Below are 144,179 nucleotides of genomic sequence, written 5' to 3'. Positions count from 1 at the left end.
CAAAATCAAGAGTCAGATGCTTAATTGACTGAGCTACCCGGGTGCCCCTAAACTCATACATTTGTTGATTTGTTCTATCAAATATTTTAGACATATAAAATCACCTATGGATATGTCATTCATATATCTTTAATGTATATAAAATAGAAATGTCATAAAGACTATAATAAAATAAACACTCATGTATCTATAACCCAGTTCTGTGTCTTGTTTCTTCACTGTATCTTTGACCCACAAATAACCACTATCCTGAATTTTTTGTTTAGCTTTTTCTTGCTTTTCTTCATGGCTTTATTACATGTCTTTGTATATGTATATACAAAATATATTATTAACCTTGTTTTTAAACATTATATGTAAGGTATTATACTGAAAGTATTCTTCTGCAATATGCTTTTTTTTTTAAGTTAAGAGACATCTAGTTCTTTTTTTAAAAGATTTTATTTATTTATTCATTTGAGAGAGCGAGAATGAGAAAGAGAGAGCACATGAGAGGGGGGAGGGTCAGAGGGAGAAGCAGACTCTCTGCTGAGCAGGGAGTCCGATGCGGGACTCAATCCTGGGACTCCAGGATCATGACCTGAGCCGAAGGCAGTCGCTTAACCAACTGAGCCACCCAGGTGCCCCTGCAATATGCTTTTTTTAATTTAACATTATACTCCTGGATTTATCTATTTTGTCACATAGAGCTATAATTCATTCATTTTCTCTGCTGTATTGTGTCCCATCATATGAACATCCCATAATCTACTGCCCATTCTATCAGTAGACATGTGGATTGTTTCCACTTTTTCATCATCACAGCACTACCATGAACATTCTTATACATGTCTCTTGATCACATGTATGTTTCTCTAGGTACATACTACCTAGAAGTAAATTGCTGAGTTTTAGGGTATGCACATGTTCACCTTGATAAGACAATGTTAAATTGTTTTCTGAAGAGTTTGGACCTCTTTACACTGCTACCAGCAATAGTGAAGCATTTGTATATCCCAACGTTTGATATTGTCACACTTTTTCATTTCATTTGCTAGTTTGGTGGATGGAAAACGGTAGCCTATAGTTTCAATTTGTAGCTTCTCCATAATTGATTTGGTGAATATCTTGTCATAGTTTTATTGGCTTTTCTGATTTCCTCATCTATGAAATATATCCTTGGCTCACAAATCCTCTTTATCTTTACTCTCTCAACCCTCCTATTTCCACAGTGTGAAGGAGGAATTGCAGATACATGAGAAGTGGTGAAGCAAATGAGGAGGAACGGGGCATTATGTGTGTCCCAAGAAGAGGAGACAACCATGTTTAAAAGCCAAGAAGTCAATGAGAACGTTGTGTTCAAGAAACCAACTGAATCCCATGCAACACAATGATAAAAGGAAAGCTTTGACTTTAAGGTGAGAGAGTTCTGAAACTGAAGCACATTTCAAGACAGACCACCCTGTAGTAATTTCCAAGTCGATATCCAGACATTGGTTATACGACTCTGGAATCCCTTAGCCACATACGGACATAAAACAGTTGGGAGAGTGGAAACACAGGAATGATTTGTGGAGATGAGTTTTTGAAGGGAGAACTGTTTCCTTCAACTCATCCAAGGGGAAGGGTGGGTGCTACCCTTTCAGCTCAAGATTGGAGAGAAGGACTTCGGTTGGACCAGGAAGAGAATTTGATATGTATCCTGAGGGACATGGCATTTGGAGGACATGGTAGATGATGTCAAGTCATGCTTTAAAAAGTGCACAGGTGAAATGACTGTAGTTGTTCACGGTTACACACTAAGAGAGAGACCAGAAGTGGGAACAGCTTGACTTCTACATTTGATGTGGCATCTTTCCAGAACACTGGCCAGGGAAAAAAAAACTTGAATCCTCTCCTTACCTCTCTCATGGCTTCAACCGCCTGGTGGAGTCAGAGATTGAGCACAATGTAGGCGGTGGAGGAGGTGGGAGTACCGTGTGGGAGAGAAAGCACCATGGCCTCGCCCCTTCCTCCGCACAAGCAGCCAGCCCATGTGGGGCTCCAGCCTGGGGATGAGCACAATTTCATTTTAAATTGAATTTGGTGTTTTCCGTGTTGTATGGGACTAGATATTTTGAAATGTTGAAGTGAGAATGTGTTTGACGCTGAAAGTTGACCATAATCTTTTCTATTACCCAGTAGGAAACCAAAAAGTCATTGCAACTGCGGATGTCTTCATCCAAGCGTGAAAAAAGAGACGGGAAAGGTTAAAGGAATAGTGGGAAACAGATACAAAGTTGTTTCCTGATAAAGTTCTACGAGTTCTGATTTTTTCTTTCTTTTTTTTTCTTTTTTTAAGATTTTATTTATTTATCTGACAGAGAAACACAGCGAGAGAGAGGGAACACAAGCAGGGGGAGTGGGAGAGGGAGAAGCAGGCTTCCTGCGGATCAAGGAGCGCGATGCGGGGCTCGATCCCAGGACCCTGGGACCATGACCTGAGCCAAAGGCAGACGCTTAACGACTGAGCCACCCAGGCGCCCTGAGTTGTGATTTTCAAAATCAATGTAATTAGAGAGCGGCAAGAGAGGAGACTGTAGAGAAGGTGGCCAGATGAATGAGTCACATGGGGATTTGGGAACCAAAGCCTTGAAAGCCACTGAAGAGTTCTACGTAGGGGAATTTTGTGATCAAAATTGTGCTTAAAAAAAAATGCCTCTAGTTCAGGGTATATGATGATTTGAAGGGCAGTAGAGGTCGGGGTTCCCCAAAGGAGGCCCTCATTTAGGTGAAATATGATAGTGGCTCGAGTCCAGATTAGTGGCAGTGAAGATAAAAGAAATGGAAGGTTTTGAGAGATGTGATAAGCTTGCTACTTATTGATGATGGACCTTATGTGGTAAGTGAAGACTGGTTCCTACATTTCTTTTTTTTTTTTTAAGATTTTATTTATTTATTTGAGGGAGAGAATGAGATAGAGAGAGAGCATGAGAGGGGGAGGGTCCGTGGGAGAAGCAGACTCCCCGCTAAGCAGGGAGCCCGATGTGGGACTCGATCCCAGGACTCCAGGATCATGACCTGAGCCGAAGGCAGTCGCTTAACCAACTGAGCTACCCAGGCGCCCTGGTTCCTACATTTCTGATTTGAGCCATGAAGTAATCAGCAGTGCCATTTCCGGAGACGAGGAATTCTTTTGATCCTTAAATATTCTAGGGAGATACCCAGGGTAGACAGTAGCATCTGCATTTTACTGCTGTGGTGACTAATGCTCAAGAAAGCCAGTTAATTTGCTGAAGTCCACACAACTCATTACATGCTGGGAGCTCCTACTTCAAATGACAATGCTTGAACTATTTCCCTTTGATTCCATTTAGAAACAAATGCCCAACCATAGGTGGAGTTAAGTGTGTAATTAAAGGAAGAGAGAGAGAGGCACCTGGCTGGCTCAGTCAGAAGAGTGTGCAATTCATCATCTCAGGGTCATGAGTTAAAGCCCCACTTTGTGTCTAGAGATTATTTTTTTATTTTTATTTTTTTAAAGATTTTATTTAGGGGCGCCTGGGTGGTCAGTCGGTTAAGTGTCTGCCTTCGGCTCAGGTCATGATCCCGGGGTCCTGAGATCGAGCCCTGCATTGGGCTCGCTGCTCTGCGGGAAGCCTGCTTCTCCCTCTCCCACTCCCCCTCTCATGCTATGTTTCTCTCTGTCAAATAAATAAATAAAATATTTAAAAATAAGTAAATAAAATATTTTATTTATTTATTTGACAGAGGGAGAGGGCACACAAATAGAGCGGCAGGCAGACGGAGAGGGAGAAGCAGGCTCCCCACTGAGCAGGGAGCCCAATGTGGGGCTCGATCCCAGGACCCCGGGATCATGACCTGAGCCGAAGGCAGACGCTTAACGACTGAGCCACCCAGACGCCCCTAGAGATTTTTTTTAAAGATATACTTAAAAAAATAAATAAAGAGAGAAAGAAACTGGGTCACGATGTAGTCCTCAAGCTTAAAATATTTATACATTCAACAATTTCAGCAAAAGATAATTATGCTTCTTGGAATCATGGAAACATTCCATGAAACCCTCGATTTCAATACAGTTGAGAAAACTCTGAACTGGCCTAGGTAACCTTTTGCTTCTCTCTCAGCCACAGGATTCTTGCATTTTTTTTTTTTTTTTTTTTTTTAGAGCACCATTTCTCAATCCTTAATGTGCGTATGAATCACATGGGGATCTCGTTAAAATGCCAATTCTGCTTCAGTAGGTTTGGGGTGGGGCTCAAGATTCTGCATTTTTAACTGGCTCCCAGGGTATGCCCAAACTGCTAGTCTGACTTTTGGGAAAGCAAGGTTTGAGATGAGCCCAGAACTTCTCAGAGTAGTTGTGGGCACTGAGAAAGATCAAAGGGAAAGAACCCAAAGGAATCCCAGAAATGTAATTATGTTGGGGTAAACAGTGCTACACCTTGCAAAATGACAAGGCAGACAAATTTTCCCAGGCCTGTTTCCACTTTCCAAATTCCTTTCCTCATTCAGCACCTTGCCCTTGCTGTAGTCCCTTTCTGCGGATTAACTAACTAATCCTTGTCTGGGGTCAGACTGGAAAGCGGGTTTTTCCTGTTACCCTCCTGCCTACTCTGCCCAGAAGGCTGCATTTGCAACTGCACTTTCAAGTTTCAAGACCCAAAGGAATAAAATTTTAAATGTGGAACAACAGGCAAAACATGTTAAATATCTGACATAGACAAACCCTGGGAAAGAGGAGAGACTGCCCATTCACGTGGCTTTTCCTGTAGGGAACATTTTATCCTGCTTCATTCCCCATGCCTCCTTAAAAATCAATCTTTAAGACATGCCAAATATTAAGAAGGAAAGTATTTCTCTCCAAAGGATATCTGTTGGCATTTTTGCCTTTACTCTCCTCAGTCTGAAGTGATGTGAGGTGTAAGGTCTTTGAAAGCTCTCAGTGAGTTGAGGGATAAACATGTGGAGATGGTTGGGACGAGACAGAATTGTTCGGATTAACCTTGCTGAGTTTAGAGCCAGCAGGAGATGTCAGACTTGGCTCTGGCTTTTGCCATGTACATCCTCTGTGACCTTGGGCAAGGCCTTTCTCAATTTTAGTTTCAGTTTTTTCACATGTAAAGTGAAACAATGAGACAAAATGCGCTCTCTCTCTCTGGCTCTTAAAACTTTGTTTCTGAATTTGTTTCAAGTGAAATTGCAAAGGGAAATTTTTAAGCTGCCAGTTTTTACAGTGGCTGGTCATCAAAATCACTTTGGAGAGCTTTAAAAAGATTACATATACAGATAGGTCTCCTTCTACCCTGTTCTGATCACTTGTGGATGCAGCCTTGGAAACTATTTTCATAAAGTTCTCCAGGTAGATTCTGCCCATCAGATAAATTTGGGAGTCACTAAGCCAAGCCACAAGGGGGCGCCTAGGAGATACCGATTGCCATCTCAATTGTTTAAAACCATTTTGAATATTAAAATAGAAATAAAATTGATTTGTCATTTCCATATCTAATTTTGCCTCATATAACCTGAAATAGATTTGTGGTTGAAAGTATCTTTTACTCTTTGGTATTTGGGGTTTAATTTTCTTCTGCGTGAGCTAAAACCATATTTATGTAATATGTATTGTTAAATAACAAAAATTCAACAGATTAAGTTTGAAAAGTCTAATTGGCTTCATTAAATGATTCAGGAATCAGGCAGCATCCCATCTAGCAAGTCGTCTTTTCATCAAAGGAGGGCGGGGCAAGAATGTTATTAGCAAAAGAAAAGGACTATCTGGGGCAAGCTGGCTTTCCCTTAGGGAAAAAGCAAGGGGTCTTATGCAGTTTTACCTTATCTTTAGGGGTTGCAGAGGGCCCTCCTGGCACTCATTGGTGCTGACTCATTGGCTACAGTTAAGGGGAGGTTGACACTGAGCTAAGGTTGACAACTAAGCTAAGTAGGGAGTAAGGTCTGAGGATACCATTAAGAGGAAGAAAGATGTTTGGAAAACAAAGGTTGCCCTATTATGTAGATAAGTGTCTTAGGTAAAGAGGAATCTCTATTAATAGCTGTCTTCCTGGGGTAAGCAAGCAGTTGAGGGGGAAGTAAAGAGCTTTTCCTGAACCTGCTGGGTTTTGATTGCTTTTAACTCAAAATAATGTTCCTGCCAAAGTGGCCCCTGTTGGGGTGGTCTGCTCTTGGTCCCTATAATCTAAAGCTTTTACCAAAATGCTTAGTATATAATTAGCATCTAATATATGCCAATGATTCATGTTGCTGTGTTATCATCATCATTCTCTTGTCTTGGGAGGACTTTTACCACTCAGTTACCCAGTCTGAAATCCCAGGTTCCACCCTTGCCTTCCCTGTTTCTCAGATACTGCCTCCAGCTGGTAATACTTACTCCTCTCTTGAATCTACTCCCTCTTCCTCATCTCCATAGATGCATCCTTCATTTAATCACTCATTATTTTACTTCCAGAACCCCACAAGGTCTTCCTGAAAGTCTCTCTCCCTCCATGAGTGATAGTCTTAAAATACAAATCCGATTATGTTCTCCCTTAAAATCACATCACTGGCTTTAATGCAATTTACTTTCAAAGGGTGCTAAAAAGTGTTACGTGTGTGTATAAAGAGAGAACGATAAAATGGACAAAATGGAGACAAAACATTAACAATAGACGAGTCTGGGGGTGCCTGGGTAGCTCAGTTGGGTAAGCCTATGTCTAACTTTGGCTCAGGTCATGATCTCAGGGTCCTGGGATAGAGCCCTAAGGGCGGGGTCTGCACTCAGGGGGAGTCTGCTTGTCCCTCTGCCCCTCCCACAGCTTATGCATGTGCATGTGCTCTCTCTCTCTCTCTCTCTCTCTCTCTCTCTCTCTCACTCTCACTCTCTTTCTCAAATAAAAAAGAAAAAAGAATCTTAAAAAAAAATAGACGAATCTGGATAAACGGTATGCCAGTGTTTTACATACTCTTTTTTTATTGTTGCAACTTCCTGTAAATTTGAAATGATTTTCAAAACAAACAGAACTCTTTATAGGCTTACCTACTTCTTCAGACACATCTACTATTTTTCCTCTTTGATGTTTAGGCTTCAGCCATAATACATGATTGTAGTTCTTTACTTTTGCACTCGTGTGTTCACTAATTTGGAATGCTGTGGTCTTTACCACTTGTCTACCTGGAAAACTCCTATTTATACTTCAGTATCCAGCATATAATCCCTCCTGTATGATGCCTATGTTTTTTGATAGAATTAGTCACCTGACTCCCTTGGGCTGTGTTTCTCATTTTGACTCCTGTGCCCTTTTCTCACATAGTGCAATTAGTCTGTTTCTTATACTAAACTCAGAAGATCTTGAAGAACAGAGTCCCCCAAGTCTTATTCATTATTGCCCCCTGGAGCCTAAAATCCCAGTTTCTGTCGCCTTGCACTCCTAGGTACATTTGTATTTGCCAGGCCATGCTGGTTCCTCACCTTTTGCCATTTGCAGTGGCCACAATGACACTGAGTTTGCTGTGGCTTCCTGTTGTTCCCAGCTGTAGCTTGGTTCCTGGCTACTCTCTCCAGTGTTTTTTTTAAACTTCCTCCACATGTGGAGGAAGTGAGCCATTACTGATGAGAAGCTGAAATCCAGTGGTCATCATTGTCTTATAGACCTCCTCCAACCCCAGGGACCTCCTTCCCTTACTCTATTTTTTTAAAGATTTTATTTATTTATTTGAGAGAGAGAGAGAGTGTGCGTGAGTGGGGGTGGGCGTGACAGAGGAAGAGGGAGAAGCCGAATCCCTGCTAAGCGGGGAGCCCGATGTGGGGCTCAGTCCAAGGACCCCCTGGGATCATGACCTGAGCCAAAGGCAGATGCTTAACTGACTGAGCCACCCAGGTGCCCCTCCTTCCCTTACTCTAATTCTCTGTTTTGGAACCAGTTACTTTACCTCTTAGAAGGCTTAGTTTCGTCATTTATAAAAAAGATACACTTTAGGGGTGCCTGGGTGGCTCAGTCGTTAAGCAGCTGCCTTTGGCTCAGGTCATGATCTCAGGGTCCTGGGATCAAGCCCCGCATCAGGCTCCCTGCTCAGCGGGAAGCCTGCTTCTCCCTCTGCCATTCCCCCTGCTTGTGCTCCCTCTTTTACTGTGTCTCTCTCTGTCAAATAAAGAAAGAAAATCTTAAAAAAAATAAAAGATAACACTTTAGTTCAGTATCCTTTATAAGAGTTTTGGGTAGGAGAGGAAAAATATTTTTTCACTACTGTTCTAGGTTCCCGGCTGAGTTTTTTTTTTTTTTTTTTTTTTTTTTTTTTTAAGGTTTCACTTATTTATTTGACAGAGAGACACACAGCGAGAGAGGGAACACAAGCAGGGGGAGTGGGAGAGGGAGAAGCAGGCTTCCCTCTGAGCAGTGAGCACAATGTGGGGCTCCATCCCAGGACCCTGGGATCATGACCTGAGCTGAAGGCAGACGCTTAACGACTGAGCCACCCAGGTGCCCCCCTGGCTGAGACTCCTGAAGAGGAATAAATATGCCACTCTAAAATATGCCTCTTTGGCATAAGCATTATCTTCAGCTGGGTATGCTTAAGAAACAACAGACGCAAGATAAACTCTGAAAACAAGTAGAAGTTACCCTTTTTTAAGGGACATTTACATTTATATATATACATATATAAGGAACATCACCATTTGTGAGGGTGTCTCCCTCTGTACCAGGGAAGGGATGACTAAAATTCTGTAAATTTTCATCAATGGAGAAGACATCACTTAAATCTGCATAACAACCCTACCCTTGTTTACCATGCTTTTTCTGGTAACCTCCCACTACTGGCTTCCTACCTCCTACATCTTTCTTTTGTCTTAAGCTGAAGATGGTATTAAGGTTGGGCAGGGGCTGGGGGTTGGGGGGGTGGTCTCAGCCAAGAACCTAGAAGGATAAAGGGAAAATTATTTTTCCTCCCCAGTACCTCCCTGTAATATAAGACAGATGAACAAAGGAAAACCAAACGGAAGTATAATAACATATATACCTCCTGTATACATGCAGAGACCAGGAAGACTGGGTAATTCCCTGAAATGGCTCAAGCCACCACCTTAAAAACCATCATCAGCTAATGACAAAGAAAGATGTTTGGGTAGGGCAAGGAAACTAATTATGGGAGGTCACCAGGAAAAGCACAGTAAACAAAGGGTAAGGTTGTTATATAGATTTAAGTCAGAACTTCTCCACTGATAACTTTCTAGAGATTTGGATACTGTCTTCTCTTCCTGATACAGAGAGGGCGACACCCTTATAAATGGAGATATTCCTTATACATGTAAATGTCCCTCAGAAAAGGGCAATTTCTGCTTCTTTGTCTGCAGCCTCTCAAAACTAATCAGCCTAAAATAGTCTTTATGGCAAAGAGGCATGTTTTGAGGTAGCATATTCTTCTGCTCCCCTTTTGTTGCATTTTCTTTTTTCTTCCTTTTGCTTTAGCTTCCTGTTGAGACAGGTCATTTCATTGAATCCTTTGTGTTAATTTGTCAAAATTCATGAAATGTTAATAGAAACTAACAAGTTATTTCTTGAGAGTTATTTAAGTCAAAGACCAGTATGCCCCACTGGTGTATATCTCTTTGGATTCTTATGTTTTCTTTTTTCTTTTTCTTTTTTTCTTTTTTTAATTAATTTTATTTATTTATTTATTTATTTTGAGAGAGTGAGAATGAAAGAGAGAGAGAGAGAGCACATGAGAGGGGAGAGGGTTAGAGGGAGACGCAGACTCCCCACTGAGCAGGGAGCCCAATGTGGGACTCGATCCCGGGACTCCAGGATCATGACCTGAGCCGAAGGCAGTTGCTTAACCAACTGAGCCACCCAGGCGCCCTTATGTTTTCTTTTTTAAATAGATTTATATTATATTTTATAATAGATTTTATTTATTTATTTGACAGAGAGAGCACAAGTAGGGGGAGTGGCAGAGGGAGAGGGAGAAGCAGGCTCCCAGCCAAGCAGGAAGCTGGCTGTGGGACTTGATCCCAGAACCCTGGGATCACGACCCGAGCCAAAGGCATATGCCCAACCTACTGAGCCACTCAGGCACTCCTCTTATGTTTTCATTCTGTGGAGATTTTAGGGTAGGGTAAGCCTAGCACTGTGTATAGTAATAAATGACCCTTCTAAAAGTTCCAAGTTCTCATTGCTTGTTTTTACTGCCATTTAAGACCATATGTTCTGTGGCTTAAAAAATGAAGGGATCCCTTAAAGAAGAAAAATTATTGGCAGTACAACATAATTCACTTTGAAATACCACTTTCTTTTTCTTTTAAGATTATTTATTTATTTATTTAACAGAGACACAGCGAGAGAGGGAACACAAGCAGGGGGAGTGGGAGAGGGAGAAGCAGACTCCCCACTGAGCAGGGAGCCTGATGCGGGGCTCGATCCCAGGACCCTGGGATCATGACCTGAGCCAAAGGCAGACACTTAACAACTGAGCCACCCAGGCGCCCCTGAAATACCACTTTCAAAGAGAACATCAACTACCTCCATCTTGACCTCAGTCTGTACTTTCTAATTGATTAAGTTCTTTCCAGCTTATCTCTTAACTCAGGCAAAAGACCCTGAGGGCAAAACATCCCGTGATGGAAACTGAAACTACCCCCTCAAGCAACAAGGACTGCCCTGAACCAGCAAGACCCTGCGTGATTGACCCCAAGACAAAGATCCACCTGACCTTTACTGCCCACCTGCACGTACCCACTGACCTTTGTCCCACATTTTCCTTATATAAACCTAGAAGTATTTTTGGCACTTTGGAGACTCTTTGAGATGCTGGTCTACTGTCTTCCTGGTGTTGGCCTCACTGGCCAACTGTAGGCCAAAATTCTTTTCTTTCTTCATCGCCACTGTCTCTCCACCTTTGGATTTTGTCAGCAGCAAGTGGCTGAACCCTGTCTCTTTGGGGCCCCGGGTCCAGATGCTTTTGCACCCCCTGGCCCCAGCTACAACTTGAGGGGACTGAGTATTTTCTACAGTGATGAAATAGGTCACCTGCTTAAAATTTGCTTGTTGGATACATAAGAAGTGTTGAGTCTGGAATGAATGCTTCACAATAGCAGGGACCTGGTCTTTCTTATTCAATACTCCATTCCAGTGCCTCAGACAATGCCTGACCCTACTAGGAGCTCAACACATGTTTGGTGAAAGAATAAATGAATGAGGTCAGGAAGCCTGTTTGGGGAAATGTCAGAGCTCTAAAAACCTAAATATATTAGGGGCGCCTGGGTGACTCAGTGGTTAAGTGTCTGCCTTCAGCTCAGTTCATGGTCCCAGGGTCCTGGGTCCAGCCCCGAGTTGGGCTCCCTGCCCGGTGGGAAGCCTGCTTCTCCCTCTCCCACTCCCCCTGCTTGTGTTCCCTCTCTTGCTGTCTCTCTCTCTCTCTCTTTCAAATAAATAAAATCATTAAAAAAAAAAACAAACCCTAAATATATTAAAGCAAGTGAAAAAGGGAACCCTGTAGAGACAGGTTTTTTTAAGTCCCCAAATTTGTCATCAGGATACCAGTTGGTACTTCTACTTGATCCATAATGAAGATGTTCAGCTACACCTAGTCAAGGCCTTTCCATGGTGGATATTCACATGTTTCCGGAATTGAGAATTGTAACAGTACTTTTTGGTCCCTTTGTGTTCCGCTATTATCTGCATGCTGCAGTTTTTTGAGCCCAGGGTTTTCTGGAGTAGTTTTACCTTAAGAAAGGGCTTAAGTTACTGATAGCTGTTCCTTTTCTCATCTGCTGTCTATCAACAGTACAGTTCCCTGTACCCATCGGTGATGGGGAAATGATAGAGCTGACATTATTACATGTGAGTAACCCCAAGTTATCTTGTAGTAATCTTCCGGGTCATATCCTCTTATTTTATTCATATTTTAAATGATTTGCAGTTTTTTGGGCTTTTTTTTTTTAAGAGATCCATTTTATTTTCTTGAGTTCCTGTTCATCTGCTTATCTCTGATATTCTGAAGACTTTGCTTTTTTTTTTTTTTTCCTGCTCTTCTAGTCTGGGGAATTGACAAATGATAACGTTGGGGCCATAGGGGAGAGACAGGCCTTAAGATGTACTGTATAAATCATCAAAATGTGATGTACTATACCTTCTCAGCATAAACTGGAAATTAAAAAAAAAAAATGCTGCAAATAGAATTGCTTCCTTTGGGCTTAAACCAGATTGGCAGCAACACAGATTCTGCTGTGGGTTGAAGTCATTTTCTACTTTGGCACTACTCAGTCCATGGGGAATGGTGGAGTCATGATTTAGCAGCAAGATTCTGGGAGTGGGCCAGCAACTACATCTGTTCTTAACTGTAAGTGGACTGGAAAAATGCTTGAAAAAAAGCCAGAGGAGGGAGGTGAAAGACAACACAAAACCTTTAACCTCAAAAGGGCCACCAAAAAATGGCTTGATCAGTTATAAGGAGATTGGATTTAGAGAGAAGTTTTTATGGAAATAAAATCTATACAACTCTTCTTTGTCTTCATCCATTAAGTCCCTCTGTCTTGTGATACAAGAATTGTAACACATAATGATATAAGAAAATCTTATTAGGAAGGACTAAAGCATCACTTACCTTACTTGGGATGAGTCAACAATTGAAGTCCAATGCCTTGGTAACACCTCTTAGACATTGAGTGCATTTTTTAGTGAATTGCATAATTTCTTTTCTCCAAATGTGTGACTATACCATCTTGTAGGAATTGGGTGGGGGGTTATGTTGTATTGTTTCGTTTGTTGTTGTTTGTTTTATATCAAGAGGTACTCCATCAATTGAATGTCATGAAGACCATGAGTGGGCAAGAGTGTGGCTGATACACTGGAAAGAATCTGGAAGCAGACTGGCTGGAGTTCAAATTTTGACTCAATCATCTCCTGCCTATGTGACGTCAGGCAAGTTGCTCTCTGGCGCTTAGCTTTTTTACCTTTAGAATAGTAATATCTAATTCACAGGGTTGTTGTGATGATTAGAGGAGTCTATGGGTGTATGGAAAGCATGGGATAAATGTTAAGTTTGCTTTCTCTCTATTCTCTACTGAGTGCCCTTTCCTTCTGTCTCATTGCCTTGCACACATTTGCATATCCAGAATCTTGATTTCCAGAGAAGGTATTTATCTCATTGGAGTCAATGAACCAAACCTGGTTTGTCTAAAGTTGAAAGTGTTTTTCCTAACTAGCCAAAAGTGGCTAGAAACATCGAGAGAAAACAGGCTGAATGGCATATAGAAAGGGAGATTCTAAGTTTGCTTGGAGCAATCACAATGGATTTTGCAAAGAAGCTGGGGCAAGGATCAAGTGGGCTATCTAGGCAAAATTCCAGATTCTTTTTGGAAAGACTTTCTGAAATGGCAGTCAGATTTCAAGAAGAAAGAAATAGAAGATTCAAAATAATAGACATCGTACAAATAATTTCCACATGACTTAGGAAATTTTTGTTTCTCAGGAAAGCACATTACATTTTCTAATTAATTATTGGCATATATAAAGAAAATAAAATAGCTCTTAGGGGTCGCAGGGCCCTACTCAACCTCTCTGAGTCACAGTTGCTTTATGTAACATGAAAGGATTGAAATGAAATTGATTCTAAGGTCCCTTTACAAATTCTAAGATTTTGTGCTTTGTTAAACTGATATTAAAATTATTTTTACACTTTCTATATTAACAACAAATAATAATGATTCACTGAGAACTTAGTTGGCGTGGTTCAGCTCATTTACTCCCTATAATTACCCTAGGAAGCAGGTACTATTATTATTATTATTTTACAAGTAAGGAAACTGAAGCCAAATTTAAGTAATTTTTCCAGTGTCATCCTGTTAGCAAATGAGGAGGTTCAGATTTAACTAGAACTCTGTCTCAAGCTTTTAGCCCAAACCTACATTGTTCCCCACAATATAGTAAACACATTGTTTATTAACAATGGGCTAAGTAGCTTTATTGGCAATGGAAAAAATTCAATCTTGGTGAAAAATATTCTCTTAAATAAATGGCATAGTGAATAATTATACATATTGGAACTGAGAAATTTGTCAATGCTTTGACTGTGAGTCCTGTGGATAGGCAATGTTTTTTTGTTGTTTTATTTTTCACCTTGGCTCTGGCTTGCTAGGTACAATGGTCACTGAATGAATTTGTATTGAATGAAATGTATTTTGTATAACTTCATTATAAATCATTATAAAGGTTTTAAAAGCTGGAAGCAACTTTATAGCTCATTTCATCTATCTATCCCCTCCCCCATCCATCCCACTATGTTCTAGAAGAAGGAACTAAAATTTAGAGAGAGGGAAAGGGAGATATAACCGGCATCCAGGACTCCTAATTCGCAACCCAGAATTCCTTCCACTTCACTGTCCTATGGAATTCCTTCTGCTTCCTGACAGTGTATTTGTATTTGTAACAGAATTAACATGAGTTTGCTCCTTGGTAAGTGACAGATAAGAGGCTACACCAGGTGGAGTTGTCACACAAAAGAAACTTTATTTGCAGAAAAGAGGGAGATCACAGGGAATAATTTCCAAAGCCAGGACTCCCAGAGTGAGGGTGAGTGGATTTCTCTTATTTAGGGTTAAGATGAATGTTCAGAAAGGGGAGTTTTGTCATTGCAGGTAAAGGCCAGCATAAGGTTGTGCAGGGGTACTTGGGACATGTGGGGATACATCCTTCCTATACAGTATTAAGAAAGCTTGTGCTCCTCCTCAAGTGGAGATTTCAACATTACAATGAGGTAGAGGTAACTGGACACCACAGGGTCCATCCGGCCAGGTGTGAGTCGGTGGTCAAGCTCACACTGGCCTACGCTGGCTGGAACTCTTCCTGTTGTTTGCCTCCAAAAGATAAGGGGAATCAGCAGGGGTCTTGCTGGGGAAGGCTTTAACCTCATTAACCCTGTGGGGCATGGTTTCATATTCACAGGGCTCGAAGCCCACCTCCGCACCCACGTCCCCAGTTCAGGGCCTCACTTTTTTGCACATCATCCACTAGTTTCTCAGGCTTGAATGGGCTGAGGGCATGGCAGGGAATGCCAGCCGGCATGGCGCAGCACCCTCTTGAGAGAGGACTAATTTTACCTGGCCTTGCAGAACTTGCTTGCCTTTTTTCAGCTGTGTCTGCACCAATATGGCTGAATTTACAAGGGCCAAAAGGATGTTTCACCATCTGCCTGTTAGTGGGGAATTGGCCTTTCTGCTCCTCCCACAGGGTTTTGGAAGGCGTGGTGGCTCGAGGCCAGCCCACTGAGGCGCTCCTCCTGGGATTGCGTACTGCTGCAGGAGAGGAAACTCTTCTGAGCTCCAGAGCCAGCAGGACAAATGGTCTGCAGGCAACTGCAACAGCAAGTGTGATCAGAACACAATTGCAACACTGTTGCAAACTGTCACCTACTAAATTCCTGTCATTATCACATTTGGACGATTGAGAAAGGCCTGGATTTAAAAAAAAAAGAAAGAAACAACTTTTTTTTAAAAAAGATTTTATTTATTTTTTTTTTTAAAGATTTTATTTATTTGACAGAGAGAGACACAGCGAGAGAGGGAACACAAGCAGGGGGAGTGGGAGAGGGAGAAGCAGGCTTCCCGCGGAGCGGGGAGCCCGATGCGGGGCTCGATCCCAGGACCCTGGGATCATGACCTGAGCCGAAGGCAGACGCTTAACGACTGAGCCACCCAGGCGCCCCAAAAAAGATTTTTTTAAGTAATTGATCTCTATGGGGCTCAAACTTAACAGTGCCGCTGAGATCAAGAGTCGCATGCTGTACCGAATGAGCTAGCCAGGTGCCCCAGAATTTTTTTCTTAATTACAAAAGCACTACATGTTTATTTATTTATTTATTTTAAGATTTTATTTATTTATTTGACACAGAAAGAGACTTCTGTGTACTTTCTAAATTTTCTACAATTAACATGTAGCGCGGGGCACCTGGGTGGCTCAGGCACCGTCTAGTTTAAGTTTTAATATCCACTGCCAAATTGCCTTTGAGCAAGGTTATAGCAAGCTACGTTTCCACCAATGTAGACCATTAGCAAATTTCTCAGTGTCCTCACTACTATGGTGGGTTTGCTTTCAAAAATCTTTGATAGGGGCGCCTGGGTGGCTCAGTCGTTAAGCGCCTGCCTTCGGCTCAGGTCATGATCCCCAGGGTCCTGGAATTGAACGCTGCATCAGGCTCGCTGCTCAGCGGGAAGCCTGCTTCTCCCTCTCCCACTCCCCTTGCTTGTGTTCCCTCTCTCGCTGTGTCTCTCTCTGTCAAATAAAATCTTTAATAAATAAATAAATAAATCTTTAAAAAAAAATCTTTGATAATGTGATAAGTGAAAAATGTCTACCATTACACTTCAGTGTAGGTGGTTGACCACTACACCTTTCCTTACTTAATTTTTTAAAAGTTTATTTATTTATTTTTTTAGTAATCTCTGCACCAAACATGGGGCTGGAACTCATGACCCTGAGATCAAGAGTCACATTCTCTTCCAACTGAGCAAAGCCAGGCACCCCACATTTCCTTAATTTAGACCAAGCTAAGATTACAAAAGCTCATAGACTGTCAGGTTTGTTCCCAGATAAAGAGAATCATACTTGGGCTATTTTTGCATACATGATCTTTTGTTTTCTTCTTAATTACACAGAAAGCCATGATGCCATCTTAAATTTACTTTCTGTTTGCAGATGATAATACTCATCCCAGAGCATGAGAAAAAAATTGGTCATCTTGCCTTTTGCGGTTATGACAAAGAATATTTCCAACAATTGTATCTTAGGTATGCCACTAGGAAAGTCAAGATAAAGTCTTCTCTGTAACAATATTTCGATAAAAAGGAAATGTATTTTGTGTTTCATAAAGTAGAGGTATTGTTGGAATAGTTTTCTTTTTAACCTGCTGGGAAAGAAAAATGTGAAACGTTTTTGGTGGAATTACTTAAAAGATGCCAGGGAAGGAGGTGCTCAGCTGGCTCAGTCGGTGGAGCGTGCAACTCTTGATCTCGGGATTGTAAGCTTGAGCTCCATGTTGGGTGTAGCGATTACTTAAAAATAAAAATCTTAAAAAAAGAGAGATGATAGTGAGGAACATGGCATTCTAGGAGTGAGCACGGCTAGATTGTTTTACTAAACTGAGGTGCTCCAGAGAATGACTTACTCATCCTTGTATTCCTAGTGCCTATAGTTGAGCTGGAAAATGCATTCTAGTCAGAATTTAGTATGTCTCACGAAGGGTTGTACTTGATCTGAGAAGAAAACCATCAATGGTAAAGGAGAAAAAATTTTTTACGTTATCTATCAAAGAAATGGAGATAAGATAAATCTCAATTTTTTAAAAAGTTCTATAGTTGTGTTTTATTTTAAATGCATCCTTTAAAAATGATTGATTTATTTATTATTTTAGAGAGAGAAAGAGTCAGCATGAGCTGGGGGGAGGAGCAAAGGGAGAGGGAAAGAGAATCTAAAGCTGACTTCATGCCGAGCATGGAGCCCAATGCAGGGATCGATCCCACAACCTTGATATCAGGACCTGAGCCAAAACCAAGAGTCAGATGCCTAACCACTGTGCCACCCAAGTGTTCCTGTTGTATTTTATTTAAAATAAACAAGTATAGGGGCACCTGGGTGGCTCAGTTGGTTGGGCGACTGCCTTCGGCTCAGGTCATGATCCTGGAGTCCGGGGATCGAGTCCCACATCGGGCTCCCTGCTTGGCAGGGAGTCTGCTTCTCCCTCTGACCCTCTTCCCTCTCGTGCTCTCTATCTCTCATTCTCCCTCTCTCAAATAAATAAATAAAATCTTAAAAAAAAATAAAATAAACAAGTATAGGGGTGCCTGGCTGGCTCAGTCAATAGAGCATGTGACTTTTGATATCGAGGTTGTGAGTTTAAGCCCCACTTTGGGCACAGAGCTTACTTAAAAATAAAATAAAATAAAGCCAATTTAAATAAATAAATAAATAAAAATTTTCCAGTATTCACAAGATAACTTTTATAAAAATATTTCTATATTTCTGAAATGTTTATAGTTTATCATTTAGATTAAAATGCTTGCAATCAATAATACTTTAATATTAATTGTTTATTCTACATATAGACAGAAAAGTATTTCTATAATTGCAGTGGGGGAAGAAGATCCTAAGAAAGATGATTTTATTTTTGTTTTAAGATTTTGGCTTTTCTTGGAAGGAAGACCTCAATATAATGTGTATGCTAAAACAAACAAACAAACTAGGCTCAAAGTAAAAACTGAGCTCAAAGCAGTGTGCTGTAATGGACAAAGGAGGTCAGAGTTGGTGGATTTGGGTTCTGAACCCAGCTCTGTGACCAGTGGGAGAACTTTGGCTAGTGCAATACCTTCTCTCTCTCTCTCTCTTTTAAAGATTTCATTTATTTATTTATTTATTTATTTATTTATTTATTTATTTATTTGACAGAGAGACACAGCGAGAAAGGGAACACAAGCAGGGGGAGTGGGAGAGGGAGAAGAGATTCTCCAGTTAGAACAGCTGACACTGGAGAGAAGGAAAGGTAAGGTGGGTGTTTGCTAAGGAAGATGTTTATGATGATTTGCTTTGGGTCATGCAATGAAATTCCATGTTCTGCTGCCTTTTCAAGAGACCCAGAGGTAAGATCTGTGTAACTCTTCATTGCTCTTTGGAGCAGGATTTGTCTTCCTTATAGACATGACAATGTGATGTACCTGGACATGACATGGTCCTGTTGTTTTCAGGTTCGATTTAAGATCTAGAGAAAACTACTTCAAATGCAGGCATCACTCAAAATGTTATTAAAAAACAGAAAGAGACCCTGTATTATGTATCAGCTCCCTCCCATATATTTTTCTTGAATATTTTGAACAATTCATCAATATAGATTTTTTTCCCCCATATAAAATTCTGCCTTTGGGAAGCTGGGCATTTTTATCTTGAGACATTGCAGGTCTGCTTTTAGGAGAGTCTCAAATAAATACTGAACCAAATATACACAATTTTGCAAATTTGTGCAATAACATAAGCCATTGCTACCTGTTCTTTGCTAGACATGAAATTAGGTTAGTTTGAATTATGTTAACAGTAAATTTTTAAAAATATTAATATAAATATTAAAAACAAATATTAATATATGTCAGCTTAATTTTTATCCTCTTTTTTTTAAGTAATCTCTACACCCAGTGTGGGGCTTGAACTCATGAACCCGAGACCAAGTCGGAGGCTTTACCCCTGAACCGGCCAGACACCCCTGGAGTAAAATCTTTAAACATCCTATGCATTAAAAGTATGAATCTATTCTTTCAAACCAAATATTTGTTTTTTTTTTTAAAGATTTTATTTATTTATTTGAGAGAGAGAGAATGAGAGATAGAGAGCACGGGAGGGAAGAGGGTCAGAGGGAGAAGCAGACTCCCTGCTGAGCAGGGAGCCGGATGCGGGACTCGATCCCGGAACTCCAGGACCATGACCTGAGCCGAAGGCAGTCAGTCGCTTAACCAAGTGAGCCACCCAGGCGCCCTCAAACCAAATATTTGTATATGGAACTTGGTTCCCCCTCTTAATTTGTACAAAGCTACTCAGAAATTGGTATAACTGAGAATGGAGAAGGTCTTCTGACCCCCAGGCTTGGTCTGAATTTTGTTGAAGTGGACTGTTTCAAATACAAAGGACCTCCTCAGTTCTTAACTCTTTGTCCATATTGCTAGCAACCACTAAAAATCATTCAATCATAATTACATTCTATGCTCCCAGCTGAATCAAGGCTGAACTCAGGCTTTGCTGGGGGCTGAAATGACTAGGGGCATCGTAAGAAAGTTTGAAGTTGGGGCACCAGGGTGGCTCAGTCCGTTAAGCCTCCGACTCGATTTGGTTCAGGTCATGTTCTCAGGGTTGTGAAATCGAGTCCGGCCTCAGTTCCGCTGGGCATGGAGCCAGCTTAAGATTCTCTCTCTCCCTCTGCCCCTCTACCCGCCTCTCTCCCTCTTAAGAAAAAAAAGCTTCAAGTCGCAAGGAAATGCTGTAGCAACCTACCCACCAGCTCTGATGTCCACTCATACCCCACACTGACTGGGTTATTTCTTCAGCGAAAAAAAAAAATCAAGAGGCAGATGTACTTAATAAGCCTTTGACTCTCTCTGCCCAGTATGCATATGGTGCCCTCTAGCGGCAGAGTGGAGCATTTCCGGAAAGGGAATGGAGAATCAGCTTCTATAGCACACGCTAAATTTTCCAGCTAGCTTTTTGTTTATGTGAGCCTTATTTGAGTTAAAGGTAGAAAATAATGTACTTTCATTTGCAATTTAAGATGCAAGTTTCCATGGCAATCTAAAATAGTTTACAGTGATTCTTTTTTTTTTTTAAGATTTTATTTATTTATTTGACAGAGAGAGACACAGCGAGAGAGGGAACACAAGCAGGGGGAGTGGGAGAGGGAGAAGCAGGCTTCCCGCGGAGCAGAGAGCCTGATGCGGGGCTCGATCCCAGGACCCTGGGATCATGACCCGAGCTGAAGGCAGACGCCCAACGACTGAGCCACCCAGGCGCCCCTACAGTGATTCTTTTTATATATACTCTCTCATATTATCCTTTTAGACATTTTTATATATGAGGAATAAGGTTAATCGTTTAGGAAGTTTAACAATAATGAGAAAATTCTCCTCAAAAGAACTTCCTTAGTGTGCTCATAATAGCCAAGATGTTTATATTAAGGGCCTGAACCCAATTCATTAAATAAAAATAAAAGCACATTTTTTGGTGCAAAAAAGGTGATTTTATTTATTTTTTTTAAAGATTTTATTTATTTATTTATTTGAGAGAGAGAGAGAGCACATGAGAGGGGGGAGGGTCAGAGGGCGAAGCAGACTCCCCACTGAGCAGCAGGGAGCCTGATGCGGGACTTGATCCCGGGACTCCAGGATCATGACCTGAGCCGAAGGCAGTCGCTCAAACAACTGAGCCACCCAGGCGCCCCCAAAAAAGGTGATTTTATTAAAGCATGGGAACAGGACCCTTGGGCAGAAAGCTGCTACCAAAAACACATTTCTTGAAAAGGTGCTAAAGAAGAAGGTGCACCAAAAATATGCACTCTACATATTTTTCAAAAGGACATAAACTGCACGTTTTGGCACTGTCTTCTCTTCAAATTTCCTTTACCAACAGTGTATAGCACGACTTTTGATGTCCAGATGGCCCTGTAGGAAGATGACTAAGGCAGTCGTGTGCAGAAAGGCTTGTGTATAATGCAGATAAAATATAAAGATGTTATTCCAAAATTAAAGTCTGCAATGATAGTCGATTAATACCTGAAAGTTTTTGAAGTATCTTCAGATAATTAAAAAACATAAATCTTTGTATATTATGCCACTCGAGTCATGTCTTGAATGGAACTTGATGTGCAGAATCTCCACCTTTAAAATGAGTTTTAGGTGGCGCCTGGGTGGCTCAGTCGTTAAGCGTCTGCCTTCTGCTCAGGCCATGGTCCCAGGGTCCTGGGATCGAGCCCCGCATCAGGCTCCTTGCTCAGCAGGAAGCCTGCTTCTCCATCTCGCATTCCCCTTGCTTGTGTTCCCTCTTTCGCTGTGTCTCTCTCTGTCAAATAAATAAAATCTTTAAAAAAAAATGAGTTTTAAAATTGTCTACACAAGCAGATATTTCATTTCTGTGCTCGTTTATAGACTAGCTACTTATAATAAAATTTATTTGTAAATAAAATATTTATAATAAACAGCTTATCAGTTGTGAGAGCCAATTACTTCTCCTAAGCCCTGGTATAAAAATAGATGCATTTCAAATATGGAATGTTTCACGTACAGATATTGGACTTTTAAAAATGGTAATCCTGGCGCGCCTGGGTGGCTCAGTTGGTTAAGTGACTGCCTTCGGCTCAGGTCATGATCCTGGAGTCCCGGGATCGAGTCCGCATCGGGCTCCCTGCTGCTCAGCAGGGAGTCTGCTTCTCCCTCTGACCCTCCCCCCTCTCATGTGCTCTCTCTCTCTCTCTCTCATTCTCGCTCTCTCAAATAAATAAATAAATAAAATCTTTAAAAAAAAAATGGTAATCCTGGGGCTCCTGGGAGGCTCAGATGGTTAAGCATCTGCCTTTGGTTCAGGTCATGATCTCAGGGTCCTGGGATTGACCCTCTGAGTCAGGCTCCCCGCTCAGCAGGAAATCTGCTTCTCCCTCTCCCTCTGCAGCTCCCCCTCCTCATGCTCTCTCTCTCTCTATCTCTCTGTCTCAAATGAATAAATAAAATCTTTTTTACAAAAATGGTAATCTTAAAAATTCCCCATGTTCCATTATATTACAAAGCTGAAATTCATCTACTTCTTATAAAAAGTATTTTGTTCATTCAAGCAGCATTTTGCCCCAATCTCCTCAGTTTCCTTCTACCATACCCTATAGTGGACCTACAAGTTTACTGTGCACATGCATTAAACCTTGAAGTAGTTTACAGTAGTAACTCTTAGTTCTAAAGTAGCATCTTCATCATATACAAATGTAGTTCAGAGATGATGCTGGAAAGATGACACAGTCCACACGTGGTTGACTCCTTCCATTGTTGTGCACGGGGCAAATTCCTTGTGTATGCCTATTATGAGAAGAATTACCTCCAATAAATAGGTCTACTCAGCCAGCTTTTCTTTTCTTTTCAAACACATCACATTCTGTTTGTAAATCTGCAGTATTCCCATCGAAGATATGAGCATTTTAGGATCTATATCAATATGCTTTAAAAAGTCATTCCACGGGCTCCTGGGTGCCTCAGGCGTTAAGCGTCTGCCTTTGGCTCAGGTGGTGATCCCGGGGTCCTGGGACCGAGCCCTGCATCAGGCTCCCTGCTCGGTGGGAAGCCTGCTTCTCCCTCTCCCACTCCCCCTGCTTGTGTTCCCTCTCTCGCTATCTCTCTCTGTCAAATAAATAAAATCTTTAATAAATAAATAAATAAATAAATAATTAAATAAATAAGTAAATAAAAAGTTATTCCACACCGAGGAATGGTAGCTTTCAGGACAATTGATGGGAAATTCTACATATTCTTCCATGTTAAATGTCTTCACGTGTTTAAAAGAGCAGTCTCCCTTCTTGTGATGTTCTGTTAGTTGACAACTATTAGGTTTTTTTATAAGATACTAATGATGTATGTTAGTACACCTGGTAGACCAACCAGCTCTTCTGATGCTGGGGCAGCAGGAACCCCTGATAACTTTTTCAGAGCAAAAGTCATCTGATTTGTCCCACATTATTAAATACTCAACTATGTTGATTTCATTCTTCCCCCTTGGCAAGAGTTGGGAATGATCACTTACACACATCAGCTTCTGAACTTCCAATTATTAACAGAGTAACTTGGGTAAAGCTACAATTTTAGATACAGTTATTACAGGATTGGGGAGCTCGGCTGGGGAGGAGTTCCTGAGACTGCAACTTAGTGAGTTTATTTAAGTAGCAGGAGGATAGAAAGGGCTACCCCAGGCAGAAAGAGCTGCACCTGCCCTGTGTGAAGCTGGGGCTTACACACTTAGTGCTCAAGGGCCAGGGGACGTGCAAGGAGTATTAGATCATAAATGTCTTCTTCGAATTTCTACTTGTAAAACCTGCTTTTGCAAGACTTCTCTGGTGCTTATCATTCAGTTCACTATTAACTGTGTGTGAGATACATAGGCAGTCAGGAGACCCTTTAAGAATTCAGCAACCTGCTGTATTCGATCCTCAAGGGAACTATGCAGGCTATAGGTCAGCCTTCTGGGCCAAAGGTGAACATTTTTCTGCTTTTTTTTTTTTTCTTAAGGATTTTATTTATTAGACAGAGAGACAGCGAAAGAGGGAACAGAAGCAGGGGGAGTGGGAGAGGGAGAAGCTGGCTTCCTGCGGAGCAGGGAGCCCGATGCGGGGCTCCATCTCAGGATCCTGGGATCATGACCTGAGCCGAAGACAGACGCTTAAGGACCCTGGGATCATGACCTGTGCCGAAGGCAGACGCTTAACTACTGAGCCACCCAGGCGCCCGCATATTCTGTTCTTCTAATTTTTTTTTTTAAAGATTCCATTTATTTGACAGAAAGAGACAGAGCGAGAGAGGGAACACAAGCAGGGGGAGTGGGAGAGGGAGAAGCAGGCTTCCCGCGGAGCAGGGAGACCGATGTGGGGCTCAATCCTAGGACCTGGGATCATGACCTGAGCCGAAGGCAGGCGCTTAACGACTGAGCCACCAAGGCGCCCCTCTGTTCTTCTTAATCATGATGATTTTCTAGCTCCTTTGTGCTGATATAGACATGTATTATTAGCATAATAGCCAAAAATAATGAGTCATTTGACAGTGAACCAGATGTGGAGAGGTAATCTGCATGTTTTTGTTAACAGAGAGTGCATCCAAATAACCATACTCACTTTGTATTTTCCTTTCATGGTGTCATTGCCGACCGAGGCCTGGAAGTATCCTGCATCCAACCACCAAGGACGACTGTGTTTTGGGTCATGAAGAATCTGTCACAGGCAGCCTAACATCACAGTGCAGTATGAGTTGCTTCCACCTTATTTTTATTTCCCATAAATATTATGAAACACTTCCTTAAAAAAAAAATGTTCTCTTTGTCTATGCAAAATATTCTAGTAGAAGACCTAGAATACAAGTTCAGTTTCAACACTTGAAAGTGAGGCAAGGGGGCCTCCTTTTCTCTCTAGGATCACCCCTGCCAACCTTGCTACACCACTATTGTGAATTTCCTCAAAGCAAGAGAAAACAAAAGCCTTTTATATTGCCATGTATTTTTAAACTGATAGCTTCTTTCGCATAGTTCCATTTATTGCATAACTAAGAAGAAAAAAGACTATTCGGACTGAGAGGAAAATTCTTTTGAAAATGTTGTTGCAAACCTTGTAAAATACAGCATATGATGAAGAAAAGTTTTCCTTTCAATGGACAAAGACAATTAAAAACAAATTAAATCTTAATATAGGCACTCTATTAATTTTAAATGTTCCACATGAAATCTATGTATTATGTTTCAGTGAAGTGAAAAATATCCTGCAGAGTTGGAAAATACACCTTTATATTTTGGTCATGTTCTTTGCAAAGGATGTGGCATCTTTGAAGACAGAACAGATAGAAAATGGAAGCATATGTTTAAAAAATATGATCTTAGGCAACTATGACCTTCACATAGGTCGAAATTTGACTTGCTCTGCTGTTATTAATGGGCCCAGGCAAATTCAAGCCCTTACAACATTTATGTATGTCACATGATAGAATAAATATTCAAAGACAAAAATTAATCATATAAATAAAAATTAAAAGCACTCTGCCTTAATTTCCTTATTTAAAAAAATCTTCTCGAAGCTAGAGGCACATTGTTAAAAACTGTAGCCCTGAGTACAGAAACCTTGACCTTTGCCTGATAACGACTCATAAATACTTATTACAAGGAAACTGAGGCACGGTCTGTCAAACCTTTTATTAGGTTGCCAAATCAACCTGAAAAATATTTAGCAACCTTACTCCCACTTGCTAATGGCATCTTTCAGAGAGATAAGCTGAAGTGGCTTACAGATCATACTGTTATTCCTCTAGATAATATTTTTCAAGTGTCACTAAATTTAGCTTTGTTCTTTCTATTTAGGTAAGGTCTGAAGGGACCTGCACTACTTCCAATCTCTATTTTAGTTTTTTTTAAATAAATAAATGACCAGGCTTGTCATTTTAAATATTGGGTGAACTTTTAATTCTACAGTTTTAATTTTGTTTTAAGTATAGTGTTTCATACTGAGAAACTTAAGAGAGAAGGCAATTAACAGGTTTTTTTTTTTAAGATTTTATTTATTTGATAGAGAGAGACACAGAGAGAGAGGGAACACAAGCAAGGGCAGAGGGAGAGGGAGAAACAGGGTTCCCGCGGAGCAGGGAGCCCGATGTGGGGCTCGATCCCAGGACCCTGGAATCGTGACCTGAGCCTAAGGAAGATGCCCAACAACTGAGCCACCCAGGAGCCCCAGCAATTAACAGGTTTATTTTTATTTTTTTTAAAGAGTTTATTTATTCATTTGCGAGAGAGACAGAGAGACAACAAGCAGGGGGAGAGGCAGAGGGAGAGGGAGAAGCAGACTCCCCGCTGAGCAAGGAGCCCAATGAGGGACTCTATCCCGGGACCCTGGGATCATGACCTGAGCCGAAGGCCGACGCTTAACCATCTGAGCCACCCAGGCACCCTCAATTAACAGGTTTAAAAAGATTATGTTGAATGTAGTACTTTTCCAGAGTATATATTTTTTTCTTTTCTTTTCTTTTTTTTTAAGTAAACTTTATACTCAACATGGGGCTACAACTCATGAACCCAAAATCAAGAGTCATGGTACTCTACCAAATGAGCCAGCCAGGTGTCCCTTTTTCAGAGTTTTTATTAGGGGTGCTCATTAAATGGCTGGATTATCGGGGAGTGTCACCTAATTCAGTTCATTCAGCTCATTCTGGGAGGCAGGAAGCAGCACCTTTCTCTGAAAATGTTATATGAGGCCTCACTCCAAGGTATTTAGGTAGTACCATATTATTGTTATGACATGTGGCATTTCATAACGCATTTCCACAATTTTTAATCCATTTGACTTTTAGATTTTTTAATTTTTATTTTTAAGTCATCTCTACACCCAATGTGGGGCTCAAACTTACAACCCTGAGATCAATAGTTGCACGCTCCACCAACTAAGCCAGCCAGGCACCCTCCATTTGATTCTTTTAACAATCCTGAAGTAGTGAAAACAGACGCTGTTGTCCTATTTTCTAAGGTTCCAGAGGTAAATGAACATATCCAAGGACACCGAGCTCTAAGTGGTGGAAGCAAGCTTTGACCTCCAAATCTTTGTGACTCCAAATCTCAAGCTTTTTTTTTTACAACTTAAGGTAAAATGTTCTAGATCTTTTTGGGGGAGGGGCTTTATTATTATTATTATTATTGAGGTATTATTGGCATATAACATTAATTTCAGGTGTACAACATAATGATTTGATATTTGCATAAATTGTGAAATTCTCATCACAGTAAAAACCAGATCCCTTATTTTTTTTAATTAATTCGTTTGAAGGAGAGAGGCAGAGAGAGCACAAGCAGGGGCAGAGGGAGAAGCAGGCTCCCCGCTGAGCTGGGAGCCAGATGTGGGGCTCGATCCCAGGACCTGGAGATCATGACCTGAGCCGAAGGCAGATGCTTAACCATCTGAGCCACCCAGGTGCCCCCAAAACCAGATCCTTTAATACGCAAACTCTTAACTGCTACCAGTACTCCCCACTCCTCACCAAACCCCACTACTGTGGGGCCCTAGTGGTGGCTTTCTGGGTCACAAGGAAATGTAGGAAAGATACGCCAGTCTAAGCTTACGATGCTCACTGGCATCTTGGCAGCTAGATATGTACTGTTACAGTTTTATCTCGAAGGAGTAAACTTTAGTCAAGTTTAAATATATTAGGACCACCTGTTGCACAATTCCCTCCCATCAGCCCCTCACCTTAGCAACCCACGTGCCAAATAAGCAGAAGTTTATCAGGAAAAATTACAAGAAAGTGCCAGCAAATGCAGCCTTCATTCCCAGTTCCAAAGTGATCTCCAGGTCTCGGCTGGTGCTCAGTTTCCTGCTGTCTGGCATCTTGTGACATTCAGCTCCTGCTCATGAGCCCTGGAAAAGTCCCCGGTGGGTCCCAAAACTCCCAGCACTTGGCACCAAAGGCCCCATTTGGATCTTTCCATGACTTTCCCAATATCCAGCCCCCAGAGATAAGAATAATGCTAACATTACATAAATGCTATCGGTAAAAAAAATAAGGGAGAGAGAGAGAGGAAGGAGAGAGAGAACGATGTCCGTTCTAATAGATTGCACAGATTTCAAAAAAGATTGCCAGTGATCATTTAATGGCCCTTGTGATTATAGTGAGAAACAAATAAAATTAACTGAATATTTTTTTAATGTCACACAGCGTGCCAAGAGCTTTACATGAATTATATCATGAAATCCTTATAGTCGTTTCATGAGAAAAATATTATTCTTATCCCCATTTTACAGATGAGAAAAACGGAGATCCAGAAAGTCACAGTAGTTTGCTCAAGCTCACTTCATTTGCAAATTATGGGGCGGAAATGTTCACCAAGGCTGAGAGTGGCATTTGGGTTTTAAAAGCATTGTTTAGGGAGACAAAGGAAGGACATATGGGCCAAGGGGTGATTGAAGTAACCACTGACTTCCTTCCTAAAGCCTAAACCCAATGCGTTTATTTATTTATTTATTATTAATTTTTTTTAAGATTTTATTTATTTATTTGACAGAGAGAGACACAGTGAGAGAAGGAACACAAGCAGGGGGAGTGGGAGAGGGAGAAGCAGGCTCCCCGCGGAGCAGGGAGCCCGACAAGGGGCTCGATCCCAGGACCCCGCATGACCTGAGCCGAAGGCAGACGCTTAACGACAGAGCCACCCAGGCGCCCCAACCCAATGCATTTATATAAAGCTTCTATGATTTGGTAGGAAATATGTGTGGCTGAGATGAATCATGAATGGCCCCTCATATTGTTAGGATTGGGCAGTTGATCAAAGTATTTGTTGTGCTGATATAGAAATAATGCCCCATAAGAGGATCCTTTTCTTTTTTTTTAAGATTTTATTTATTTGTTTGACAGAGACAATGAGAGAGGGAACCCCAAGCAGGGGGAGTGGGAGAGGGAGAAGCAGGCTCCCCGCTGAGCAAGGAACCCGATGCAGGGCTCGATCCCAGGACCCTAGGATCATGACCTGAGCCAAAGGCAGATGCTTAACCGACTGAGCCACCCAGGCGCCCCAAGAGGATCCTTTTCTGCTTTGCAAATCAAATGCAAGGAGCTTACAGAGACCACACCCGGGTTTAGACTGCTACAAAGTAGTTTCTCTGCACTGCAGAAGAGGATAAGAATAGATTGATTCAGGGGCGCCTGAGTGGCTCAGTTGGTTAAGCGACTGCCTTCAGCTCAGGTCATGATCCTGGAGTCCTGGGATCGAGTCCCACATCGGGCTCCCTGCTCAGCGGGGAGTCTGCTTCTCCCTCTGACCCTCCCCCCTCTCGTGCTCTCTATCTCTCATTCTCTCTCAAATAAATAAATAAAATTAAAAAAAAAAAAAAAAAGAATAGATTGATTCATTATTATCTTTAGACAACGTATTTATCTTTTTTGTAGTTGTGCTTTAGTACAGTGAAGAGAGTGGATAAACACTTTTCGTGGGAGGCCTTATTTTTGGGTTAAAAGGCTCACAAATACACATGTTATTTCTTCATTTTTATGACCAGTGGTATTGACTATATTCCCTATGCTGTACTTGTTTATTTTATAACTGGAACTTTGTACCGCTGTTTCCTAGTCACCCATGCCCTCACCCGCCTTCCATTCCGGCAACTGCCAGTTTGTGCTCTGTATGTGAGTCTGTTTTTCCTGTGTCCGTCCCATCCACGTACTTTGAATGGTGAAGGGGGGGAGAAGCGTTCTGTGGTGCTGTGATTAGGTCTCAGTCTTTCGGTGAGCCTGTGCCTGTGGACTATGAGCTTCAAGGCACTTCTCGTATTTTCCTCCTCTCCTCATGAGCACCGGAAAGTGGGACAGGGTGGCTAGCCTGGGCTGGAGCTGGGGGCTTCTTTTCTCCCATTCGGAAAGCTAGGTGGAATTGGGTATTTCCCTAATGGACTCTGATAAACCCCAGCAGGTTAGGCTCCGGTCAAAGAGTTTCTCCTGAGGGCAGACCTTGCTAACAAGGGAATGATTTGATATATTTTATGTTTTTTTTTCAGTTAGTTTTTTTTTTTTTTTTAAGAGTTATTTATTTGAGAGAGAGAGCATGAGTGTGGGGGGGAGCGGAGAGACTCTCAAGCAGATTCCCTGCTTAGCGGGGAGCCTGTAGTGGGGCTCGATCTCATGACCCTGATATCATGACCTGAGCTGAAATCAAGAGTTGGACACTCAACCAGCTGAGCCACCCAAGTGCCCATTTTAGGTTTTATTTTTAATTAAGTCTCTACACCGAAGGTAGGGCTCAAACCTACAACCCTGAGATCCAGAGTTGCATGATCTCCTGACTTAGAAAATCTTAGAAGTGAGAAATACTGAGACTAAAAGCTCTTCCTTTTCTTCCTTCTGTCTGTAGACTGGGAGCAGCTATAATTATCAGTGGAAGAATTTATTCATAGAGGAATCTGTATGTATGTAAGATAATCTCAATATGAAAACATTTTACATATGTTAGATGCTATAATTTGAGACATTACAACGTAGTAGTAAACCGCATATACTGAGGTTCGGATACTGGCTTTTTTTTTTTTAAGATTTTATTTATTTATTTGAGAGAGAGAGAATGAGAGATAGAAAGCATGAGAGGGAAGAGGGTCAGAGGGAGAAGCAGACTCCCTGCTGAGCAGGGAGCCCGATGCGGGGCTTGATCCCGGGACTCCAGGATCATGACCTGAGCCGAAGGCAGTCGCTTAACCAACTGAGCCACCCAGGCGCCCTGGATACTGGCTTTACCATATATGACCAGTATGGTCTTGAGCAAGATATCAGCCTATTTGAGTTTCTTTTTTTATTTTTATTTTTTTAAAGATTTTATTTATTTATTTGACAGAGAGAGAGCACAAGCAGGGGGAGCAGCAGAGGGAGACAGAGAAGCAGGCTGTCTGCTGAGCAGGGAGCCTGATGTGGGACTCGATCCCAGGATCCCGGGATCATAACCTGAGCAGAAGGCAGACACGTAACTGACTGAGCCACCCAGGTGCCCTAAAAATATAATATAAATATTTTAAATAAATAGGTAAAAATATAAATATTTTAAATAAATATGTAAAAATATAATATAAATATTTTAAATAAATATGTAACCTAAGTAGAAAAACATAAAGTGTAAAAATATAAAATATATTTTAAGAAGGATAATAACGCCTATATGCAGAAAAGAGTTAGAAGACGTAGGATAGACAGACATAGCAGTCCTGAGATTGCCCCCCTTTGAAAGGCCTGCTTGAAAGTTTGGCAGTTTGGATTTGGGAAGGGTTCCCACCATTGTCTCATTAAGAGTTGCTTACTGGGCTGAAATGTGCAAGTGATATGGTTTCTGCCAAACACCTGATTTCCTTCGGGGAGTCTGGAATTTGAGACATGCTGAGCACAGAGTGCCTGTCGGAGCAGTCCCCCATAAAAATCTTGGGCACTGGTCTTCCAGTGAGCTCTCCCTGCTAGACAACATCTTATGTGCTGAGCGTGTGGTGGGAGGAAATGGAGCATGGCACCTTTCTGAGCCTTTGAGAAAATAATTTGCCCTACCACTTCCTCTGCTTAAAAAATGCAATGTATTAATAGCTGACAAGAACCTATTTGAGATCAAGACATGAGGACAACAGGATGTACTCTTTTGTTTTCAAGGTAGAACTCTCATGCCTGGCTAATCAACTAGAAAGTTTGATATTTGCATGCCTCAGGAAGAAAAAAGATCCTAGATGGTTTTGGGGTTGTATTCTCTAGGTTTTATTTACCCGGGCTGGGTCCTTACATGCAAATTGAAGTATTTCTGCTGGGTCCTCCAGGTTTCAACCCCCTTCACTGTCATGTTTTTCAAAAATAGATGAAAACTTGAAGGCATATGTAGTTTTTGGTTACTGCTGCAGTTCTTATACTCAGTGACATACAAGACTGCCGTATCTGTGCGGGCCCTTGGGCAGGAAAGCACTCTGTCTTGGGTCCAGGGTGATCACTCAGGCCGTGTGAGCCTGCAGCCCCCACGGTATCGGAGCTCTCAATGGTAGGAAAAGATGCTGTATAGATTTGTGGCCAGTTCCAGTGGGGGATCACGATTCGGCGCCTTGGGTATGGAGAGTAAGGCCATGCTATCTGTAGTAGAGAATCACATGCCTTTGGAAAATGACTCCTGTCATTCTGTAAAGCTCTGGTCAGGATAGAAGGCAGGCCTATCAATTGGTCACCAAGTGATCATGCAGTAAAACTTCTCATCGTGAACTGGGGCTGATCAACCAAGTCATAAATAAGTGGGTTCTATCAGCAATCCATCATAAAATGAAGGTGCTACATCCAGAATTGAGAATAAGCAGGACCAGAGTGTACAAGTAAGCTGCATGAGAGCAGGATCTCAGATTCCCCCCACCCCCTGGTCCCTCCAGCTCATGCTCATGGTTGTATGGGCATTCTGCAATTCTGCATGACCAACCAAAGAATGAGAAAAGGGTCAAGTTTGATTGGCAGATGGGTCCACCCCGCATGTGAGTGCAAGCTAAAAATGGATGGTATCTTCTTTTTTTTTTTTCTAATATTTTATTTATTTATTTGACAGAGAGAAAGAGGGAGCACAAGCAGGGTGAGTGGCAGAGGGAGAGGGAGAGGCAGGCTCCTCACCGTGTAAGGAGCCCGATGTGGGGCTCAATCCCAGGACCCTGGGATCATGACCTGAGCCGAAGGCAGACATTTAACCGACTGAGCCACCCAGGTACCCAGGATGGTATCTTTCCTAGAGCCCTCTCTGCAGCCTTAAAAGACAACAGCAAGGGAAAATCCTCCCAGTGGATAGAACTCTGAGTGGTGTACTCTGTGCGGAAGAGACATAGCCTGAGGTTAGAATATATAAGAACTCATGGGCAGTGGCAGTTGGCCTGGCCAGTTGAACAGGGGTCTGGAAGGAAAAAGGAGATTGGAAGGCTACAGACAAGGAGGTCTGGCATAGGGATATATGAATAGAAATACAGGAGTAGGCATGAAACGTCTCAAATACTAACATCTCTGAGAGAGCATCTACAGAAGAGGCAGTAAACAACCAAGTAGACAAAATGGCCTGGTCAGTTGAATGACGGCCAGCCCCTGTCATTGGCCATTTTATTGCTGGCATGATAGACAAGTGAATCAAGTGTCCATGGTAGTGGGGACAGAGACTAGGCAGGGAACAAGCATTATTGATTTCCACTTACCAAGACAGCCACCGATGAATGTCCAGCTGCCAGCCACAGATCTTAGGGAAGAAGTTGCGTATATTGGGTCCCGTTTATCCTGGAAGGGCCAGCTGTTTATTCTCAGGAATAGACACATCTCCTGAGCCTGGGTTTGCCTTTCCCTGCATTCTGAGCCTCAGCCAGCACCACTCTCTGAGGGCTTACGCCCCCCGATGTGGGACTCGATCCCAGGACCCTGGGATTATGACCTGGGCCGAAGGCAGCCGCTTAACTGACTGAGCCACCCAGGCGTCCCTGGAAAGATATATTTTTTAAAAATTCTTTTTTTAAATTCAATTTAGTTAACATATAATGTATTATTAGTTGCAAGGGTAGAATTTAGTGATTCATCAGTTGCATATAACACCCAGTGCTCATTACATCAAGTGCCCTCCTTACTGCCCATCACCCAGTGACCCCATCCTCTACCCCTTCCTCTCCAGCAGCCCTCAGTTTGTTCCCTATATAGTTAGGAGTCTCTTATGGTTTGCTTCCCTCTGTTTTTATCTTATCTTGTTTTTCCTTCCCTTTCCCTATGTTCATCTGTTTTGTTTCTTAAATTCCACATATGAGTGATATCAAATGGTATTTGTCTTTCTCTGACTGACTGGCTTCGCTTAGCATATTACCCTCTAGTTCCATCCACGTTGTTGCAAATGGCAATATTTCATTCTTTTTGCTGGCTTATGGAAAGACATCTTGACACTCTTCTAGACTGGAGGAAGAAAGAGACTTCAACTGTTATCTCGATTACCTTTTCAGAGTGGGGTATTATTGGTTTAGACCTCCAGGGCCGAGACTTGTCTCAGAAGTCAAGCTAGATTATCATCTGTGCTTACAACTGATATTGCTGGGTACCAGTGTCCAACAGCAACATGGTGTCTAGGAATATCTATTGACAGGTCCTCTGCAGTCTATTTGCCTGAGGCCATATTAATCTCTATCTAAGATGCTACATCTGGCCTGGCAGCAATGATCAGGCTACTACTCAGTTGAGTTTGAGTCTACAATCATCCCACCAGATTCATTCTACAGGTGCCAGACTGGTGAATTATTGGAAGTATGATGGAGACCAAATGCCTAAATCCTTTAGATGCTAGGATACAATGTTGTTCGTTGCTTAACAAGGAGGTATGGGCCACACCTGCAGCCTCACACACCACCAAGCCATTTTCAGATACCAGTAGGGTGTCCTACAAGTCAAATCAATTCTGACACTATCTACTTAGAGGTAGTGTCATATTCCACAGGTTAAAGGCTCAGTCCTACAAGACTGCCCCTTACCTCCCCACATTAGATACCAATCACAAGTCAGCTTGTCACGTAGGCTTCAGACTGGCCAGCTATAGATGGGACGTTCCCAAGACCCTCAACTTAGGGTTGATTAATTTGCTAGAGGGGATCACAGAACTCAAAGAAACATCTTACTTACTAGATTACTGGTTGATTATAAAAGAATATAACTCAGGAGCAGCTAGATGCAAGAGATGCAGAGGGCAAGGTATGGGGCAAGGGAGGACGTGGAGCTTCCATGCTCTCTCTAGAGCAAGCCACTCTCCCCAAATCTCCATGTGTTCACCAACCTGGAAGCTCTCTGAACCCTGTCCTCTTGGGTTTTCATGGAGGCTTCATTACATAGGAATGATTGATTAAATTACTGGCCACTGGGGATTGATTCAACATCCGACCCCTCTCCTTTCCCCAGAGATCAGGAGGATGGATGGGACTGAAAGTTCCAACCCTCGAGTCATGTGGTTGCTTCCCCAGGTAACCAGCCTCCATCCTTAGGTTCAGTCTTAAAGATGACTTATTAATACAACCAGAGACACTGTTGTCACTCTCATCACTTAGGAAATTCTAAGGGTTTTAGAAGCTCTGTGACCGGGGTGCGTCGGTGGCTCAGTTGGTTAAGCATCTGCCTTTAGCTCAGGTCGGGTCTCAGGGTCCTAGGATCGAGACCCACGTCAGGCTCCCTGCTCAGTGGCAAGTCTGCTTTTCCCTCTCCCTCTGTGATCCCTCTCACTCTCCTTCAAATAAATAAATAAAAATCTTAAAAAAAAAAGCTCTGTGCTAGAAATGGGGACAAAGACCAAACATTTATTATTATAAATCACAATATCACAGCTAACATTAGGTGGGAGACTGCTGTCTCATTTCCAGGGCCCATCAACCGGATGTTGGTGACATACTGGTAGAACGAACTGGTCTGAAGCATTCGGTTTGATCCAGTAATTTTTATATCTATGTTCTCTTTCCTGGGGCCACCAAAAATCACCAGTACCATGTGGAAAGGGAAAAATACACATTCTCTTTTCTCTTCTCTGCTTTCGTATTTACCCTCCTTCTGTCTCTTTTCCACATAGCAGCTGGAATGACCCATCATAAAACACAAGTCAGATGGTGATACTGCCCTTCTGAAAAGCCTCCTTCTGGTGGGTTCCCATGACTCTTAGAAGACAATTCAAAACCCCTCCTGTGGCCTCCAAGCCTTTACGTGGTTTGACACCAGCTAATGTCCTGGACTTCGCTCCACCATCTCCCCTGACCACCTCCCTCACCCACAGTGGCCTCCTAGCTGTTTCTAACACATGGAGCACATTCCCTCTCCAGGGCTTTTGCATTTCCTGTTCTGTTTTCCTGGAAAACTCTTTCCCCAGATGCTTGCATGACTCGCTCCTTCACTTCATTCTGGTGTCTGTTCAAGTGCTTTTTCTCAGCCAAGCCTTCCCTAACTCTCCTCTGTCATAAAAGCTCCCCATTGCTCTTTTTCTCTTTCCCCTACTGCATTTTTCTTTCTGGCACTTGTTACATGGTGACATGATATCAGATAATTCCTTGTTTACCTGTTTATTGTCTTCCTGCCCCGCCTCAACAGGAAAGCTCATTCCACGTAGCTGGCTTTGTTTTGTTCCTTGTTCTGTCTCCAGCTCCTGGAACAAGGCCTGGCATACAGAGAAAACTCAATATAGATTTGTTGAATAAATAAATGCACCCTCAGTTGTCTTTCTTTTCCTTCGTGAGGAATCATGGACTCTTTTTTTTTTAAAGATTTTATTTATTTATTTGACACAGAGAGACACAGTGAGAGAGGGAACACAAGCAGGGGGAGTGGGAGAGGGAGAAGCAGGCTTCCCGCGGAGCAGGGAGCACAACGTGGGGCTCGATCCCAGGACCCTGGGATCATGACCTGAGCCGAAGGCAGACGCTTAACGACTGAGCCACCCAGGCACCCCTCCTTCCTAATTTTAAGTGCCTGTTTGCTGCAGCTATATTCAAGGAAGATCCCCTTGTCAAATAGAAATACAAGGGCTTGAACTTTAAAGCTTTTATGGTCCGTTCTGCCTGTCACTGCCAGGTCCAGTCCTTCTTTTTTTTTTTTTTTAAGATTTTATTTATTTATTTGACAGAGAGAGCGAAAGAGCACAAGCAGGGGGAGCAGCAGAGGGAGAGGAGGAAGCAGGCCCCCTTCCGAGCAGGGAGCCCGATGCGGGACTCGATCCCAGGACCCTGGGATCATGACCTGAGCTGAAGGCTCAGCTTAACCATCTGAGCCACCCAGGTGCCCAGGTCCAGTCCTTCTTGCTACAGGTTACCTTGGGAGTTCTTAACACGGACTTGGTGAACTTCAGTGAAATTAATGGGTGGGATTCTGGGGGCTCAAGAATCTCCTGAAATAGAGCCAGAATTGGGTGTTCATATTTCTGGATTTTGCAGGGGCCCCACACCACCTCCAGAGGTTAAAAATTCCTCAAATAGTGGTGGTTATCGCTCTTCACCATGCTTTCATCCACTCTTTGTTGCCATATATCGGGCAGAGATTGGAGGAGTAGCAGAGGCCTGAACTTCTCCCTTCTCTTCCTTAGGAGGGTGTAATAACATGAAAAAAGTACAGTCACTGTGAAAGTTGACCATAAATACTAAAGAATGAAAACCTAGATCAATCTAGCTGTTCAACGCTCTTCCCAGCTGCCTCCAGTTCTTTATGGAATGGTATGCCATGCACATTCACACATATTGAAGTCCGTTCATCCATCCATCTGCCTGTCCATTCATCCATCCATCCATCCATCCATCCTTCTCATTCATCCAAAAAATTTCCCACAGCATGTCGTTCTCAAATGAGTGAGACATACTCTGTTTTTGTTTTTTTTTCCACATTCTGATCCCAGTGACATAATTCCTCTTTCAGATAGGCTTTCTTCCCTGTTATCTTTACTGCAATTCTGATCTTGGATATTAAGAATAATGTCTTGGGGCGCCTGGGTGGCTCAGTCATTAAGCGGCTGCTTTTGGCTCAGGTCATGATCCCAGGGTCCTGGGATGGAGCCCCACGTTGTGCTCCCTGCTCCATGGGAAGCCTGCTTCTCCCTCTCCCACTCCCCCTGCTTGTGTTCCCTCTCTCACTGTGTCTCTCTCTGTCAAATAAATAAATAAAATCTTTAAAAAAAAAAAAAAGAATAATGTCTTCAGCCCGTAACGATTCCATAGCATTGTTCCACACGCTTTGGGACATGGTTAATACTCACTGGTTGGAGTAAAAATGAAAAAAAGATACTTGCTTCTTCTTGCAATGAAAATAACTTTTTTTTCCTGTTTAATGAAATAATGCTATAAAATTCACACTTTACTAAAGATTAAATAGTCAATTGAAATTAATTCTAGTCTTGCCTGGAGGCCATCCATCACTAGTGATATTTTGGTATATTTATTTTCAGATTTTTTTCAGTTCCCACACACACCTGTACGCATTTAGTTTATTTTTTTTTTAAATATTTTATTTATTTATTTGACAGAGAGAGACAGCGAGAGAAGGGACACGGCAGGGGGAGTGTGAGAGGGAGAAGCAGGCTTCCCGCCGAGCAGGGAGCCCGATGTGGGGCTCGATGCGTGACTCGATCCCAGGACCCTGGGATCATGACCTGAGCCGAAGGCAGGTGCTTAACGACTGAGCCACCCAGGCGCCCCTGTACACATTTACTTTAAAAAGGGGGGATTATACTTAAGATGATATTTTAGAGTTTGCTTTACCATTTCATGTATAATAGACATGTTTCATGAAATATACATTTGTGTTATTATTTAATGGCTATAGAGTCTAATATATTGACAAAACATTTTTTAAAAACTCATAATAAAAACTTATTTTTAAAACTTTGTTTTTATTATTTTTTATTAAAGATTTTATTTATTTATTTGACAGAGAGAGACCTAGAGAGAAAGGGAACACAATCAGGGGGGCTGAGCAGGAAGCCCGATGCGGGGCTCGATCCCAGGACTCTGGGATCATGACCTGAGTTGAAGGCAGACACTTAACAACTGAGCCACTCAAGTGCCCCTATTTTTATTATTTTTTAAAGTAGGCTCCACGCCCAACGTGGGGTTTGAACTCATGACCCTGACATCAGGCCTTGTATCTTCTACTGACTGAGCCAGTCAGGCAACCCCCCCCAAAATTTTTAAAAATAACTTCTGAAAAATTTGCCTAATGAAAAAAAAACCCTCCCATTGATGGGCATTGAGATCATTTCCTTCCCCCCACCATTATTATAAACAGTACTGGGGGAATATCCATGTACAAACACCCATGTACACTTGTCTGAGTATGTCTGTAGGATACAGTCTGGGTTTTGGTGTTTCTTTTTTTTCTGTAAAATATCAGTTGCTTGGATAATCTCTAAGGTTCCTTCTATCTCAGAATCCACATTATGGAAGGTATCTTAAGTTGTAATTTGATTTTCTTATTTTTGTATAAACATATTTTAGACATCCCAGATTAAGAAAAAAAGTATGCTATTTTTTAAGGCTTTTGTTTGTTTGCTGTTTTTTGTTTTGTTTTGTTTTTTAAAATACCCTCCATGCCCAATGTGGTGCTTGAACTCATGACCCTGAGATCAAGAGTCACATGCTCTATGAACTGAGCCAGGCAGGCACCCCTGTTTGATATTTATTTATTTAAAGATTTTATTTATTTACTTGAGATAGAGAGGGAGCATGAATAGGGGGAGAGGCAGAGGGAGAGAGAAAGGGAGAAGCAAATTCTCTACTGAGCAGCGAGCCTGATGTGGGGCTTGATCCCAGGCTCCTGGGATCATGACCTGAGCTGAAGGTAGACGTTTAACCAACTGAGCCACCCAGGTGCCCCTTTTTTAAAGTAAAAAAAAAAAAAAATTAATTAAAATAAAAGAAACCCAAACTTTTAGAGATCACTAGAGATTCACTTTGTAGTATGTTTTATTGCCAAATTATTAGTCACCAGTTAATCTTTTCACTTAGTTTAAATCTGATATTATCATGTAAATTTATTTAACTAATTTCATTCACCAGCGAGGTCTCTCTGAATCTCCTCTGGGAGAATAATATTCTTTATATATATTTTCAAGTTTTAACAGTTCAATTTTTCTCTTCTCCTGTAAGTGTAATTATAGATCTTGAAGAAGAGAGAGGTTGAATTGGTAAATTCTTGGAATTATAATTAAAGAGTGTTAGTAGGTTTTCTGCCTAAATTAAGGGAAATTATACACAACAACTGGACTGTACTCTTCATTCTTCATGTCTTGAAAGACAGAGGAAGGCTAACAGGCTGTTCCAGATTAAGAGGAACTAAAAAGAGGCACCAACCAAAGGCAATGCACAAAGGTTTGATCCTGAATTCTGGATTTGGGTAAGATACTACAAAGGACGTTGTTGGGCCAATTGGCAGTTTGAATAGGAACTGTGTATGCTAAAAATTCCTGAATTTGATAATTGTGTTGTTATGTAAAAAAGTCCCCATTCCCATGAGATCCATACTGAAGTAGTCAGTGGTAAAAGGGAATGATGTCTGCTGTTTACTTTCAAATGGTCCAGAAAAAATACATATAACTGTGCGGATAGAAAGAGTGCTGAGCAAATATGACCAAGTGTTAACAATAGATGTATCTGGGTGAAGGGTCCACAGGAGTCCTCAGACTATTCTTTTTTTTTAAAATTTTTTATTGTTATGTTAATCACCATATATTACATAATTTGTTTTGGTGTAGTGTTCCATGATTCATTGTTTGTTCATAACACCCAGTGCTCCACGCAGAACGTGCCCTCTTTAATACCCATCACCAGGCTACCCATCCCCCCACCCCCCTCCCCTCTAGAACCCTCAGTTTGTTTTTCAGAGTCCATCGTCTCTCATGGTTCGTCTCCCCCTCTGACTTACTCCCCTTCATTCTTCCCCTCCTGCTATCTTCTTCTTCTTTTTTTTTTTAACATATATTCCATTATTTGTTTCAAAGTACAGATCTGTGATTCAGCAGTCTTACACAATTCACAGCGCTCACCGTAGCACATACCCTCCCCAATGTCCATCACCCAGCCACCCCTCATACTATTCTTGCAAGTTCTGTAAGTTTGAATGGTTTCAAAATGAGAAGCAAAAAGGAAAAAAAAATCCTTCAGAGCACCATTTTCTTTTCTTTAACGAGGAATTTTTTCACATTCTATGTATTAGGCTCCCATTTGTAATCTGTAGGGTCTGATCAAAGACAATTATAGCTGTAGAATTTCAGTCAAATGTAACGTGAGGCCTCTTCCCCCATTTATGTTTCACACTAAATTTTCTTTTTTTTTTAAAGTTTATTTATTTAAGTAATCTCTACCCCTGATGTGGGACTCCTCCAACTGAGCCAGCCAGGCGCCCCACCCACCAAATTTTCTATACACTGAAAGGTAGTCAAGGAAAATGTCAAAATACAAAAAAATTAAAAAGACAAAGGCGCTTAACTGTAAAAGGAAGAATGAGTCACTGTTTTTCTCAGCAGTTTTTTTACCTCATTATGAAAAATTTAAACCTCAATAAAAATAGAATAGTAAAATAAACAGCTATATGTATATCCGTAACCTAGAGTTAACAATTGTCAGTATATTGTCACACATGCTTATTATTTTTTGCTCATATATTTCATTTTATTTATTATTTATGTATTAGTTTTTTGCTAACATTTTATTTTTTAGATTTTACTTATTTGTCAGAGAGAGAGAGAGAGAGAGAGCACAAGCAGGGGGAGCGGCAGGCAGAGGGAGAAGCAGGCTCCCTGCTGAGCAAAGATTCCCAGTGTGGGACTAGATCCCACGATCCTGGGCTCATGACCTGAGTGGAAGGCGGACACTAACCCACTGAGCCTGTCAGGCATCCCGCTAACATATTTTAAAGATGTCACAGGGAAGCTCTAAAAACAAGAACATTTTTCTTTATAACTACAATACCATCATCGTCCCTGACAAAAATTAACAATAATTCCTTAATGTTACCTAATTCCTAGTCTATATTCAAAATTTCGCATTTGATCCCAAATATCCCTTTCATTGATTCATTCAAATGAGGATTGGGTCAAGAACCACACTTAGTGCACTTAGTGTGTATTTTAAGTCTCTTTTCATCTAGAACTGTCTTCTTCCTTGCTCTGGGTTATAACTTTTTTCCTCTTGTGACCAGCAAATATATTGGCGGGGGGTGGGGGGTGGGAAGGAGATGATGAATAAGGATTTGAATAATGCCGAGTCTTTATATATTACATGGGCTCACTATACAAAGTATTTAATTTAAAAACCAGGGATTTTTTTTTTTTAAATCTCTTGGAGACAAAGTGAATACCGTTTTGAGCCCTGTTTACCGTCTCCTCGAACCTCACCGTTCTCATCTGTATAATGGGGATGCTAACCCTTGTCCTATTTCACAGGTGTGTTAGGAGGATCAAACACGACAGTTTGTGAGAGCATTCTCTTCAATAATATGCACATGTAAGTCAGCACGGCTTTATTATCTTCTCCAGCCGACTGAGTTAGCCTGAGACGTTAAATCTAAATGCAGTTCAAGGCAGAGGGAAACAAACGAAGAAAAGTCCTGTTATGTTCCCCTTCCCCCTCAAAGTCCAAACCCCAAGCCTAAATCCGCGGCAATAACCTTTAAAACCAAAGTTGGAGCTCCGGGCGGTGCATTGGCCGCCCTCGGAGCCGCTGCGGGGCAAGGAAGCGCGGGGCGCGGGGCAAGGAAGCGCGGGGCGCGGGGCAAGGAAGCGCGGGGCGGCGGGGCGGGGCACGGCTGCAGGGCGCCGCGGGCACAAACAGCCGGGCTCGCGGTTCTCGCACCCACACCCTTTCCGCCCTCCGTGCGTCAGCGCCCCAGCTCCGCGCCGCTGACAGTGTTACTTCCTGTGGCAAGCCGCGTGCAGAGGACGGACGGAGGAGTGGCCGTGCTGTCACATTGGTGACACCTAGGGTCTGGCTCCGGGAAACGCCTTCGCTTCGCGGCCCGGCCTTGGCCTGCCAGGTGTCCTGTGGGTCAGAGCAGCCCCTGTCCGAGGGGCGCTCTCGGAGCGTGGGACGCGCTGCGCCTGGGGCCGCCCCCCGTGCGGGCATCTACTGCTTCTCCTTTGAGCTCTTTTGTCCGTCGTGGTCGAAGCCCTTTAGCTGTTCAACTAGGCAGAGATTATGGGCGCGTGGGATCTCTGTGCTGGAAGGAACGTCAAGGTCACGGACTCCAGCACACAACCACTAAGAGCGAAATGTCCTTCATGCTATTGCTTACAGGCAGTTAGTGAAGTGGTTAAGAGCGAAATTTCTGGCACCTGCTCAAACCACTTAGCTACTCCCTAGTTCCCTCATCTGTAAAATGTGGGTAACAGTCGTATCTACCTCATAGGGTTGGGAAGATCAGCAGAATCGTAAATATCTATAAATCACACACAGCAGTTCCTGGCACGTAGGAAGCATTATGTAAGTGTTGCTGTTTACATGTAGCTGCTAGCCTGTGCATAAACACCTCCAGAGATGGAGAACTCCCTCGCTCATGAAGCAAGCCATTTAATCCTTGGTCATTCTCAGCTGTCATAGACAGCTCCTTATATTGTACAGGCTGCGGGGGAGTGGGGGGGAGGGTGCCAAAATATACTGGGTCCTGTGGGAGACGTTTTGCATCTAGTGTGTTCTATCTGTGTGGAATTATTTATCTCCAATTTTGTTGATTTACATGTGACAAAACTGAAGACCAGAGGATGTGGGAAGCTTGCCTAGAGTGAAACAATGATTAAATGTTCCGGTCAGAATTTGAACTTGGTCTCTCTGGCTCCAGTACCTCCAAAAATTGGAAGATAACTCATTTTTCCATTGAGACTTCGGTTTCTCACAGTGCTTGGCACATCATAAATCTTCAAATGGTAGGAATTATCATTAATTTCTATTAAAACTTTATATGTTGCCAATGCCCTTTTGAACCATCCCTTCTTTCTTTCTTTTTTTTTCTTGCCAAGGCATGCTGCTTACAGATTTTTTCCTTTACTTGTTTTTACCTGTATAAAAATATCACTAGAGCGGTCTTGCCTCTTGAAACCTGTGTCCCACAAAAACAACGAGAAGCATTTGACAAGGGTCCCCTTTGAAGTTACTTTCACCTGTTGTACAGAAACTTTTAAAGCCAGAATTCAGTCCCTGAGTGGTTCTGAGAAGAATTTCTCTACTGCATATTCTCTAGGATCATTTTTCTTCCTGAAGACTCAGATAGCATAGTTGTATGTCAGTATCATTTCTTCCAGCTTTCCGTCAGGTGCTTAGCTATAGCCTCTTCTTATGCCGGGATGGAGTGCTCCTGAGGCCGTCTGTGCCATTCGGAAAGGTCTTCATTTATACATTCATTCAGCAAATATTTTTTGAGAGCTGTTGCCAAGCACTGGGCTAGGAGCTGGAGCTATATTGGAAAGTATAAACAGCAACTTCTTCATAAGGTCGAACCAAATTCTACATCCCTTGATTTTTCTACCCATTGATAGCGCTTCTGCCCCCGGAGCAACAGAGTAACGTTAATTTCTGGTCCTCACCATAACCCTTCCTATACTTGAAGGTGGTTTCTGGTTGCTTGTGTAAGATATATATATATTTTTTTTCTACAAGCTTTCCTTGTAAAGATACTACTTTCTTTAATATTGGGAGATGACCCAAAGGTGATGAAAAAAGTGGATCTTATTTCCTTTTCCTGAGCCTCAGTTTCTTTACTGTGAAATAAGGATAATTGTATACAACAGTGGTTGAAAATCTGAGATACTGTGTTACTTGTCTGAAATAGACTAAGTATGTGTGTATATTAGTGTGTACTAATAACATCAAATAACTTTATTTTTCTTTTTTAAAGATATTTATTTATTTGAGAGAGAGCATGAGTGGGGGGAGGAGCAGAGGGAGAGAGACAAGCCGACTCCCCGCTGAGCATGGAGCCTGAGGTGGGGCTCGATCCCATGACCCTGAGATCATGACCTGAGCTGAAATCAAAAGTCAGATGCTGGGGCGCCTGGGTGGCTCAGTTGGTCAAGCGACTGCTTTTGGCTCGGGTCACGACCCCAGGGTCCTGGGATCGAGCCCCGCATCGGGCTCCCTGCTCAGCAGAGAGCCTGCTTCTCCCTTTCCCTCTGCCTGCCCCTCTGCCTACCTGTGTTCTCTGTCTCTCTGTCAAATAAATAAAAAATATCTTTAAAAAAAAAAGTCAGATGCCTAACCGACTGAGCCACCCAGGTGCCCCAATAACATTAAATAACTTTAACCATATGCATATACGTACCAGGTACTCTTCTAAATGCTTCACATTTATTAACTCATTTACTGTCATAATAACTCTGTAGGGGTGGGTACTACGGTCAGTCGCATTTTACGGATAAGGAAATGGAGGCCCAGAGAGCTGAAGTAAGTCAGCCAAAGTCACACAGCAAGTAGGTGGTATGCTGACTTGATCTGAAACAGTGTGGCTCCAGAACCCTGCTTATTATGTGTCTCTCGTTGGTAGCCCTTTCCTTTCTTTCTTTCTTTCTTTTTTATCAGCAAGACTGAGAGAGGGACAAGACTTCAACGGTTCAAAAGGTAAAGGGGAGCTTACAGACTGAACTTAGAGCCTGATCTTTGACCTGTGGTATCATCCACTGCTTTAAATAATTTCCTACAGTTTGAAATTCAGTCTCTCAGGTTCACAGTCTGGCCTCAGAGGGGGCTTTCTCTTCCCTGACAATGACACCCCATCTCTTCAGCCCCCTACACACTGCTCTTTCTGCCCCTCATTGTGTGGTTTTTGCCAGCAGATACTAGTTTTCTTTCCTCAACACATCCCCTGTTAGTTTCTGACACTGGTTCAAGCTGTAGTTTACAAACATGTTTTTTCATTTAAGTGTGGTTGTCTTAGTATAGTTTGTTTTCTAGCTATTTACCACCCTGCATCAGTCTGCGAAACTGAGAAATCATACTTTCAACTCAAATCACAAACGAAGGGATAATTGCCTTAACATATAGAGAGCTTTTACAAATCAATGACAAATAAGGACAACAGCCCAGTAGAAAAAGGAGCAAAGGGTATGAATAGACAAGTCACAGCAGAGGAACTACACATGACTCTTGTATATGTGAAAGGACCCTCGTCCTTGATTATGATTACACAAATACATGCCAGAGTGATGGTATTTTTCCTATGACAAAAATAGGTGCAGGGCGCCTGGGTGGCTCAGTTGGTCAAGCGACTGCCTTCTCAGTAGTTATATCTACATATCCATGTGCATGGTGATAAATGCTGCTGGTGAGAGAGATTCTCATAATTGCTCTGGGGAAAATACATGGGCAGAGCCTCTATGAAAGACTGACAATTACTTACCAAAGCCATAAATACATATACCCTTCATGTAGATCCACATTTCTCATCCATGGCACTATTGACATCTTGGGCCAAATAATTCTTTGTCTTGTGCATTGTAGGATGTTATTTTTTAAAAATTTTATTTATTTGAGAGAGAGTACGAACACAAGCGGGGGTGCTGGGGGGAGCAGAGGCAGAGGGAGAAGTCGACTCCCCACGGAGCAGGGAGCCCGACACGGGGCTCGATCCCAGGACCCTGGGATCATGACCCGAGCCGAAGGCAGACGCTTAACGACTGAGCCACCCAGGCGCCCACCTTGTATGATGTTGAGCAGCATTCCTGACATCTATCCACTTGATGCCGCTAGTACCTGTACCCATAGTATGACAACCAAAATGGCTTCTAGACATTGCCAACTATCCTCTGGGGGCCAAAATCACACCCATTCAAGAACCAATGGTTGAGGTGTTTTTTTTTTTTTTTTTTTTTTATTGCTGCACAGCATCCACCCCAAACTCAGTGGCTTCAAGTAACAACTATTTCACTGGCTCGTGATTCTGAAGTCTGGATTCTGAAATCAGCTGGGCAGTTCTCCTGCTGGTCTCACCAGTGGGTCACTCATATGCCTGCATTTATTTGGTGGGGCAGGTGGGGCTGAACTCAACAGGGATACTGAGATGGCTGGGTCTTCCTTCTCACTATGTGTCGGGTCCTCTTTCCCCACACATGGTCTCTCAGTTTGAGAAAGCGAAGGCACAACACTCTCTGCAAGTGGTTTTTCTGGCAGGGTAGCCAGATTTTAATATGGTAACTCAGGGCTTCCAAAGACATAAAAGTGAAAGCTGCTTGGCCTTCTTAAGACTGTTGCTTATTGGGGCACCTGAGGGGCTCAGTCGGTTAAGCCTCCAACCCTTGTTTTTGGCTCAGGTCATAATCTCATGTGTCCTGGGATTGAGCTGGGAGGGGCTCTGTGCTCAGCAGGGAGTCGGCTTGAAGATTCTCTCCCTCTGACCCTCCCCTCCACATGTGCGTGCACACTCTCTAAAATAAATAAATAAATCTTTAAAAAAATCTGTTGCTTATTTTCAGCTAAGCAATATTTTAAATATTTCTCTATAAAGCAAGGAATCTGCCCAGAAAGTTCTTCAACCTTTATGGCTTCTTCTTATGATTTATTTAGTATCCAGATAAGGCCAGTCCAAGCAGAAATCATGCAAAAAGTTCACCATCGGTCTCTCCTGGGTCCACAATATTCCAAGCCTGGATTCCCCATCCTCAGGGCTTTCCCTACCTTGGTCCCTCCTTTTTCACCGTTATACAGTATCTTCCCTTTCAAAGCTTTGTTCTCAGGGTTCATATCTTTAGATCTTTTTTTTTTTAAAGATTTTATTTATTTGAGAGAGAGAGAGAATGAGAGATAGAGAGCGTGAGAGGGAAGAGGGTCAGAGGGAGAAGCAGACTCCCCGCCGAGCAGGGAGCCCGATGCGGGACTCGATCCCGGGACTCCAGGATCATGACCTGAGCCGAAGGCCGTCGCTTAACCAACTGAGCCACCCAGGCGCCCCATATCCTTTAGATCTTAACTACCACTATCTTTGTATTCCCTGACCATGTGATCTTAAATACCCCTTCCCCCACCTCAACCCCAACCACTTGTGAAAATGCTTTTGAAGCCTCTGCTTACATCACCCCACCACTGTTGCATTGGCCAAAGCAAGTCACACAGCCAAGTCCAGAGCTAGTATGGGAGCATGAATACTGGGAGCGTGGGTCATTGAGGGCCATCAATGTCTTCTGTCCCACTCATCATTCATAATTCTGCTTATGTCCTTTAGAGAGTTTATCACAATCTGTATTTTGCTTACTGGTTTACTTGTCAGTTTCCTTCGATGAGAGAGAGGAACTCCCAACAGGAGTGCATTAGTTGTGCTGTCTTACCGCCAAAATCTGTCAGTGTTTGGCATGTTGGCCAACAATAAATATCTGTTGTATAAATAACTGAGCTCTGAGTTTCCTAAGCTGTATTCAGCTCATCCACACAAGAAAACCTGCGTTGATGTGATCATGGAAAGGGCTGAAATTCCTTTCTCCATTTTTAAGCACCTTGTAGTACATTTTTATTTATTTATTAATTTTTAGACTAATCTCTACACCCAACGTGGGGCTTGAACTCATGACCCCAAGATCAAGAGCCACAGGCTCCATCGACTGAGCCCGCCAGCACCCCCCTTAGTAGTGCATTTTAACAGTTTTCTGAAAACAATGCCTCCGTTTAAAGCTGCAGTAAATTCTTACATCCAAATGGAACATAAAATCAGATTTTTCTATTTTTGTCATTTTTCCAATTGTAGTCTTAGAAACTTGGGGAAATACTTGATGACTTTTGTTAGTTTATAATATTTCAAGATGTAATCTTTTTTTCTGTGACAACATAAAATTGACCATTTTAGCTATTTTTAAGTGTAAGGTTTAGTGGTATTAAATATATTCCTATTGTGCAACCACTACCACCATCATCTTTGCAACTTTTTCATGTTCCCAAACTGAAACTCTGTATCTGTTAAATAGTAACAATGCCCCTCTCCTCTAGCCCCTGGCAAGCACCACTCTACTTTCTGTCTTTATGAATTTGATTACTCTAGGCACCTCATATAAGTGGAATCATATGGTATTTGTCGTTTGTCTCAAGTAATCTTGATTATCTTTCAAAAGAGTTTCATGTTCATTTTTTAAAAAAGATTTTATTTATTTATTTGACAGAGAGAGACAGCGAGAGAGGGAACACAAGCAGGGGGAGTGGGAGAGGGAGAAGCAGGCTTCCCGCCGAGCAGGGAGCCTGATGTGGGGCTCGATCCCAGGACCCTGGGATCATGACCTGAACTGAAGGCAGACGCTTAACGACTGAGCCACCCAGGCACCCCTTGCGTTCATTTCTTTAGAGAGGAATGTGGACATATCACAAAGATTTGTGGAATTGAGGTAGACTAAGAGGAACTTCTGACAAGTTGTTCACTGTGGATTTTCAAATCATTGGTGACTTCCAAGTTTCCTGAAGAGCTGTTTTGTCATCCAGATGGCCCTGAGACTGTGGGGATCTATTATTTTTTTCTTGTATGTTAGTTTTTAATTGTAACTATGGAACATTCAGAGAGCTTTTTTTTTCCAGTAGGCTCTACATCCAACGTGGAGTCCAATCTGGGGTCCGAACTCATGACCTTGAGATCAAGACTTGAGCTGAGATCCAGAGCTGGACATTTAACCGACTGAGCCACTGAGGTGCCCCTGCAGAGAGCTTTTGTACAGTATACTTTAGGGAATTTGACAGCTATGAATTTATGCAGGTAAGGTGCTGCTAATCTTGCTTCTCCTTTCTAATTCTGCTTCTTTGACGAGTACACAAGATTCTTAATCTTTCAGGGTACAGTGAGCTTATGCTTCTTTACTGGTAGCCTGGAAGGAAGGAACAGGAAGGAAGGGATAAAACCATACATGATTTCAGGATGTTGGTGTTATTTATTTATTTTATTAAAAAATTTTTTTAGGGCGCCTGGGCGGCTCAGTCGTTGGGCATCTGCCTTCAGCTCGGGTCACGATTCCAGGTCCTGGGATCGAGCCCTGCATCGGGCTTCCTGCTCGGCGGGAAGCCTGCTTCTCCCTCTCCCACTCCCACTGCTTGTGTTCCCTCTCTCGCTGTGTCTCTGTCTGTCAAATAAATAAATAAAATCTTAAAAAAAATTTTTTTTTTTTAAAGATTTTATTTATTTATTTCAGAGAGAGAGAGAATGAGAGACAGAAAGCACGAGGGGGAAGGGGGTCAGAGGGAGAAGCAGACTCCCCGCCGAGCAGGGAGCCCGATGCGGGACTCGATCCCGGGACTCCAGGATCATGACCTGAGCCGAAGGCAGTCGCTTAACCAACTGAGCCACCCAGGCGCCCTTAAAAAAAAATTTTTTTTTTAATTTTTATTTTTTAGGAGACACTGTGCCCAACATGGGTCTTGAACTTACAACCCCTAGATCAAGAGTCACATGCTCTACCCACTGAGCCGGCCAGGTGCCCCAGGGTTGTTGGTATTACTTTAAATTATGTACTTTATGCGTAATCAGCTTTCTTAATTCTTATGCTAATTCACTATTTAAAATCTTTCAGTACACATCCGTTTGTGAATATAACAAAAAGATGGTACATTTCTCATGTGTATTTCTTCAGTTTACATATATCATCTAATCCTCAAACAGCAAACCTATAAGATAATGGCGGCGATGCTGCATATAACTTAGACATGGTAAAAGAAAATCTTAATACAAAGTATGTTACAGTAGCAACTTTATTCTAGCTCAGTGACCTCAGGCAACTTATTTCCCTTCTCAGGGACAGTGTCTTCAACTGTGAAGACGTTCTAGATATTGGTTCCGGGCGCCAACAACAAAGCAGAACCACTTATATAGAGATAACATACAACTTAAAATGATTTTGTGCATATTTTGAATATATTGCATAGGACTCAGGACAGAATATCACTTTTTTCAGAGTAGAAGGCTGTGTTTTCAAATGAGAAAAAGAAAAGAGGTTTCATTCCGACTTACCCAACAGATTTTGGAGGCTGATAAATAAATAAATGTTTTTCCTCTCTCTGAAAAGACTGTGTCAGAGTTTTAGCTATAGCAGAATTGCTTACATCGTAGTTTAAAGCAAAGATCCAGAGAGTTTAACTGGAAACACACAGTCTTCATGACAAGCTGATGAAGTGTGAAAATGAGGTTAGTTGGATGCAAGGACATAAAGAAAGAAGAGATGGTTTTGTAGACACTCGGTGGTACCCCCGTGGAGAAAGGTCACACTAACATTCCGTAATGTTATTGCATTCGGTCAATGGGGGAGAAAATTCTTCTAAGACTTTTAATTAAGGTGAGATGGCAAACAGCATATCAACACCTTCCCGGAGAAGCATTAGTCACCTGGGGAATCATGTCCATACCCAGACGCTAAATGTAGCCAGGAACAAGTATGAACAGAAAAACGAGATTTGAAAACGATCGTTCAGGCCCTCATAGAATGAAACACTGTTTGTGGGGATTAAGTTCTAGTAGCCGGGTGGTGGCAGGGCGGCACGGGGAAGCAGAGAGGGGAAGAGCGGCTGGTAGTCAAGGGAGGTTCTGCCTTCAAAAGGTTTGGAGCTGGGACATACAAAGCAAGCAGCGGCACTAAAATGCCGAATTCGGAGGTGTACAAGCTCTTTCCAGATCCGGTGTTCGATCCTCTCCCCGTCCTGCAGGGCTCTGCGAACTCCTCTGCCGTCCACACAGCACGAAGTGTCACTCTCGAAATACTGTGCTAGACTCTTAGGATTTAAAAACGAATGGGGTTTCGGGCGCCTGACTGGCTCAGTCAGAAGAACATGTGAGCTTGATCTCAGGGTGGTGAGTTCGAGTCCCACATTGGGTGTAGAGATTACAAAATAAATGAATAAATAAACTTTAGTAAATAAATAAATAAATACGAGGTTTTATTTATTTATTTGACAGAGAGAGAGAGACAGACACGGCGAGAGAGGGAACACATTCAGGGGGAGTGGGAGAGGGAGAAGCAGGCTTCCCGCGGAGCAGGGAGCCCGATGCGGGGCTCGATCCTAGGACCCCAGGATCATGACCTGAGCCGAAGGCAGACGCTTAATGACTGAGCCACCCAGGCGCCCCGAGGAGGTTCCATCTTAAATCTGATTCTTCAGGTGTCCAGTTCACTAGCTGCAAGGAAGGGGGCAGGATGGGGATGGCTGGGGTAGAATGTACTTAACCATCATGGTGCGGTGCTGGCAGGGATGTCATGATGTGTATATAGAGCCATCGGAGTTGAGGGGAGGCCCTGATGGGCCCCAGAATGTTCACAAAGAGGGTCACATTTGATCTAGTTCTCAGGAGGTAAAGGGACAGTGGTAAGCACAGTAAGGGACGGGCCGGCCAGGGTACGGATTGGGAGAACTGGCATTGCCGAGAGATGGGGTAGGGATGTGCATACAGAGCCAGAGAGCTTGAAAGAATAAGGCGTGTTTGGAGTGTAGCTGTTGTTTCTCACCATTAAAAAGAAAGTTCCAGCTTCCTTTAGATCATGTTCATCGTATTTTTCTCATGGCCTTCACCTCCAGCCTGGATCTTAGAGCACTCAGTTTCCAATCCCCACCAAAAAAGTCATTGTGAGTGTAACCTGATATAAGATTCTAACTTAGCCAATCATGGAAGGCTTTCTAAGGGATGGCCAGAGGCACTGATGACACAGTATGCTGAGCACTTATGAGGTGTGTGGCTAAGCCCCTTATAGTGTCATGATAGTTAACCCTCATAACAACTGCATGGACTAGCTACTATCATTCTTTCATTCATTCATCCATTCAAAGTAAGCTCTATGCCAAATGTGGGGCTCGAACTTACAACCCTGACATCAAGAATCACATGCTCTATTCATTGAGCCAGCCAGGTGCCCCCATTCCCATTTTTTAAAAAAGATTTTATTTATTTGAGGGGCACCTGGGTGGCTCAGTCATTAAGCGTCTGCCTTCGGCTCAGATCATGATCCCAGCGTCCTGGGGTCGAGCCCCGCATCTGGCTCCCTGCTCGGCTGGAAGCCTGCTTCTCCCTCTCCCACTCCCCCTGCTTGTGTTCCCTCTCTCGCTGTGTCTCTCTCTGTCAAATAAATAAATATAATCTAAAAAAGTTAAGATTTTATTTATTTGAGAGAGAGTGTGAGCATGCAAGTAGGGGGAGCAGAAAAGGGGGAAGTAGAGGGAGAAGCAGACTCCCCGCTGAGCAGGGAGCTTGATGCGGGGTTCGATCTCAGGACCCTGAGATCATGACCTGAGCCAAGGGCAGACGCTTCACCGATTGAGCAGGCCAGGCGCCCAGCCCCTATTCCCATTTTTAAATGAAGACGTAGGCACAGAGAGGCTGGGCATCTTTGTCTGAAGTTGTCTTGCAGGGAGCTAACCCAGGCAACGTGACTGAAGGACCTCCACTCTTAGCCCATTTGCTGTCCTTCGTCAGGACTGTGAGCACTACCACCACCAGGACAACAAACAAGAGGCATCATATGAACATCTCACTCATCCTGGGTCTTTCCCTCCTCATGTGGAAAGGACAAAACACCAGTGAGGGACTAGGTGACTACCTACTGGTGCTAGGCTACCAGATCTGGTTTCAAGGGAGGACTGATAATTGAGGGGTAGCCATAGCCAGCCCTCTCCAGGTCTGCCTGGGTCTGCCTGGGCTGCTGAGCTGCCTTGCCCAAGGTCATGACCCTTCCCAGGATGCACCATATCCAATGACTAATTCAGGAGGCTATGTAAAGTTCCGGCATCTAGGGACAATAATTTGGAGGTTGGCTGAGCCCGTTGCTGGGTTCACATGGCAGCTCAACTTTTCCCTCTGTCCCATCCTGCTTCCTGTCCCTCCGTCCAAAGGTGTTGACCTCATGGACATTTTTTAATGAACATCTTGCCACTCTGTCTCAGAGCCTGCTTCCCCGGGAACCCGATCCGTGACAACATCAATTCCATTGACCAGAGAAGTCCGTGGCCTCTCACTTTGTGTCCAGCGTAACTTCCATTCACATTACAGATCTTCCTCAGCTCGTGATGGGGTTACATCTGGATAGACCCACGATAAGTTGAAAATATATTCAGTCAAAAATGCATTTAGTACACCTAACCTACCGAACATCATAGCTTAGCCTAGCCCAGCTTAAACGTGCTCAGAACACCCACATTACCCTACAGTTGGGCCAAATCATCTAACACAAAGCCCATTTTATAATGAAGTGTTGAATATCTCATGTCATGTATTGAGTACTGTGCTCAAAGTGAAAAACAGAATGGTTGTCTGGGTACAGAATGGTTGTGAGTGTATCGGTTGTTGACCCTCGTGATCTCTGGGCTGACTGGGGGCCTCGGCTCCCTGTCTCTGCCTGGCATCATGAAAGAGTCTCATACCACTTCTGGCTGGACCAGAAAAAGATCCAAATTCGAAATCTGAAGTATGGTTTCTACTGAACGCATTTCACATTCGCACCATCGTAAAGCTGAACGATTAAGTCAGACCATCGGAACTTGGTGACCATCTGTAGTTTCAAAACCATCTGCCTTATTTTAAGAACCTTTGATTTTTTATGTTTCCTGATAAATACCCAAGAACTTAAATTTATAAAATTCTCAAAGGTCAGCCATACAAGGACACAATGCCCCCTTTTGTGTCGATAGACTTTTTTATTTAAAAAAATTTTTTTAAAGATTTTATTTTTAAGTAATCCCTACACCCAACGTGGGGCTTGAACTTACAAGCCTGGTATCAAGAGTCTCATGCTCTACTGACTGAGCCGGCCAGGTTCCCTCAGTAGGCTTTATTTATTTATTTTTTATTTATTTATTTTTTAAGATTTTTTATTTATTTATTTGAGAGAGAGAGAATGAGAGATAGCACGAGAGGGAAGAGGGTCAGAGGGAGAAGCAGACTCCCCGCTGAGCAGGGAGCCTGATGTGGGACTCGATCCTGGGACTCCAGGATCATGACCTGAGCTGAAGGCAGTCGCTTAACCAACTGAGCCACCCAGGCGCCCAGTAGGCTTTATTTAGAGAAGTTTTAGGTTCACACCAATATTTAGCGGAAGGTATGGAGTCTCCTACACCGCCTGCCCACCCCATCCTCCGGGCACAGCATCCCCAGATATCCATGTCCATTTCCTTTGATTTCGGCAATAGGTATAGGTTATGCAAGTAAGACCTCTTTAAACCCAAAACTTTCATTAAAATAGTTTATGTGATTTTTTTAATTGTTATTTTTAATGTTTGAATGGTTGGCAGACTTGATTTCAATAGGCTCTTACTCGGCAGCTCGCTAGACTTTTTGAGTCCCAGTGTCCTCGTGTGTACAATTGGAATAACAGTTTTGGGGAGGATTAAATTAGATAACGTATTCAAACTCCAAGCTAAGTGCCTGGCATTTAATATTCAGAAAATGGGCATTTTTGGGGGGAAGATTTTATTTATTTGTGTGTGAGAGAGAGAGAGCACAAGCAGGGGGAGTGGCAGGCAGAGGAAGAAGCAGGCTCCCCTCTGAGCAAGGAGCCCAACCCGATCCGAGGACCCTGGGATCATGACCTGAGCTGAATGAAGGCAGACGCTTAACCGACTGCGCCACCCAGGCGACTCGAAAACGGGCATTTTAATGTAAAGTTGGCACTGCGTGGGCCATAGCATGTATGTGTTTTCCATGGCTCCTATAACACATTACCACAAACTTGGTGGCTTAAAACAGCAGAAACGTATTCTTTCATGCTCCTGGAGGCTGGAGGTTCTAGGGGAGAGTCCTTCCTGGCCTCTTCCAGCCTCTGGTGGAGGCTGACACTGCTTTACTGCGCTGCATCAGCTTGCATGCTCACATTGTCTTCTGTCTGCCTCCCTTTTATAAGGATACGTGTGATTGCACTTAAGGCCCACCCTGATAACCCAGGATAATCTCCCCAACTCAAGATCTTTAATTTAATCCCGTCTGCAAAGACCCTGTTTCCATATAAAGGAACACTTTCAAGTTCTAGTGATTAGGATCTGAAATCTTTGCTTACCACAGTTTACCATACAGGGTGACACATTTCCTATCCTGCCTTTGTAAGGCATGGTCCTAAACATTGCACCTTTGATCACTAAAATTGTCCTTTGCCCTTTCTAGTTTGTCATTCAAAACCATCTGCTTTATTTATTTTTTATTTATTTATTTTTTTATTGAGAGAGAGAGAGAGAATGATAGAGAGCATGAGAGGGAGGAGGGTCAGAGGGAGAAGCAGACTCCCTGCTGAGCAGGGAGCCCGATGCGGGACTCGATCCCGGGACTCCGGGATCATGACCTGAGCTGAAGGCAGCCACTTAACCGACTGAGCCCCCCTAGGTGCCCCTGCTTTTTTTTTTTTTTTAAGATTTTATTTATTTATTTGAGAGAGAGAAGGAGCAGGTAGGAGGAGCAGACTCCGCACTGAGCAGGGAGCCCCTTGTGGGGCTGCATCCCAGGAGCCTGAGCTCAGGACCCCAGCTGAAGGCAGATGCTTAACCAATTGAGCGACCGGGGCACCTGCATCTGCCTTATTTCAAGAAACTTCCTCCCTCTCCTAGAGGGACAGGGGCTCCCAAAGTTGGGTAGTTTCATTAAGGTCTCAGCACTGGGCCATGTTGCTATTGTGGAGGCATCTTTCCAAGGTTTTAATTAATTCGAGGATGTAGCACCGTTTCTCAAACTTACATATCCCAGGCATCTGTGTTTCAGTAGGTCGTGCGAAGTTTGGGAATCCGAATTTTTCAAAGCTCCCCAGGGGAAGCTTATCATCAGCCAAGATTTGGCTACTTTTTGATTTCTACAAACCCCTGCACCAAACTCGTGGATATAGGGAATTCCCTTTCCCGCCTGCTGGGTTACATGGTCATGGTTACATGACTAAGGTTTTATTAAAAGGGTGGAGTGGGGGGAGGGGAGGAAGAGCAACCCTGAAAAATGAACACTCCTATCTGTACAGTATTCACTGAAAGAGTTCCCTTTCGGGACAACTTCCAATCCCGAATTAAACAGAGGATGACGACTGCCTGGATTTGGCAGTCCTGCCGCTGTCACTAGCTGGGGACCTCGTGGGTCTAACTGATCAAGCCCCGGCCGCGCCCTCGGCGGGAGCCAAGCCTCTTCCTCGGTGGGAGCAACTCCAGCGAGGGGCGGGGTGGTGGCGGCTGGGCTACTCCAGCCCGCGTGCGGGAGTCCGTAGACCGGTCGGTAGGCATTGGGGTGGGCGGGCAGCCACTCCAAAGTGACGCGGGCAGGGGGCGTGGGGAAGCGTCGTTGTATTTATTCTGGACGGAGAGCCGGGTGCCGGGGCCGCTCTGCGTTGCCGGAGGAGCTGTCCCGAGTCAGAGAGCCGGCTGGTTCTTCGCGAAGCGCGAAGAACCCAGCGCCCGCGGTTGGCCAGGTGGGGGCGGCCGTGGTGCGCCGGCCCGACGCACAGAATATTTTCGGGAGTTATGGAAGTCCCTTTGGGGATGATGCGGCTCAGAGTCTGGCCCTGGCGGGAGCGATGAAGGCACAGTGTCCAGCTCAGCCGTGAGGTGTTGGGGCGCAGTCAGGCTCAGCCGGGAGGAGGTGGGGGTGCAGGGTACAGCTCAGCCTTGGAGTGATGGGGGCGCAGTGTCAGGCTCAGCCAGGACAGGATTGGGGGGGCTGGCTCCCCCGGGGGTAATGGGGGCTCATGGTCAGGTTCAGCCGGGGGTGATGGGGGCTCATGGTCAGGTTCAGCCGGGGGTGATGGGGGCTCATGGTCAGGTTCAGCCGGGGGTGATGGGGGCTTATTGTCAGGCTCGGCCGCGAGGTGCGGGGGGCACCGGCTCAGGTTCACACTGGCCGGGTAGGAGCTTGCAGCCGCAGCCGGGGGCGCGGTTCCCGGGCGCAGCAGCGGGAGGCGCTGAGCGCCGGGGTCCGGAGCTCCCGCGGAGCCGGGCGGCGGGAGGAGCCCAGCGCGGCCACCGCCTCCTCCGGCCGCAGGCTCCTCCTCTCCCCCCGCCTCCTCCGTCTCGTCCGCCCGCCCGCCCAATCGGCAGCCCTCGGCCCAGCACAACCGGGCCGCTTGTCTGGCCGGCGGAGGCTGAGCGCGACCTTCGCGAGCCGTGGCGCCCGCCGACCTGGGGCAAGCGGGACTCCTGGGACCCCGCTCTGCCCCGCGCTGCCGCTGCCTCCCTTCGTGGCGGGGACGCTGGGGCGCGCGCCGCCGGGGCCGAGGCTCCCTTCCTCCCGGAGGGGAAGGAGCGGAGAAAGCCGAGCGGCTGCTCCCGGAGCAAGCGAGCCGAGGCCCCTGCCCGCGAGGCTCGGGGCTGGAGGAGGCGGAGGCGGAGGCGGAGGGAAGTGCGCGTCATTCCCGGGAGGAGAGCGTTTCACCTCCAGGCAGAGAGAGGCTGCGGCTGCCAGTTGCATAAAAGCGGCGGCGGCGGCGGCGGGCGCGGGGCTCCCGGGGCTCTCTGGCAATGGAGAGAAGATCCGGACCCGGGGACGCTAGGAGCTCGGCTCCATCTCTTTGGACCGCGGTGTAGGCACCTGGAGTAACCGACGCTAAGTGGGGGAGGGGAAGGTAAGCAGCGGAGGGCTTCCCCCCCCCCGCCCCGCCTCCCCAGCTGCGCGCAGGGGCCACCGCGAGGTCGCCGCCCGCGGCCCCGCGCACCGTCCCGGCTCCCGGCTCCCGGCGGCCTGGCATTTAGGCATTTCTGCTGAAATGGCAAACATCCTCCCGCCCTCCCCCCGCGCTCCGCGATTCCCGGTCTCTCCTCTCTGGATCCGGAGTAACCGGACTCCCCCGGAGTAAATCCTCTCCGTAAGAAGGGGTCTGGGGAACCGCGTCTCGGTTTCTTTCTCTCCGTCTCTCTTTTCATTACGTTTACGGAGAAGGAAACAATGGACCTTTGAAAGTCGGTGTGAACAGCCTCAAACTTTCCGGAGAGGGTTGGGGTGGGGGGGGATAAACCCCACAGGAAGCACAGTGAAAGGCTGGTGGAATGTGCATTGCAGAGTCTCGACTTCGGTGCGCGCGCGGACGCGTTTGGGGGTGACCATTGTCTCTTTACTATTCCCCTGGGTTGGTGAACCGAGCCCTCACCCCTTACCCCTCTTTGTGTTAATAAAAGTAAGGGGGGGACTTAAAAACCGCTCGCAGCTTTCTTTACAGCTGGGGATAGCCTTAGCACTGGACACCACTCCCAGCTTTACTCTGCAGAGTTGGGAGGTCTTGGCAAGGGAGGTGGTCCTGCTCTGTGAGGAGTTCAGTAGTTAATGCCAGTTGCTATATCCTTTGCAATAAAACCAAGGTCCCGATGTCCCTGGATGCTCTCTGCTGAGGATTGTCACCAGACCTCGCTGTGAAGCAGAAACCACTCACTTAAATTCTCTGCCTAAGGTTAGGAAAACAGACTTTGATATACGTCTCCTTTCATCAACAGTCGGGGCTAAGGATGGAGTGTTTAATAATTTTAAGAACTTTCATTCCGGTCGGGAGCCACTCACTGGCTTGTGGCCACTCTCCTGGTCTCAGAGTGACAGTGTGATGCGGTGTTGCATAATTGCACGTGTTGAGGGTGCGCAGATGTTGTTTTCGGGAGCGCTTCCCGGGACAGAATGAGAATTTAGAGGCAGTGGGCTGGTGGGAGATTTCACCTCAGCTGAGGGAGGCCTCCGCCCTTGGGGCAGCCAGACATAGACATACCTGTTGGCAGGGGCTCTGTTTTAAGAAATGCATTTCAAGTATTTGGCCTTAGGGTTCTTTGGTGGGCAAAAAGGAGGTATTAATCTTGAAGGAAACTTGCTATTTTCAGAATTGGTCTGGGCATCATGCTCTGGTTTGTGCGCCTTTGATTAGCTATTCAAAGGGCTCTTTGGGGCTTGCATTTTTGGGCAAAGCAGAAGAAAGCAGTAGGCACTGGTGCTTAGTAGACACTAGGTAGTACCTTCTGGTGTTGTGTCCTTTACCTTAAAGTTACTCCCCTGACTTTCTGCATACCTGCACTCCAGGATCAGTGTGTGCGGTGGAACTAGAAGTCTGCCTCTGGGTTTCAGTTCATTCCACCTGATGCTGTTTTATCTGATGAGTGGGTGTTTAAGCTCAGAAAATTAAGGTTAGAAGGGAATTTTGAATCCTCACCTACCTGTTCTGCTTTAAGAGCCTGTGAACGAAGCCGAGGCATGTGTGGACAGGGAGGTCGGATCAGTACATTCTTCTCCTGTGCTTGTTTAGGTTTTCTTGGTCACTGCGAATTGTTTGAGTCCAGGCTCCTTTGTTGATCTAACCTGTAACCTACAGATTTTCTGAAGTCTCAGATTTCACAACAGGAAACCAGAATGGGACAACACCTCCTTCGTGTTCTAATGAACCTAATTTAGCCTGTTCCCAAGCTACCTTGGGAATGGTGGGAAGACAGACTAGAAAGTAAAGTAGCGGTGGGCCATTTCCGAAGTCGAAAGGCTACCACTAACTTACCAGCTCTGCACCTCTGGGCCCTGAATTTGAGAATGATATGACGAGCCACGCTGCAGAAAGAGAACATTGGAATGCTTATTATTAAGTACAGTTTTAGACTCCCATGGGATATTGGATGTAAGGGTGTACTTTGTAAAGTGCTATAAAATAGGATCTTGCATCATCCACCCACCCACCAACCATGCATTCAACTAACAATTATTATTCACCTACTGTGTGTCAGGCGCTTGGGAAGCACTCTGAATGCCCACTGTGTGCTTGTCGGTAGGGAGAGGGAGTTGGATGGAGTGGTTCAAGCTTGGAAGTCACAGGGAGCCAAGATCATCTGTGTGGTGGCTTCCGTCTGTAAGGAAAGAGGAGCTGGTCTCTGCTGTTGAAAGGAATGAGTCTAGGCTGGGGGAAAAGGAAATGAACCATTAGAGAAAGCCCAGTACGTGTGTATGAGTGTTTGGAGCATCATGCATAGAATGCTTTAAGAATCCAGAAGAGGACCAGATTGGAGTGTGTGTGTGTTGGGGGGGGGGGACAGTGATGAGGAAGCAATTTAGTGAAAAATAAAGTTTTCAAAAATCAGACAAAAATAACAGGGGCTGAACGCTGGTGTCAGGGGTACCCTTTTAAAACGTAAAGATTGGAGTACTTGAAGTCAGAATTGAGTTTAAAACGAGGCTCTGACATTTGTTAACCATTTGCTGCCGGCCAAATGCCCTACTTCACATGTTTGTTCATCTGTAAAATTAGTTTAAGAATACTTTATTGAATTCTTTGAGGATTAACTTTTATTTAATTCGCTGTGTATATAATAAAGTGCCCTTTCCAGAGTGTTCTGAATCGCAGCTTGAGTGCAGTTTTTCAGACGGTTGTGCTGGATATTGTCATAAGGCATTCCTCAACGTGTCCAGGCATCTTCCCATCCCAGCCACAGGAAACCTTTTCATTGCATTTGGGTTGTGAGCACTAATTAGAAGGATGGGCTGGCTCGTACAGTACCTCAATTGAGGGGCTTGTCTCGGTCTGTACAGTAACTGCCACGTTCTCCCCCCACCCCCCCACCCCATCTCCCAAGTCAAGCTAGCCCTTCTGCTTTTCTCTCTCCCAACAAGATGAATAGGGAAAAGGGAAAAGGAAGGAAAAGCCATGCATCTGCATTTTTGAGACCCTGACAGTGACCCTGACTAGTTTTCTTAGTTTGTAAAGAGGTGGAATTTTCAACAATGCTATTAAAAAAAAGGCTGTTCCCCCAGTAAGAATAGTTGCTGTCTGGGTGAAAGTGAATCTGGAAGCACTATTTGTTTTAACCTACTTGCCTTATTCTCCACTTGAAATGGATCTAAGCTCGTCTGACATTTTAAGAAGTTGCCTTTGATAGAAATCCATACTCACATATTTAAAACTATCATGTTCAGTGTGATTCGGGGGGGGGGGCGGGGGGCAGTACGAATGTAAATCACTTTTCAGGACATGGTGAATCTTAGCATGTAGTTTGAAAGGGCTTTAAAAATAATATTAAAATGAGGAAGTTGAGACCCAGAGAGCCTAACTAATTAGGTAAGGTCATATAATAAATTAATGGCTGAGCAGGGACAAGAACCCCTTTGTCCTTATTTCCAGTCAGCGTTCCCCCCCCCCCAATATACTCTTAATTTGTTCCTGTTTGGTTTTGTTAGCAGTTTAGTTATTTTAATGTTTTAATGGGGAAGTAATTTGCACTTGGGCTTAGAAACCCATTGCACCCAAGTTTAAAGCAGACACTCTACCTTTTTTGTTTGGGAGGATTTACACGTGATATGATGTACGCAGTGGGGTGATGTTACTTGTAAGAAATTTCTGGCAAATAGGGAACTAAGTGTAAAAATAATGTTAGCTTTACTTGCATTTTTCACAAATAGTACATGAATGTAAAATATTGTAGAAGTGCACATTTTTTAAAAAGCAAGTTCCTGGAAACATTATTCAGATTTGTGTTGTGAATCATAGGATAAAAGTGTATTAGAAATATGTTGGCATGGTCTTTTGTTTTCCCTGTACTTGCTTTGGGAAGCCATTAATGTTGGTTGTCAGGAACTATGTTTGGCAAATATTTTATTGCATTCCTAAGATGTGCAAGGCTCTGTGCTGGTTGCTGTGAGCAGTACCAAGATGAATGAAGCATAGGGTCTTTATTAAAATGCCTCTTTAAAAAAAATGGCACAGACTGGGATGCTGTGTATGACTTAAAGCTCAGAATTGCTATCTCCCATCAAATCAGTCCTTTGATCGATTAGGCAAATCTGCCTTGAAATTGTTATTATTAGTCTAACCTTGTAGGTTAGATTTGTAGATTTAGATTTGTAGATAACCAGATTTGTAACATGACATTTATTTTCATTACATGGTCACAAGTGATCAACCTTTGATATTTATCTTATCAGGACTCCATCTTAGTTTGGACAATAAGTAAAAAGTTGACAGCATTTGGAGACTTTATACTATGAAAAGTTTGCCTCAGAGAGCTTGTAGCAGTCTTAGCTTTAATATAGTTTTTAAAGTGGTCTTAACACTGCACAGAAGTGTGATTGGAACATTGTTGCCTGAAAGGATTGCAATTTAAGACGATCCATGTTGAGCCACTGAGAAAAGAATTGTCCTCATTGACTCTAAGTTTGATATAAGTATCTTAAAACATAGGAGTATCCGCAACAAGCCAGATGTCTTGGTCATATCTAATTATGAAAGTCTCTCCGAAGAGTGAAATTGTTACTGATTTGGGGGCTTCTGCCTAATTATGGGCTCGTGCTTGGATACTGCCCATCTCCTATTCTTATGATGGTCCTTACTGATGGTGACTCGCTTCCCTGAAGAATGAGTAATTTTTTTTGCATACAATGAGGTTGGAAAATTAATTATTAACATTTTAGGGAGTGGAAAGATTAAGTTGAGCACAAGGACAAATGCCTGATCCCTGCTTCAGAAGGAATGAGAAAAATGAGTCATTTTGGTTTTTACTACTGCCAGTGGTACCCTTAAAGTCCACTTCGTATGGGGATTTATAAAATTCTCTTTCCTTAATGCCAAAGATGTGGCTTTAATTGTGCAATGGGTACTTGATGACAGCCATTCCCCAGCCACCCTAGGACATGCTCCGATAGAAACGAAGTGCTAGTAATACTGAGAAGCTAGCAGTTTGGGAGCAAGTGGGCTGTGTATGGGGATAGAGCTGAAAAGGCCAAATGGAAGATGAATTGGCTTTTCAGCACAGTTAATGACGTCTTTTGATGAATGTTAATAGCTGCTTTCCCAAGTGCTTGTGCTGATTTAGACACTGCCTGTCCTCTCCATATGGTCACGCTTCACAATGTATGGTCAGCTCATGGATAACTGCCCCCCTCCGCCCCGCTGCTGAGTTACCATGTGGTCTGAGCTTGGCTTTAACCTTCAAGTACCTTCAAGTATTTCTTCTTGCTCCCTATTTGTGCTTAAGGCCCTTGAGCCCATCATGCAGCCCCTGTTTGCCTGTCTCACTGCTGCTGGCCAGAACCTGTCCCTGCTCAGCTATGCAAAGTCTAAGACCCTTCGTTGGTCTTCCCTGCTGACTGTCTGGCACCACTGAGTTTTGATGAACTTTGAGACTGGAGGAGGTGTAATATGGTCTCTTCCGTAGCCTAGGTTTCAGACGCCCCAGGAGATCAGGCACTGTTTTTGTTTTGGCCAGGGACTCACCTGCAGCCTTCCAGAAAATACAAGAGACTTCTGTTGTTTCCTCCCATATTGGTCATCGTTGGACAGTATGTTGTCATGGTAGTGGCTGGGTTCCGTGGTAGACTTTAGTTTATACATGCAAAGGAAGCTATTCGTAGTGGTCTGGTGGCATGCATTTGGGTAAGTCAGTTTGCTAGGGCTTTTAAAAATTATTCCATTTGTAGAGATCTAATAAACAAACTCAGGTGACCACCTCTTCAGACCCACCAGCCCAGTGTCTTTGCCATGACATGCATTGTACTTACTTGTTTCTTTGGGTCCTCTCCTGACCCCCCCAACACTGAGCTCTGAGCTCCTGGAAGGTAGAGATTTGTTTGTACACCACTGGGTCCCCATCATCTAGCAGAGCCCTTGTCTCATAAGAGATGTTCAAGCCTAAATGTGTTCCCTGTCGGGCAAGCCTTTACTCCCAGAGGTGAACATTGTATTAAAAAGAGACTATGTGTTGGGGCGCCTGGGTGGCTCAGTTGGTTAAGCAACTGCCTTTGGCTCAGGTCATGATCCTGGAGTCCCGGGATCGAGTCCTGCATCAGCCTCCCTGCTCAGCAGGGAGTCTGCTTCTCCCTCTTCCCTCCCCCCTCTCATGTGCTCTCTCTCTCAAATAAATAAATAAAATCTTTAAAAAAAATAGGCTATGTGTTGTAGGTAAAAGAAATAGTACATTTGGATTCCAGTCCCGGCCCTGCCATTTAGAGATTTTGCTTTGATGCTGGATTGAGTGGCCCCAGATCAGTTCAATCTGGGCATCTCATTATTCATCTGGAATATTTCTTAGTTTGAAAGGCATGTCCAAACATTCTCGTTACCTGTTTTCTACTGTCATTGCATTTTGAGGTCTGTATCTCAAGAGATCGTGGACTTTTGGTTCATCTCTGCTTCTTTATCAAACAAATCTCTGTTGCCTTTTCTTTTTTCCTACTTTCAACACTTTAACCAACATAACTTTCTTGGCTCTTTCTTCTTGAGAAGTATTTTCAGGCTTTGTCCCAGGCGCTCGGCAGAGAATGCAGCCCACAGGCGGCTCTGCCCTTTGCTGTAACCTTAATTAAATCAGCCTCCCTCAGGTCAGATGTTGGCTTTGGTTCTTTCTTTCGAAGGCCAGCTGCAAGGCTGATGACACGCCTGTATCCGCCATTGTGTGCCTGACAGCCATCCGTCACTGTCAGCAGGCTGGGGGCCTGTGTCCTCCCAGCCTGTGGGGAACAAGGGCGAAGGGGGATGGTCTAAGGAGCATTGGGAAGGAGGGGAGAAAAGAGGGCAGCTTTTCACTAGAAAGCATTAAGGAGAAAAAGGAAGCTGAGGAATAATAATCGGGAAAGGGAAATAGGAGTGAAGAGCGGAAGACTGGTAGGTAAAAGGACCCACCCTCTCCTTTCTCCAGTTTTCCAAGTTGAAGATTGTTCTGCCTTCAATTTTGTTTGTCCTTTGGTTCTTTCCTTCTACCCAGGGGCCTACCTACTTTGCTTTTTTTTTAAATTTATTTTTGACCTGGTAAGGAGTGTTAGATATTCTTCCTTGTCAGCCTTTCTCCCCTGTTGGTCTGTATGGTCTGTTTCCTTTTTCCTTTTGCTTCTCTTTTGTTGCCCATGGTAATGTTCTTCGGCCTTTTCGCTCTGTCAGCCATCTTGGCTTTGGGGTCAAGCACTGCTTTTCATGGAGACGCTTAACAGATTTGAAAAAGACAGGATTAATGAGTATGTTTGGTTTCAGGAAAATCAGACATCTGCCTCCTGTACCCTGCATAAATGAGAGGACTATAAGAAAGAACTAAAAATATTTCTTAAAAGGTCGCCTATATAACTTTAAGACGGGAAAGTGTTCACTTGGTTTACTTTGGGCATTAGATATTATAAATACAGACTCTTTGTTCAGAGGGATCCATATTTAACGGGAGATTCCAACATAATTTTCGAGGCTATATCCATTTTAGTGAAATTGTAGCTGATTTGCTCATCTGAATTCCTTCACTGCAGACCCATAAACTCAGCGTTTGTTGCTTCGTTGTTTTCAACATAATCCAACTCTTAGTATTTTTAGTTAATTTTTGTTTTCCAGGGGTTTATTATTTCCCGACTATGGTTTTCTGGCAAAGAGCTTAACAGTAGAGCTTAACAAAAAGTGAATTGCTAAGCAGGAAAAAACAAATGTCTTCTGGCTTTCAATAATACTTATTCTGACTCAAATGCTTAGTGACAAAAAATAATTTCTAGTCAATTTAGCCTTTTTAGGAGATTATAGGCTTGAAAAATTCCTTGTCATTTCTCTGTATTATATTTTAACAGAGTTAGCATGTACCGGGAGAGTGGTTTCCTTTTGAGGGAGGAGGTAATGTGAACGATGATCCATGGTGCTAGACTTCAAGTCTGGGTGTATTGGTGTTTATACGTAATAGTAGCTCAACTGTGGGGAGTATCATTCATCATATGTGTCTAAATTGACCAAGTGGAAAAAGAAGGAAGCGGAATAAAAATGAAGATTTCTCAGCCCCGTATCCTTCCCCTGCATAGGGAGAGGTTTTTAATGGAGGGTTGGTGCTTCCCCTCTGCCTCTGCAACATTGGCCTGGGTACAATCAGCTTAGTAAAAGTGAACCAGAATGAATGTAAATAAACTAACCATGACAAATGTCTTATTTCTTGGGACCATGTCAGGCAATTGCAAGTGATAGTGACTCATCTTGGTTTGGAGAGTCGAAAGGAAAGACAAAAGGCCTACCCGTACAAGGTAATGATGGAGAATATGTCTTGTCTGAGAGCACTGTTCTGTTTGGAGGTCTCAGGGGATTGGATTCTTTGGGTGTATGCTTGCACAAACCAAGCTGTTCTCTGAATGAAACTGAACTTAATTTTCCTCCACCATCTGTCTGTTTTCTCCCAAAGAGCTATAAGTACAGACCTAGCATTTCTGTTGAATTCTGTTGCAGGGATTATTGTTTAAAAATATATGTTATCCTGCATGCTCTGGGAATAGGATATGCAATAAAATATATTCCTCTAAACTATGTAAAGAAGGATGTTCCGCCAGAAACTTTTCAACCATTGTTTTTGAAAAACCTGTATAATATGTATTTAAATACATAATCTTCATGAAAATATTGATCACACTTAAGTATTTATTTGATGTTTTGAGAAACTAAAGGGCCTAAAAGTCAGTTTTGGTAAGCTTCTTTCTTTTTTTTTTAAAGATTTTATGTATTTATTTGACAGAGAGAGACACAGCGAGAGAGGGAACACAAGCAGGGGGAGTGGGAGAGGGAGAAGCAGGCTTCCCGCGGAGCAGGGAGCCTGATGCGGGGCTCGATCCCAGGACCCTGGGATCATGACCTGAGTCGAAGGCTGACGCTTAACGACTGAACCACCCTGGCGTCCCTGCTAAGCTTATTTCTTACAGAACAGCTTTATATGATTAAAGTCTTGAGCTGTTTATCAACTATAGACATAGTCTGAATCTACAACAAAACTAAAGAAACACCCTACCGCTGTCCCCCATCACCCTAAACCTGATTCCTTGATGTTATCTTTCTCCTAAAAATGGGAGATTGGAAGTTGGTACCATTAATTGGAAGTTCAAGACCATTAAGAGCTGGTTAAAATTTTAATTAGGTCATAATTACTAATAATTATAAACATCTGTCATTTGTTTTCAGGATAATTCATGAACACCTCTTGTTCCTGGCATGTGTTACATTTTGTTGTGACCAAGAGCATACCAGTGGGTATGTGGTAAAGACCTACCAGGATCTTAATAAAAGGAAATTTCCTCAGCCAGACTTTGGCCAGTTGTTCCCTAAACTGGACTGTAACTTGCAGAACTGACCTTTAGACTGGATACTGTTTCAAAAATTATGGGCTTCATCAAAGAAGAGTAAACTTGAGATCATGCCAGCTTCTTGATTGTTCCTGTAAGCCTGGATTTTCCATTCAAAAATCAGTTCTCATGACAAATGTAGGTAGGATTTCAAAGACTTGAAATGAGTCAAAAGTAGAGCATTTTCATCAGGTGTTGGATATGAGGGGGCTGATACACATGGCACTGGGCTGTGAGAACCCCTCTCCACTGGGTTGGAGAGGCTGGGTGATTTGGGGGACTGAATATACAGCTTCGAGGGTAAGTGTCCTCAACCACCGTGTGAATAATAAGCACGTATAGTAGGTGGTTTGTCTTCTATGTTAGCATCTCAGCAGTAGAAAGAACGTGAAAGGGGGCCTGGGTGGCTCAGTCATTAAGCGTCTGCCTTCGGCTCAGGTCGTGATCCCAGGGTCCTGGGATCGAGCCCCGCATCGGGCTCCCTGCTCAGCGGGAAGCCTGCTTCTCCCTCTCCCTCAACCTGCAGCTCCCCCTGCTTGTACTCTGTTTCTCACTCTCTCTCTCTCTGTCAATAAAAAAATAAAATCTTGGGGCGCCTGGGTGGCTCAGTTGGTTAAGCGTCTGCCTTCGGCTCAGGTCATGATCCCAGGGTCCTGGGATTGAGCCCCACATCGGGCTCCCTGCTCAGCAGGAAGCCTGCTTCTCCCTTTCCCACTCCCCCTGCTTGTGTTCACTCTCTCTGTCAAATAAATAAATAAAATCTTTAAAAAAAATAACTAAAATCTTAAAAAAAAGTTAAAAAAAAAGAAAGAACGTGAAAACTCAGTCCTTTTAAAAAGCACTTACTGGCTTTGAATTCCTGCTCTGTCTGTATTGAGGAGACTTTCCCTTTGCTCACAGCATTGTTTTCAAAGTAAGCTCTGTGCCCGAAGTAGGGCTCGAACTCACGACCCGCTGATCAAGAGTCGCTTTACCGACTGAGCCAGCCAGGTGCCCCAGATCACAGCCTTTACTGGCTGTCAGCATGACAATATGAAGTGGAATGGAACACTTTCCTTTTTCCTGTGTGCCTACTGCATTTCCTACTGTTTTGCTACAAGTATTACAAAATATTGTGAAAGGCTCAGCTTGTCTAGTTTGCCACTTTTTATCTTTAGAATGCCTATTTGCAGTTGGTAATAATACCTTTAGTCGCCCGCTCGATTGCACACTAGGTTTGCATTTTGTAAAAATTAATGCTTTGGCTTTTTTGCTTGAAGTAGTAAATGTTCTCAATTTTTCCCAAATCAGGGCAACAGATCCAGATAGATGAGACAAATTTCCCAGAGCCTCAAGGATGTCGAGGAAAGATTGAGTGGAAAATTCCAATGTGTGTGTGTGTGTGTGTGTGTGGTCTATAGAGGTAGAGTGTGATCTAAGTCCAACAAGCACCTAGTGAGGATCTATGATGTGGAAGGTCCTGTGAGAATCCTAAGTAAGACTAGTCCCTGTTCTCAAGAAGCTTATAGTCAGGGCGCCTGGGTGGCTCAGATGGTTAGGTGTCTGCCTTCAGCTCAGGTCATGGTCCCAGGGTCCTGGGATCGAGCCCCGCGTTGGGCTCCTTGCTCAGGGGGAAGCCTGCTTCTCCCTCTCCCTCCACTTGCCGATCCCCCTGCTTGTGCTCTCTCTCTCTGTAAAATAAATAAAATCTTTAAAAAAAAAAAAAAGCTTATAGTCAATTGCAGGGGCTGGATGGACCAGTCCACATGTTAGCTGAAACGTAAGGCAGAAAGCAAGATGATCCAACTAGAGTTTTATTTAAAAAAACTTTTTTTTTTCAGTCATCTCTACACTCAACGTGGGGCTTGAACTCAAGGTCAGAAGTTACAGGCTCTACCACCTGAGCCATCCGACCAAGAGTTTTAGACGGAGTGCAGGGAAGAACAGCCAGGGAACTTCCTGTAGCATCCTGAGATGACGGGGCTTCATGGGTGGGATAGCACGGTGTTTGACGACTTTAAATGAGACTCTATCAATTTTCTTAAAATCATGTTCTTTTTTTAATAGGCCCAAGAAACTCTCACCAACCTGATCTCCTTTAATGTTACTGAAATTCCAAAATAAATTATTTTCTGTGATTACTCCTTATAGTTGACTGCTCTTGCCAAATGCACAGACTCCTCCCACCTTGAGTTACTGTTTGAGGTTATACACTCTTTTATCCAACAGAAGAATTTTATTTAAAATAATAGCAAGCTTTTGGGGCTCTTGGGTGGCTCAGTTGTTAAGCGTCTGCCTTCGGCTCAGGTCGTGATCCCAGGGTTCTGGGATCGAGCCCCGCGTCGGGCTCCCTGCTTGGCGGGGAGCCTGCTTCTCCCTCTCCCACTCCCCCTGCTTGTGTTCCCTCTCTCTCTGAACAAATAAATAAATAAAATCTTTAAAAAAATAAATAATAGCAAATTTTAAAGGTGTTTTTTGTGAGTTTTTTTTTTAAGAAAAAAAGATTTTGAATGCTTCCCCTTTTTCAGCATTTGCATTTATATCTTTCAAGTTGATATGGTTTCATATTCTTAGTAATTTCTTGTATTACCTACTTTAAATCTTTTCCTAAATTCCCTGTGAAGATCTTTAATGGCATGACATTTATTTATTTCTATGATAGCATGAAATACGACAGATGATATTTACTTATTTACTTCATGATTTTACTTTTTAGTTAATTATTACTAAGCCTTTCGGGCTACTACTTTTTACCATCCGATAAATACATATGAGAGAATACTTTCAAATGCCAAGAGTTATGCTTTGAAACCCTCATGGAGTGCATTTCCAACGTTTTAGATTATCTGTCAGTGTTTAGGGATTTAGCTCAGGCTGTACATCATAAAATGCTAACGTGTTCTTTCCGTAGAGTACTGTGTTCTTTACACGAGGAAGACAGCCCTCTTAAAAATGACATGTAATATGAGCAAATTATTAGTGTATTGAGTAAAAATATTGGTCTGTCATAAAAAGTTTAAAATGACAGCTCAGACTCACCTTGAAGTCTTGAGAGCTGGAGGGAACTCTTCATGTTTTCTTCTGTTAGGTGCCTCTTTGTTCTCGGAACCCTAAACTCACACTAATCCAAGCTGTAAATGTGTTTTCTTAATAGCATTTTCTTTTCTCTAGCTTCCTTTATTGTAAGAATACAGTGTAGATACATATAACATATGAAATGTGTGGTAATCCACTGTTTTATGTCATCCATAAGGCTTCCGGTCAACAGTAAGCTATTAGTAGTTAAATTTTTGGAGAGTCAAAAGTTATTCATGGATTTTTGACTGCTTGGTGGGGGAGGCGGGAATCAGTGCCCCTCACCGCCCCCCAGTTCAAGGGTCAACTGTATTTCCTTGGTCAATTCCACTCTGCCTTCAAGTAAGTCATTAAAATTGAATTTAGGAATTGTGTTTCTTAGGGTTGCTGCAAATCTTTTGTCTGTCTTCCATGGTGCTCACCACAATTCTCTAGTGACTGCAAGAGAGCTCACAATTGCTTATTGAATGAGTGAAATGTCAATTCTTCCCACAAAGAATTGAAATCTATAACTAGCGATCATATTTTTAAGTAATCGATTCATAGTACTACTCCTAAAGTAAACTCATAAATGTAAAGTGAAATTCTAAAGCAGTGTATTTGTGTCTTGTACCTTTAAAAAATGGTGATAAATTGAAAGAAGTCTGCATAAAATGATTTTTTTAGTTGTAATGTTTTAAACGTTTATTTATTTATTTAAGTAATCTCTACACCCAGCATGGGACTTGAACTCATGACCCCGAGGTTAAGCATTGCTTGTTCTTCTGACTGAGCCAACCAAATGTCCCTGGTTGTAATTTTTAAGATGGTTCCAACAGTGTGTTTACTTCTTCGGAAAAGAATGATTCTGTCTGTTGCTTATGCATTTACATGTTTTCCAGTCAAGTGGAGCTAATGGGCTCAGGATATATGAACATAAATGTATTTAGTTTTGGGATGCCTGGCTGGCTCAGTTGGTAGAGCAAGCCACTCTTGATCTCGGGGGGTCATGAGTTCAAGCCCCATGTTGGGTGTAGAGTTTACTTAAAAAAATAATAAAAATTAAAAAATATATATATTTAGTTTTACAAAAGAGTTATGGGGAAAACACAGCCACAGTTATTTTTCATTTATTGACCATTTTAATTTGTGGCAGACACCATCAGAGTTTTCCACATAGGATATCATTTTTGTGAATGTGAAGACACAAATTTATTCCCAGTGGGTTGGCGGCTTCATTTAGCCTCTTACTGCCTGTTACTATATTGTGGGTACATCTGGAGACACATCATCGCCCACAAAAGGGCCCTCTAGCCTGTTAAGTAATAACAACCTTTCTCACCCTGAAACAATGAAGTATCAGATGATTGCAGCCTTGAACAAAAGCTTCCCACTCCCTTTCAGAGCAGATTATAGTCCTGCCTCCCCTCCCACCCTGGTGAGCCTGGCACTCAAGAATATCTAGTTTCGTCCTGTCTTTGTTAATAGAGGATCATAAAGGGGTCTTTGTTATACTCTCTCATTTGTTCCAGCAGGATGTCTCTATTATTTCGTTCTGCTGTTTGGCACATGCAGCAGTTTCTTCAATAGCACCTTGAATCGTGTTCTCTTCCCTTTGTCTCAGAGCTTAAGCTTCATCTAAATAATTACTTTTGTTCAGAAATCAAACCCCGCTAACCAAGTGTTTTTGACAGACACACTGACTCCGAGAATGTTCTTTGCCCCGTGTAAAATCCGCATCAATTCCTGATTAGATTCCCTTTCTGTCCCCATTAATTTCCAGGTCGTTTGGTTCCTGGGAATGCTTATTAATGGCTTTTCTAATGACCACATTTTGTGTTTCATGGATTTGCTGTAGTTTAGAGCAATTTGGGGGTACCCCTGTGACTGGGATCTTATTGTTTTGGCAGAAGATGAGGGGATTAGTTACAAGGGTACTGAATGAAATCAGGTGACACTGAGATGCTCTAGTTATTAAGGAAGGGAAGTAAGGAAAGAGGTTGAACATCATGTTTCTGAAGGCACTGAACACATCTTATTTACCCACAGCCCTTCCAATAAGAACATGATATAAGCATAGCATTTTTTGCTTCCTTGCATTCTTTCTTTGACTTTGCAAAGTAACAGAATAGGGTTGCATTCAGAACTTACTCTTTCATTCAGAAACTCACAGATGCTTACTATAAAGAATAAAAAGGACCTTGGTTTATGTGTCAGCTTCTCTTAGATAAGAATCATTTGTAGTGAACTTCTGCATGAAGAATTCTTGAAAATATTAATGTGCTCTTTCAGACTCATTCTGGTTACACCCTTGCAAATCAGAAAACTGATTTCTTTGACATTATCGCCTCTCAATTGTTTTGAAAGACACATTGGTATAACGGTTAAGAGCCTGAACTCTAGCGCCCTGGGTTTGAGTCCTGGTTTTCCCATATACTCGCTAATTAACATTTGTAGGCCTCAGTTTTTCTCATGTGTACAATGGGGACCGTGGGAGCTACTGAGATTTGTTGTGTTAAATGTATTAGATGAGTAATATACGTTGAGAGGTTTAGAACAGTGCCTGGCAGTAAGGATTCTGAGTTAGACTTTTTTTTTTTTTTAATTATCCTAACCATAATATTTGAATGCCTATTTTTTAAACAAAATTTGAAGATTTAAAGAGATTGTTAAAAAACAGCATTCACTTGAGTGAATTTGAAGATCTAATTGGCTTTACTTAATGATTCATGGATCAGGCAGCATCTTATGTTAGCAGATAGAAAGGGGCTCCAAGGAGCTTTACAAAATGGGAGGCAGAGGTCAGAAAAAGAAGTTTCTAGCAAAGAGTGGATTGTTTCAGGCGAGGTCACCTTCCTTTGGGGGAAGGCAGGGGTCTGTCAGGCAGATTATCTTACTAGTGCTGACCAGGTAACTTCAGACTGGTTAAAGGTTACATTCCTGAGAGAGTCTGAAACCACAATTAGGTTAGATGTTAAGTCTTGGTTCGGTGACATGGCCTTAGCACAAGGGACTCCATTTTGGGCCTGTTGTCTCTTTTTTAACAAGAGAATGTAGACTTCAGGTTTCCTCACTAAATGAATTCATAGTCTATAGTTAAGGGATAACACAGTACAAATTCTTAAGTTGCTTCACCAAAAGAAAAATCTAGCAGGGAAATTGAACACCTAAACGTGAAAGCTTGTCTATTGGAACTTGTGGCCTTCGTAGGGTGCATGGACTTTAACTTCAGCTGGAAGAGCTTAGAGTCATGATACTCAAAGTGTGACCACTTGCTTCAGTGTCTCACCAGGGTATGTGTTAAAGATATAAAATCCATGGTCCTCTTTGCACCAGTTGAGCTGGAAATAACAAATATCCCTGGTGATTCTTAGGCACAATGCAAATTGAGAACGGTTGCCTTGGAGTGGCTCTCAACCAAGGTGCTCGTTAGCCTCGCTTTGTGGGGGGCATTTAAAAGATAGGGATGCTTGGATCCTGACTTCATTGTTTGGGGTGTGGCACGGGGCTTTAATGTTAGTGGGTGATTCAGATGTGTAGCCAGGCCCAAGAAGCAGTGACATTAGAAGATAGTTAGTGACTCTATCAGGGGTGTGAGCTGACTTGATATTTTCAGAGTCATTACAGTGGTTACCAGGGACTGGGGGGAAGGGAAGAACAGGGAATTCTTGCATAATGGCTACAGAGTTTCTGTTTGGGATGATGAAAATGTCCTGGAGATGGTTGGTGGTGATGGTTGTGCAAAATTGTGAAGGTACTGAATGTCACCAGATTGTGTACTTTAAAAATGGTTTAAGTTGTGAGTTTCATGCGACATGATTTGATCACAATAAAAAACACTTCATAAAGCCATTACAGGGGCGCCTGGGTGGCGTGGTTGGTTGAGCGGCCAACTCTTGGTTTCGGCTCAGGGGCTCAGGTCATGATCTCAGGGTCCTGGGATCGAGCCCCACATCAGGCTCTGCACTCAGCAAGGAGTCTGCTTGAGGATTCTCTCTCTCTCCCTCTGACCCTCCCCTGCTCACTCACACAAATAAATCTTTAAAAAAAAAAAAGCCAATTCTCACATTTCTTTTTTGTTGTTTTTATTTATTTATTTATTTATTTATTTATTTATTTATTTGACAGAAAGAGAGACAGCGAGAGAGGGAACACAAGCAGGGGGAGTGGGAGAGGGAGAAGCAGGCTCCCTGCCGAGCAGGGAGCCCGATGCAGGGCTCGATCCCAGGACCCCGGGATCATGACCTGAGCCGAAGGCAGATGCTTAACCGACTGAGCCACCCAGGCACCCCAGTTCTCACATTTCTGAACCTTAATTTTTTTTCTTTTCGCAGTGACAGTTTATCATGCATGCCACTGATTCCAGGGGACACTCCCCTGCTTTCCTCCAGCCTCAGAATGGAAGCAGCCATCGCTCGTCTGGCTACGTGCCAGGGAAGGTTGTGCCCCTGCGGCCCCCTCCTCCTCCAAAGAGCCAAGCTTCAGCCAAACTGACCTCCATCAGACAGGAAGCCCGGGCCACCTTTGCTTTCTCCCCTGAAGAGCAGCAAGCCCAGAGAGAAAGCCAGAAGCAGAAGAGGCACAAAAATACCTTCATTTGCTTTGCTATCACTAGTTTCTCATTTTTTGTTGCACTCGCGGTCATTTTAGGGATCTCCTCAAAATACGCTCCAGATGGTAAGTGCGTGTGTACGCACGTGTGGGCACGCATGTGTACAGAGCACGAGTTCTAGGAGAAGGAGGAGGGAAGGAAATAAGAGAATAGAATTAAAAAGAAAAGCTTGTGTTACCTTAACTTGGCTCTAGCTAATGCATATATAATTAGAGAATAGAAGGCATAACTGCTCATTAAAGCAATTGTTAAAGGAATCCACTGGAAATGATATAACCGAAGGATTGCTCTTCTTTCCATTTTGCTATTTTGTCCCAGTGCTCAAGATGTTTTTGGAGCATTTCTTTTCAAAATGTTCATTTTAAGAATCTTTACTGAATTCTTGAGATAGCATAATTTCTTCCTTTGTGGTAGGTATGATTTTCTGACTGCCAAAAGTTTCTAGTGATAAAAGTTACTGAATGTAGGGGTACCTGGCTGGCTTAGTCCGTAGAGTGTGCGACTTGATTTCATGGTTGTGAGTTCGAGCCCCATATTGGGGTGGAGCCTACTTAAAATAAAAATTAAAAAAATATATATATTAAGAAAAATTACTAAATGTAGTGATAAAACTACATTTGATTTTATTTTTAAATGAGTGAAAATACTAAGATTTGTGTTCTGTGGCTTGAAACCGGTTAGGAGACAGTGCTAAAAGAGAAGATTCAAGTATTTTTGAGGAACGATTTGTATCCCGAAAGGAAAACATCCATTAGGAGCTTTAAGGTCTGATACATTTATCTAAAAATCCCTTATTACTTCATAATTAAATATCTTGTGGGCGGGTTTTCATTTCTTAAATGGTTTTTGCTTTGCAAGTTGGTAATATATCAATACTTCAAATGGTTTTGAAGAAATTCATTGTCAGTCTCAATCTAGTATCAATAAAGAATGGGCTCAGGATAGAGTCCCATCCACCAGGCTGAAAATCAGATGGCTCAGGGCTGTTGAAGGAGAAGCGGACCATAACAACCTGGACTGGGGCATCATTTTTGTCTGCAGTTTTTTTTTTTTTCTTTTACTATCTAGGACAGATTTTTGTCAAATTAGATGCCTCCTTAAATGGATACAACATCTGAGAAGCATGTTATCATTTGCAAGACTTACAAATACTATTTTATTTAGTTTCCATGAGTGCTGTAGGGGTTTTATAGACTTTGAAGTCCTGCGGGAGATTGTGTCAATGCTTCTAAGAAAATAGACCTGAAGTAAGAGAGATGTTCATATCAACATCTTTGTTGACCAGGCCAGTCGACCACGGAATGAATTTGTCACATTGCTTTCTGTTGGCTCCTCGCATTGATTTTCTCTTCCCTTTTCTCCAGCAAAATAACCAAGTTTGCTGCAGTTGAATCATTCTTCACAAGTAATCTGCAGTAAAGAGATGCCAGATCTGGGGGGAAGATCAGAGCTGAAATCCGTGGCTTTAATTGATGTTTTCATTTTTCCATCTAAGACCGTGAATCACTGATGTGGTTCCTTTGAATCAATGTTCTGTAGTTTCACATTTTGGCAGTATAAGTGTAGAACTTTGGTAGAAATACGTGGTATGCTGACATCCTTCGGGGTCAGCCTCACTTTGGTTATTGCTGTTATATAATCTTAATAATGAACCCGCAGCTTAACAGTGGGCAGCCAGGAAGGCGGGGCTGTTGAGCTATTTGTCAGTGCTTTCTGGAGACCATGGATTTCCTCATTAAGTGTACTTTATTTTTTTAAGATTTTTTATTTATTTATTTGACAGAGAGAGAGGGAATGCAAACAGGGGGGAGTGGGAGAGGGAGAAGCAGGCTTCCCGCTGAACAGGGAAGGACCCCAGGATCCCAGGACCCTGGGATCATGACCTGAGCTGAAGGCAGACGCTTAACAACTGAGCCACCCAGGCATCCCTCATTAAGTGTACTTTACTGGAAGGAAATAGACGAGAGTTTTCGGTGATGGTTCCTAAGGAAGCATGCTCTCCTGGGAAATAATTAGAAACAAGAGGAATTGGGGCACTTGGGTGGCTCAGTCAATTAAGCGTCTGACTCTTGATTTCAGCTCAGGTCATGATCTCAGGGTTGTGAGATCGAGCCCTGCGTGGGGCTCTGCACTGGGCATGGAGCTTGCTTAAGATTCTCTCTAAAAAAACAAAACAAAACAACAACAAAACAAAAACCAAGAGAAATTATATAACCATTTGGTAGGTTCTACATGTCAAAAAACTGGATTTCCTTCTCAGTAGCTGGGTATATAGTGCTTGTTATATGGGGCATATATTTGCTTGTGATGTAACATCATGGAGAGTTCCAGCTCGATGTTTTATGGGAAGAGAGGGAGGTTGAAGAGAAGTTTAAGAAATCCTTAGTATTAAGTCAGAACACATTTTAAGAGATTTCTTGTTTCTTCAACGGAAAGAAACATTTAAGGATTATTTCTAGTCTAATAGTAACAATCACTGATTTATCTGAATTAAGTATTGGTGATTATGAAACTGCTTTGAGAAAAATTACATGAGATAATTGCCAAGGACTTAACCAGTGAGGCTGATTTTAACTGCAGTCCTTACTGTCACCTCAGAGAGAGAGCATGAGCCCAGGGCAACATGAGTGCTTAGAAATGAGATGTTTGCATTAAGGGTTACACAATTCAAAACGAGGAATCAGAATTTTCTTTCCATAAAAATTAATATCTTGGTGCTGCACTCAGCCTCTCTACTTTTCCTCCTATGATTTCCCAACATGTCCCTTCCACCTTCATATAATTCCCAAGCACACCTTGCCTATCTCTACCTTGGCTGAGTTTAAATATGGGCTGCACCTTGCCCTTCTAACTGAGCAACCAATGGACTTGGGTAGTGAGGGGTACTTGCATCTCTCACCTTCATGCTCCTTTCTTTCTTTTTTTTTTTTTTTTTGTAGAGGGAACCCGGGGAGGTGCGGCAGTGGGGGGCGGCGGGCGAGAGAGAGAGAGAGAGAGAGAGAGAGAGAGAGACTCTTAAGCAAGCACCACGCCCCAGCATGGAGCTCGACACAGGGCTCAATCTCACGACCCTGAGATCATGATCTGAGCCTAAATCAAGAGTCGGATGTTTAACCTACTGAGCCACCCAGGCGCCCCCATGCTCCTCTTATTTAAGTACCATCTGCCCTTTGAGGGTCCAGGTCTAGTGTCCTGTTCGTTGAAACTGTCTCAGGTGCTCCAGCCCACCCCTCCCTTCTCTGAGCTCATTTGCGCATCATGCGACTACCACATTCTGCAGTGTTTAGTTGTTGCCTAGCTGGTGGCTTCTCTCCCAAGCTGTAGTGTAAGCTCTGCAGGCTGTGAGTTCATTGTGTGCTTTATAAATTTTACAGTATCTAGTACAAAGTGAGCAAATGGATCCTCCGTAAATACTTGGTCAGGAGTTGATCGAAACCCGTGTGATTCCTGCCCTCCACTCCAATTATAGCAGCAACTAAAGGTCTCATGCATTAAATAGCTGTGGCAACGCAGAATACTTTTATGTTTCCATCCTCATCTGTTCAAAGGGCAAATCCTAATTCTAGTAAAGGAACGCGACACATCCAATAAACCTCATTTCTTAAGGGGGAACTTGCATGTCACTCAGCTTGCTGAGTAATCTTGGATTTGGCTTCTCTGATCTGTAGTTTCCTCATCTCTGAAAATGAGAAGTCATGCCTTGGGCCGTTTGCCTCTTCCAGTTTCACTGGGAAAGCGTGCGTATCTGCAGATAGCTGGTATTTATCAGCTGGGGTCTATGGAATGATAGGGGTGCTTCTGTCACCTACTGTGCACAGGAAGGAACCTGGGAAGACCTGACATACCTATTACTTAGCAGTTCCCATTTTTAATTTACTAGTATGTTGTGAATATATTTCGTTTTCTAAAACTGCTTCCTAGTGTGGGTCCAAAGACAGATCACAGTTTTGCCTCTTGCTGTTAATTTATTTATAGACTAGATGATTCAGGGGAACTCCGTGTTTACCTTGTGGAGTTTGACCCGAGCTAGATGGTAGCAACTTAGTTGTGTAGGGCAACCTTTTTTATGCATTGAAGTTAAAGGATTGGATATATCTGCTAGGCAGAATGGGATGGGATTTCCATCCTTATGGCAGGGATCTAAAACAGGTCTGCCCATCACCTGCAGATTGCAAAAAATGAGGGTAGTACTTGGATCTGGCTAAAGGCATTCTTGCATTTTATTGCACTGATGCGATCCTGATGTTGCATTTTTTTTTATAGAGAATTGCCCAGATCAGAACCCACGTCTCAGGAACTGGGATCCAGGACAAGATTCTGCAAAGCAAGTTGTTATCAAGGAGGGAGATATGTTCCGTCTGACCTCGGATGCCACGGTGAATTCTATAGTCATTCAGGATGGAGGTGAGGAATGGTCCCTGCCTGTGGGGACTGCAAGGCTGCTCATTGCTGTGGGGGGCCTTTGATGTTCTGTATGTAGAAAACTGTTCTTAGCCTTTAGAATGTGGTGTTGGTCTATCCATGGGGCATGAGAAGTTCCTAAGGTAGAACCATAGAGTTCAAGAGCTAAGAGGGCCTTGGAAATCACTCAAGTCAAGACCTCCGATTGATAGGAGAGGAAACAGTTCCAGAAGGTGATCTCTCGTAGCTAAATCTTTGTTACAGCTACGGAGAGTGATGAGAGAATTAACATGGGTTAACATATGTAAAAATGATTTGGAGGCTCTTAGATATTTTTCTAAAAATAATTTAGTCCTAAGGTGAATGGGTTGAAATTCATGCCCCTGGGCATTTCTAGCATGCTGAGACATGAACTCTCCATTTCTACATTTACTGTTTTTTTTATTTATTCATTTGAGACTGCGAGATAGAGATAGAGAGAGAGAGAGAGCAGGAGCAGTGGGGAGAGGCAGAGGAAGAAGGAGAAACAGACTCCCTGTTGAGCAGGGAGCCTGACGTGGGGCTCCATCCCAGGACCTGGAGATCATGACCTGAGCTGAAGGCAGACGCTTAACCATCTGAGCCACCCAGGCGCCCTCTACCTTTACTATTTTGAAAACAGGCTTAATTTTCTAAGCAGACTCTTAATGAATTTTTTCCCCAACTTAACTGCAGAAGTCTTTTCTTCCCCACCCCCACTTAAGGTAAACTCTGTTTCTCTATATCCCAGAGAGATGTTTTGGAAGTTGGCTGATACTAGTCTTGTCCCTTGCAGGACTGCTTGTGTTTGGCGATGATAAAGATGGATCCAGAAATATTACTTTGAGGACTCGTTACATCCTGATCAAGGATGGTGGGGCGCTTCATATTGGAGCAGAAAAATGCCGCTATAAATCCAAAGCGACAATTGCCTTGTATGGCAAGTCAGATGAAGGTGAAAGTATGCCAACATTTGGCAAAAAATTTATTGGTGTGGAAGCTGGTGGGACACTGGAGATACATGGGGCACAGAAGGTCTCGTGGACGTTGTTGGCGAGAACTCTGCATTCCTCAGGCTTGACCTTTGGGTCCTACGCCTTTGAAAAGGACTTTTCTAGGGGCCTCAACGTGAGGATCATTGACCAAGACACGGCCAAAATTTTGGAAAGTGCGAGGTTTGATACCCACGAATACCACAATGAGAGTAGACGACTGCAGGAATTTCTGAGAATACAGGATGCAGGCCGGATTGTCGCCATAGCTGTCGGAGATTCGGCAGCCAAGAGCCTCTTACAAGGAACCATACAAATGATCCAGGACCGGTTGGGAAGTAAGCTGATCCAAGGACTGGGCTACAGGTGGGCAGACCTTTTACCTTCCTTCCCAGCTCCGTGTTGGAGTCTGTGTCTGTATGACAGGGCTGCAGAAAGGGACAGAACACGCCGCAGCCTGGCTTTGGGTGTCAGGATATGGCCAGTCTTGCTTTGAAACATGGGTCTGGGGGGCACAAGACGCTGGTTACAAAACGCTCTTCTTTTGGCTTCGGTTGATGAAGCACTCTCTGAACCGGAGTGTCAGGCTTTGAAAAGTGAAGAACAGGAATGTGCTTCTGAGAAACAGCAGCCCCAGGGCAGTTTCCTTCCCTCTTTCATCCCCTTGGGCAAACCATATGAAACTCAGGCTACTTGATTCTGCACGAAGGTGTAAAAGTTCCGTGTAAAAGTTCCGTGTAAAAGTTCCGGGGCGCGGTGTGTGTGTGGGGGGGCGAAGCCTGAGGGAGGGGCACGTGCCTAGTGTTGTTTTCCTTTTTTGGAGTCCTCTGCCTGCTGATTTGCATCTGCTTGTTTGATTGGGGCAGGTCTGTGGAACCTGGGCCAGGTGAGGAAAGCCAGAAACTGGAGGGCTAGCAAGTTCATGCACACAGTGAGAGTCTTTGCCGCCGCTACTGGAGCCTGGGCCCTCTTCTAGCTCACCAGGATTTCCTCATCCAGCCCTGAGGCTGGGGGAAGTAGCTGGCTCAACATATAATTCAGAAAAGAGAAGTTTTAATTCTGCTTACTGTTCTCCGTAAAGCCAGAGAATGAGTCTGCCGTGAAAAGGAAGAGCACTTAAGAAACTCTCATATTGAAAGGGTCTAGTTATTTTTTTCCTCGGATGGTTGATGGATCTAGTTATTATTTTCCTTCCATTGGTTGTTGGACTGGAACAGTATCTGCGGAAATTCTAGAGAAAGTTAAGAAGACAAAATTAATGAAGAAAAGTGTCTGTAATGTTCTCAAAATGCCTTTTCTTCACCCCGGGGATATTGAGGAGGTGCTGAGTGCTGGGTTACCCCTAGGTGCTGAGATGAAAGGACACTACCTCAGAGCCCTTGTTTAATCCGGTGGATAAACACACCTAAATAGATGGGAGCAAACAGTGAGACCCTTGCTTATAGGCTGGAATGGGAGTGCAAGTAGAGGGAGCCCCCGGATCGGCTTGGGGAACCTGTGGAGGCTTCCCAAAGATGAGAAACCTGAGGGGGGTTTAGGAGCATGCTCTGTAGGCAGTTGGAGAAGGAGGGCTTTCTAGACAGTGAATGGCAGGTGGCAAACCCCGGAGGTTTTAAATTAAAAATTTTAGGATTAAATATAATACACACGCAGAAAAGTGCTAAAAACAAGAATGCAGGGTTTAATGACTTAATCACAGCGTGACACCTGGATGGTCACCCTCCAGGTGAAGTCATAGATCATTATTGCCAGTGGCGCAGAAGCCCCCTGGCTGCGTCTTCTCTGTTTCACTGATCACTCCCTCTGCTCAGCAAAGATAACCACTCACCGGAATTTGGGGAGAATGTGCAAAGTTTAGGTTTGCCTGTTTTTGGACTTCGTGTCAATGTGAGCAGACAGTATATCCTATTTTGCATCTGGCTTCTTTGCTCAACTGTGTTAACTGGGGGTTATGTGTGTGGGTGCGTGCTTGCTGGCTTGTTTTCATTGCTGTTCATTTTCTATTGTGTGACTTTACGCCAGTGTACGCACTGCTGGACATCTCGTCCAGTTCAGACCTCTGTTATAAAAAGGGCTTCTCCAATGTTCTTTTATCCATCTCTTAAAACCCATGTGTCCATAGTTCTGTAATTTATAGACCTAGGAGTGGAAACACGATCTCTCTGTTTCATTATCCAGTATATGCCAGGATGACAACTTTTGTCTCTTTACTCCATTATTTTCCTGGATTTGCGTGATAATCAGTGGTGAATATCTTGTTTGGCTTTTTTGGGTTCCTTTCCTCCTGGTTTCCAAACTCCCTTGAAAATAGTGCTGCTGATTTGACAGAGGAATTTGAGTTGTGATCCTTTGCCAATGTTCCATTGCTTTGACCTTATCTCCAATGTACATAAACACCCGCCTTTGAAGATACTGTTCTGTGTGGTGAAATTTTCCTCAAGTGGAGGAGGGAAGTAGGAGTGTTTTGGAGATAATGTCAGGAGAATAGAACATTGTTTTATAGTTGCTGAGGCAGCTCTGGTAAATAAAGGAAACCTCTGCTATTTCTTCTCCTTTCCTCTCACATAGGAGATAATAGTTTGAGACATTTGGCATTTGATTCTTTGTGCTGTATCAAGGAATATAAATAGAGCTATAAAGCGTAGTCAGCTGAAGAGTAGCTAATCCACGCAGGGGCAGGTGTGGAATTTATAAGGCTATAGGCATGCTTTGGTTAACTTTTATCTGAATATCCAGCCATCTGTCTGGCATAGATTACATTTGGCATATATATATATATATATACATACACATACATATATACACACACACGCGCGCGCGCGCGCGCGCACACACACACACACGCGCGCACACACACACACACACGCACACACACGCACACACACACACACACACACACACACACACACACACACACCCTCCAGAGTAGGAAATTGACATTTTTCTTTCCGGGTTTTAAACCAGGAGTCTTAAGGCAAATTTTTTTTTGGCTTTTTGGCTTTGTTCTTTTTTTAGTTTGGCCATAAGTTTGAGCAAGTCCCTGGGATGTTTATTACAGAAATAAAATGAAATTAAGGGGCATTTTCAAAACACAGTTGTTTTTAACAAATAGATACATGACATGCAAAATTTTCAGTCCGTTGGATAGTGATTATACAACTTTGATTCAAGATTATTAAGAAACCAGTAACCCAGTGGTTCTCAGCTTTGCACTCCTGAGATTTTTTTAAAAAATCCCATGCCCAAGGCCCCCTTAGAAATTTTTACATAAGAAGGGGAGGGCCCCCAGGTGTTTGATGTGCGGTCAGGGCTGGTGACTACTGCTCTCACCTCTGACCTCTAACTCATGGGTTCTCAGTGTGGTCCCCACACCAGGAGCATCAGCATCACCTGGGTGTTTGTTAGAAATGCCCATGCTCTGGCCTCACCTCAAGCAATCAGCGGGTGGGGCCCCAAATCAAATCTGATTTGACCAAAGTGTGAGAACCACTCTCTAACTCAGTGGTTCTCGAGTGGGGCTGTACATTCAAATCGTCTGGGGAGCTTTGAAAACATACTAATGCCATGCCCCGCCTGGAGAAATGATGATGGCATCAGTCTGGGCTGGGTCTGAGTGTGGATGGCTTCCTAAAGCTCCCCGTGTCATTCTACGGTGCAGCCAGATTTGGGAACATTGCTGAGAGCTCAAAAGAGAGCAGGCGATACTCATTTTATTTTTAATTTTTTCTTTTCTCTTTTTAAAGTTTTTATTTAGATTTCCAGTCAGTTAACCTACAGTGTAATGTTAGTTTCAGGCGTACAATATAGTGATTGAACACTTCCAGACATCACCCTGTGCTCATCACGACAGGTGCATTCCTTAATCCCTATCACCTGTTTCAATCCATCCCCCGGCCCACCTCCCCTCTGGTAACTGTCGGTTTGTTTGCTATATTTAAGAGTCTCATCTGGTTTGCTTCCCCCTCTCTCTTTCCCCCCCCCTTCCCCTATGTTCATCTCTTTTGTTTCTTAAATTCCACATATGAGTGAAATCATATGGTATATGTCTTTCTGTGACTGACTTATTTCTCTTAGCATAGTAAACTCGAGCTCCATCCATGTCTTCGCAAATGGCAAGATTTCATTCTTTTTTATGACTGAGTAACATTCCATTGTATATATACACCACGTCTTCCTTGTTCATTCTTCAGTTGGTGGACGTCTGGGCTCTTTCCATAGTTTGGCTAGTGTAGATAATGCTGCTCTAAACATTCAGGTGCGTGCCATACTCATTTTAAAATAAGGGAAATAAATGGGTTTGTGGCCAGAATGATAGGTGAATAATAGGGGTGTGCATTGAGGAAGGAAGACAGTGATTCATTTTAGTCCCAACCATCGGTGTTTCACCTCTTACAGAGCTAGACAAACAAGGATTTAAAATCCAGATGCATTTCCTTCTGTGACGTCGGTGACTTCAGTCAAGGTTTGGACTTGCAACCTCATGGAAAAAGAGATAATGGGATTGATAAAAATGAAATACAAGCATTAAGCAGCACCTGACATAACATCTGTGTCAAGGATCTGGGTTGGTACCATGACAAATAAGGCACGTGCTCTTTTCCCTTCTAGGCAGGCATGGGCTTTGGTTGGTGTCATTGATGGAGGAAGTACTTCTTGCAATGAGTCTGTGAGAAACTATGAAAATCACAGCAGTGGAGGGAAGGCTCTTGCCCAAAGAGAATTTTATACTGTGGATGGTCAGAAATTCACCGTGACAGCTTATAGTGAATGGATTGAAGGTAAGCAAGTACGGCTGAGACCCTTGTAAGACATTGGTAAGTACTGTGAAAGACTGGTTTCTTTAGGTGGTGTTGCATTCAAAGGACAGTCTGATTAGCTGTCTCAACTGGTTGAAGATGAAACCTGTAGTTTCCCTCCTCCAGTTGATCCTCTCAACTCAAAAGAGTTCTTGCTCGATTGGAGAATGCTCTTTTCTAGTTTGGTCACTCCCCACTGGACTTTGTTCTTGACTCTCGAGTCATAAAGTTGTGGTTAACTATTAGAGATGGATTTGTTTCCTGGATTTGGTACCGTTTGAACCAATCTAGATGTGATAGGGTGAGCTGCCTTTGGTTACGCTCTGTCACAGTGAATATGCTTTTGTTCTTTGGATCTTCTCTTTATGTAGACATGTAGCAAATATTACTCTTGCACACATGCTATACAAACAAACCTCTCGTTTTCTTAGCAATTTTTCCTTGATCCAGCTAATGCCTTTATCTTCTAAACGAATTGGAAAACACAGAAAAGTACAAAGTAAAAATTAAGCTCTAACCCTATCATTCAGAGAGGTTTGTTTTTGTGCAAATAATCTAGTCATTTTTATCTTATGTGTGTTCTCTCCCCTAGTGCTCATTTTGTTCTGACTTGTTTCCCTCGCTTTAAATAATATTTTAGGTCTTTAACTTTCTTTTTTCAACATAATTTTTATTCTCATTCACCTTTTAGAGGAACCATAATTTGTTCAAATAATGCCTAGCCCTGGGTGTTTAGGGTAGCCCTGACTTGTTTCTTTAAGGATGTTTACTCACCTACTTTGCTGCCAGAATTTTTGGCGCCAGGTATGGATTGGCAAGCCTCCTGTTTGTGCTTGCCCACAACCTTTCTTTTGTAAGCAAAAATTATTCCAAAATTATTGTGAAATGAGTAATTGAGAAGTGCCTTATTACCCAGAAGGGTTGATTTTAGGGCTCATACCTCGGTTTTGAGCAGCAGGGTAGCACTGTTTACTAAGATGGATTTCTGGAGACAGAGAGCCCAGCTCTTTCACTTACTATGTGATGGTGGGCATGTGACTTTAACTTCCAATTAGCAATAATCAATAATCGCGCCTCGGATAAACCTCATTGGCTACGATACTGCCACTGCGCAAAGCTGAAAGCTTGACTTTAACTTCCTAATGCTCAGTTTCCTCATCTGAAAAATGGGCACGATGAGAGAAACTACCACATAGGGCTGCTGTGGGTATCCAGGGGGAAGAATATGAAGTTTTTCACACAGTGTGCCTAGGAAGCACTGGGTGTTAGCTAATTTTTTTTTTTTTAAAGATTTTATTTATTTCTTTGAGAGAGAGAGAATGAGAGAGCGAGCATGAGGTGGGGGAGGGTCAGAGGGAGAAGCAGACTCCCCGCCGAGCAGGGAGCCTGATGTGGGACTCGATCCCAGGACTCCATTCCAGGACTCCAGGATCATGACCTGAGTTGAAGGCAGTCGCTTAACCAACTGAGCCATCCAGGCGCCCCGGTGTTAGCTATTTTAATGATGATCCAAACATGACTTGGGTTATAATGGTGTATTTTGTACCACTGTAATTAAAGAGACAAAATCCTTTGCTTTAAAATAAACAGGTAGGGGCGCCTGGGTGGCTCAGTCGGTTGGGTGGCTGCCTTCAGCTCGGGTCATGGTCCCGGAGTTCCAGGATTGAGCCCCGCGTCAGGTTTCCTGCTCAGCGGGGAGTCTGCTTTTCCCTCTGCCCCTCACCCAGCTCATGCTCACTCACTTTCTCTCAAATAAATTCATAAAATCTTAAAAAAAAATAAGTAAAATAAACAGGTAAATAGAGTTCCTCGTATGTAACAGAGACTTTCACACGTTGCTTCTAAGCAGCTTGCTGGGTTTGGGCTGAGGAGATGGTACCTACTATGGACGAGGAAGCTCTGCTTTCTGCCTCCAAGACCACTGCTTTCTACCCCATCATGGTTGCCTCTGGCAAAAAGCAGAGGCGGACGGGAAACATTTCTTAGCAAGAATTTGGTCCTGCACGAAGAGCTTAGTGGAATTGCTTCCAGTAAGAGTTCATGTAGAGGATGATTACTGACGAACCTCAATCAACATTTCCTCTGTGGAAAATTTTGTTTTCACTTCCACATTACCAGTGACTACTCATTTCTGGAAGAGGGTCCACTCTAGCTATCATAGGATATTGGGTCCCGTGTTCTCAATGACTCTTACTTTCTGGAAGAGGTGGGGAATCTCTCCAGGAAGCAAGGAGGGTGAGCTTATTTCCTTTCATATTTCCAATTCGCTGGTGTTAATGGGAAGAAATCTTAGGCAGGATTTTCTTCTGAAGCTAGGAAAAAGTGAGGACCTAGTGAATAACATGGATCTTCCCACTCTAACCATCTGAATTCTTTTTTAAACAGAAACAAATTCTAATGGTCTTTGGCATTGAACCTGATGTATCTAGCAGTCCCCTTCTTTAAAAAGCAGTTTTTGAAAAATTCTATGAAAAAAATTAATGTTTCTTAGTTGTTCTTTTTTAGATTTTTTTTTTTGGTAAAAATCTGAAAATTTGGGCAACAATTGTCATTGCTGCTAGGGGTTCTTGGTTATTTTTGTGCTTAAAAAAAGTTTATTATGCGTGTGAAGTCCCAGCAACTATTAGCTGTTGTTATTAGAGTCATTATTATTATTATTTTTTTAAAGATTTTATTTATTTATTTGAGAGAGAGAGAATGAGAGACAGAGAGCATGAGAGGGAAGAGGGTCAGAGGGAGAAGCAGACTCCCCGCTGAGCAGGGAGCCCGATGCGGGACTCGATCCCGGGACTCCAGGATCATGACCTGAGCCGAAGGCAGTCGCTTAACCAATGAGCCACCCAGGCGCCCCTAGAGTCATTATTATTAATCTTTTAGACCAAATCTCCTCATAGGCTTTAGTATCTAGATGCAAGAAATATGTTAAAAAAAAAAAAAAGCTACTTTACTTTTTTTTCTCCCCCAGTACTTTTCTTTTGGTCCTTTGTGAAAACAAACGTACGGTAGGTTGGCATCTGAAGGGACAGAATCCACGACTTGCTCACGTTAGGTTTTATCAGGAGGGTTGGCTCAGGATTGTTAGGGTATCTGTGGTGTTCCTTGTGCCTTGCCCGAATTTCCCTCTTTCTGAGTTCCCTAACTTGAGTCAGTGTGTTTCTTCGCTCCTGCTATTGACCTTTAGTGTCGGTATCTTAAAGTCACCCCAGAGCAGTGTGCAGTTAATTGGAAGGATGGTTGTAAGTACACATACTGGGCACCAGATACCTTTGAGATGCGGTGTTTTCTCTTCTCCGTTGAGCTTATGAACTAGCTTCTATCTATTGTGTATACAGTTGCATTAAGTCAGCTTTTGGTTTGTGACAGATTCTGTCACAGATGTTTTAGAAGCAGGAAATGCTTCTATACTTGGTTGCACATAAAAGAGTAAATGAAGGAGATGTTGGATCAACTGCAGTTTTTGTCTGCCTAATTGGGAACCAACTTCGAGTTTCAAAAGGAGGCATTGGGGGAGATCAGTGATTAGTAGTCCCTGGGTCACACAGATTGCAGAGGTGGTGTTATTACAGGGAAGGAGCGGAGTTAGACAGGGACACTATCCTGTGGTCTCTGGGTGACATTGAAGATCATAGTGGGAATGCTCATCCCTTCAGCAGACATCTGTGAGTTTGCATGACGAAATAGCAGGGCACATATACAGGTGGACATACTCTGCTGCCTTCATGAATGCACCTTCCAAGGAAGTGAGCTAGTCTCCCACTGGACAGGCATGGATAATACCAGAGGGAACACTAGAGTGAAATACTGGAGAAGGAGGCTGCTTCCAGCAAGGGGATTGGGGAAGTCTTTAAAGGTTTGCCTGATCTTGGGGTGCCCAGCTGGCTCAGTAGAGCATGTGGCTCTTGATCTCAGGGTCGTGAGTTCGAGCCCCACGGTGGGGGGAGATTACTTAAAAAAAAAAAAAAAAGACCTGCCTGACCTTTATAAGATGGGGATCGTATCTTGGCGGATTAAGAGTGGAAGTACGTTGTAGCTAAAGAATTAAGTATGAACAAAGGCCCAGAAATGAGAGACCGCCTAAGGCAGACTTTTATTCTTAAGATTATGTGTGTGCTAATGTTCTATCTCTCATCCTGTGTCTGGATCACATTGAAGCACTGAGTATTTATTACATACCTATTCCGTGTTTGGCAGCGTCTACTTATGTGTGATATGTTCTTACTACATTTCAGGACTGCTTGGAAGCACTTAATATAGTTTTAGCTCTGAGTTGAAGTGCAACGAGAGATTGGAGATCAAGAATAGTGGGACATTTCCTATACCATCATGCTTAGGGGAACATGGGGCTCTCTACCCTGGAGGTCAGGGCTGTCCAGGTTCATCTTTTTATCATCAGTATCTGCAGAATGACAGGCACATGGTTAGCGCTGGTAAAAATGTACTGACTTGTGTCAAGATTATCTTAACTTTTGATTTGTGAGTCAGTGGGGAGGTTGATTTTAGGGGGAAAGTGCCTACTAATGCATCATTTTCTTCTTTGCTTTTTGGTTTAGGTGTTTCTCTTTCAGGTTTCCGGGTGGAGGTTGTGGATGGAGTGAAGCTTCATCTGCTGGATGATGTTAGTAGCTGGAAACCTGGAGACCAGATCGTGGTTGCAAGCACAGACTATTCTATGTACCAAGCAGAGGAGTTTACTCTACTCCCCTGTCCTGAGTGCAATCGCTTCCAGGTCAAAGTCAAAGGTATGGGACTGCTCAGAATGCTTCTTGGCGTTTGATTCCTGCAGTCCGCCCCACCCCCCCACCCCCCCAGCCAACCTTACCCCAAAGCCCAAGTGTCATCACCATCATCATCTGGATATTGAAGATCTTAGCCCTGGGGTCCTTTGAACACCAGATCCCGGAGGATGTTAGATAAGATGTAGTTAGAGAGCAGTAGTGTTGCTGTTAACGATATGTAGCAGGCAAATCAGTGGTTTTGTGCTTTTTGTTAAAAAGAAAAAAAATGATGTGGACTAGACGGATTGATTTTTTTTTTTCCCCCAAGATCCAAGATTCCAACTTCTTTCTTATTAATTTTCTACCATCAAATAATAATCCAATTATCAACTGACTCATATTTACATATGAATTTCTTCTTAATTAAAAAAAAAAAACTCATGATTTTTGAGTGCCTACGTCCTTGGCAAAAATACAGATCTCACTAATATTTAAAATAGAACCAGAAAGGCATTTTCATAGACTACATTTTTTATCATAAGCTTGAATCGTGTTTTTTGAGGGAAAGCAATATGCAGTGAGATCCGTACTCTAAGCTGTGTTTAGGAAGAACTGCTGACATTTACCAGGTACTTATCCTGAGCCACGTAATAGGCGAATCTCCTTTAGATGTTGCCTCACTTGTGGAATTTACTATGCATTTCATTTATTACATTGTCTCCCTTCCTTCTGTACTCAAGATTATATACATTTATGATATAAAACCAAAGAGTTTACAGTAACTATTTAATAAGCACACACTCATGGGTAATTTAGAGCTTTGTAGTTTAAGGGAAACAGCTTTTGCTTTAAAAAAAAATAGGACGATTGGCTCACTTGGCACTTTCTCTCTGTGCTTCATTCAATGTTGTACTTTTCCTTCTTGATAATATAGCACATAAGCAGAAAACAAACCCCCCCAAAAAACTGTTACCATCTGGCATTAATTTTGTTTGGAAATTCCCACTCTTGTTAACAAGTCTACATGATAATGAATCTCCCGTGATCTCAACTGCTTGATTTATTTGTATTTTTCCTTCCTGAGTTTATGTAATAAAAACATCAGAGAAAAGTTCATTATTAAAGTGTTTCTAGACTTCCAAAAAGGTGGAAATTTAAAAGAATGCATGCTAATATTAAAATAAGTAGGAAAGATGGTAATGTTTGTAATGTTAATATTTAAATGCATATTACTTTAGCTTTGAAGTAAAAGCAAGAATAACTTAATACCTCGTTATCAACATCTACAAAACCATTCATTTTTCTGGATTCACCATGCATTTGGTTCTTCATGTGCCCTCAGGGGATCAGAACAAGAGCATATGGACAGGAACCTGAGAGAGTGAGATGGAGGAAGAGAAAGAGGGTACTTACATATATTCCAGAATATTGGTGCCATTCAGGAGAGGATTAAGCTCCCTGTGTGTGGCTTTGACATTGAGTGAGTGGTTAGAGTGAATAATCTTTAAAATCCTTGCTTCCTTGTATTCTGTGATTCTGAGGTATTAAGGAATGGAAGCAGACAATAAATTTTGGTGTCTTGGAATTGCAGAATAAATAGGACTGTTTTTTTGATGTTTCATGTGTTCTTTTTTAAAATATTTTTTGTCTCTTGGCCCATGTCAACCAGAAACCCCTCAATTCCTGCACATGGGTGAGATCACCGATGGTGTAGACATGAGAGCAGAGGTCGGAATTCTCACCCGGAATGTTGTAATCCGAGGACAGATGGAGGACTCATGCTATGCTGGAAACCAGTGCCAGTTCTTTGATTATGATACCTTTGGGGGACATGTCATGGTAGGCAAAAAGATTTAATGAGACTTGGTTGCCAAATACATGTTTGCAATAACTTTCAAGGTTTTTTTTTTTAATATTTTTAAAAAATTATTTATTAGAGAGAGAATGAGCAGGGCAGGGAGGAGCAGAGGGAGAGGGGAGAAGCTGACTCCCCACTGAGCAGGAAGCCCGACGCAGGGCTCGATCCCAGGACCCTGGGATCATGACCTGAGCCGAAGGCAGACGCTTAACCAACTGAGCCATCTAGGAGCCCCAAAACTTTCAAGTTTTGGAATGAGATCTATATGGATATTAAAAAGAAATCATATTTTAGTTTTCTATTCAGTGACAGTAAAGAGATTTTGCATAATTAAAAGAGAAAGTTACTATCTTCATTTAGTTGACCTCAACCTGTAGTTAAACCATTTTGTCCCATGCATGCAATCTCTGAAAGGATCAAATGACTCTTTTTTTTAAAACTTGATATTATGGAAGGGTAAGCAGTAGTAATATTTTTCTGTAAAAATATTTTTTGTATGCAGATTTTTATTCTGTAAAAGTACTGAGCACTTACCATATGGTAAGCCTTGCACTGCATACTAACTGGTTGGATTTCGGGGCTGCGTTTTGGCTACGTGTGTTTTAAAATCAGTTTTTGTGCACTGAGTAGGTTATGCTTGTTAACAACATTTCTGTTACACTGTTTACTGAAATGTTGGTCAGCGTTATTCCTTTGTTTTTAGTAGTATGATTAAAAATCCAGTGTTTAAAAATAGAATGCTTAAATTGTGGATCACAGAGATTTTTTTTTTTTAAGATTTTATTTATTTATTTGACAGAGAGGGACACAGCGAGAAGGGAACACAAGCAGGGGGAGCGGGAGAGGGAGAAGCAGGCTTCCCGCCGAGCAGGGAGCCCGATGCAGGGCTCGATTCCAGGACCCCGGGATCATGACCTGAGCCGGAGGCAGATACTTAACCATTGAGCCACCCAGGTGCCCCACGGAGAAATTTTTAAAAAGAACTGAAGTAAATAATATTATGTGCTAGAACATTGAGGGAAAATTTACAAATAACTATTTATCAAACTGTGGTGGAGTTCATAGAAATGAAAGAACAAGACTGGAAATGACCAAAATATTTGAACAAATCAAAACACGCTACATATATAGAAATCATTTCTGTGGCTTTTCTGGTTACATTTCCTTTTATTCCTAATTAGAGGTTATTTTTATGGCTCTTGAAAGTACTCACTTATGTTAAGAAGCATTTGCTGGGGTGTCTGGCTGGCTCATTCGGTAGAGCATGTGACTCTTGATCTGAGGGTCGTGAGTTTGAGTCCCATGTTGGGCATGGAGATTACTTAGAAGAAAAAAAAAAAGAAGCATTTGCTAAATTAGTAACTGGAGATCCTGGAAAGCCGGGTGCCAAAGAAAAGAAATATTTTAATATGCATTCCCCTTTAGACATTTTCTATTAGAACCGTATTTTTTTGCTACTTGAATATTCCAAAGTGTATCGGTTTGGGGCGCCTGGGTGGCTCAGTTGGTTAAGTGACTGCGTTCGGCTCAGGTCATGATCCTGGAGTCCCAGGATCGAGTGAGTCCCGCATCGGGCTCCCTGCTCAGCAGGGAGTCTGCTTCTCCCTCTGACACTCCCCCCTCTCATGCTCTCATTCTCTCTCTCAAATAAATAAATAAATAAAATCTTTAAATAAAAATTAAATGTGACCAAAGTGTATCGGTTTGATTTCGGTTATCTTGTCCTACAGATAAAGAAGAATTTCACTTCTGTCCATCTTTCTTACGTGGAATTGAAACACATGGGTCAGCAGCAGCTGGGGCGGTATCCTGTTCATTTTCACCTGTGTGGAGACGTGGATTACAAGGGGGGGTACAGACACGCGACATTTGTGGATGGCTTATCTATTCATCACAGCTTCTCACGCTGCATCACTGTGCATGGGACAAATGGTCTGCTGGTACGTAGCCTCTCACCACACTGATGCCTATTAACTCTCCTGCGTTGTCACAACCTCTCCATTTGATGTAACTAAGCTCTTGTAACGCATGCCTCCTTTTACTGAGAATTCTGACGTTTTTCTCTATTAAGAGATCGATAACACCTGGCATTTGGCTTTGCCCCTTCAGTTAAGATGAAAACTTCTCTTTGCGTTCTATACCAAGTGTGCCGCATAGATAGCACTTGTCATTTAAACCGCAATCAATCATGTTACCATTGACATTACACACTGTGTTTTTGCAGATTAAAGACACAATCGGATTTGACACACTGGGTCATTGTTTCTTTTTGGAAGATGGTGTCGAACAGAGAAATACTTTGTTCCACAATCTGGGCCTCCTCACCAAACCCGGCACCCTCCTCCCCACTGATAGGAATAACTCCATGTGCACCACCATGCGAGACAAAGTGTTCGGCAATTATGTCCCTGTGCCCTCCACGGACTGCATGTGAGTAACTGGCAGAGAGAAAAACTCCTATGTGCAGTTCAAGGCCTTTAACTTTTTTTTTTTTAAGATTTTATTTATTTATTTGAGAGAGAATGAGATAGAGAGAGAGCATGGAGGGGGGGTCAGAGGGAGAAGCAGACTCCCTGCTGAGCAGGGAGCCCGATTCGGGACTCGATCCCAAGCCTCCAGGATCATGACCTGAGCCGAAGGCAGTCGCTTAACCAACTGAGCCACCCGGGTGCCCAAGGCCTTTAACTTTGTGGGGAAGATGTTTTGGGAAGGTTTTTTAGTGGGCAGGATTTTTTTGCTTGAGTCAGTTTTAAGTCACTTTAAAAAAATGCCTTGCAGGGCTGTTTCAACTTTCTGGATTGCTCATCCCAACAATAACCTGATTAGTAATGCAGCTGCAGGCTCGCAGGTAAGTAACATTAAATGCTTTCAGTTGTTTGGTCTTCATGTTTACAAGTATTCTGGTGTATATGGATGTAATGTCATGTGTGACAATCTAACTCAAGCACGGCATTGTTTTCTATACTGCTTATTTCATTGAAAGCAGGATATGGTTGAGATTCTTTTTTGTTTCTTCTGCATCATTCATGCCAGTTAGTATTTATGAGTGTGGTAACATGGATGCCAAATGGAGGAAAAGAGGTCGGCTGATGGGTGGGGTTATTGGACCTTCAGAGTGCATTTTTAGTGAATCGTGTGCAATCTTTCTGGCTTCTCGTATTCAAGACATGCATGGCCGAGTGCCTCATCATTTCAGTTTTTAATTTTGATGAACAAAGAAAGCCTTAGCTTTTCTTTATGGGAATGGGTTATTCTGTAGAACATTATGACAGGGGTCATTCTGGTCAAAGTGTATATCCTTTTGTTCAGTGCAGGGATCATACACACTTAGGGGCTTCATCTCCTTGGTAAAGCAGCTAAACTCTGTGCCTTAAATTAACTGTGTGCCTTGAATTATTTCCGAGACATGCATACACACAAGAATAACCTAAGAGAATAAATGGACTATTTTTGGATGGCAGAAATGTCTCCTGGAGAAACTTGGGAGAGATTTACATTTATAGTTGAGTGTGATTTAAAACTGTTAATTTATAATGGAAAAGTGACTCTTGAAGACATTATACTATTATGATTATATCTGTGCTGCAAACAGAAATAGGGGCTTTGTAGCAATGCCTATTCGTATTTATATATTGTGGCTATTAAAATTTTTAAAAGGAAAGAGATACCTAGCATTATTTCCCAGGACCAAGTAGAAGATTAGTGGAAGGGAGTATTTCTTCCAGAAACCTAGGATACGGGCATCACTGGGCGATGGTGGAATTCACTTCCGTGCTTTTCCTTAAAAACATAAAACATAAAATTCTTTTTTTCCCTAGATTTTATTTATTTATTTGAGAGACAGAGAGAGAGACAGAGAGCACAAGTGCGGTGAGGGGCAGAGGGAGAAGCAGGCTCCCCGCTGAGCAGGGAGCCCAATGCGGGACTCGATCCCGTGACCCTGGGATCATGACCTGAGCTGAAGGCAGACGCTTAACACACTGAGTCACCCAGGCGCCCAAAACATGAAATTCTTACTTAACAGGGCAGAGACTTGGACATGTAATCATTTCAGCTTTCCGTCCATTCATTTTTTGACAAATATTTGTTGAGCCTCTACCAAGTTTGTGCTGACTTTATAATTAGAAGATGAGTTTTGGAGCCAAGATGGCCATGGGTTTGATACACAGCCTTACCCTGGGATCATCGTCTGATCTGTGTTACATTTCAAATGAACACCCAGAGCAGAGGTTCCTTTCAGCTTGTTTCAGAAGTCATGGGTTGAAGATGAAAGCAAATTGCAAATGGTTCATGAAAAAATGTAAGGTGAGGTTGCCAGAAACCCTTCCTGGGGCTCATGTGGGATGAGAAGAAAGCGGGTCTCTCGTTTTCCATTTCATATTCGTTCTTCCTTGTCATTCTGTGAGTGCTTTCTTTTCTTTCTAGAAAAACTGTTCCAGTAAAACTCATGTTTTGGCAAGGGTTTTCCTCCCAAAATAAATCAAACTCTTTCTTCTTGTACGTTTCCACTGCCTTTTACAAAGCTCCCTTTACCTGTTTTGACACCACAGTGTTTAACAGGAAACAGTTGCTACCCCCTTGATGCCCACCCCCCCCAGACTCCATTGCGTCCTGGGAGGGTTTGCTCTACCCTCAGCTTTTAGGGCTGTGGTATGGAGCCTGCAGGTCTTCTACTGTGCTCTGTTTTGTGCCCCAAAGAGTAGAGGAGGCAAAGACGTTTTTTCAGCGTAGTTTGTTTTAAGACCCATCTCTAAACCTATATCATGGAAAAATGTCAAATATTGCATGCATTTTGGTGGGTAGGTATATATGCTTCCCACAGTTCATCTCTCTATGCTTCTAAAAAACTTTGTTACAATGAATGTAATACCTAATACATATATTTTATTTCTCTATTTCTCATCAAACTATCGATTCTTTGAGAATAGCCTTACTCCACCCCTGGCACAGAGTGGTCACTAAACAAATGTTTGCCAAAAGTGAATCTATAGCATACGTTTTGGACTGTATGTTAAAGTATGAACAACCTATTCAATCAAAGTTCTATTGCTTGAACTCGTTCTTCGCATGGGGCTGGTTTTTAATTAAACCATACAATAAAAAAAAAAAAAACCACTTGTGGGGAGTAAGACCATTAATTTTGATTTTTATATCTCATTTTGAGGGTCAAAAATTGTGAAAACTGCTCTGTTAGTGCTGTTAAGGTCAGTAATACTGAAAGTGAACAGACAGGATCCAGACTGAGACAGCATCCTGATTCATGCGTGTGGTGGTTTTTTTTCTTTGGCAAAAATTTGCTTCGGGACAGGAAGGGCATTGGAGTTGTTTGAAAGAAGTCAGTGAGCTCTGCGTGTTGGCGGATAGTTGTTTAATGAATATGACTCATCTATTGATCAGGTTTGGAGGTAAACAGAAAAACACTCATATTGCTAAAAGGCCGTGCTGTCCGAGTCACACGGAAGGAAGGAAGGCTTGTTTGGTTCTAATTCTGCATTAACTTTTGAATGTAGATAATGATGGGAGAAATATATTTTTGAAAATGAGTTTTGGTATCAGCCAATTATTTCTATCCAGTACTGCAAGTAGAATTAGATTTGTTTTTTTTTAAAAAAAGCATGATTATAATGACTTTGAGGGTGCTAGATGAGTGCACAACTTTCATAGTCAATTCTGAGCCCGAAACAATGAAAAATTAGTGTTGAAAAGAGTCAGTTTGCTTATGAAGCACTTAGTTCATTGAGCATGTTTCCTAGAGTGGCTTTATAAAGTAAGGCTTTAATGATCCTGCCCTTTTAATGACAGGATGCTGGAATATGGTATTTATTCCACAAGGAACCTACGGGAGAATCCAGTGGATCGCAGCTCTTAGCAAAACCAGAACTCACTCCGTTGGGTATATTTTATAACAACAGGGTCCATTCAAGTTTTAAGGTAGGTTCCTAGGTTTTAACAAAATCGGTTCATGTGATTTCCAGGGTGAAGGATGGAATGCTGAGAAATACAAGTGAGAAATGTCAGTTTTCGGTAAAACTTGTCATCAGAAAAAGTAATTTGTGATTAAAAAAACAGACCCATAACCCTTCCACATTCAGGATTCTGTACGGTATCCCATTTATACACGCACAGGCATATCCACCAACACAGTGCATGTGCATGCGATCTGAACAATTATAATGATGCACTTGAGCCCTGCGTCTTTGTCCCCTCCCTGGTTCCTCCCCTCCCTCCCTCTCACCTTCTTTTCAATGGTTAATATCATGTTTTGGGGATGTACACATTAGATAAGAAGCACACTTTCTTCTCTCAGTTCACAGTGTCGGTAGAACTTCCTCTTGGGCATTTAATCCTAATTATGTAGTAGAATATTATTTATGGTATTTGACCTAACTTAAAATGATGCAGATAAGTAAACAGAAGGCCACTTAGGAAGTCCAGTTTCCACGATATTTAGCATTCATCCCCACCCTCGAGTGATAACTTATATTTGCCTCATTTTGTATCACAAGGCACTTTGATATTTTCTTTTTTTTTTTTTTTAAGATTTTATTTATTTATTCATGAGAGACAGAGAGAGAGAGAGAGAGAGAGGCAGAGGGAGAAGCAGGCTCCCAAGGCGCAGGGAGCCCAATGTGGGACTCGATCCCAGGACGCTGGGATCATGACCTGAGCCGAAGGCAGACGCTTAACCATCTGAGCCACCCAGGCGCCCAAGGCACTTTGATATTTTCATTTATATGATACAGTGCCCAGATTCTTTACCCTGATGTGATCCACATCAAAGTTCAATTAATACTTCCCATTTCCGATACTGAGAGGATCCTTTAAAAACCTAAGTGTGCTGTAGTTTGATGAGTGGAATCACTTGAAGACTTGAGAGAGCAAAAAACGTTAGTCAGAATTATGTTTTTTGTGAGCTGAGTAGCTGATTAAAGCTAATCATTGTTGAGAGTACCATTTCAAAGTGGAAATCCTCAAAATTTTCTAATTATGTGATATAAAAAACATCTCATTCTAATTAACTTTTTAATGTCATATGCCATGAGGACATGTAATAATCTATTAATTATAAGAATATGAGGCCTAAATTATGAGTAGATGATTAGGTTTTAACTTGTTTAATTTTGGGCTGACTGTCCAGAATGGTACTTTATAGCCAAGGGAAACTGAACCCTGGGAGTCCTCTGAGAGTAACCTGTCATCTTTGGATCGGTGGTAAATACAGCAACACTGACCCCTTCTGCTGTGGTTGCTCACGCCCCCCAAATCTGTATCTAGTCCAGGTCCGTCACGTCTGTCTGAGCACCAACCGAGTACCATCTGGATGTCTCAGGGACATATAAGTAACATGTGTTCAAAACTAAAAATTCCTATTTTTATCCTCAGACCCATTCCCCTAGCTCTGTTTCACTGAATGAAACCACTGGTTTCCCCATTGCCCAAACTTAGAAACATATGAATCTTTATCACTCCCTTTCCCTCACCCTTAGACATTTTGTTAATTCCTAAAGCATATCATACCTCGTAAAGAAGTCTCGCTCGATCCATTTTCCCCCATTGACTAGGCTGGCACAGGTCTAGGTCACCTTAGTTTTTCTTCTGGATTATCGAGGTCATGTCTTACCTTATCTCTTATCTCTCTTTTTGTCCCTTTCTTTTTTTAAATTTTTATTTATTTATTTATTTTAAATTCAATTTAAGTAACATAGAGTGTATTATTCATTTCAGAGGGAGAATTTAGTGATTCATCAGTTGCATGTAACACCCAGTGCTCATTCCATCACGTGCCCTCCTGAATACCCATCCCCCAGTTACCCCGTTTTTGTCCCCTTCTAATCCATTATCCATCCTGTTGGCTAGAGCATTCCTTCTTAACGTACAGTTAATTACATTGCCTTTGTTAAAAGTCCCGTTGAATTGATTCTAATGTATCGACTCTGTGTTGTCCACCATTTGCTTCTCTTTAGCCTTCTTCCTTGCCTTTCCTCCCTCCCTGTGTTTCCTGTGAGTCCATCTGAGACTTTCTTCTCAGATGTGCCATGCTCTCCCTCGCCTCCAGGCTTTTTGTACAAATGACACCCGTGAGTACGTTCTTCTGGGCTCTTCAGCTGCTTCCCATGCAGTCCCCGCCCTTCATCCCAACCCATTCCTTTCTGCGGCTGTGTCCTCCCCGTCCTTCCTGTTTCAGCTTTAGGAGGTCACTGCTTTGTGGGGACCTCGCCTGCATCCTGTGTCTCCCACCTATGAGAAAGATCTCATTTGGTGCCTCTCTTCTGTGTTGCTCAAGCACCGTCTGCTTCCTTCATCATATGCTTATCACACTGGATTTGTTTATTTAATTGCACATCTTCCTGCTAGTTTATGTGTCAGCAACAGCAAAGGCAATGGCTTTCTTGTTAATGTATAATGCTTGGTGCCTCCCATAAGGTAGGCACTAAATAAATATTTGTTGAATGACTAAGTAAAATTATACTAAGTAAAATATCCAGAAAAGTAATTGTTTTCATAAAACCTTTGCTGTTTGTTCCTTTCGCCTCTTTTTGGTGGATGTGAGAAGCTACAACTAATTTTCATGAATCCTTATATATGTGTAGATGGATTCTTTAGGACTCATATTCATTTCGGTCCATTATTATATTTTCCAGGCTGGCTTGTTTATTGACAAAGGTGTCAAAACAACCAACGCTAGTGTGGCAGACCCAAGGGAGTACCTCTGTTTGGATAACAGTGCAAGGTAGGGCTCATCCTTGGACCTCACGCTCCAGCCGTATCTCGCCAAAGCAAAACTTCCTGAGTTAAGCCATTGTGCTCGCCTCTCCACTAACACATTTATTATTTTTATTTAATTAATTATTCAATTTATTTTTTAAAAAGGTTTTATTTATTTCAGAGAGAGAGCACAGGAGAGCTTGAGTGGGGTGAGGGGCAGAGGGAGAAGCAGGCTCCCCGCTGAGCAGGGGGCCGGATCCGGGGTTCGATCCTGGGACTCCAGGACTGTGACCTGAGCCAAAGGCAGATGCTCAACCAACTGAGCCACCCAGGTGCCCCTCTGCTAACACATTTAAACTGAAGTTTTCAAAGTTTGCAGGAGGGCATTGGGAAAATATTTTTTTTTTTTGCTGTTCTAAGTCCTGTGGCTGGTGTGTTTATTTTAAAATCTTACTGAGATGCCAAAGAAGTCAGTACTTTCTCCATTTTTTTTCACAGTTCTAAATGATCTTAGAGAGAGACGCAGAATGAGAAAGAAAAAGGAGAGAGATGGAAAATAGGGTCTACATTTGGCCTAAAGCAGAGCATGATTCCTTGAAAAAACGAACTAAGATGTTTTAGTGTTGTTCCTGAAAACAAGGCGTGTAGAATTTATTGTTAGTGGTCAAAATGGAGCATTGCATTGCATGTATTTCACAGGGAAAGGTCTTGAACTTGATGAGCAAGCTAGTTTGGTTCAGTTGTCTGTAGGCTCAGAGTCCCATCATTGCTGGGCTCTATGTTACTCTCTTTTATAACCGCAAAATGTGGTTGGAATAGGGAGAACATTTCAACAAAGTTCTCTTCTGTGCTGAATAAGAGCCAAAATAAATAACGTGTCTCCAGTAGAAATAAGAGTTTCTGGAAAAGAGATAGCAACTTAAAGTCCTATTCAGCAGAAACTGCATACGTGTTATTTTCCCGATACTTCAAGTTGACTGACATCCGGTTTTGAAAGCGTGCTAGCTTTAATAGGCTCTGTTGATAGACATTTAAGAAAAAGATACCAGGCCCAGTTGTTCAGGGGGGAATAAGATAAGAGCCACACTGTGGGTTGGTGAGTGCATTTAAGTGCGAGGCAGGGTTCTTGCAACACAGTAATAAAGCATGAGATCAGGAGAAAACTGGGCAAAGTACAGTTAGTAAAATTACTCATCAGGATTCCTTAAAGGTCAAGTTGAGCCTGAAATATCTTCAGGCAACGATCAGATGGCATTTGAGAAGCCAGGAAACTATGGACATGATTTAAATAAAACACAAGTTACCAGACACCTAATAGCCGAGTGAGATATGAAATAGAGAAAGAGGAGATGAACTTAAAAAAGAAAAAGGAGCATAGAGATGACAACCAATGATGAACCAAGAAGAGAATAGTAACTGGCAAAACAAAGAAATCTTTGCTGGCAGGACACTCCTGCTTTTTTAAGAGTTTATTTTAACTGGTAGAACTAGTAGTGTGTACTTTACTTAGCATTAACAGAAAGATCCTTAAACACAACACAGTTGACTCTCTTCCCTGCCCTAAAAAATGATATGTGAGTGTATGAGTGGGTGGATGAGAATATATATTTCAGAATTCATCAGAATTCTGAATTAGACTTGACAATAAAACAATTTATCCATAATGGCTTGAGTTCTTTACCGGATATGGGTATATGATATTATAATGATGGTAGTTTTTTCTCTGCTCTTCATTATTTCTCTTGCCAGTTTATAAATGCACACATATTGGGAATTAGACTCCATTTGGAATTTGTTATTGAAAAGAACGGATTATAGAAGATGAGTAACAAGACATTTGGCAGCTGGTATATACATTTAATTTTGTATAAACTAATGTGTAGACTATGCCCACATGCATTCATGCAGTCCAGACATGAGTGAAAATGATAAAACTCTAACACAATGAGTAATAAGCCAGCCCATGAATTAAACATCAGGCTCTTGGGATCCAGAAGATATTTAGTCTGTTCAACAAAGGGGAAGTTGACTCACCAGTTAATCAGATGAGCCTTTCCTTGTGTCTTCAAGATGTGAAATGACAGGCATCCAAAGATGGGAAATTGTAACCGAAGAAAACTCTTGGTTTGAGATTGGGACATTTCATCCAAAGGAATGAAAGAGCATGAAAACCAACTAGTACTTAAAGCCATGGACAATTAAGGGAGGTTGGAAAGCATGCTGAAAGCTCATGAATGAGGATGATAAAAATTGGGAAAGATAGCTATCATCTACACATCAAGTAGGAAAGAGCCTGAAAATAAAGAGTATCCAAGCAAGTGGTCAGCAGTTGATTTATATGGATAGGAATTTCAGAAAAGGGGCGCCTGAGTGGCTCAGTCGTTAAGTGTCTACCTTCGGCTCAGGTCATGATCCCAGGGTCCTGGGATCGAGCCCCGCATCAGGCTCCCTGCTCCGCGGGAAGCCTGCTTCTCCCTCTCCCACTCCCCCTGCTTGTGTTCCCTCTCATGCTATGTCTCTCTCTGTCAAATAAATAAATAAAATCTTAAAAAAAAAAAAAAAGAATTTCAGAAAAGACAAGATGGCGGCAGCAGTGTTGCCTTATGATACTTTCTTTTTTTTTGCCTGCTTTTAGAACATTGTATAGTTTTCTTTCCAGAACTCTTCCGTCTGCTTGATATTATGTAATGACTGCGAATCTGTTTTCCAGCAAGCACAATGCCAGAGAGTGGGTGATGGCCTAGAGTCAGACTTTTCACCCCTTAGGTCAGAGCTATTTAGTGTAATGGGTCATATACACAGTCGAAGGGCGGATATAACGCTTGCCAGATTGGTCTCCTGTGGTCCATTGTCTACAATCCTTTCACCAAGTAGCAGCTAGTGACCAGTTTAAAAAAAAAAAAGTGAAATCTAGTTGTATCATTTCCTTGCTTCCCTGTTTCTGAAGACTGTCCGTCACATCTATCTGTCTGTCTTTCTATTTATCCACCTACTTTTTTGAGGTATGATTACCATGTAACTGTGCATATTTAATGTATATACCTCGGGGAGTTTGGGGATAGGTATACACCCATGAAACCATCACCACTGTCAGGGTCATAGACCTAGCCATCACCTCCCAAAGTTTTCTCTCACACCCTTTATCATTTTATTTTATTTTATTTTTTAAAAAGTTATTATTTATTTATTTTTTTTTTTAAAGATTTTATTTATTTGTCAGAGAGAGAGACAGAGCACAAGCAAGGGGAGAGGCAGAGGCAGAGGGAGAGGCAGAGGCAGAGGGAGAAGCAGGCTCCCCGCTGAGCAGGGAGCCTGATGTGGGACTCGATCCCAGGACCCCGGGACCATGACCTGAGCCAAAGGCAGGTGCTTAACCGACTGAGCCACCCAGGCGTCCCTCCTTTATCATTTTAAAAATTTAAGAATATTTTTTATGTATCTGTGGTAAGAGCATTTACCCTAAGTTCTACACTCTGAGCAAATGTTAAGTGCACAATAGAAGATTATTAGCTATGGGCACCAGGCTGTATGGTAGATCCTTAGAATTTATTTATTTTGCATAGGGGCGCCTGGATGGCTCAGTCAGTTAAGCATCTGACTTGATTTCGGCTCAGGTCATGATCTCAGTGTCATGAGATCGAGCCCTGTGTGGGGCTCTTGCTGAGCATGGAGACTGCTTGAGATTTCTCTCTCTCCCTCTCCCTCTGCCCCGCCCAGCCTTGGCGCATGCGCACGTGCTCTCTCTAAAAAAAAAAGAATTTGTTTGTCTTGCGTAAGTAAAACTTTGTACCCTTTGGCCATCACCTGCCCGTATCCTGCTCCCCCCCAGGCCCTCACAGCCTTAGTCTATGCTCCGCTTTTCCCACTGCATTTAGAATAAAGAATCACATCCTTGCCTGGCACATGCTCAGCTCTCTATCCTCTGCCCCATGCTTTTTCTTTATCTTCTTCTTTTTAAAGGTTTTATTTATTTGAGAGAGAGAGAGAGAGAGAGCACAAGCAGGGGGAGTGGGAGAGGGAGAGGCAGCCTCCCCCCTGAGTAGGGAGTTGGATGCGTGACTCGATCCCAGGACCCTGGGATCATGACCTGAGCAGAAGGCAGATGCTTAACCGACCGAGCCACCCAGGCGCTCCTGCCCGATGCTTTTTACTCTCCAGCCAACTTGCTTGTTCTCTGAATGTGCCAAGCTCAGCCACGCCGAAGGATCTTTGCACTTGCTGTTCTCTGGTTTCTTCTCCTATCACAGTACCTACTGTGTGCCAGCAACCAAGGTAGTGGCATTTGAGCGAATGGTATTTGCTGACTGCGTGTTTGGAAAATCTCAAACTTTTGGGACGCCTGGGTGGCGCAGTTCATTGGGCATCTGCCTTTGGCTCAGGTCATGATCCCAGGGTCCCAGGATCGAGTCCCGCATTGGGCTCCTTGCTCAGCAGGGAGTTTGCTTCTCTCTGCCTGCCGCTCCCCCTGCTTGTGTGCTTTCTCTCTCTGACAAATAAATAAACAAAATCTTAAAAAAAAAAAAAGAAAATCTCAAACTGCTGAATTGGTTTTTCAAAAGCTATCTAGTTGTTTCTCTCCCCCCACCCCAAGCTTTGTAAGATTAAGATAGAAATGATCTTTAAAAAAAAAAAAATAGGTGACCTTATGGAATTATTTATTCAATTTGTTATAGGGGACAGTTTTTGACACCAATTTTTTGACCTTTTTATTAAGGTCCTTGTAAGTGTTCTAGAAGGAAGAGAATAAAGAAGGTAAAATTCAGTCTCTGTAATGAATAAGTTAATTAAATACAATCTGTCTTAAATTTAGTCGTGTTTAAGATCTTGAACAGTTTTATCTCTGTATCTAAAACATTTCACCAGCACACAACTCAAATACTATTCTAGTTCACATATATGTATGTTGAAATATCTGATGAATTTATTCAGTATGTTTTTTTAAATTTTTTTAAAGATTTTATTTATTTATTTGAGAGAGAGAGAATGAGAGAGAGACAGCATGAGAGGGAGGAGGGTCAGAGGGAGAAGCAGACTCCCCGCTGAGCAGGGAGCCCGATGCGGGACTCGATCCCGGGACTCCAGGATCATGACCCGAGCCCAAGGCAGTCAGTCGTTCAACCAACTGAGCCACCCAGGCACCCCTCAGTATGTTTATATTAGTATCACGTGCTTAAGTACTTGTGAAAACATACCAGATTTCCTGGTCTGAGGGTTTGTTTGTTTGTTTGTTTGTTTTGAAATGGTTTTAGTGTTTAGAATGTTCTGCAGTATCCCATTCTATAATATAAGTTGATTTAAAAAAATAACTAAGAATTCATGAAAGTAGTTCTCTGGAATCTTATGTAAGTAAACGTAAACTTTTTTTCAATATCTGAAATATAAATAATGAATTTGTAAGTTGTGCCTTAAGATTTTGTTTGTTTGTTTTGGTCAAATATAAATCCTGCCTTTTGACACTTAAGCTTAAAATTGTAAATAGTTGGTTTCCTGTGCCTTTTTAAAAAGTTCTTTTTTTTTTTTTTTTTTTTAACCCCAAGGTTTAGGCCTCATCAGGATGCAGACCCTGAAAAGCCACGTGTTGCTGCTTTAATTGACAGGCTCATTTCTTTTAAAAATAATGACAATGGAGCTTGGGTCAGAGGGGGAGACATTGTCGTTCAGAATTCAGCGTACGTATTCTCTGCAAAGTCATTATCTGATAACACCGATGTATGTATGATTTTATTTATTTATTTTGGATGTATTTATTTTTTAAGGCTATCAAAAAAAACCCCCAGTGTACTAAAAGTACAGTGATAGTTTCTGGAATTCTATTAGTATTATTATTACTTTTAAGTTTATTTTTAATAATCTCTACACTCAACGTGGGGCTCGAACTCACAACCTTGAGATCAAGAGTTGCATGCTCTTCTGACTGAGCCAGCCAGGTGCCCCTGGAATCATATTATTATTACTAATAGACAGGGTGAGCTCTGAGGAAGTACGCTCGTGCTCACAGACTGCAAATGTTTGGAATTCTGCTGCTTTTATTGGAATTGAACTTGTCTGGTGACATGAGAGTTTTTTGATGAGATTGAACAGAAACTGGGGATTTAATTTGATAGAACAAACATGGTCTATGTCAGAGAGCTAAATAAAGATTTTGAAACTACCTGGGTTTTTTTCCTTTCCTTTTGGAAACTCAGAAGTTTTTCTGATGCTCTTCCACTGCCATTCAAAACAAAAGTTGTGAATTCCACTTTAATAAGTCTGTTGACTTATGTCTTAACATGACTTGAGGCAGTAGGCATCTCACTTTTTTCCCACTTGTATAATTTTAGGAGAAGTCTTGATGTACGTTGAGCTAAGAGTTGGTGTTCAAGAGTCTAGAAAAACATGTTTTTTTCTGGCTAGCACTGATGTTAGTTAGCTCCTTGGCATTTTACTGTCACCTCTGACTTTCATCGTGCAAAAAATTAATTTTGTATTCAGTCTGGAGAAGTAGCTTGGGCATTAGTGTTGAAGATTTTAAAGAGGATACCATGATCTAATTGTTTTCCAAAATAATTATAAAAGTAACAATGACAGCCCACACTGCAGCCTGCTTGCTCTGTGCCAGGCACTGTCCTAAAGGGGTGGGATTCATTAGGATGTTTAATGCCCCTGAGTATCCGATGAGGAGGGTTATGTTATTGCTTCAACTTCTAGGTGAACAGACTGACGGAGAGTCAGGTCAAGTCACTTGCCCAAGGTCACGCAGGGTCACGCAGGGTCACGTAGCCGGTAATCGGCAAAGCCAAGATTTGAACTGGGTGCCTTCACTGTGGAGTCTGTGCTTTTAGCTACTGGAAAGTGAAATGGCTTTCTGTGGTCTTGGAGAGTAAACATTATTGGAACCTTCTACATTTCCTAGAACTTGAATCCTGAGAGAGCTTATCTCTTGTTACATGAGGTGGTAAATCAAGTGTTCTTTTATTCTCTTTTCTTTTCTAGATTTGCAGATAATGGAATAGGACTGACCTTTGCCAGGTTTGTAGTCACTTTAAAAATACTTCCTTGATTATTTTAAAGCTGTAAGGTATCATAGCCTGGGTTTTTTGTTTTTGTTTTTGTTTGATCAGATGTAGGAATGTTATATCATTATCTTAGCATTAAAAAAAACCAAAACAGCACCCACTTCCTGATACCACTAGCGGGCCAAAAATACATTTTTCTTAATTGAATTCGTACCAAAGTTGGAGGTTAATATAGCTGGAATTCCGTAGAAAGGTAGGTCTGTCAAATTTTTTGTTTAGACAAAAACACTTGAGGGACGCCTGGGTGACTCAGTCGGTTGAGCATCTGCCTTCAGCTCAGGTCATGATCCCGGCGTCCTGGGATCGAGCCCTCAGTCGGGCTCCCTGCTCAGTGGGGACCCTGCTTTCCCTCTGCCTCTGCCACTCCCCCTGCTTGTGCTCTCTCTCTCTCTCTCTCTCTCTGATAAATAAATAAATAAAATCTTTTTTACAATTTTTTATTGTTATGTTAATCACCATACATTACGTCATTAGTTTTTGATGTAGTGTTCCATGATTCATTGTTTGCGCATAACACCCAGTGTTCCACGCAGACTGTGCCCTCTTTAATACCCATCACCAGGCTAACCCATCCCTCCAGCCCCCTCCCCTCTAGAACCCTCAGTTTGTTTTTCAGAGTCCATCGTCTCTCATGGTTCATCTCCCCCTGCGACTTACTCCCCTTCATTCTTCCCCTCCTGCTATCTTCTTCTTTTTCTTTTTTCTTAACATATATTGCATTATTTGTTTCAGAAGTACAGATCTGTGATTCAACAGTCTTGCACAATTCACAGTGCTCACCATAGCACATACCCTCCCCAATGTCTATCACCCAGCCACCCCCCCACCCCTCACCACTCCAGCAACCCTCAGTTTGTTTCTTGAGATTAAGAATTCCTCATATCAGTGAGGTCATATGATACATGTCTTTCTCTGATTGACTTATTTCACTCAGCATAACACCCTCCAGTTCCATCCATGTCATTGCAAATGGCAAGATCTCATTCCTTTTGATGGCTGCATAATATTCCATTGTGTATATATACCACATCTTCTTTATCCATTCATCTGTCGATGGACATCTTGGCTCTTTCCACAGTTTGGCTATTGTGGACATTGCTGCTATAAACATTGGGGTGCACGTACCCCTTCGGATCCCTACATTTGTATCTTTGTGGTAAATACCCAGTAGTGCAATTGCTGGATTGTATGGTAGCTCTATTTTCAACTGTTTGAGGAACCTCCATACTGTTTTCCAGAGGGGTTGCACCAGCTTGCATTCCCACCAACAGTGGAGGAGGGTTCCCCTTTCTCCACATCATCCCCGCTGACATCTGTTGTTTCCTGACTTGTTAATTTTAGCCATTCTGACGGGTGTGAGGTGGTATCTCATGGAGGTTTTGATTTGGATTTCCCTGATGCCAAGCGATGTTGAGCACTTTTTCATGTGTCTGTTGGCCATTTGGATGTCTTCTTTGGAAAAATGTCTGTTCATGTCTTCTGCCCATTTCTTGATTGGATTGTTTGTTCTTTGGGTGTTGACTTTGATAAGTTCTTTATAGATTTTGGATACTAGCCCTTTATCTGATATGTCATTTGCAAATATCTTCTCCCATTCTGTCGGTTGTCTTTTGGTTTTGTGGATTGTTTCTTTTGCTGTGCAAAAGCTTTTTATCTTGATGAAATCCCAATAGTTCATTTTTGCCCTGACTTCCCTTGCCTTTGGCGATGTTTCTAGGAAGAAGTTGCTGTGGCTGAGGTCGAAGAGGTTGCTGCCTGTGTTCTCCTTTAGGATTTTGATGGACTCCTGTCTCACGTTTAGGTCTTTCAACCATTTGGAGTCTATTTTTGTGTGTGGTGTAAGGAAATGGTCCAGTTTCATTCTTCTGCCTGTGGCTGTCCAATTTTTCCAGCACCATTTGTTGAAGAGACTGTCTTTTTTCCATTGGACATTCTTTCCTGCTTTGTCAAGGATGAGTTGACCATAGAGTTGAGGGTCCATTTCTGTGCTCTCGATTCTGTTCCATTGATCTATGTGTCTGTTTTTCTGCCAGTACTATACTGTCTTGATGATGACAGCTTTGTAATAGAGCTGGAAGTCTGGAATTGTGATGCCGCCAGCTTTGCTTTTCTTTTTCAACATTCTTCTGGCTATTCGGGGTCTCTTCTGGTTCCATACAAATTTTAGGATTCTTTGTTCCATTTCTTTGAAAAAAAGTGGATGGTATTTTGATGGGGATTGCATTGAATGTGTAGATTGCTCTAGGTAGCATTGGCATCTTCACAATGTTTGTTCTTCCAATCCATGAGCATGGGACGTTTTTCCATTTCTTTGTGTCTTCTTCAATTTCTTTAATGAGTATTTTATAGTTTTCTGAGTACAGATCCTTTGCCTCTTTGGTTAGATTTATTCCTAGGTATCTTACGGTTTTGGGTGCAATTGTAAATGGGATCGACGCCTTGATTGGTCTCTCTTCTGTCTTGTTGGTGGTGTATAGGAATGCCACTGATTTCTGTGCATTGATTTTATATCCTGCCACTTTACTGAATTCCTGTATGAGTTCTAGCAGTTTTGGGGTGGAGTCTTTTGGGTTTTCCACATACAGTATCATATCATCTGCAAAGAGTGAGAGTTTGACTTCCTCTTTGCCGATTTGGATGCCTTTGATTTCTTTTTGTTGTCTGATTGCTGTGGCTAGGACTTCTAATACTATGTTGAATAGCCATGGTGAGAGTGGACATCCCTGCCGCGTTCCTGACCTTAGGGGAAAAGCTCTCAGCTTTTCTCCATTGAGAATGATAATCGCTGTAGGTTTTTCATAGATGGCTCTTATGATATTGAGGTATGTACCCTCTATCCCTATACTCTGAAGAGTTTTGATCAAGAAAGGATGCTGTACTTTTGTCAAATGCTTTTTCTGCATCTATTGAGAGGATCATATGATTCTTGTTCTCTCTTTTGTTAATGTATTGTATCACGTTGATTGATTTGCGGATGTTGAACCAGCCTTGCAGCCCAGGGATAAATCCCACTTGGTCGTGGTGAATAATCCTTTTAATGTACTGTTGGATCCTATTGGCTAGTATTTTGGTGAGAATTTTTGCATCCATGTTCATCAAGGATATTGGTCTGTAATTCTCCTTTTTGAGGGGGTCTTTGTCTGGTTTTGGGATCAAGGTAATGGTGGCCTCATAAAATGAGTTTGGAAGTTTTCCTTCCATTTCTATTTTTTGGAACAGTTTCAGGAGAATAGGTATTCATTCTTCTTGAAATGTCTGATAGAATTCCCCTGGGAAGCCATCTGGCCCTGGGCTTTTGTTTGTTGAGAGATTTTTGATGACTGCTTCAATTTCCTTAGTGGTTATAGGTCTGTTCAGGTTTTCTATTTCTTCCTGGTTCAATTTTGGTAGTTGATACATCTCTAGGACTGCACCCATTTCTTCCAGGTTATCTAATCTGCTGGCATAGAGTTGCTCATAGTATGTTCTTATAATTGTTTGTATTCCTTGGGGTTTGGTTGTGATCTCTCCTCTTTCATTCATGATTTTGTTGATTTGGGTCATTTCTCTTTTCTTTTTGATAAGTCTGGCCAGGGGTTTATCAATCTTGTTAATTCTTTCAAAGAACCAGCTCCTAGTTTCGTTGATCTGTTCTCCTGTCCTTTTGGTTTCTATTTCATTGATTTCTGCTCTGATCTTGATTATTTCTCTTCTCCTGCTGGGTTTAGGCTTTCGTTGCTGTTCTTTCTCCAGCTCCTTTAGGTGTAGGGTTAGGTTGTGTATTTGAGACCTTTCTTGTTTCTTGAGAAAGGCTTGTATTGCTATATACTTTCCTCTCAGGACTGCCTTTGCTGTATCCCAAAGGTTTTGAACAGTTGTGTTTTCATTTTCATTGGTTTCCATGAATTTTTTTAATTCTTCTTTAATTTCCTGGGTGACCCATTCATTCTTTAGTAGGATGCTCTTTAGCCTCCATGTATTTGAGTTCCTTCCAACTTTCCTCTTGTGATTGAGTTCTAGTTTCAAAGCATTGTGGTCTGAAAATATGCAGGGAATAATGCCAGTCTTTTGGTACTGAGTGAGACCTGATTTGTGACCTAGGATGTGATCAATTCTGGAGAATGTTCCATGGGCACTAGAGAAGAATGGGTATTCTGTTGCTTTGGGATGGAATGTTCTGAATATGTCTGTGAAGTCCATTTGGTCCAGTGTGTCATTTAAAGTCTTTGTTCCTTTGTGGATCTTTTGCTTAGATGATCTGTCCATTTTGGTCGGGGGGTATTAAAGTCCTCCACTATTACTGTATTGTTGTCAATGTGTTTCTTTGCTTTTGTTATTAATTGCCTTATATAATTGGCTGCTCCCATGTTAGGGGCATAGATATTTACAATTGTTAGATATTCTTGTTGGATAGACCCTTTAAGTAAGATATAATGTCCTTCTTCATCTCTTATTACAGTCTTTGTTTTAAAATCTAATTTGTCTAATATAAGGATTGCCACCCCAGCTTTCTTTTGGTGTCCATTGGCATGGTAAATGGTTTTCCACCCCCTCACTTTCAATCTGGGGGTGTCTCTGGGTCTAAAATGAGTCTCTTGCAGACAGCATATTGATGGGTCTTGTTTTTTAATCCAATCTGATAGCCTGTGTCTTTTGATTGGGGCATTTAGCCCATTTACATTCAGGGTAACTGTTGAAAGGTATGAATTTAGTGCCATTGTATTGCCTGTAAGGTGACTGTGACTGTATATTGTCTGTGTTTCTTTCTGGTCTATCCTGCTTTTAGGCTCTCTCTTTGCTTAGAGGACCCCTCTCAATATTTCTTGTAGGGGTGGTTTCGTGTTTGCAAATTCCTTTAGTTTTTGTTTGTCCTGGAAGCTTTTTATCTCTCCCTGAATTTTCAATGAGAGCCTAGCTGGATATAGTATTCTTGGCTGCATATTTTTCTCGTTTAGTGCTCTGAAAATATCATGCCAGTCCTTTCTGGCCTGCCAGGTCTCCGTGGATAGGTCTGTTGCCACTCTACTATTTCTACCATTGTAGGTTACAGATCTCTTCTCCCAAGCTGCTTTCAGGATTTTCTCTTTGTCTCTGAGACTCGTAAGTTTTACTATTAGATGTCGGGGTGTTGACCTATTTTTATTGATTTTGAGAGGGGTTCTCTGTGCCTCCTGGATTTTGATGCCTGTTTCCTTCCTCACATTAGGGAAGTTCTCTGCTATTATTTGCTCCAATATACTTTCTGCCCCTCTCTCTCTTTCTTCTTCTTCTGGGATCCCAATTATTCTAATGTTGTTTCGTCTTATAGTATCGCTTATCTCTCGAATTCTGCCCTCGTGATCCAGTAGTTGTTTCTCTCTCTTTTTTTAGCCTCTTTATTTTCCATCATTTGGTCTTCTATATCGCTGATTCTCTCTTCTGCCTCATTTATCCTAGCAGTTAGTGCCCCCATTTTTGATTGCACCTCATCAGTAGCCTTTTTGATTTTGACTTGGTTAGATTTGAGTTCTTTTATTTCTCCAGAAAGGGTTTCTCTAATAACTTCCACGCTTTTTTCAAGCCCAGCTAGTATCTTTAAAGTCATGATTCTGAACTCTAGGTCCGACATCGTACTAATGTCCGTATTGAGTAGGTCCCTGGCTGACGGTACTGCCTCTTATTCTTTTTTCTGAGGTGATTTTTTTCGTCTTGTCATTTTGTCCAGAGGAGAATAGATGAATGAGAACAAAATGCTAACAGGTTAACAATGTCCCCAGTAAATATACTCTATACAAATCAGAAAGACCTGAAACTAGGGGTAAAGAAAGGGAAAGAAAGCAAAAAGAAAGAGAAAAGAAAGAAGAAAAAGAAAAAGATAAAAAGAAAAACAGGACAATACAAAAAAAACAGAATATGATCACATATGATCAGGCTAGTGCTTAGATCAGTGCCACACACTAGATTTTGGGCGTATTTTGGTCTGTTAGAAAAAAGTGCCTCCTAAAATTTTAAAGGAAGAAAGACTTATATATGTACAAAATAAGGGTTGATACAATGAAGGGATGGAAGAGGACTGTATAAGATGAAAATTATAAAAGATTTTATAAAAGGAATTGATAAGATAGAAGTTGTTTGAAAAAAGAAGAAGATTAAAAAAAAAGGGAGAGAATGTGATCAGGCAGGAGACTAGAACAAAGCCATACACTAGTGATTTAGGGTATATTTTGATCTGTTAGAAGAAACTGTATCTCAAAATTTTGAAGAGAGAACAACTTATATATATATGCCAAAAATAAAGGTAACTACTATGAAGGGATAAGATATGACTCTAAAAATGAAAAATAAAAAATGTTTTTTTAAAAAAGAGATTGAGGGCGCCTGGGTGGCTCAGATGGTTAAGCATCTGCCTTCAGCTCAGGTCATGATCCCGGGGTCCTGGGATCGAGTCCTGCATCGGGCTCCCTGCTCCTTGGGAGCCTGCTTCTCCCTCTGCCCGTCTCTCTCTCTGTCTCTCATGAATAAATAAATAAAAATTTTAAAAAAAATAAAAAAAAATAAAAAGATTGATAAGATGTTGGTTCAAAAAGGGAAAAAGAAAAATAAAAAAAAAACAGTTAAAAAAATTAACTTTGAAAAACTAATGAATGATGGTAAAAAAAGCCATGAATTCTATGTGCAGTATTCCCCTAGCGCTGGAGTTCTCCCGTTCTCCTTGATCGGTAAACTTGGTCTTGGCTTGCTGGCTGTTCGTGCTGATCTTCTGGGGGAGGGGCCTGTTGCCGTGGTTCCCAAATGTCTTTGCCGGAGGTGGAATTGTCCCGCCCTTGTCGGTCAGGGCTAAGCAAGCTGCTCGGGTTTGCTCACAGGAGCTTTTGTTCCCTTCAAGTTCTCGGTACAGCTTTAGAGTACGAGAGTGAAAATGGTGGCCTCCCAATCTCCACCCGGAGGAGCCGAGAACTCGCAGCCCCGCTCCTCAGTGCGCCCCCAGAGAAAAGCAGTCACTCCCGTCTCCCTGGTCTCCGGCCGCACTCCGTGCTCACCCGGCCTGTGACCGAGCGTTTCTCTCTCTGGCACCCGACCCCCTGTAGAGTCTCCAAACCCAGCAGATCCCTGCGGTGCGCTCCCGCGCCGCTCCTCCCAGTGGAGGAAGGAGAGTCTCCCCGGGTCTGCCGATTGTTGGGTCCCTTCCAGTAAGTGGTCGCTTCTCTGTTCAGAGAGTTGTTGCTACTCTCCTCTTTGATCTCCTGTTGAGTTCATAGGTGTTCAGAATGGTTTGATCCCTATTCAGCTGAATTCCTGAGACCAGACGAAATCCAGGTCTCCTACTCCTCCGCCATCTTGCTCCGCCCTGCCATAAATAAATAAAATCTTAAAAAAAAAAAAGAAGAAGACACTCGAGAGGAAGGGAATAACTGTTGGGAACATATTAAGTAACTTCTTTCTTAGAAGCTGGTCTAATTTTGCAGTCATCTTTCAGACCTGAACTTGTCATGTGACATCTTTGTCTCTGGAGAACCGTTATTTGGGCTGTTGTCATAACTGTGCTTACCCTCGAAATTGTTACTTTCTGGGCAAGTTCATTCTTCCGGGTGCAGTGCTGTTGCTTGAGCCTAAACTAATCCATTGTTGATGCTGAATGCAGTTTTGTTTGTTTACCCCGCAAACTACGTATTGATTTCTATGAGGTATGTTCACAGTTTAGAAGGACTTTCTGATGACTTGATAATATGTATTCCGGGGGCGCCTGGGTGGCTCAGTTGGTTAAGCGACTGTCTTTGGCTCAGGTCATGATCCTGGAGTTCCGGGATCGAGTCCCGCATTGGGCTCCCTGCTCAGCAGGGAGTCTGCTTCTCCCTCTGGCCCTCCTCCTTCTCATGCTCTCTGTCTCTCATTCTCTGTCTCTCAAATAAATAAAAAAAATCTTAAAAAAAAAAGATAATATGTATTTGAAGAAGCTCCTGGCTATTTTGAAAACTTTCAGCTTTTTCAGCTATAGCTTGCCTTTTTTTTTTTAAGATTTTATTTATTTATTTGTCAGAGAGAGAGAGAGCACATGCAGGGGGAGTGGCAGGCAGAGGGAGTGGGAGAAGCATGCTCCCCGCTGAGCAGGGAGCCCGACGCGGGACTCAATCCCAGGACCCTGGGATCATGACCCGAGCCAAAGGCAGACGCCCAACCGACTGAGCCACCCAGGGGTCCCCAGCTATCGCTTGCCTTTATCTGAGGGTCAATTTAAATCTCCTGGAGAGGGGAGGGTAATAATTATACTCGTTTTCACAGCGATGGAAGCTTCCCAAGTGATGAAGGCTCTAGCCAGGAGGTGTCCGAATCTCTCTTTGTTGGGGAGAGCAGGAATTACGGCTTCCAGGGTGGTCAGAACAAGTATGTGGGTACTGGAGGAATAGACCAGAAGCCCCGGACCCTGCCTCGGAACAGGTAAGCATTGCTTAGCAGCAGACTGTTACATTTGAACAGTAAATGAAAACCTAACCCTTTACGGAAGTTTCTGTAGTAATCCTGGGTGGATTTATATAATTATTATATAATAATCCTGGGTGACACTTTTCCCACCTTATCTAATTACCACTATTATTATTTTTGGTATCATTGCTCTTACTGTTGTGTAATCTTCTGGAATTCTGGAGCATGAACAATCAAACGCTTTATAGATTTCATTATCAATTGTTTAACAAAGGAAGCTATCTCGTTTTTCATTTCTTGCGTGAGGCCTTATATAAGCTGCTGCTTTTTTTGTTTTCTTCTTTCTTGAGCCACAGAAAGTTGGCCAAATTGTAAACTATGACATGAGGTCACTTTTGCCTCAATTTGTGAGGTTGGCTTGCAGAAATAGCCACTGGAGAAAGGAAATAACCTATTGAAATGAGTCCTAGAAAATAAGAGTGGGTAGAAGCCAAAGCTGACTCAAACCGTAACCATGGCCATATAATTACCAGTGTTTCAGTTGTACGGAGGAGATTATTGGCATATTTTCTGTCAAAATAATCGCAGAGTCATTAAAATAGTACTTACCCCCAGAAAGGTTGTTCAGAGCTTTTAGGGAACTATTAACTAAGTAATCCATACCTTAGTTCTGAGACAAAGTTTGGAATTGTCCTCATTTTCCTGGTGAGAAAAACAACTCATGTTCTAAAGGTCTCACGTTAGAGCTACTGCCAGAATTCATCAAGCAGCGATTCCCTTAAAGTTGGGCACCGTATGTGGCTGTTAAGGCCGGGACAGGTCGGGGGCAGGGGGCGCGGGGATGGACCTAACGGGCTGCTAGCTTTGAGGGCCAAACGGGCTTTACTGGCTTCTGGCAAAGAGTGAGTTTGGTTCCACTCCCCCTGTGCTTGTCGTTGGGAAATCTTGAATGCCATTATAAGCTACACTCTGTGTAGCCCTCCTGTTAGCCAGACTATGTGGAAGCCACTGGGACAGAAACTTCATGGAGTTTTAATAGCTAACATTTATTAAATGCTGACAATGTGTCAGGCCCTGTCCTAAATACTTCATTCTTCGCTTAATCCTTGCAAAGCCCAATGAGAGTAGGTACTGTCATTATCCTCCTTTACAAATGAGGAGCTTACTAAAAGTGGCTGTGGTGGGATTCAGATCCTGTGAGTTTGCCTTCAGCATGGTGCCTGTCACAGTGAAACTGTAGCTGTCTCTTCTGATGTGTAACGAAAAATGGCCTTGTTGGTTGGCATATGGTGGGAGTATGATGGTGGCCAACTCCATTCTTTTATTTTACGTTAGCCTGCAGTTTCTTTTTCTTTTCTCTCTTTTTTTAATTGAAGTATAGTTGACTTAATAGTATTATGTTTCAGGTGTGCAAAATTCTGACTCGACAATCATATACATTATGTGGCCTCCAGTTTTATTTCAAAATGCTTACTGCTTCTTTGCGAAGGAGGATTTTCCAAAACAAAGACTCCTCATTGGTCAATGGATCCATTCTTTATTTTACTGGCTCTTGACAACTTTTTCTATGAGAAGAGAACCATTTTGGGATCTATCCTTAGAAATATAGCAAGATGCATAGATTTTTTAGCCAGACTATTTCATTTCCTCGCTAGTATGTACGCTTTTACTGTAAAACACTGCCAAGTTGTAAACTAAAGTTGCTGTAGAAATCCTTGGCAGTGCCGTTAAAGAATTTAACAGGGTAGACACCTAAGGGGTCCAGAATATTATGGGTTTTGTACCTTAATTATGATTAATGATATATGATTAGTAGGTTAAGGAACTTGTGTTTGAACAGAAAGGAGGAAAATGAATAAACTGAATTTCTCACTTCAGCCAGCCCCTTTGACATAGTAAGCCTTGAGGATTTACACTTTTGTACTTTTAAGTGTATCATTTCATCTTATTACTATCATTTAGTGGCTTGAAAGGAGGTTCTCTCTGTGAAAGCACAGATTTGTCTTTTGTTCTCCTGCCAGAGATTTTAGAACCAAAATGAAAGTGTATGCGTTCCCAAATAAAAGGTCTGTCTTAACTGGGTTGATTCAAGGCAGTAAAAGTCACATCTTCAGAGGGGCCTCCATTCTGTCCCAAACAGCATGTCTCTCACCCCCAATCTGTCGTAGTACCGTGTCTCACTGTCCCCACAACACTTACTATCTGAAATTATCCGTTGTTTTTCCCTTTGCCTCTCCCACTGCAGTGTATGTTTCGTTTGAACAGGGATCTTATCTTGGTACCACTGGATCCTAGAATTGTGCTTAGTGTGTTCGGGAGATTCAACAGTGTTTATAAAACAAATGTGTGAGTGAAGTACCGATACAGGGAGGGGCCCATGTGCATTAAACAAAATCTTGTATTTCAACAGGACGTTCCCCATTAGAGGCTTTCAGATTTATGACGGACCCATTCATCTAACCAGGTGTACTTTCAAAAAATACGTGCCCACCCCAGATAGGTACACCAGTGCTATTGGCTTCCTTGTGAAGAATCCCTGGCAGATAACTCCCAGGAATAACATCTCCCTCGTGAAGTTTGGTCCACATGTAAGTATGTCCTTACCGTACCCATGTGGTGACTGTGGCTGGGGGGTGGGGGGGGGGGTGGGGGGGGCGGGGGGCGGGGCGGGCGGAGGATAGCTCATTCCCAAAGACAAAAACACAAAGTATTTGTACTGAGTCTTTACAACTGGGAGGAGAAGTAGATGCCAGAGAGACTCCTCATTCCGTGCACGCTGTCCTGTTGAGTTCAAGTTGAGAACAGAAGTCCCATGTGACCTGAGGTATTTTTGACCTTCAAGTGATACCTGAGAAGGGACTGTGGCTTAAAGTGATGACATGGGCATGGGTATGGGAGAGTTTCAGAGGAACGGCAGGACATAGGATTTGGGGAAGTTCTTTGTAATAATCTATGAAGACAGCTGAGTTCTTTCTGGTATTTTACTTGTCTGGGGCTTATTCTTCTGGGGAACCAGAAGGTAAAAGGATGAGAAAGAAGAGGAGTACTGGGCTGGTATAAGCCAGATACAGATACAAACTGTTGGAAGGTTTTTATGAAGACTGCAAAGAAGACTGAGAAATAGTTGTTTACAATGCAGTAGCCTAGAGAAATTGTTTTCTTAGTGGTTTCATCAGTGCCGTCTGGACCCTGAGCACACAGGACAGTCTGATTACATACCTTACCCTCCGCCATCTTGCCTGTTCCAAGATGGCTGTGGTCCAGGGAGGTTGAATCTCAGGCCTCCTCGCTCACCGCTCCCACAGGAGCTGCAACTGGAAAGTGGCTCATAGTTCTCTCATTCCTGTCCACAGACAGGCTCTGCCTAGTTTAAAACAGAACATGGGATAGTTTACCAGAGTCTGTATCTGGTTTTCCAGAATGGCTGAGGCATGAAACAGAAGCCCAGGTGCAAATTGGGGTGCCATCTTGGTTGACTGGTTCTCTTTTAGGTCCTATGACTCCAGGGGAAAGAGGGGGGGCTACACTAGCAGATAGCTTCCCATATAAATAAGTAGGGCAGTCCTTGGAGCAGCTTTCCAGGGTTGAGGTTGGGTGTTCACTTTCTGTCCACATAGACCTTTCCATACACAGAGTTCTAGTGACCCCTGACAGTCATTCTGAAAAACATTTCATTGGGTGTTAACATTGGCTATGGGGTTCCCGAGTTCTAACTTCCACGCTGTTCAAGTGTAGTGGTCATCAGCCTGGCGGGGGGGTCTGATGGTGCTAATGCGCTGGGAACAGTCTGTAGAGAATGGTTTGCCAATTTTGTTCTCCGGAAAGGTGGGAAATATGCCCTAAACGTCTCTTAGATTTAACCATAGAAGGTGCAGGGAAATGGAAAAAAAAAAAAAAAAAAGCCTACAACTAAGAATGTAGAGCCACTTGTCCCAAACATCACTGATTTTTCACTGAGTTGCCTATCATTTAGATATTCAGTTGATTTTACAACATCCGAGGATGATGAGTACATAAAAGCATCTTAGAGGTGTATCTGCAAGGCTTTGCATAACGTGAATAATTTACCACAAATGAGAAGCAGCTAAGGACTATAAAACATGTCACCTGCAGCCTTTGTACTATGTGTTTAATAAAAGCCTTAAATTAACTGTACCTGACATGGAAATTACTGAGCTGGGTTTGGTTGATGTTGAGGAGAAAGTAACACTTTTCAGCAGATTCTGGTGCGTCCAGCGGTCCTCCAGCATACCAACGCGACACTTGGACGGTGTTTCAGTTTGCAACTATACTTGTTTTTTGGTGGTGGGATGGGTAGGGGGAGTCAAATGAACAAGCAACTAAAGCATTTGGAGTGAAATATTTATTTACTTGAGGTATAATTAGCAGGCAGGGAAATGCACACACCTTAAGTGTAAAGTTTATAATTTTTTTTTTTTAGGATTTATTTATTTATTTAGAGGGAGTGAGAATGAGAGAGAGAGAGAGAGCACATGAGAGGGAGGGAGGGTCAGAGGGAGAAGCAGGCTCCCCGCCGAACAGGGAGCCCGATGCGGGACTCGATCCCGGGACTCCAGGATCATGACCTGAGCCGAAGGTAGTCGCTTAACCGACTGAGCCACCCAGGCGCCCAAAGTTTATAATTTTTAACAAACATGCATGACTGCATATCTCCCCTTCCCATTACTGTTCTGAGTCTCTTACCAAGGTTAGTTTTGTCTGGAGAGCAGGTAATTGTTTTTAAATGGAAAAAAAGGAAAACACCAAATATGTTTTCAACATTTGCCACTTGACCTCCACAATCCACAGGGCTCTGTAACTTTTTTTTTTTTCTTTCCCAACCATGTCATGAGTAATTGAACACTTTGATTGACTGGGTGCCATCGTTGATGACTGTGAACTGTGACTTGCGACTGCTCTAACCTTACAGCAGTTGAAATAGATACGCTGTTGGATCCTTGCAGGGGATGCCAGCCAGGATGGTAGAAGCCTTCATGTTGTGATGTCCTGTTTTTTCACTGCTGGCAGGTGTCTTTGAATGTCTTCTTTGGAAAGCCTGGCCCCTGGTTTGAAGATTGTGAGCTGGATGGTGATAAGAACTCCATATTCCACGACATTGATGGCTCTGTGACGGGATACAAGGATGCTTATGTGGGAAGAATTGACAACTACCTGATCCGCCACCCGAGCTGTGTGAACATTACCAGATGGAACGCCGTGGTCTGCAGCGGGAACTATGCCCAGGTAAGCCATTGTGCATTACGATGCCTGGCTCCGAACCAGCTCCCAACAGCATCGCTTCCATGAGCAGGGTTCTCCTGCTCTTCAGCATGATTGATCCTTTCCAAAGCATGATTTTTCTTTAGGAAAAAAGGAAAAAAAATTCATGAGGGATCATGGACTCATACAATTTTATTTCAGGTTCTCTTGCTCCAAAGCAATTAAACAAGTGGAAACGTGGGTCCAAGAGTGGTTGGACGATTTGCCCTTGGTTAAATATGCTTGGGATATAGGTGGGGTGAGAACCCGTATTTCCCAAGTCTTAGGCCAGGTTTTCTTGCCATGCTACCACAATGCCCTCTGAGAGGGAGATTTATTGTTTGCTTTCAGGGTCATTATCTCTACTAAATTAGAGAATTAGGCAGAAGGATAAAGATTGGAGGGAGTTTTCTGGCTTACTTTTAAAGGAGTATTAGCTTCTTTGTTGTGGGATTTCTCATCCCCATAAGGAGAACAAAATGTTATTCTTGCCTAAGTTCTGGGAAAGACAAGGAAAAATGGAGAATTAACTATAGGAGAGAAGAAAAGAATGTGGTTTGAAATGTAATTTCTTTTTTCCTTTCATCTTATTCTTAATCAGAATTGCCTGCTAAAACTAAGTTAACCTAAGATGCTCTATAAATTCTAGCATTAAAATAAAACAAAACCAAAAAGATTTTAGCTCTTTTTTGTAGACACAGTTTTAGTTAAATTTCATGGGTGTGTGTCTGTCTGAGAGTGGTATGTGCTCACCAATGAAATAGAAAATTATTATTGATGTGCCCATCGACCCTTTGGATTTCAAATGTATTCGAGAACGTGAACCTAATCCTATCTTACAAAGCAGAGTAGTAATTCAATTTTTATTGGAGGATGAAGAAAGAAGTAAGTCATCTAATGCTTCCTAGGAGGTTCTGGAAATGGTAGGACCGCAAGTCAGAAATCTTTTCCTGAGAATTTGGGATTTGGGCTGGGAGCCCAGATCCGCAGCCATTTGTTGTTACTTAGATAATGTACAAGACTCTGTTTTTTTTTTTTTTTAAGATTTTATTTATTTATTCATGAAAGACAGAGAGAGAGAGGCAGAGGGAGAAGCAGGCTCCCAAGGAGCAGGGAGCCCGACCCGGGACTCGATCCCAGGACGCTGGGATCATGACCTGAGCCGAAGGCAGACGCTTAACCATCGGAGCCACCCAGGCGCCCACAAGACTCTGTTTTTAGGCAAAAGGTAGAAGCACCTGGATCTCAAGATGCAATAATAATTGTTTGGCTATTTATAAATATGTTTTAACTCTTTGCTAACTCAAGGGTTAAAGGGGCTCAGGAAGAAAGGTGGAAACATAAGGAGAATTAAAGTTACAGGGGCGCCTGGGGGGCTCAGTTGGTTGAGCGTCAGCCTTCGGCTCAGGTCATAATCCCAGGGTCCTGGGATCAAGCCCCGCATCGAGCTCCCTGCTCAGTGGGAAGTCTGCTTCTCCCTCTCCCTCTCCCTCTGCTGCTCCCCCTGTTTTTGCTCTCTCCCTCTCTCTCTCTCAAATAAATAAATAAAATCTTAAAAAAAAAAATAAAGTTACATGTGTCACTTCCTATCCTTTCTGGATTTGGAAGAAGACAGGAGATTGATTGATCTGTCTCCTATTGTTACATATAACATATATAACCTAATATGTATAATCTGTTTTTTATATTACAACCTAGTTTTAAAATTATTTTAATTTATATTTTATATTCTATATTCTATATATAATCTATATAACAAATATAGATTAAATATAAACATTTTAAAAGTAAGTATAATATGTATGTCTAGTAACTATGAAATAATATGTAGTACATACTAAATATATTTAAATTAAGACAATTGGGAGTCTCAAAATATGTATTTCCTATCTTTATTTTAAATCTTTAAGGGGTGTCCAGGGGTACCTGGGTGGCTCAGTCGTTAAGCGTCTGCCTTCAGCTCAGGTCATGATCCCGGGGTCCTGGGATCGAGCCCCGCATTGGGCTCCCTGCTCGGCGGGAAGCCTGCTTCTCCCTCTCCCACTCTCCCTGCTTGTGTTCCCTCTCTCGCCGTGTCTCTCTCTGTCAAATAAATAAAATCTTAAAAAAAAATTTCTTAAGAAAAAATTCTTTAAGGGGTGTCCATAAAGAAGTGTTATTATATTGAAATAGTCAAACATGAATGAGACCTAAGGAGCTTTTCTGGCTCACAGGTTGTATACATGAAGAATTGTTACAGACAAAACCATAGGAATGACAGGAAGGAAAAAAGAGCACTGTTGTGGATTAAATGCCCTCTTCTGCAAATGTTTTAATCCTCCTGGAGAATTCTGTTACAGGATAATGATTTGTTTTAGGAAATTGTTCTGAGGTGTGTTCTTTGGAGGATGCATTTGGAGAAGGTTTCGTTTTGGCACAGCGAGGGGCGCAAATGCCACTGGAATAAATTCAGGATTTTTCAAATTTGTCTCTGTTTAATATATTTTTCCAGTTTTTGCAAAGTGCTTTATAGTTTTTTTTTTTTTTTTTGAATGGATGAAAAATGACTTCTTGGGCTGATGTAGGTCATGGAAAATTGAAAGCCAAAGCTCTAAGATATTTCAGTTTTCCATCTCTTGTTTTAGAGGAAAGGCTTTCAGATTTGACTGGAGGGTATCAGTTTTCATATTAATTTACGGATTCATATGTGTGTTCTTCAGAGTGAGGTATTTCTTTGACAAACTATATAAGCCGCAAAGGTTTTATATTCTGATGAATAGGCTGGCCTGTGGTGGTGGAAGAGATGATGAAGATCTTGGCTAGCAGAATGCTGGGTCTGTTTTTACCATTCCAGTTTAAGTCGGCTTCATTTTAAGTATAACTTAGGATGAAGTTGGCTACTACTCATTTAGTCTGGCTCAGATCACAGAACCTCTGTTCTGGAAGGAGAGACAATGAACTTTGTGCTGCAAATGTTTGTTTAGCTTATGTAAGCTTTCGTTCTCTCCTCTTTAATTCTTTTTTTAAAATAAATTTATCAAGTTTTTAATTTTTTAGAAAGATTTTTATTTATTTGAGAAAGAGAGCAGGAGCACGGAGGGGGACGGGCAGAGGGAGAGGGAAAGGGAAAAGCAAACTCCCCGCTGAGCAGGGAGCCCCACGTGGGACTCGATCCCAGGACCCCGAGATCATGACCTGAGCCAAAGGCAGACGCTTAACTGACTGAGCCACCCAGGCGCCCCTTGAGTTTTTAATTTTAATTCTAGTATAGTTAACATAAAGTGTTCGATGAGTTTTAGATGTGTGATGTAGTGATTCCGCAATCCTACACATGACTCCGTGCTCATCACGGTTAAGTGTACTCTTGAATCCCCAGTCCCTATTTCACCCATCTCCCCCCGCCCCCCACCTTCCCTCCGGTAACCACCAGTGTGTTCTCTGTGGTTAAGAGTCTTCTCCCCTCTAATTCTTAATTGCTTTTTGAAGGTTTATGTGCAGACATGGAGCACTCAGAATCTGACTATGACCATCACGCGAGATGAGTATCCCTCCTACCCTATGGTGCTCCGGGGCATTAACCAGAAGGCTACCTTTCCTCAGTACCAGCCTGTGATCATGCTGGAGAAGGGCTACACTATCCACTGGAACGGACCGGCACCAAGGACTGCTTTTCTATACCTCGTAAACTTCAACAAGTACGTCTGCATTACTGTTATTTCACATAGTGGAGCAAGTCGTAATTTCGTGGAGACAAATGATACCATACTGCTTTGGTAGCCAGTGAAGAATGCCGATTTCCCGTACTTTGTTCTTCTTAGGTGGAGGCTGTATGTTTTTTGTTGATGGAATTAAGCAGTTCCACAGGTTGAATCCTGTCATTTAAAAAACATTTCTTTTTGTCTGTGGTCGAGGTATTGTGTGCAGAAAGCCACTTAACAAGAGCCTTTACTATAGTCTGTCAAGGGCTTTAATTCCCCATAGCTGGGATGGGAAGAAGTTTTATCTGGCATTCCAACTGAGCACTTGGTTATCTAGAAAATGAAAAAAATTTCGAGGCCCAGTTTAGACCTGACAGAAGAGAGTGGCATGATTGATGAGTAATGTCAGCGACAGGCAGGAGGGAGAAGAATCGGGGCGTGAAGGCCAGGCGCTTACCACGCCTGCCGGAAAGCGTCTGTCTGTCTGTCCCTTCTTAATTTCAGTTGTCTGTCCTAATAATACTACTTTCAATCAAAGGCTCTGTTTTTACGTTAATTTATTCAAGTGTTTTCTGTGTGCCCGTTGATGTAAAGATGAACAAGAAAAGGACTTGTCTTTCGGGAGCTCCTGTTACCCAGGTAGAAAAAAATTTAAGTACATTGACAAACCAGTGCTATTTTTAGTGGACAAAGGATAGAGCAATAATGCTGCCTCTGGGGGCTGGGCCAGGCTGCACGGAGGAGGTGATACTAAGGGACCAGTCTTGGTGGAAAAGCAATACCATTGAGAAAGGGCTGGTTCTGCTCAGGGACGGATGGATTCAGTGTGATGGGAGCGTGGGGTGCATCGGGAAGTGACAGATGATGCTGGGAGGTGGAATGGCACAGTTTTGAAAGGGCCGAGGTAACCAGTCTAGTTGGGTGTGCTGGTGAACGCAGGGGACTCCATGGGACTGCGCAGATAGGTATTGGAAAAATTGAAACGGCCGATTCCCCTGGCTGGTCCTAACGCTCTGACTTGTCACAGCTCTCTTAAAACACCCACTTGAAATGAACAGAGGTGGGCCTAGAACATGTAGGAATTCAGCTCTATGTAGATCACTTCCAAGGAGCTGTGCATATCAGTGGATGCCCTTCTGCAATGATAGGGCCCCAGCACCCGCTCCAAGCCGGCCCGTGACTGTTTTCCTCTGACATTAACTGCTATTTCTCTGTGCCTTTGCTGGAGAATCGCACCCCTGCCTACTGAGTCAACCAAGGCAAAAATCCCAGGACTCATCACTGAGTCTTCTTCTCCTTCATCCCATCCCATCAGTGACCAAAGCCTGTTGGTCCTATCTCCTTAATGGTGTTCAAGTCTCTCCACTTTTTTCCACCCCGACTGCTTGTGGCTGAGTTCAGACCGTTACCATCTCTCGCCTGGATCCTACGTGATCTCCCCACAGCCAATCCTTAGTTCACATTGTGTCCAGGGTGAGGTTTCCAAAAGCCAGTCCGATATGGCCAGTCCTAGGAAGGAGCCGCAGAGAAGGCTGTGAAAGAAACAGTGAGGATGGAGGAGAAATGTCAGAGTGATCCGTAACTCAAAGACTTCTATCCGCCAGGGTATGAATTTGAGGTGAGAGATTACAACCAAATGGTATACAGGGTTCTGTAAGGATCACACATAATTTCTGGAAAAGTACTGAGCGAGTAAAAATCTTTTAAAGTGAAATGAGGCTGAACCCAGAAGTTTCAAAAATCTGCATGGGCTTTGGAAGTTCAGTCAGACTTTCCTGGCTTAAGTAGCTCAAAGTTTATCAAAATTATATCATGGGCAGAGGCAAGAGGAAGAGAAGAACAATTTTTCCCCCCAAATTTAATGTGATTATGGAGAGGTCATAGATCCTGTCACAGTGCCATTTCTACAAATAACACTTTAAAAACAATAAGAGCTGTGCTTATTCATTAAATAAAATAAGGAGAATAGAGAAAAACAAAGAAAATGGAAATAACCTATAATTCTTCTAATCACAGTGAGGCATTAGAAACATTATTCTCCTGTCTCTCTCCACCCTCGTGTGTTTTCGGAGCATATAGATACACCAAAATTTACTTGACTACTCTCTTCCTCCGTGAGCACATACCTTGTTTTTCTTCTGCCAGCCCTGCTACACCCCCCCCTTTTTGCTATTATAAATGATGCTGTGTAAAGCATCGTTCCTGGTCTTTGTTACTAGTTATTCTTTAGCGGGATTACTGGTAAAATCTGCATGAATAATTTTGTTACCTGTTGTTTAAATATTCTTTGGAAGAGTGGTGGTAAGTGTAGAACCTTGTGAATGTACTTAATGCTACTGAACTGTGGAGTTAAAAGTGGATAAAAAGATAAATTTTTGGTTATGGATATTTTACCACAACTTACAAAATGCCCTCAATCAGCAAGTGATTAAAGAAGGGGAAATATTTGTAATGGTTTCCAGAAAGTGTTGATTTTTGTATCTAAAGACAGGATATTACGTAAGAAAAAAAAACCACCACAGCAATTTGGTAATATGCATCGAAAGCTTTAAAAATACACATGCTTTGGGGCCCTTGGGTGGCTCAGTCGATTAAGCATCTGCCTTTGGCTCAGGTCATGATCCCGGGGTCCTGGGATTGAGCCCTGCATCGGGCTCCCTGCTCGGTGGAGAGCCTGCTTCTCCCTTTCCCTCTGCCTGACGCTCTGCCTACTTGTGCTCTCTCTATCTCTCTGTCAAATAAATAAATAAAAAAAATACATATGCCTTTATATCCAGCTTTTTTTTTTTTTAAGATTTTATTTGTTTATTCATGAGAGACGGAGAGAGAGAGGGAGAGAGAGAGAGAGAGAGAGAAGCAGAGGTAGAAACAGGCTCCCAAGGAGCAGGGAGCCCGTTGCGGGACTTGATCCCAGCACCCTGGGATCATGACCTGAGCCGAAGGCAGACGCTTAACCATCTGAGCCACCCAGGCGCCCTATATCCAGCAGTTTTACTACTAAGTTTTTATCCTAATACAATCATAAAGGAAAGAATATATCTATGAACAAAAAAATTCTTTGGAGGGGCACCTGGCTGGCTCAGTCTGTGGAGCGTGTGACTCCTGATCTCAGGGTTGTGAGTTTGAGTCCCCCATTGGGATTACTTAAAAAAAAAAAAAAAAAAAAAAAAAAAAAAAGGTAAGTAAAATTAAAAAAAAATTCTTTGGAAAGATTTTACCAGCGTACACTCCCATTGTCAGGCTATTAGTGTTTCTTCCATTTTCATACATTCCCATTTCATACATTCCCAGTCATCTCACTTAATTTTATTATCCTCTTGCAGTGTCTAAGTACATTTTATCCAACTTCTTTTTTTTTTTTTTTAAGATTTTATTTATTTATTTGACAGAGAGAGGGAGAAAGAGAACACAAGCAGGGGGAGTGGGAGAGGGAGAAGCAGGCTTCCCGCGGAGCAGGGAGCCCGATGCGGGGCTCGATCCCAGGACCCCGGGATCATGACCTGAGCCGAAGGCAGCCGCTTAACGACTGAGCCACTCAGGCGCCCCATTTTATCCAACTTCTATTCACATTCTCTGAAGTCCTGTTGAGACCAAGACATTTTTGTAAGCGAGACAACTGTTGTAAATATATTGATAAGTGAAGTTTGGGGAACGTACAGAGGCGGGTGATTTGCTAGTATGTCGGGGTACAGAACTTCCATTGTTAGTGGCTCAATCGATACACATCAGAAATTTAAGAAGGAGAGAAATCATGGCTGAAATTTACATATGCTGTAGTACTCAAGATATATAGGCTCAAGTGTGAATTCATTGTTTTATTGTCTCTCCTTTATAGGAATGACTGGATTCGAGTTGGCCTCTGCTATCCATCAAACACAAGTTTTCAGGTTACCTTTGGCTTTTTACAGCGCCATAATGGCTCATTATCCAAAATGGAAGAATATGAGCCTGTGCATTCACTGGAAGAATTGCAGAGGAAGCAGTCTGAGAGGAAATTCTATTTTGACTCCAGCACGGGGTAATTGGGCACAACCAGTGAATGAGAATTATTGCTATTTTTCTTTAATGGTGAAATTACTAGTTCTTCAGCCTAACTAAGAATAGGTTGTGATGGGACGGCTGTTTAGGAAAGCAGCTGATGTGGGTAATTCTCTGCTCATCACTATTAGAGGTTTAGAGAAGTAGAATGACTCGTAATTATAGTTGGCGGCAGGAATCAAATGAAGATGTTTGCCATATACCTATTAAGGCAATTTGGAGAGAGAAATTACCCTTGTCAGTGAAGAACCAGTAGGCCCAATTGAAAATTAAAATAATTTTTTTCTATGACAACCGTTAAGATGATTATTTACATGGAAAAGAGTTCATATTTCAGGAAAAGCTCATTTTTTTCTTCCTTTGAGGTGATCTCTCAAGTTGACCTTGAGTTTGAAAAAACAACCAAACCAAACCACTGTATAACCATAGCATATTTGCTTTCAAGTTTCTCTAGGCTGCGTCTTTCCACTTTTTAATTCTAATCCTGTTCACCCAGGGTCCTGTTGGCTTTGTCTGCCTTTATCCAGTTACAGTCTCTCAGCCTTTGGGCTATGGTAGGCTTGATCTCCTATACTCTTCCAGCAAGTAGCATGCTCCTTCAGCACCCATTCCTTAAGCTGACATTCCTATCACATGCCATCGTCTAGGTACTGTAAAGATACTCATGTGAATAAGACCCATTTTTCACAGTCCACTGAAGGACATGGGCCTGTAAAGCAAGTCATCAGCGAACTAGAGGTTTAAATGCTATAATTCCTATAGTGGGATATTCAGTGTGCCTTCTGAGGTCACCCAGAAGCCCAGCCTAGGATGATCAGTGACATCCCAAGAGGGTGACACTGGGACTAACTCCTGAAGAATGAGTAGGAGGAGATGGAAAAAGAGAGGGGTCAGGTGTCCCCAGGAGCAGTGCGGATAGGTGCATGGAGGCATGGAAGAACGCAGCATGGCATGTTTGGGGGAAAGATGAAAGTTCAGAATGGGGAGAAGGCGTGAGGTTGGGGTTCAGTTAAGTGTCTTGTTTTTGAAGAAGATGCAGCTCGTTTGCCCTCCAGGGCCCCTCCAGCAGCCCGTGTGACCAGCTTAAGTCTTTTCTTAATCATAATTGTCACTGATTTTCAGTAAGACTTAAAACAACCTATTTGGACTTTTATTCTACAGATGACAGAGCTTCCACATTCCCTGTTGATTTTCCACAAAAATAAATGGAGCACCCCAATTTGTGAGGATGGTCTAGGGATCACAAATGAATGATTAGCTGGGAAATATTTTTTTTCATTCCAACATTTTTAGAATCCATCAGCCTTCGAGGTTCTAATTCTTTTTTAATTCTATTCATTTTAATGATTTTTAATTAGGCCCCTTTCACTCCTTATGTATATATGTTAAAAGTACTGATGTTAGGACCATGGCTGGTTTTTACCTCATAACTGCAACTTTTCATTGTTCACTGACTTCATATTAAAATATGAATTCATGATCTCCAGTAATCAGTCACATTTGATCACATGCTTTACAATCTTGACTTCCTTTGGTTCAGAAAGACTAGGTTTGCTGACAGACGTTGGACTGTTGCCTGGAAGTTACTTTTCCATTCATCTTGGCGGCAGGAGGATAATTCCGAGTGGGCGGGGCTGTTCCTTTCCCTTGATTTTGGCCGAAGTACAGACAGAAGGACCTCAGGCCCATCTGCTCTTAGTAAACATCACAGGAATTGATGGGAGACCATATCTTGGCCTTAGCCAAGCAAGTCACAGTTGCTATTTTTATTTATTTCAAATTTATGCCTTAAACCAAAATGATTTATAAACCAAAAAAAAAAAAAAAAAATCAAAAAACCACCACACTAATTTATGAAATCCTAAACTCAACACAAGTCTAAAGTTTTCCAAGGAGGTTTTGAACCAAACCAAAGTCCATCCTCCCAAATTACCTATTGAACTATTTCACTCCAGAAGTTAACTTTGATATGTTCCAGAATGACTGAATCGGGTCATCAAAATATTTTCTGAAAGTAGTGTTGCATTTGCCTTTAGGGCCCTAGGAGGATAGAAAGGAAGGAGAAACTACTTCATTAGTTTTGTAATTTATTTTCTTTTAAGGAAAAGTTACTTTATTAGAGGAATAGCCCTTTGGGCGCCGTGAGCCAATGTGAGGAATTTTCGTGAGTTTTTGAGAGTCCGTCTTAACATCCCATGGATTGGTTTGTGTTCCGCTCAGGTTGCTGTTTTTGTATCTCAAAGCCAAAAGCTACAGGGATGGCCACAGTTACTGTTCATCTCAGGGATGTGAAAGAGTCAAGATCCAGGCAGCAACGGACTCAAAAGATATCAGTAACTGCATGGCCAAAGCATATCCCCGGTATTACAGGAAGCCGTCAGCACTCAAGCGCATGCCTTCCATGCTCACCAGGCTCTGTCAAGGCTGCGGGACCCGCCAGGTAAACAAGGAGGAACAGTAGGTTATGGGTGGAAAAGAATCAAAAAGCAGTTTTTTGTTTGTTTCTTTATTTTGGCAATAGGCACATTTTTCTTTGAAACACCAGTCTTGCCAAGTTATAAATACTGCATGATTTCTCCTGAATTTTGGCCCGTTCTACAATGTGATAATCCTAAGAAGCAAACTAGTCCAAATTCATAATAGAAATATTTTACCTGGTGATACATCCATTTACCCTGGATGACTGTAGACTTTTTGGCCCTCATCTTTCCCCTACCCGCCTCAGGTTTGATTCTGTTACAATAGTGTTATTGGATTTACATGTCAGTCATGTAGAAAAATGCTTTGTTTTATTGAGGACTATAAAATTTCTTTTCCAAAAATGCAACTCATATATGGGGCACCTGGGTGGCTCAGTCGGTGAAGTGTCTGACTCTTAATTTTGGCTCAGGTCATGATCTCAGGGTTGTGGGATCCAGCTCCACATTGGGCTCTGTGCGAAGCATGGAGTCTGCTTGAGATTCTCTCTCTCTCTGCCCCTGTCCCTCCCTCACTAAAATAAATAAATAAATCTTAAAAAAAATGCAACTCATATGAAAATTGTCCTCCCCCTTTTTTAAGGTGGAAAGCTACTGTTAATTTTGAAGCATGTGCTATTACATTTACCTGTAATTAAAAGTACAAACTAACTTTGGCTAGAAGGAAAATCCTTCTTCTTCTTAATTACAAGGTTTCCCTCTGGATCTTGAGAAAACATGGCAATGAAAGTAAATCCAAAATATGAGCTCAAATTGTGCATGGGGTTTTCAAAGGAAGTCAGACCAGCTCCAAGTGAAAAAGTATAAGTTAATATTGCTCTAATTAATATTTAACCTTTACACAGATAAATATGGGTTAAGGGAATGGTTCTTTTTTTTTTTTTTAAGATTTTATTTATTTTTGACAGAGAGAGTGTACAAGCAGGGGGAGGGGCAGAGGCAGAGGGAGAAGCAGGCTCCCAGCTCAGCAGGGAGCCTGATGTGGGACTCGATCCCAGGACCCTGGGATCATGACCTGAGCCGAAGGCAGACACTTAACCATCTGAGCCACCCAGGCGCCCCAGGGAAATGGTTCTTAAAGTGTGGTCCCAGACGAACCGCATCAGCATCACTTGGGAACTTGTAAAATATTAGAATTCTTGGTCCCACCCTAGTTCTACTGAATCAAAAATGTTTCTCATTTGTTTTTGCCTATTGGTGGCAGTAAGGTCAGAGAGAGGAACATGGATTATTCTTCCTGTTATCATATATAAGTATTTTTTCAAAGGCAACTCACTATCCACAGTTTCAATCTTTCATATCCCTGTGCCACTTCTATTCTCCACCTCAACTGAAACCAGCCCACCAACCCACCTGCCAACTTACCAGCCAGCCACCCAACTCACCAGCCAACCCACCAACCAAGCCAACCATGTACATGAAGAAGTGTGTATAGATCCTTGCCTGTTCCATGTAATATCTTGACTATTAAAGTGACATTTTATTTATTTTTTATTTTATTTTAATTTTTATTTTCTGGGGGGGGGGGAGGGACAGAGGGAAAGGGAGAGAGAGAATCTTAAGCAGGCTCTGCCCAGCGCAGAGCCCCATTACGCCTGGCTCGACGACACGACCCTTGAGATCATGACCTGAGCCGAAATCAAGAGTCAGATGCTTAAACTGACTTAGCCACCCAGGCGTCCCTAAAGTGATATTTTTAGATAATCTTTGTGGGGAAGTAAGTTCTCCAGCCTCATTCTCAAGCCGAATTTGTTAACGTCCTTCATTACAGAAAAGATTATATGATTTATTATAACAATCGCAACATGATAATTTATAAATAATCATCATTGGAAATACCCCAAGCCTATCTTTTTAAAAGGTTCCATACATTAATGTTTAGCGTTCCTTGTTTTTTTGTGTGTGCTTGAAACATTGATTAGAATTTATTTTTAAAAAATGTATTGATTACTGACTTGGTGCTGTTGGAAAGTACTTGAAGCATTTGGGAACCTCACTTTTACTTGGAAATTTGAACGAATGAGTTTGTTTTGAATATCGGAAAGAAACACACGTACATGAGGAGTCAGTAGGAAAATTCACACAGGCTTTTGACTCCAAACCTGAGCTTCTGAATGTTGAGTATCATGATTGTTTGCCCTTGGAATGAAGTTGTCGACAGGCATTCATCAGGAATATATACCTTAAGTGCTGAATTGTGTGAGCGTTCGGCCTGCTTTTGAACGAGAAGAAAGCCTTTAGGGAGGAGGTGCAAGGTGGGATTTGGAGGCTGAGAGTGATTTCAAGGAGTGGAAGGAAACAAGGAAGGGCATTCTGGGGGGAGGGAACAGCATCTGCAGAGGCAGAGTGGCGGGAAAGGAGGTGAAGCACTTGAAGGGATAGAACCAGGGGGACTAGGGGCCTGGATATAAGGCGTGGCTTCATTTATGGGACACGTTGCAAGTCAGGTAGAGGAAGTTGGCCTGGTGATGCACTTTTGAACAGGCTAATGCTTGTCACCTTTACTTCTCTCAGTTTTGGAGTGACCGAGTCCCAATTCAAGATAACTGGTCTGAAGAGGACAAAGGTCTAAGTGTAAAGCGCATTTACTTAGTCATTTGCAGAATTGATTTTCTGAACAAGATTACAATTACTTGAGACTGGGATTATTCCAGAAAAGGAGGAACATACATTTCTTATATTAAATCCGGATCCGAAGATGGAAGTCCAGGCCATTCAGTCTGTACAAAAAGTTCACAGGGGAGAAAAAACACCATTGGGTTTGATATAATTGAGTTGATTTTGAGGCCCTTTTGAAGGAAGATGTGGTTGACAGAAATATGGAACTTCTTCCCTGTTTAGGTGGTGTTTACTAGTGATCCTCATAAAAGCTACCTCCCCGTGCAGTTCCAGTCACCCAGTAAAGCAGAGACTCAGCGTGGAGACCTGTCTATTATCTCTGTAAGTACCGTCCGGCCTGTACCCTGCCTCAGCTTCTCACTTTTTATGTTTTATCCCGGTGACATGAATTATCTCTGGTAACAGCCACTTGGTGGCAAGCAGTATAATAGAGGCACAACTACCTCCTAAACATTTGCGTTTTTAAGTACATTAAATGTATTAAGTCTGTTTTCTCACTGGATTGTGTTTATTGACGACTTTGAGGTGAACGTTAAAATTGGTTCTCTCTGGATTGTGTTTATTGATGACTTTGAGGTGAATGTTAAAATTGGTGAATGTTAAAATTGAGGTGAATGTAAAAATGTAAAAATTGAGGACTAACCAAGTGTTAGTCCTCTGTTCTAAGCGGGTTTATGGAAGTATAGGCCTGAGCCTCATTGTCAACACATAGAATCTGGGCGAAGAGCCAGGCTAGCCAGTGTTAACCAGCTCTTGGCTTGAGGTCTGTCCAAAATCAGGGTGACCAGAGTGCCACTGTATAATGAGCTCTCGGGGTGGCAGGTATCTAGACATCTAACTAATATCTAGCCAGGGGCTGGTCCTAGCCTCATGTGGTTTCTTTATTTTTATTTTTTATAGGTTTTACTTATTCATTTGAGAGAGAGGGAGAGAGCGCAAGCAGAGGGAGTGGGAGAGGGAGAAGCAGGCTCCCCACTGAGCAGGGAGCCCGATGCGGGACTCGATCCCAGGACCCCGACACTTAATCCACTGAGCCACCCAGGCGCCCCTCATGTGGTCTCTTTGAGGAGCTCATTTTTTTTGTTTGTTTTTTTATAATTGAAGTATAGCTGACATACAATATTGTATTAGCTTCAGACGTAGTGATTTGACATCTGTGTACATTATGAAATGTTCACCATAGTAAGTGTAGTTACTGTCTGTCACCATACAAAGTTATTACACTATTATTGACTCTATTCCCTATGCTGTACTTTTCCTCCCTGTGTCTTACTTTTTTTTTTTTTTTTTTACTTATGTATTTTATAACTGGAAAAATCTGTATCTCTTAATCCCCTTACACCTGTTTGATGCATCCTCCAACCATGGGAGCTCAGGTTTTTAAGGTAGTGAGCAACACAATCACAGATCCACATGTATGTGGACAAAATTATATCTTACTCTTTTTTTTCTTTCCCAATTTCTTTCATTGTGTCAAAATATACATCACATAAAATTCATCGTCTTAACCATTTTTAAGTGTATAGTGCAGGGGTGTGAAGTACACTCGTATGGTATGCAAGCATCACCACCATCCATCTCCAGGATTGAACTCTGAATTAAGAATATCCCTACTTGGGGAGGGGAGGGTGAAATGGGGTGTTATTGATCAACAGACATGTAGTTTCAGGTAAGATAAATAAGCTCTCCAGATCTGCTGTATGACATAGTCCCTGTAGTCAGTAATTATGTATTGTACCCTTAAAATTTGTTAAGCACATGGATATTGTGACCTCACACACACAAAATTAAAAAGAAAGAAAGACAGACTATCTCTATTTAAATGTAGCTCAAAGATTCCCCAACTATATATGTATGCCTATTGCCCTTGGTTAGCAACTGTTCATTTTGTAGTATGTTCATGATGTAATTTTTTCTGGCGTAAAATTTGTTAGCTTAGCATCTCAGTGCAGTCAGCTGCGTGGAGAACCTGATCCCAGCCTTGTTGTCATGGTATCTGGTGGGAGTTAGTTGCAGAAGGGAAGCAAGTGGGTGCTGAGTCGCTCTGCTCCACTAAGTCCACTAAACAATTCAAGAAGATACTGTTTTGCCCAAAAAATCTCAGGCGGGCTCTGCTCCAGGGTCTGAAGACAGTTTTGTTTTTTTTTTAACTCTGTTGCTGCACACGGGGTGCTCAGGACCCCAGAAAAGTCACAATATTGTGTTTTGTCATATTTACCTCCGATACATTACCCAAGCATTGCCTGAAGAATCTTTGCTAGAACATGGTGTTTCTTAAGTCTTTATGGACACTTTTGTGTTTTCTTTAAGTAACAGGTTTTAAGGGGTTCTTTTCAAGGGGACAGTTTAAGTGTGTTGAGGATCATTATATATTTTTTCTCAAATGTATCTCAATTTTAAGTATTCAGATTTTTCTAAATAAGAGAATCACTTCCAGTCTTCCCAAATATAAAGTGGTACTTTACCTCAAGGATTTCCAGAATTGTTCTCTGGCTTAGAGCAATATAAACATAGCCAAAAAAAAATCATTCGATTCCTTTGAGACCAGTAGCGATTAGAAATAAAATTTAGGGGCACCTGGGTGGCTTGACGTCGGCCTGGGTCATGATCTTGGGGTCGTGGGATCGAGTCCCGTGTTGGGCTCTGTGCTCTGTGTGCAATCTGCTGGTCCTTCTGCCCTTAGCGCTTGTTCTTTCTCTTTCTCTCTCAAATAAATAAATAAAATCTTAAAAAAAGAAATAAAATTTAAATAAAATTTCCTCAAACATGGACAAGTGTAGTAGTGATGGCATTTCTCCTTTGTTAGCTTTAGCATAGTTTATAATTTTATACGTTTTATTTTTTTCAAGATAAACGGTTTTTTTTTTTAAGTTTTTATTTATTTATTTATTTAAGTAACCTCGATGTTCAGTGCAGGGCTTAAACTCAGGACCGAGATCAAGAGCTGCACGCTCCTCTGAGTCGGCCACGCGCCCCAATTTTATACATTTAAAAATAGGAACATTGCCTATGGCTTAAATTAGTGTTCTGTCATTTTTTAGTACAGCAAGTCTTTTTTCCTTCTTTTTTGGCTGAGGAATTAATGATATTTGGATGTGTCTGGAGTTCCTTTTTCCTAAAGAGGTCTCAAACCACTAATGTAATTTAAAGAGGACTCCTGGAAATTTCAGCTCACAATAATTGTGAACAAAATCTATTAATACCTTGTGGCTTACATCCTGATGAAATGACCACTTTTCCATTTTGATTTTATTTTTATTTTTTTATTTTTTTAAAGATTTTATTTATTTATTTGACAGAGAGAGACACAGCGAGAGAGGGAACACAAGCAGGGGGAGTGGGAGAGGGAGAAGCAGGCTCCCCGCCGAGCAGGGAGCCCGATGCGGGGCTCGATCCCAGGACCCTGGGATCATGACCTGAGCTGAAGGCAGACGCTTAACGACTGAGCCACCCAGGCGTGCCTCCATTTTGATTTTAAAGGAGAGCTATGGGTGGGACAAAGGAGATGAGGCCGTCTAGCTCCTTCGGTGTTGCAAACCTAAACTCTACTGGGGGGTTTCTGTGTCGGGGAAGGCATGATATTTTTCTCTGAACCAGTGTGACTGTAAGTGAGCTACGGGAACTGTGGTGAAGAGGCTGGTGCCTGATCGCTGAGTTTAGAAGCTTTGACCCCAGTGAGAGAGTGGTGGTAGGCATGAAGTTCTTATGCCAGCAGCGAGAGTCACGCTGCTCATCTGAGTGTGAGCCGCCGTGCCTTGCTCAGAGCATCCAGTCCAACCAGTAAAGACCAATCAAAGGCACAGTCTAGAACACTGGCAGGGTTTCAGATGTTGGCGGAGAAAGAATCACTGGATGATGCAGTTTGAATCCTGGAAATAGAATTTGATTCATGGGTTTAGAAGACCGAGGGAAGGGCTCGGACTCATCAAAGATGAGTCATCTTGGAGATATAAATGGGGTGATGACAGCAGAAGACATGTTTCTCTGTTCTCAGGTCAATGGCACCGACTTTACCATCCAAGACGCGGGCGTCCTTCTCCTTATTGTGGATGCCTGCAGCGTTCCCTTCCGGTTAATGGAAAAAAAGATTTTCTCTCCTGCTGATATCAGTCTCATGGAAGAGTATTTGAGAACAGGCATCCCTCCAAGGTAGGTGATGCTTGCTCTGCAAGAGGAGACAGGCCATCGGAACAGGTGACACCTGGTTAACTCTGGGCTTTGGTTTGTCTTTCCACCCTTGTACGGTGTGGGCATTTAGGGCTGTTGAAAGGTGGTCATTCCTTTCCCGTCTCAGATTGACGCCCATGTGGTCTAAATAGCATAGTATTGCTCAGCGAGAGCCTGGATGTGAGCAGAGTTTGCAAATGGTGTGAAGGCTCTTAGAAGGGGAATTGCTCGGTATTTTGGAACCTTACTGCCCACTTTTTAGTAGTTGGTCGATTACATTGCACCTAACTCAGAAGGTTCATTTCCAGTTTAAAGCAATTTTATACACAATTTGACCTTTGTGGCCATCTGTCCTACTGATAAGACAGCATTATGCTGTGAATTCACCACCTAGCTCACATGGAAGTGACTGGAAAGTCCACTGAGTTTTATTTTATTTTTATTATTATTTTTATTTTTAAAGATTTTATTTATTTATTTGACAGAGAGAGAGCACAAGCAGGGGGAGCGGCAGGCTCCCTGCTGAGCAGGGCACCCGATGCACGGGACTCAATCCCAGGACCCTGGGATCATGGCCTGAGCCGAAGGCAGATGCTTAGCAACTGAGCCACCCAGGCGCCCCTGTCCACTGAGTTTTAACTGGACAGGTATCTGGTCTCTCTTTTAAGAGCCCTGGCCTGATGCCTTTTGTTTTGTTGGTCTCTGAAGAAGCATGCACATGAGCAAAACCTTTCTTTTTGGGGACTGGTTAGACCCTGCCTCCTAGAGGCAAGGAGACGAATTCAGGCTCCTCCCTGCCTCCCTTGGATGTGCTGTAGATGCTGACTCACAAGCAGACCTTCATTTAGTGAAGCAACTAAGGGAAGGGCATAAGCTTCCTGGGGAGTGAGGTCCTGTCTAGTTTTTGAACGCATCTTCAGTCATCTGATGACTTGACACACTCTTTACATATGGCAGAACCAGATTTCAGTGAGTCCTGTAAAGTCGTTGGATTATTTGAGTGTAATATTCACTGTGCAGGTATAGCTCTGTCTTCTGCTTTGAGATGCTTCTAGGGAATTCCTTTCCAAGGCCTCAATTTTCTTTAAGGACTTAAAGATTTTTCCTAATGGTGAAAACTTGTACTCAGTTCACTGAAACCAATCCTGGGCATACAGCTCACCATAAATTTTTAGGATAACACGGCAGTCCTGTAAGATACCCTATAGATTTAAGAGTTAAAACCAACTCATTAAAAAGTCACTAGGTTGTTTCTGGAAAGGGGACTGAAGGAAGGCTTTTAAGATATGCATAGTGTTCTGTTTCTTCATCTGGGCTGGTTACATGAGTACGTTTAAGTGTGCAGAAATTCAATATGCTGTACACTTAGTGGTACTTTTCTGTATGTATGTTGTATCTTTTTTTTTCCTTAATATTTTATTTATTTATTTGAGAGAGAGAGAGCATAAGCAGGGGGAGCTATAGAGGGAGAGGGAGAAGCAGACTCCTCACTGAGCAGAGAGCCCAACATGGGACTCGATCCCCGGACCCTGGGATCATGACCTGAGCCGAAGGCAGACGCTTAACCAACTGAGCCACCCAGGCGCCCCTGTATGTTGTATCTTAATAAAGTGTTAAGAGGTTTGGGAGCAACTACCAATGTCTTCTAGAGAACTAGGCACATGTTGGGGTGTGCGGGTCCCTGGGGACCTGTAAGTGATCTCATGGGACGAGTCTGAAGAGGGTCAGGCCTGTAAGGTTGCTGTGGTCGGACCTCTGTTCTGACTCTGAATGGTCACCCCTGCTTTAGAATGACATCGACATGTCAAGACCCACATTAAGAAAATGAATACTAATGGTTATATAAAAGTTGAAGAAAAGGATAGTAGAAGAATAAATGTGGGAGAGTAATAAAATCTTTGTAAACAACTTAAAATAATACAAGGGGCTTGTTTTATAACATACTAAAATAAATCGCAAGGCCATAGTAATTAAGCCAGCATAACATTGGAAGAGGAGAGAGAGAGAGAGAGAGGGAGAGATCAGAAGAGAAAATCCACAAACAGATTTTTAAGTATATGTGTTGATATGCTGCATAATAAACATGGAATTTAAACCAAACCATGAGGCGCAGATTTTATTTCTTTTTAAAACTGGTGTTTTTATTCATTTATTTTATAAGTAGATAATAGGACATGAATAGATAGAACAGCTAACCTGGGTGGGGCCGGGGAGCCTGAACTTGTAACAGCAGGGATGTGAAAAGCATCTGGGGTGTTTTTTTCTCCCCCTGTTTGGTTTTAGTTCTGCTTTTATCTAGTATTTCTATGCTATGTTAAGTTCAGAAAGGTACTCAATACATGCTGATTTATTGAAATTCCCTCCAATTTTCTGACTCTTACATACAGGTCAATTGTTCTGTTGAGCACAAGAGGAGAAATAAAGCATTTAAATATTTCCGATTCATTAGTACCTCTGGGATTAGCCAAACCGGCTCATCTTTATAACAAAGGTTTGTATTTGTATTATTCCTTGAAGTTCTTATGAGTCCAGCCACAGATGCGTTTTTAGGGTGGACTATAGCCCCTAGCCCGTCTTCGTGAGCTTATTTTGCTGGAGTGGGTATCATTAAGATAATTTTTAAATAAGGAGACATTATTCCAGGAAGTGTTTGGGGATGTGGTTTGTTATTTGGGGCAAGAGGTGGGTGGTCAGAGTTCATTGACGTAAGGAAGTGTAGCTTTTCTGTTTCATAGTTATCTTTGTTTTGCTCACCTCCGACTCACCTCCTGCATTGTCTTGCCTGGAATGAGTAGATGGACAAATTGCACTTTTTTTTTTTTTTTTTTTTTAAGGGAGTACTATATTTTTGGGATTCAGCGGAAAGTTTAAACCATCATGGGCTAAGCTGTTTACCAGTCCTGCTGGCCAGGGCCTTGGGCTGCTCGAACAATTCCTACCTTTGCAGCTGGATGAATACGGTTGTCCCCGAGCCAGCATTGTCCGCCGGAGAGATCTGGAGCTGTTAATGCAGACTGCAAAAGCACATTAGGGACTCACTGTAACTTAAGTGCTGGGGGAAGAAAAAAATGTGAACTAACTTATTTAATTTATGGCATTTTAAAATGACACTGTTAACCCAATGGAACCATTTTCCTGTTTGATAACAGAGAGGGGACGAAAGAATTTAAAGGGATGGCTTGAATACCAGCTCACGCACCTTCTAGTTGTACAAAGTGTTGAAGAATTTATTTGTGTTTGTTAGGCTGGTATATTCGGAGAGCATTTCTCCTGTCCCTCACCCGCCACTCCGTGTATCTCTTAGTGACTCTCAGCAGCTTCATCTTTGGTAGAACAGGATGCCGTGGGGGTGTGGTGGGGGCCTCTGAGGGCCAGCCCGAGTCCTTGAGCGGACCAGCTCTTGTATACGTTGGATACTTGAAGTCCGATGCCCGGTTGTGTCATTGGCTTTGGGTAGCTGTTGACGGGTGGCTGGTGTGTTCAGCGATGCCCTGGGCCCTGGATCGGGGCCAGCAGCTTTGCGGATTGTATAGGATGCTCAATGACAGTCTTAACTGGCAACTCAGGCCCAGCTCATGCCCTTTTTTTTTTGCCTGGGGCATGTGCTATTTTTATTCATTTGTACATTGATTCCTTCCCAGGGTCGAACTTTCACACGGAAAGCATACTGGGACGAAAGGGCTTTAGGGATTTGACATCCCTTTAAACTTGCGCCCCCGGGGCAAATAATTTGATCTGCACCGAGGTCTGAAGTTGTTGGGACCATATTTGCAGCTTTAATCCTTAGCCTGTTTCGACGGTATATTTGTGTTTAAAATGCAGAGCTGAGCTGAATATTTACATTTTTTTAAAAAGAAGAAGGCCGTGTTCCTGAACTGTCCACGTGGGTCGTTTCAAGTGGCACAAAGGAAGTCTGTTCTTGGGGTGGCTCCTGTACCTGGGTTTCATTGTTTTCATGTGATTTTTTTTTTTTTTTTTTTTTTAAGCTTTCCTGCTCACCATCCTGCCAGGAAAATTACAGAAAGCTTAATGATACCCCAAAATATTGTACTCGGGGAGAAAAAAGGGAGAGCTTTTGAAGGGCCAGAGTCATGGAGGGAGGGATATTCAGAAACAATACTCTGGAGAGCCTTAGGGGAGTTGGTCACTCTTAATTAATTACAGTGCTAGAGCCAATTACAAACAAAGTGCCACGATGCAAGATTTCCCTTCCCACTGGGTGCATGTGTGTCCTGCCAGTGAGAATTGCATGTAGCAGAAAGATTAGCTTCTCAGCCAGGGATGACACCACACCAAGGGGAAAGAAGGCTCAAAAAATGCTTTTGCCCTTTCCCAAACCTGCAATACATGGAGTGTTTGAAGACATGGCCATGGCGAGAGGGTAGGAAGTGAGTTCAGGCTGACTTGTAGTGAATATGGGCAAATTCACTCTCCTCTACCAAGAGCGAAGGCTGAGGGCCTGTCCCTTGGCACGCAGGAGAAACTGCAGAGCAGGTCTGAGACTTCTGTTACTTTACAAAATATGCTACCTCAAAATGCGACCGATAAACCATTCTAACTCTTAAGTGCTCTTGCTAAGGGCATGTGTCTTAAAGTTGAGGGTTGTTGTTGTTTTTTTCTTTTGTATATTGATGAACGAGATCTTACCTATTAAATATATTATTGGATCATGGTTCCTGAAGGTGATTAAAGTTTGTGTGTGCGTGTGTGTTTTTTTATGACTTAAATATCTTTGATGTGTGTTTTTTAGAGTTTGGTTCTTTAAAGATTTGGAGAGGCAATGTAAGTTCCGAGGCACTCAGTTTTTCTGATTTGTATGCTAATTGTCAGGGCCTAAGTTAAATAAATAAAAATATGTGTGCATGTATTTTTTATATATGCGTGTGACTGAGTCAGTCGATCAGCTATTTTTTATTCCAGCGTCCAGCCCTGAAGAAGCTCTTGGCAGAGATGAGGAAGGGAAACTGTCTGCCAAGTAGATGATCCCATTCTGCAGTGCAGAGCTTCTCCGCCGAGCCTGTGCAATGGAATTGCCTGGGAGCTTTAAAAAATATAAAGACCTGCCCGCCCCCCCTGCCGTCCCGACACTCAGATTTAATTGGGGTGGGTTGCAGCCTGGGTACTGGAATTTTTTTAAAGCTCCCTGGGTGATTCCAGCTTGCAGGCGGTTTAAAAACCACTGCACTAATATAGTAGGTCCACTGTTTAACTCAAGTCTGTAATTTTTTGTGTCTCAAACAAAATCACAGGTATCTATTATTTTTACCTGCTGTTCCTATGTTCCAGAACCCCCAGCCCTAAACAGCGCTTCACTATTGTCTTCTTTTAATAGAATTTTAAATATACGATTTTTAGTCCATAATCGCCTCACATTGTTGTCAGTCAGCTAAGCTTTTAAATACATTTCCGGCAATGGGGGAGCCAGCAATCTGTTTTATTTCTATGGGGAAACTAGATTCAAAGGTGATTTATAAGTTCATAAGCATTTTCCATCAGGTGAGGCAGTTGGCGGAGCTCCAGAAATGTGGCTGTCCACAAATCAGCCAGCTGATGAGAAACACAGGGCCTTCTCATATGTCAACAGACATGAGGGTTTTAAGTCTTTGCTGTGAGGTTCCTGCCTCTGCACCTGAGCCGGTATGCCACGTGGTCTCTTCAGAAGCTGGAGGAGAGCTTGCAGGAAGATGAAAGGCAGGCGCCAGGTCTCATGATGTGACTCCAAAGCTGACATTCAGATGCGGGGATGGCGATGGGGGCAAGGGGTTTATGACTTCTCTGTTCTGCAGCTTCATCAGAAGAGAACACATCCTCTTGCCATTAAGTGGGTAACTGTTGTGAGGAGGGGTGGGCCATGAGGTGATAGATGCTTGAAGGCTTCAGATAACTAGGTCTTCATTCCCTAAGAGATGAGGTCATGTTTGGATAAGTCCAGTGGAAGGCATTTTAATAAACAGGAATGCACTTAGTGAATTCAAGTGGGGTTTCTCCTGCCACTTGGTGCTTGTAGGTAAGTACACAGAGCTCGTCATGACTGTGTTTGTTGATTCTGTGATGCAAAGTTGGACCTTACCCTCCAGAAATCTTGTCTGGCTTTCAGATACTTAGGAAACGATGTTTAATAACTGGAGAAATTCCCCTAAAAGTGAAGACTGTGAATGGGAGTAATTGGGTAACAGATTTGTATCATTACTGTTGTCTTAACTTGGTAATAACCCAGTGTGCTAGAA

The 144,179-nt window shown here is 42.5% G+C and overlaps 1 protein-coding gene, 1 non-coding gene and 1 pseudogene across 2 annotated transcripts; 1 reads left to right on the top strand and 2 right to left on the bottom strand.

Moving 5' to 3' along the window:
• Positions 1–22,356: 22,356 nt before the first annotated feature.
• On the bottom strand, positions 22,357–27,591 carry LOC114197904 (glucosamine-6-phosphate deaminase 2 pseudogene; annotated as a pseudogene).
• Positions 27,592–57,204: 29,613 nt separating this feature from the next.
• CEMIP2 (cell migration inducing hyaluronidase 2) lies at positions 57,205–142,826 on the top strand. The gene is made up of 24 exons (XM_028089075.2): positions 57,205–57,710; positions 74,518–74,860; positions 79,059–79,199; positions 80,011–80,572; positions 84,815–84,984; positions 89,553–89,741; positions 91,387–91,556; positions 93,306–93,515; positions 93,800–94,005; positions 94,354–94,423; positions 97,378–97,506; positions 100,218–100,306; positions 105,819–105,950; positions 107,254–107,289; positions 115,575–115,730; positions 118,126–118,303; positions 120,744–120,959; positions 124,440–124,648; positions 128,487–128,669; positions 130,910–131,129; positions 134,008–134,106; positions 137,780–137,934; positions 140,340–140,443; positions 140,787–142,826. Exons 2-24 carry the CDS (start codon positions 74,530–74,532, stop codon positions 140,981–140,983), a joined length of 4,152 nt encoding a protein of 1,383 aa, XP_027944876.1. The 5' UTR covers positions 57,205–57,710; positions 74,518–74,529; the 3' UTR covers positions 140,984–142,826.
• LOC114197908 (U4 spliceosomal RNA) lies at positions 85,987–86,121 on the bottom strand. The gene has a single exon (XR_015766918.1). It is a non-coding gene; the product is annotated as a U4 spliceosomal RNA (small nuclear RNA).
• Positions 142,827–144,179: the final 1,353 nt, after the last annotated feature.

Source organism: Eumetopias jubatus, unplaced genomic scaffold (genome assembly GCF_037043125.1).
Source record: "Eumetopias jubatus isolate StellerSeaLion01/CBP00866 unplaced genomic scaffold, mEumJub1_p1.0 scaffold_15, whole genome shotgun sequence".
Classification (NCBI taxonomy): domain Eukaryota; kingdom Metazoa; phylum Chordata; class Mammalia; order Carnivora; family Otariidae; genus Eumetopias; species Eumetopias jubatus.
This window is presented reverse-complemented; position numbering and strand designations above follow the sequence as displayed.

Bases quoted from the DNA above. Each gene is read 5' to 3' on its own strand.
- CEMIP2 (XM_028089075.2), top strand. From the start codon at position 74,530: ATGCATGCCACTGATTCCAGGGGACACTCCCCTGCTTTCCTCCAGCCT. The intron at 97,507-100,217 runs GTAGGTTCCTAG...TATATTTTCCAG, and splicing joins GGGTCCATTCAAGTTTTAAG to GCTGGCTTGTTTATTGACAA. The intron at 128,670-130,909 runs GTAATTGGGCAC...TGTTCCGCTCAG, and splicing joins TATTTTGACTCCAGCACGGG to GTTGCTGTTTTTGTATCTCA.